Genomic DNA, 144,179 nt, shown 5'->3' on the forward strand with positions numbered 1-144,179 from the left:
GGAGTCAGACACAGGTTACAAAAGCACCCTGCTCTCCCTGTAGGACACCCCTTGGGGTATCTCACAGTGAACGGCTCTCACAGGGAGCCCATTCCACGGGACCGGCCGCGGCAGGAGCCCGGCAGTCACAGCCTGCAGAGCTCGGGTACCGTGGCTCTCCCCGTTTCCTCACAGAAGGGGCTGAGGGCTGAGGAGAGGCTGCGCCGGGCTGGGAGCAGCCCTCAGGAAGCCCCTGTGTGCCACACCTTGGCCGGGCACCCTGCTCGACTCTGGGCCAATTGCTTAACATCCCATTATCCATTTGTCTCAAACTCCTCATCTCCCAGGGCTCTTTTAGTGTACATCATCGAGATCTAAGGGGCCGAGGTACGGGACAAAGGCTTTGGATGAGATGCGGGTGAGCGAGGAAATGAACCACTCTGGCGAGAGCCAAATTTGGAACATGTGTGAGAGCAGAGCCTGGCCTCAACAAACACCACAGCCAAAAATAAAAGATGGAGCAGGTCTCTTTCGGTGAGCACTAACCACTTCCAGACCGAGGAGCTTTCAGGAGGGAACCATGCCCACCGAACAGAGGCAGCTTTGTAATCCCAGGCCCGGGGCAGCTTGCTGGAAAGCTCCATGTGCAATTCACTCGTGCTTGCAGCTGATCTTTTGGGACTACGCCGAGCCGAGTGTTGTTTTGGAGGTTCATATCTAAGAAACACCCACACAGAGCGGGGTTTGTGGGGCACTCGGCGTTATGGATTAGGTGCAACAAACCCAGCACGAGCCTTTGCATCACTCCAACACCCTTCCGCTGGCTGCACTTCCACCTGGAACCAACTCCAGCCCTTCATCGAGATTCCCTGTGCTGCAGCCAAAACCAAAACGACTTCTGAGCTGGTTGCAAACGCTTCCCTCCTCTCGCTGTGCTCGCTGCTACCTCCCGCCGACCCCACGGCGCTCCCGAGAGTGGCGCTGTCAGAGCCCTTGGACCGGCTGCGAAACACCTGAATCCTCCTCCTGCCTCACCCCGGCTGTGCTTTCACCATCAGCCATGAAATGTGCTCCTGCAGGCATCGCAGGGGATCTTATACACATCCTCCCCTCTGTCCAGCCTCGTTTCAATTATCTGGGGGTTGGCTCTAACTTGCTTCAATCGCTGCCTTGGCATTTGAAATTCCTGCTCTGCATTTTAAATTCCAACTGGGGTGAAGCGCAGGGAAGCACAGATTGCCCTGCACAGCAACCTCTGTGGTGCTCCCCCAGCTCCAGGGTGGCTGCTCCAGCTTCCTTGCCCTGGAAGAACCGTGGGCTGAAATTTGCTTTGGGAGAAGCACCTGACGCACCTCCAGATCTCCCTGTAAGCCATGAACTGCTGTCACTCACTGCTGTCACTCACTGCTGTCACTCACTGCTGTCCACTGCCACCGGCTAGAAGGGACACCACCACCTACTGCTGCCTGTTAACAGTGACCGAGGGGGGACCGTCCCAGCCTGCTTGGCCAGAGGGCTCCTCCTCCTCCTCCTCCTCCTCCTCCTCCCCGCTTTGCTCTAACGCATCCGGGCCGCAGACGGCCCCGGGAGCCCTCACACAAATGCTGCGGGCAGATCTGTGTCCCGGTGAGACAGGGATGAGCCATGAGGGGAGGCCGGGCTGTGTGGGCAGCGGCAGGGAGAGCTCCTGCAGGAGCCAGAGCAGAGCAGGGTGGGCAGCCCGGGAAGAGAGCAGGGAACCATCGCTGCAGCTCCACGTGCAGATTTAAGCACCTTCTTCCACTCCAGAATTCAGTGAGGGGAAGGCCTTACCCACCCTCTATGGTGCTAAAGCTCCTGCACCGAGCTCCAGTGCACTCTGGCCTTATAAATTCCCATTTCTAGGATGCTGTTCCTTACTGACCCTACCTCCCCATCAGACAGACAGGGACTTGGAAAAGCCACGCCCATCCAGGCTTCAGATATGCTGAATTTCATATCAACACTCACAGGAGACTGGAGTGAAGGCCCCCAGGGCTGCAGGGACTGCACCCCCAGCCCCTCCTCAGCTTTGATTTCAGCTCTGCTTTTCCCTTCTTTTCCTGCTGAACCATCTGCTCTTACCTAACACACCTGGGTATCGGATCTACATCGACCCCTTGGTGCTGTGACCTCGCCACACTTCAGGCTGTACTGAAAAATTATTCCAGTATTTGCTTCCCATCCGTTGTTGTTTTCCACTCTTCCCCGGGCCTGGGCACCCAAGGGAGCTGCAGCCTGGCCACAGCAGCTCTGTGCTCCAAAGAGGACTCAGCTTATCCAAATCCGGAATTGGTGCCGCTGCCTTTAAATGGAGGCTACTTAGAGGAATTAGTGAGATTGAGCGCAGCGATCTCAGCCCGGGGCGTCAGGCTCCGCTGATCCTCGCGGCACCAGCCAAGTGGAACCATCCTTCAATCCAAGCAGTTTTACCAGCTTTTATTAGAAACACCAGCACATTTCAAGTTTCCTCTTTTTGATCACAAATATAGTGTTTTTCCTCTTTTTAAGTACACAGCATGAGACACAGCATCAGGGCTTTCCATCTTTTTTTTTTTTTTTTTCTGTTTGGTTTTTTTTTTACAGCAATTTCTTTTGGACAAACTTTGGGTTTAGTGTTCACTAACTCCACCCCAGCCCCAAATTTTGACATCTTGAATTGCTGAAGACAATTGTGTGGGCAGATGAATCCAATGGTCGTGAAAAAGGTACAAGAGTTAAAAGTTTGCAAGTAAAAGTTGAAGCAGAGACCCTCTCCAGTTAAAAAGGATGAAGTGGCGCCGCAGCGCACGATTCTCACAGTACGGGGACAAAAGCTGGGATAAAGCTTTGCTCTTTTTCCCCCGTTTTCCCCCACCAGTGTCCCGATAAGAAGGTTAAGGCTGGAGGAAGCGCTAAGGGGCTGTGAACAGCCTGGCGTGGCCGGGGCTCCCTGCACCGCCCTGCCGGGCACACGGAGCCGAGCCCGGGCTCCGAGGGACGGCGCTCCCGGCTCCTCCTGCTTTGAGCTCGCACCTACGCTGGGAAATCTTCCCTGGGCTTTTGAACTCCGAGAAAGCAATTCACTGAGGGGAGGAGGAGTGAGTATCCCAGGGACGTGAGGGCATGGGGACAGGATATTAAAGGGAACATGTACATGATTTGTTATTTTTTATTCCACAGAAAACCCTCAAATCTAGACTCAGAGTTAACAGCAGAAAAATAGTGTTAAAGTCAATAGGTTCATATTTTACTGTAGACTAAATAAATTAGCCTAGAATTAACTCAATACTCTCTATTTTCCTTTCATTGGTGATCCTTCTCTAAATTAATGCAGTTTTTAAAAAGCAACGGCTATTAATAATTTATTCCAGTTAACCCTTATGGATGAACACCTGCGAAGAGTCGATGTCTGGGCACCATTCCCCTGTCCTGCCCCTCCCCTAAGGAAACAATGGCTAAGGGTGCTGTAAAACAGACATGCCAGCTAAATATCCATGGATCTGCCTCTCCTACCGCTGCCTCTGGCTGCTCCGGGTCATGAGTGAATCGTCATAGCTATGTCTTACAAAGAACATGATCGAAAAAAATATATAAATAAATAAAAACCTTAAACATTCTTACATGGATTTTAAAGAACAGAATACATGTTAAAAACTTCAGTAATTTATATCAATTTTAAGCAATACTTTATATACAATGGAAAAAAGACATGCATAGTCCAAATACAATGTTGAAAACAGCATTTTCATAACAAAAAACCCAAACACTAAGTGTTAATACCATGTACATGGATTCAAGAAGGACCACCCTTTTTGTCTGTTGCACACAGTTTATTTAACAATATGATATTATAAGTAAGAAATGAGTTTTTTTTTCTTTTTACCATTCTATACAGTGATTGAATCTTCTTGGATTTTCTTATTTATAGTAATTATAGCGCTTGCATGATTTACACTAGAATTGCTTTCCTCGTTTCAAGTTTCACACAGAAGAAAGAAAGAAAAGAATGTTTCTTCTCTATCCAGATCAGCACGGCCTAAGAGTGATCATCCCTATTTTCATCTAAGACCAGTTTTATCAGAGAAACAAAGCAACAATTTCTACATCTGCAAGACAAGGATTTTGGCGTTGGCCAATGTGTGCAAGAGTCAATTCCTATCTTCCCAGGGGTAATACTTCAAACGCCTGCAGAGTTCACTATAGAAAACAAAAATCTTCCCGCCATGTGTCAAAGTTACCGGGATACGCTATAATGTTGCATTATTTCAGGAAACAGTTTCTGAATATTATTTTTTTTTTTCTTCTTTTAAACTCAAATGTTTAAAGTCTTGAAAATACAAATAAAAAATATGAATATAATGAACTTGTTTTCCCCGTTAAAAAAAAGGTATGAGTCAACAGCAACAAAAAAATAAAAACCAAAAAAACCCACAAAAGAGACCAGATATTTTAACCGCCTGGCTTTAACAAAAAAATATATTCTTTGTATTGTTTTTTTTTTCTTTTTATTTTTAAACAGCAATTAATTCTTCCATCTGTAGGAAGCAGCAGTTCCATCTAGGATTCAAAACAACCCAGATGTCTGAATTTTTCAGTACAAAATATCCAAGAACACGAAAGGAAAGAAGAAACAAAAGTGATGCTCCCATAATGCTACAAACCCTCCACAAATTTCTCTAATGTGTCCCCGGTGGTGTCACCGACCAGAGACAATTCGTTAGACAACGCGCTGCGGTTGGGGGTGTTTAGTTGGGGAAGCATTGCACTCTGTTCTGGGTTGCCCAAGTGTCCCTGATCCATGGAGCTAGCCATAGTGACTGCGAGTCCTGGGTGGGGGGAACCAGTCTGGGGAGACACGTGGTGCGGTGACGGTTGGGGCTGTATCCTGGGTGACGGGCTGGAATGTGGTGGCTGGGACTGGGGACGGGGAGACTGAACGGGCGCTGGGGACCGCACCTGGTTGCTGAGGGAGGTGGCGATCTGCTGGCCGGGGAGATGAGACGCCTGCGCTTGTCCTGAGAGCATGTGCTGCTGTGGGCTCATGGGGTTGGGCTGCCCGGGGGACCCTATCTGCTGCTTCATCTGCTGCTGCTGCAGGATGCGCTGCTGCAGGGCCTGCTGGATGTTGGGAGCGCCGTCCGCCCCCAGGCCGGGCTGGCCCATCTGGTTCAGCTGTCCCATCTGAGCCATCTGTCCCATGGAACTCCCCTGTATGGATAGGTGCTGCTGCATCCGCTGCTGCTGCATGGCTTGGGGGTAACCTCCCGGGCCTTGGGGCTGCTGGAACTGGTTGTGAGCTGCCATCCCTCCTGCCATGCCGGCCCCTCCCTGCTGCTGCTGCTGCTGCTGTTGCTGCAGTAGCTGCCTCCTCAGGATCTCGCGGTACTGCGGGCTCATGTTGGCCATGCTGGGGTTGTGGCCGGGGTTCATGATGTTGATCGCCTGTCCCTGGGGGTTCATAGCTCCGATCCCTTGCTGCTGCGGGGGCACGCTCGGTCTCTGCACTCCGGCTTGCATCGCATTCATGTTCTGCAGTCCCGCCTGCGCGTGCATGCCCGGCTGTTGCATGCCCGTCTGCGGCTGCTGCATCCCGGGCTGGGGCTGGATCCCTGCTTGCGGCTGCATCCCGGGCTGGTTCGCCACGTATTTGGCCGTTCTTTGCTTTATAAAAGCTGCCATAAGCTGAGGGTTGGATTTAAGGATATTAAGAACCTGCTGCTGCTGCTGCGGAGAACTCGGCGATTTCAAGGTCCTCAGCAAGTCCTGAAGTGCATTGGGGGTGATGCTGCGCGGCGGCTGCTGCACGCCCGGCATCCTGGGCCCGGCCACGGCTTGCGGCGTCGCCATCGGCATCACCGCTCTGGCCATTCCCGGCTGCATCGGCTGCTGCTGCGGCATCGGCGCCGACTGCCACTGCCCGGGCTGCATGTTGGACATCACGGGGCCGCTCACGGGGTTGGGCCGGGGTACATTCATGCTGACTTGCGGCATCTGGTTCACCGAGCCCACCGCAGGGTTCACGAGCCCCGGGCGGCCGGGCGGCAAACCATTGTTCATGTTGTTGACCCTGTAGAGCTGCTGCTGCTGCTGCTGGGCGGCCTCTCTCTCGATCTGCCGAGCCGCTTCCACGGCGGCCGGCGGCGGCTGGGCCGGGGGCGGCGGCGCGGACACCGGGTTCGCGGGTTTTCCTGTCGAGACGGTGGTGGGGGGCTGGGTTCTGGACACGCTGGGAAAGCTGGCCGGTGACATACTTACAGGGGAGGGCTGGGGCTGGGGCGCGGGCTGCGGCGTCTGCGGCGTGCTTGGCTGCTGCGTAGGGGTACCAGGCGTTGCTGAGGTAGGAGAAGGCAAACTTTGCTGAGGCACGTTTCGGGTGTTCATGGTGGCCATCCTTCTGCGCATGAGCTGAGCCTGCTGCAGGCGGTGCTGGATCTGCTGCTGTCGGAGCTTGTGTTTGATATTGAGACAGAATGGCACGGGGCATTTGTTCTCTTGGCAGTGTTTGGCGTGGTAGCAGCAGAGAGCTATGAGCTGTTTGCACACCGGACAGCCACCGTTGGTCTTGCGCTTGCAGCCCTTGGTGTGCTGCACAACCCGTTTCATCTTCTGGCAGGATGGCAGGGAGCAGTTTGCGTTGCGGCACTGGCAGGCGTGGACCAGGGACTGGATGCAGCGCTGGATGCTCAGCCTGCGGGACTCCTGCGGGCTCTTGGACTGCTGCTCTCCCTGGTTGTTGCTCTCATCATCCAGACCCAGGCCCCATTTAACCATCTTGTGGTCATGGCTCTTAGTGTTGTAGCAGTTGATGCAGAGGTCGTAGTCCTGCAAGAAAAGAGAACCCAGAGCTCAGGGGCTGAAGGGCACGAAGCACAGGGGCAGGGAGCAGCACCAGCCCCCTGTGCAGGCACACGCTGGGTGCTCGTGGGTCCAACCACGCAGGGCACAGCAGGATGACAGCCACACACAGCCAACGGCTGCCACTTCACTTCACACCTGCACCCAGCCAGGGAAGGGGCTGCACAGCCTGTCCAGGCAGTGGGAGGGGGCTTTGGGGCAGGGAGGGCAGCAGCCTCAGCAAAGGCAGCCTGCAATCACAGCTCCTCACAGGTAACAATGCAATTGGAGCTACCATTGTGTCATTTTGTTATATGAAAAAGTCTTGCAGAAATTTTTTTTTCCAATTTTCCCCTTTCAATGACATTAACTGTTTATTTTATTGTGGGTGCCAACACCTCCAACTAGTAAGATAAATCTATGGTCACTCCTAAAAAGTAGGGTCTGGCCCTCCATTTATCTATAGTGTAATTACTGACTAATAATTACTACCCTTAAGAATTTATTTTTAAAAATCTCTAAACAAGAGCAAGTTTCATGCAAAGACAGACACTTACCTGAAAACCCCCACATTTTTGCTGCCCTGTCCCTTTTTTGGCTGGAGGAAGGGCACTCCCTTACCCAGAGGTAGCCTAAAGGCCCTGCCTCCTTTCACCACCTAATTCCCAGCGTGTGTCCAATCCATGTCCTGCAGCCTCGCCTCAAGAAGCTCTGCTCAGTGCTTTCCTCAGAGGGATTAATTAAAACTCTTCCCCCACAAACCTGGCAATAATTTGCAGTGTAAAAATGAGGCTGTACTTATTCAAACTTCTGTTCAGCTACAGCCAGAGGTGAACACAAGTCCTCCAAGAAGCCTCAAGGATGCCAGTACAGCCTCATGGATAACTTCTCTCTAACACAGGTCCTAAAATTTGAGCAGTCTGGAAATGGAAGGTGTCCCTGCCCATGGCAGAGGGGTGGAACAAGATGGTCTTTGAGATCCCTTCCAACCTAAACCACTCTAAAATTCATAATTCTTTAAAATTAAGTTTAAAACTTGTCTATGCAGAGGAGCAGTAGCAGAATAAACAATGCAGCAGGAGCTGTTCCACAGCACTGGTGTTTTCCATGTCGAGCAACTAAAGTCACTTTTTCTACAAGAAGAGGCACCCACCTCTTCTACCCACGTGGCAGCCACCTCCCCTTAAGGCTTAGCAGCCTTTTACAAGGATGAGCTTAATTTGGAGGAACTTTGGGCAATATCCAAAAAAACCCATCAAACTCAGCTGTAGGACAAGAGAGGGCCGACTTCTGAGGGGTCCCACCATGTATGTCACAGTCAGTGCAGTGCCACCATCCCTCAGAGAATGCAATACCACCATCCCTCACAGTCAGTGCAGTGCCACCATCCCCTCACACAGTGCAGTGCCACCATCCCTCAGAGAATGCAATGCCACCATCCCTCACAGTCAGTGCAGTGCCACCATCCCTGAGGGACAGTGCAGTGCCACCATCCCCTTACAGTCAGTGCAGTGCCACCATCCCTCAGGGACAATGCAGTGCCCAATGCCCACACATACCTCACACACAGTGCAGTGCCCCCATAGCTCACACACAGTGCAGTGCCCCCATACCTCACACACAGTGCAGTGCCCCCATGCCCACACATCCCTCACACACAGTGCAGTGCCCAATGCCCACACATACCTCACACACAGTGCAGTGCCCCCATGCCCCCATAGCTCACACACAGTGCAGTGCCCACATACCTCACACACAGTGCAGTGCCCCCATGCCCACATACCTCACACACAGTGCAGTGCCCACATACCTCACACACAGTGCAGTGCCCACATACCTCACACACAGTGCAGTGCCCCCCATACCTCACACACAGTGCAGTGCCCCCCATGCCCACACATCCCTCACACACAGTGCAGTGCCCACATCCCTCACACACAGTGCAGTGCCCCCTGTGCCCACATCCCTCACACACAGTGCAGTGCCCCCATAGCTCACACACAGTGCAGTGCCCCCATCCCTCACACACAGTGCAGTGCCCCCATCCCTCACACACAGTGCAGTGCCCCCATGCCCACACATACCTCACACACAGTGCAGTGCCCACATCCCTCACACACAGTGCAGTGCCCACATACCTCACACACAGTGCAGTGCCACCTGGTCTCCACGTGGTGCTTGCACTCGTTGCAGGTGTAGACGAAGCGGTCCTGGCCCTGCGTGTGCAGCTCCACCAGCATGCACAGCGTGGACCACTTGGAGCGGCGCAGGGAGGAGAACTCCCAGTGCTTGTCCCTGGCCAGCGTCAGGAAGGCGTCGCGCCCGTCCATCAGGTCACAGCTCAGCAGAGGGTCGGGGTCCACGATGGGGTGCAGGGTGTTGATCACGGGCCCCGCGTGTAAATGGATCACAAAGAACACCTGGGGGAAAATGGGGAGGAAATAAAAGGCAAAGAGGTCAGGTAATGGTGCTCTCTGCAGTGAGAACCTCAGCTAATTAACTTAGTTTAGGCTAATCTCTTCCAATATGTTGTTATGCAACTGAAACATTCCTAGCCCAAGCACGGGGTTTATTCCTCCTGATTTTTCAGTTCTGAATATCCCTGTGCCTGCATTTACAGGAATAAACCCTTCTCTTTTTACAGCAGATTCCCTCAGTACCTCTTTATGCTTCTCCATGGTGGCATAGAGCTTCTGAGACAGGTCATTGGACACGTTTGGCATGCTGGGCTTCTTCTTGTTAGCTCTGCTGATGCTGCTCTTATTCTTGTTGGTTTTTTTGTTGTTCTTTTTCTTGGCGTTCTTGCTGTCGCCCTGGCTCCCCTGCAATACAGGCACGGGGAAGATGTTACACTTTGGAGAGCTCTCCCCATTCACTGGGCTCACAGTGACACACTTCTGCTGTCAGGAATAGAACTTTGTTCCAATGCCTGTAAATCAGCCCTCCTGTGTTAAATATATCCCATCTTTCAGGAAAAATCAAAAGCCAAACTGGCAGGCAAACAAATCCAAACACTGTTTAAAAATAAACTTTCAAAGTATGTATACATTAAAAAATTCCCATTTTACACTGATTATTTTTCCTTCTCCAACATCATACTTCAGCTTCCACTGCTTTAGATCTTGCAGCTGATGATAAAATGACACAAACAATATGGACTTAAAATTCCAGGAGTGCAGTACTTTGCTTTACTGTGCATTTGGTGTGTCACATACTTGCTTGACCTCTGATTTCATGCTTTGTTTTTACTGAACAGATTCAGGGTTAGGACATAGATAAGAACATGCAGGATTTGAACTGAAACCAACAAAACACATTATTCTCCATCCTGCAGACTTCCAGCTGCATGTGCAGCTCCCAAAAAATAATTTCCAAAACCTCCACTTGTGCCCAAGTTACACCACAGACCACAGTGGTCATAGAGTGAATGTTAGATGGAAGTAAAGAGAGTGAAAATAGCAGATGATGCTATTTAGATGACCTGGGAAAACAGAAATAACTTTCAGAGTTCTCATGTCCTTAAAAAATCAAACCCCAAGCCCTCAGCAGGGAGGGCTCAGGAAAAACCCCTCTCCAACTTGTAGAATGTTGGTCATAAAATTAAAATAAGCTACTGAAATACTTGAATATATATAAAAATATAAATATATCCAGATACACACAAGCAAGTTCCACGAACAGTATGTACAAGCAAACACAGGGTTTGTCCACAGGCATATTTATTCCAGGAAAACAAAAATATTCCAAGTGCAGAAAGCAATTCTATTTATAGACTGCTGCCATCCCTCCACTCCATTAATTGGGCTTGGACAGGAATTCCCTGACCACTCCTGGGCTCTCTCTAACTCATTTTGTGGATTTTTTGACCAAACCTGTTTGGAAATGCAAATGGAACTCTTTTATGGGATACCAGACAGAGCTCTAAGTGACTCTAAGGGATTCAGGAGTGATCTGTTTTATGTTCCCACCTTGACTGCCCCAAGATTCCTCCCACTGATGGAACTGGAGCCTGCCCTCCTTTGCCTCCACATCCTAAAGCCCCAATGAGATCTTAAAATTTAAACACCAAAAGAAGAACAGACTAAAACTTATCCAACAAGCCAAGTCTAAGTTTTCTTTCCACTCCACCTTTAGCAAGTTTATACTTGGCAAACTGTACAAAGTATTCCAAGCTGTTTTAAGAAGTGGTAGGGTTGTGTTTGTACCATTTCATTCTGACATGAAGCCAGAGATGCTGATGGACAATTCCTGGGAGAGCCTCACCCCTTCAGAACCTTTGCCAAGAACTCTGAATATTTCCCAGCTCTTTGCTCTCCCTTTGACTGATACCTGCAGCACATGTTCACTTGCAGGAAGCTTTGTCTTCACATATACAAAATTGAGGACAAAGAATGCAAGAGAGATTCTCTGCCATTTCAGCACCAAGATCCATATGGTGCTTGTACCCATGGAGATGCCCAGTGCTGGGCAGTTTCCTCCATGAAGTGACCCAGTTTAGCTCAGCCCTGCATGGGGGAAGTTCTTACATTTTTAAATTTGTTCCTTTTCCTGGGTCTAGAGGCAAAGAGCCCAGTGTGCCATGGCTGGGTGGTAGCTCAGCAGCCTGGGTACAGGTGGTGTCCCCTGCCCCAGGCACTAAGGGGGGCACAGGGATGTTCCCAGCCAAGGCTGCACCATCTCATTTTAGGCCACAACTTGTGTGAGCTCCCAGTGAATTGTTCTGGGCTTTTTCAAACACCTTTGACCCCCTCCTAGATGCAGAGTAAATGCTCACACCTCTGTTTTCCCTGATTTACTGGAATTGATCCTGTTAGCAAGAGAGGGCTGCTGCCTAATTCCAAGCCTTGCCTTCCACTTTTTATACAGCAGTGCTTGCTGAACTATCTCAATATCCAAAGCCACATCAGGAAGGAACAAAGTGAAAGCTGTTAACTGTGTGGTTCCATTAAAACATAGCCACAAACTGTATCAGCTTTGAAAGAGCTGCTAAGGTTTAACAGAAGGAACTTTCTGACATCACAGAATTGATGGATTAAGGTGCATCCCTCCACATCAATCCCATGTAACACAGACCAAAGGTAGTCACAGCATCTAAGCTTCAAGGGGGCTTTCCCCAGGTAAAGCTTTTGGTTCCATCTCAATCTATTAGACTTCAGATTCTTCTACAACATTTATTTTCAAAACATCTTGCTGTAAATCTCAAGTGAAAGGGACAATATAAAAGTGCTGAGACCATTTGGTTGCAGATAAAATCAAGATGGAAATAAAAATGAATGATGACATTCTGGCCAGGGCCCTGAAAAACTTGGTGGTTTTTTTTTTTGTTTTTTTTTTTTTTTTTGTGGGTTGTTTTTATAGACAAAGAGAGGATGTTGGTGAAGGAACAGAACCATCAGGATCAACTTTTCCCACCAACGCAAAGGCTGCAATGAACACTTTCAAATTCCAGCCCTTTGCTGTTGCAAATGACTACAAGTACCTGTGCTTAAATAACAGCCACGTTTCATTCAGCTCTGAAAAATCCAGCACCTTTCAAAATGCAAATGCTGGGGGTGCTTTGCAAAGGTGTGAACCAGAAGCTCAGCCAAATGACTGCAAGCAAATGTAGCGTGGCAAAAGCAGCTTAACACATTTCTCTGAGAAGGGAGATGCTGAACTGCCTGAAGTGACTTCTGAGGCTGTTTAAAAACCCAAACCAAGCCATCAGTAGATTTGTTAACCAAGAAGAAAAACAGGAATGCACTTAAAGGGACCCCTGATTGAATGTCTGCTGTAAATGATCTTCTCTGCCTTCTCTGATGTGACCTCTCTATATTAAAGCATTAATTACCAGCTTTGGGAGCTAAGGGAGAACATGGCACATCCAGCTAACCCACCTCTGTTGTTTCACTAGCTGCAGTGCTCTCTTCCTTCTTCCTCTCCTCCTCCTCCTGCTCCAGCTCTTTAATGCTTTCCTCCAGCACATTAGGCCAGAAATCACCTTCAAAGTAAGGCAGCTCCTTGGCACTGGTCAGCCTGTCCTCAGTTGCTTGCTTGAAGATGTCCTGTTGAGCACATCACACCAGAGCAGGGATAAATAAATGAAGATCACTGAGGACAGAGAGGGGAGAACCAGAGACACAGCCCAGAGCTGGCCCTGCCAGGGCTCCTTTCCTTTCCTGGGGCAGCTCCAGAGCCAGCCTGGCAATCCTGGCACAGCCCCACTCCCTGCTCCACCTGAGGATCAGTGCTGAGGCTTTCCTGACCCCATCATGCCACCAGCTCATGCTCCTGACATGATGGCAGATACCAAGGGACCCCTGGGAAATGCAACTGAGCCCTCCCTGGTTTCAAAACCCCCTTATCAGGAGGCCCAGATTTCCCAGCTCTAACAAGACTTGTTAGAGGCTGTTCCTGCTCCACACATTCAGGAACTGTCACTTGCCATCAAAACATCAATTTGTTCCAGCACTGTCACTACCATTAAGGAATTCTTGTACGTTTTAGCACGAAAGGAGTGGCAAATGCTGCCTTTGCCACCTTCTACTTAATTCCTTGGGTACATGTGTGATATTCTGCAGTTATGAAAATCATTCTTTTATTTCACACTAGTGGGGTCCAGCATTTCACCTGCTCCTCCAGAATCATCAAAGAAACAGCTTCCATAAACCTTGACAAGCTCCATTTTTCCTTGCCTAGAAAATGCAGTGAAAGAAAAATACACAAAGGCAGGTTCTTGCAGATTTCCCTTCATGCAGACACCAAACCTAAGGAATTCTCAGCCTGAAAGCAGAACCTCAAGAAAATCTAAGAAAATGAAGACACTGGTTGAGAATAAACCCCTTGTACAACATTCCTCCATTTTTCAGGTGTTATGAAACAACAGTAGCTCCCTTCAAAGGAGAACACTGTAAGAATTAAAGCAGAAATTAAAAAGTAACAAACCTTGTAGTCATGAATGATTCTCTCAGCAAATGCCTTGTCCAGCATCTTCTTATACCATTCTTGCAAACGTTTGGGTTTGGGTATTTTCTGGTCAGGTGGGTGGCAATGGAAGATGTAATCATCTCCTTCACTGGGGGGACAGGCCCAGATGTGCCCTGTCACATACCTGTGTCACACACAACAACAACATCTGTGACTCCCACCAGAAAGCCAACTCAAACCTTGTTATAAATCCAGACCTCTGGCTTTATTTTTTAAATTTTAAAGATTTTTTTCTTTGTAGCAAAGATGCTGAGGCAATAACCTGTGTTTTGATAAGGGATAAAGTCAGGGCTATAATAATGAAGCTTAAACATCAAGTGAACCTCTGACCAAAGGAGTGATGTGCTGTCAGTTTAGGAATAGTATGGAGGGGCTTGACAGCTGGCCTGCAAACAAAGCTGAGTTAATAGAACAAATAACAATTGATGATTTTCCATTGTATCCATAGGAAGGAAGAAGACAAGGCTGTCAGCATGGAAACAGATTAGAAAAGATACATGAAAACTTTTGTAAGCTAGACTGTGTGCATAAGTAGATTGTATACATGCTTATTTAATTTCTGTAAAACTTTTGCCAATTATATTGACACTAATTGCTTTGCACCAATGAATATAATAAATTTTTGTGATGTAGTTAATCACTTCAGATCATACTTTGTTAAGAGTATATAAGCTGGAGAATATGCAGAATAAAAACTTTTTTCTTGGACCCTGATCACGTGTGTGTCACGTCCAAGCTAACAGTGACATCATCCCAACAACAAAAACCACCTCAGTGACAAAATCCCAATTTCTCTTTCCACTGCACGAGAGGTGTTTGCTGTACACATCTCAGAGAGGTGAGAAGGAAACAGAGACCACCCCAGGTGAGAATCCCCTGCAGCCCAGGCTCCCTTCCCTGCCAGCTGTGACTCACCCGAGTTTCTTGACGTACTCCAGGTACCCGATGAGGATCTCGTGGTACACGGCCGTGCGCAGGCAGCGCGGCCGGAAGAAGTGGATGCTGTCCAGGTAGGAGATGTACACACGCCTGCAGGGACAGAGGGACACACTCAGGCCTGCCTCAGCACTGCCTGAACACTACTGACAGCTGCTTTCTGCACTAGATGAACATGCATAAATGCTGATGGGGTTTGAATGCATATTCAGTTGTCATAATGTGGTGTAAACAGTCCTCAAAAGCAAAGAGGGGCTGTATTTCTTCAGCTCTTCCCATCCTTTGGTGCTTGGCAGCAGCACCTGCACTGCAGCACAATTGGTTCCTACAGGTTATGGGAAGGGCACAGAGGTGACAATTGTGTCACTACAGCTCCAGCCCTACATGGGGACCTGGCTGAATGCAGCCAGTGAAGCACACACAGCAAGAGTATACATCAAGAGCCAAAATTAAAAGCAGAATGCAAAAAATGTAACACTTTTGTTTGTTATAATTGCACATTCTGTAATTTTTTTTGGATTTATTATTTTGGTGGATATAGGAGGTTGTGTGAGTTGATAATTAGGATAAGTATTTATCCTAATAAATTCCATTTTTTGCTATTTGTCTTTCCCTTCAAAGTCATCTGCAGTCCTACAGCAGGATGGGTTTGTGCCCCAGAACTGCAATGCATGTGCCAAGTGTCAGCAGTGGCTGTGCAGGGCTCTGGGAGGAGGCCAGGGGGTACCTGGTGTTGGGAGGGGGGCAGTCCGAGCCGTACTCCTGCACGTGCATCCCAAAGAAACAAACGTCCACACCATCGATCTCCTCAAACGCAAACAGAGCTTTGGTACGGTAAGGGAAGGATTCTGACATCTCACCAGAGTCCACAAATCTGCAGGACAGGGCAGCAGGAGGAAAAAAACCCAAAGAAAATACCAATTATTAAAGCAGTGTCCTACCAGAAGGAGGGGATTATTGTCAACCTTATTTTTAACTCCTTAGGAACACTGAGGAACATTTGAAGGAGCTGGGGCTGTTCAGCCTGGAGAAGAGGAGGCTCAGGGGTGACCTCATTGCTCTCTACAATTCCTGAAGGGAGGCTGAGGACAGGTGGGGTTGGTCTCTCCCACCAGGCAGCACTGACAGAACCAGAGGACACAGTCTCCAGCTATGGCAGGGAAGGTACAGGTTGGATATTAGGAAGAATTTTTTCACCAAAAGAATAATAAAGTACTGGAATGCCCTTCCCAGGGAGGTGGTAGAATCACCATCTCTGGGTGTGTTAATAAAAAGCCTTTATTAAGCCTTTTAATAAAAAGGACATGGCACTTGGTGCTACAGTCTGGGTGAGGTGTGAGGGCACAGGTTGGACTCGAGGATCTTAGAGGTCTCTGCCAACCTCATCATTCTGTGATTCTGTGATTTTTAGGCAGGACTTAAATGGGGTCAGATCAGAGCTGTAGTAAAACAGGGAGTCCTGTTCCTGTAAATTCATGGAAAGACTGTTTCCATATAGAACACAGGGCTGAACAGGCCAGCATTGAGTACATGAATATCCTCAGAGACCACAAGCCTTTAAATAGGCACAGAGCAGAATATGTGATGCATTAGTATGAAGTGATGTCACATAAACAGTTTTTATCAATTTAACCCAAAATACTTCACAGCTTTTAAGCTTTTCATTTATAATTAAGCAAATTAAAAATTACTCCTGAAAGCTGAAGTGCTTCTAAAAACACAACAAAATGAAGGAAGAGTAAGGAACAGAACTCAGCAACTGCTCCAAACAAATGAATTCTGAAAGCAAAATGTGGTCACTCTCAAGATGGAGTGACACAAAGTCCCAGTATTATAAGCAAAGATGTTCCCACTGCCTCCAAAACAGTCACTTCCTCTACATTTTTTAACCTTTCATAATCCTAAACGTGCCCAAATTTCAAAAACGTGCAAAGGCATTAAGGTGCAAATTGGCACAATTTTACAATAGCCCCCCAAGGAGACTTCAAAGTAAAAGAAATAAACATTATTGCATTCATTATAAGGAACAGGACCAACCTGGATTTCATTCCTGGTTTAACTTCTACTGTCTTATCTGAACTCGCTACCACTCTGACAAAGACCTCTCCAGCCTCAGGATGGTTCTGACGCCGCAGGAATTTGTTCACTCTGTCTTCCAAATGGTTCCCTAAACGTGTGGTCTGCAGCCCTGCAAGGCAAGGGGACAACACAGCAAGGCAATGTTAACCCTGGAGCTGCTCAGGTCAGGCTGCTGCTGTGCTCCAGAGCTCTTGCAGCTTCCTCCCCTGGAAGGAAATAGGGTTTTATTTTTCCCCTTTTGTTTTACCTCCACGTGAAAATCGGATGGTTTGATTTATACAGACAAAATGAAGAGATGCAAACCCATCCCTGCTTTTCCCCAGAAGCAAAGCCCCTCCTGCTTTCCTCAGCCCACTGTTGCAGCTGAACCCACTGGAGTGCCACAATTACCCTGTAAGGGAGCTAACAAAGGCAGCTTTACGTAGCATTTTTCAATTTCAGCCTTATTTTATGAGCCCTGCCAATGTTTTCTCCTCCCAGCCCCACTCTGGCTGGCTGACAGAGATTACATCACTTCACAGATCTGGCTCCCTGCCACACCTTTTCAAGCAAAGCAAAGCAAATCAACAGAAATGAAAAGCCTTTTGACTTCAATGGAGATTTCATTGCTTTTGCTTTTCTTTTCAAGAGAGCTTTTGGACTGCAGTTGCAGCAATCTGCACATCAAGGTGAAATAGTTCCTGCCCAGAGATGGAGGTCTTGGGGAGTTCAAGTCCACAGATTGTCCAGATGCCCTCACTCCATCTTTACGTTCACAATTGGCTTTTGTGGGGAGCTGGGTTTGTGGTCTTACATGATGTGGTGGTTTTTAAATAAATCCCCAACAAATTACATAGATCATGATGACTTTGGGTTAAATTAAGAAAGCAGAAGGACCCCACTGTTTTGACTTGAAGATTTATGACTATTTCCCTTATCATCTGTACTTATTTTACCACTCATATTTCTACTTCACTTTATGGTCAAGCTGCTATCTTTTCCAAAGTAATGGTGTAATCCACAGCTGTTCATTTTAATAAAACACATTTAATTTTTGCTCTCTGTGACTTGATTTTTCAGTTGATATTTGGCTCCTGACACAAGGCCCTTGGTTCCTCCTTGACTCTGAGCCTGCACACAGAATTCTGCAGTGAAATATCTGTGCTAAAAATTACTTTGGGCTCCAATACTGGGGAAAAAAAACTCACACTCAAAGGACTATTTCACTTTCTAAGGAATTTATACACTTAAAATTTTATTTTATAGAGCCATGGAATGGTTTGGGTTGGAAGGGGCCTTAAAGCTCATCCAGTGCCACCCCTGCCATGGCAGGGACACCTCCCACTGTCCCAGGCTGCTCCAAGCCCTGCCCAGCCTGGCCTTGGGCACTGCCAGGGATCCAGGGGCAGCCCCAGCTGCTCTGGGCACCTGTGCCAGGGCCTGCCCACCCTCCCAGGGAACAATTCCTGATTCCCAATATCCCATCCAGCCCTGCCCTCTGGCAGTTTAATTACATCAGTTTACAGAAATTGCCAAAGGCAACAATCTTGATTTACATCTTTTAGCTTGTCCCCTTGTCCAGTGAGATTCTGTGGTCACAATCAGCACAAGACAGTCTAAACATCATTTACCTGGGAGTAGTTAATAATTAGAATTAAATATGCAATTTAAAGGCAGGTTGAAGTAAAACCACCATGTCCTCTACACCAATTCCAACACACTGAGCCTTTCTCAGGTCTCCCACTCCAATACACTGTATTGGCATTTCCATATGTAACAGCAGGGGGATGACTCTAAAGGAAATGCACAAATTCTTTATGAGGGAATTGTTTTGTTCTGTTCATTTCTCTGAAGACAAACAGAAAAAGGAGAAAGGGCTCCATATTTCAGCTGATGAGTGGGAACATTTGCAGAAAGCCACTGGAGTTAACTCTACTGTCTTGTTGTGTTTGCATCTTTTCATCTTCCCAATTCTAAGCAACCAAGGAATATCTCCTTCCTTCCTTCTGCATTAAAGCTTGGAAACCAACAAACCCAAAAAGACCAGATAAGGAGATACAAGAAAGAGGAAGCATTAAAATGACATGTGCTGTAAGCAAAGCATCTAAAAGGTGCATATTTTGATCTCTTAGAATGTGAGTGAAAGGTGGTTTAGAAAGCAGTTGGATTTTGGTTCTTGGACAGTTCTCACACATGCACCTCTAACAAAAGCTCAAAGCTCACTGAGAACTGCAGTGAAAACCTGGAAAAGGCATCCAAGGTGCTGAGGAGAAACCTCCAGCACGGGTCTGTGACAGCAGCAATGGCCAGACCTCTGTTAGTGCTGAGTAACTGGACAGGGAGGAAGAAACTCCAACTCCTTCTTGTCAGGAAACTACTTTGGGTGAGTTATTTGTCAGGATATCTTCTGTCTTTGAACCCCTCAGCACTGGCCACTGGTGAGGTAACATTTGTAGATTTTCTTAGCAAAATAAACACTTCAGAAGTTCAGGGTTCTCCAGCAGAACCCAGCTGCACACTGGTTATATCTGGCAGGGCTATCAGTTAAAATAACCAATTTTACTCACTGTACATTAGGAACATGAATGTTCCACAAGAGCTGAGGGATGTGCTGTCTTGGTTATCAGCAGCTGTGCCATCAGGCTTGTAAGAGTGCAGAAATATTGATGGCAACTTGGGCAGTAAATGTTTTCTTTTAAAAGAAGGAACATGATAATGTTTCAAACTTTCACTGCTTGAGTTTGTTTTCAGGTCAGCAGCAGGACCAAGGTTTTGATGACAAGAACAGACTTTCCTTTCCCTTCCCTGCTCTTGCATTGCCAGCAGAGCTCTGCTGAAAAAGCTGACCTCCAGAGCTGAGCCCACCAGAGGGCTACAGCTGGACCCAGGTCCCCAGGGGAGAAGGACAAACAGCAGGGACAGGAGAGGGACAGGGAGGAAAGGAAAACAGAGCCACTATTTCCCTGTCCAGAACAGAGTAGCTGCCTTGAGCTACATGGCTGGTTACTCAAACTTTAACCAGAGCCACAGAACAACTGCAGATATCCAGGGAATCACACACTTCTTTTAAGGAAATTTACATCAATACACGTTGTAAAGTCAGCACAGAACAGAACAGAATCCATTTAAAATGGGTGTCTAACACTACAGTTGGATTTCATCATTTTATTAATGTTCTCCTCCAATTTTAATGAGACTAATTTGTGCCTCTCTTGAGTGCATCAGGTTACTCCAGAGATTGTTCTGATTGCTGGAACCCACCATTCCCCACACAACATCATCATCACCTGCAAATCACCCCCCTCACATCTCCTGTTACACAATCAACCACACATGAAGTTCTCAAGAAGTCACATTTTTAATGCAAAGCCTTGCCTTTATCCCAGCCTGGAAGTTTGCAGGCACAACATCACCCAGTGAAGCCCAGAACTTCGAAGGACCAAGGAAGGGATCAAGGGATCAAGGGAGGAATGAAATGTCCCTGCAAGTTCCTCTTGTTCAAGTGCCTGAATCACCCCCTTGGTGTCCACACTCACTTTATTTTCCTGCCCTCTGCACTGGCTCTACATTTCAACACCAGCTCCTTCTCCTGCCCCACCTGCCCTGCATGAATAAAAATGTCCCAGTTGTGTTCCCTGTGAGGATTCTGGAGGCTGAGCCAACCTGAGCTGGCATCTCCTGGGCCTCTCTCCAGTGCCCATTTCCACCAGCCCATGGCAATGGTCACTGCCAAGAGCACCCAGAGCAAGGAGGGACTCAGTTCTTACCCCACCCCTGCTCTGGAGGCAAGAAAAGCTCTTCCCACTCTGGTGCTTGGCAGCAGCACCTGCACTGCAGCACAGTTGATCCCTACAGGTTATGGGAAGGGCACAGAGGTGACAATGGTGTCACTGCAGCTCCAGCCCTCCATGGAGACCTGGCTGAATGCAGCAGTGAAGCACACACAGCCCTGTGCTCCTCCTATTTGTCCCTTTCTGCTTTTAACCCTAGGAAATAATGACAAAGATGTCAAACACACCGAGCAGCAACAAGACTGACCACAAACACATGAACAGCAGGGCTTTCAAATGTTGATTAAAATTCCAACAGCCTCAGGCTATGCTGCTCCCCATTTTGCAAACGTTCCTGGGCTGTCTGTCATGACAACACAAAGTCTCAATCAAAAACCCATTAGGGGTGGCAGGGAGAAGATGAAGATAAAAACAGGAATACCAAACTCACTTTTAGCACTGAATTTGTTTTCTTTGCGTGTTCTACCAGTTTTCTTCAGACAATTATCACAGACAAACCTATCGAGGAAAAAAAAAAGCCAAAAATTTAGCATAAACCCATTATTGGTGAGCTTAAACACAATGTTTGAACATGTAATTTAAATGTCAGAGTACAATATATTTTTTCCTGGCTTTGAACAACTTATTTCACTCCATTTTGGAGGGATTTAAAGCTGGTTTAACTCTGCCAAGCAGTTACACCTGCATTTGTGTTCTGTGCACACAAACTCCCCTCCAGCCAGCTGCCCTTGGTTAAGAGTTAGAAAGAAACCACAGAAATCTGTGTGGATGAATATATACATTTTCATCTGAATATACTGAACTAAGACCCCAACCCACAAAAAAGTATTTTATTCAGAAATGCTTTGTCCCTTTGTACCCAGTTCTTTAAAAGGCTGTGCCCACATATTAAAGAACAAAGGCAGAAAGTCTTTAATTACATAAACTCCATCAGTCTCATTATACAAGGGGTAAAAAACTAACAAACATCTCTTACCCTGAAGGCCAAATAATATCATAATGTAACACACAAATCTGGTGCATCTTCCGACCACATTCTTTGCAGTCAACAAACCTGAAGAGAAAAAACCAGCAGTAAATTACCTTTGGTGTTAGGTAAGGAATTTTCCAGAATTCAGAATGAAAGAAGGAGTTGCCAATCCTCTGCTAAGAGCTGAATCAATTTCATCAGGTCCAACTTACATCTAAGTTTAAAAAAATACTCAGAATAGATTCAGATGTACATCTATCAATCCATGTGCAAGTTATACATTTACATCTATACCTATATATAAATTGCAGAATGTGCTGGTTTAAAAATCTGAAAGGGGCTGTCATGCACAACTTTTTCTGGATCTTTTCTATCCTCTTCCAAGCAGAATCCCAGTTTCACAGAATTCTCAACAATACCTCCACAGATTTAATTCTGAATTGCTGCAACAACCACAAGCTGAATAAATGGTTGCTCAACTTACTGTAAATGTAAGAACTAGTCATTCATGAGCCACCCTGCCAAAAAAACATGTATTAACTTGTCTTTGCCTGCATGGCTCTGCTGTAGTCTTGTTTTTATCTTTTGTTCTCTGGTCAAAAAGTTGTATGTCTGAATTCTTTTTTTGGATGGGAAAACTGTTAGAGGCTTTCCCAGTGCAGAGTGCAGGGCAGGTTAAGGAGCCAAATGCACTGGGGTTTGTCTCAGTCCAGCCTTCCAGGCTGGGGAGGAGCTCTCTTTAGAATTTGCAAAGATAAGCAAAGGAATCAAATGGTGTTGTGCCTCAAACTGCCAGAGAACATGGAGCAGGCTGATAAAATCCACTGCAGGGAAAGCAGCCCCATGTTCAGCTGGGCATCCCCAGGCTCACACAGGCTGTGCCTTGGCCTTTGGGTGGGCTCAGCACCCAGGGAAGAGAAAAATGGGGTTTAGAACCACCAGGGGAAAATGCAGAAGTGCCCCAGGATTGCAGAGTGAAAGGCTCTGGAGGAGGCAGGGCCATTCCCAGCCCTGGCAGGGCTCACCCCTGGGTTTACCCCAGTAACAGAACCAGGAACTGTCAGTGGAACAGGCTCCTGTGCTCCTCTGGGGTACAAATCCAGCATCAACTTTGGGTGCTGTGCCATGAATTTTAGGGAAGGATTCTGCAGTCTGTTTGGGCAGGGATGGGGAACAGAAGAGTTCTTAAATCCCTGCTCCATTTCTGGCCTGCTGGCTGAAGGACAAGTGGAAGCACAGAGATTTTGGGAAGGAAAACAACAGCCTGGTACTCACGGCTCTGGATCCAGGGTATCGTTTTTCTTCTTTTCAAACTGATCCTTTGAGATGGTTCTAGAGACAAAGAGTTAATATGAAAACTCAGTAGCACCTTCACATCAGAGGCTCAGACAATATCATGCTTTGCTGAATTGCAGCAAACCTCAAGTCTGAAGAAAGCATCTCAGTATTTATTTTTTGGTCAGAGTAAGCAATTCAGTTAACTGTATTTTTAAGCTACAGAAAATATTTTCCCCATTTCACTTTCTGTGTAAATGAAAAGCAAGAGATACCCAAGTCTACACATAAAATTAAAATCATAAAGAACAAGGGAAGCTACTGTCAGTAAAGCAGCCACCTTCCCAACCAGCTCAGAAGCCTCAAATCTGATTTTTCTGGCCAGGTTAGAGGCAAGCCTTTGGTTTTAGAAACATAAACTGTGCTTCAAAAGGTGAGATATCAGAATTAGATGGAAGTTTTCCATTAGAAAAGGTGATGGATTAGTGACATTTATTGACACAGCTTCCACTGCTGCCCTCCAAAGCCATTATCCAGGGTCTGCCACCCCAGGAACGGGCAGCAGTGCTGGGCACAGTAACAGACCCAACAGCTCTTAATCCTGTCCCTATAAATCTCCTGCTAAGAAGGAATCAAGCATTTCCCCCCAGATCCCCCCACAGGCTTGGGTTTTACTCCCAAACCAGGACACCCTCCCCCTGCCCCACTCCAAAATTCAGGCTGCAGAGGAAAGGAAGAGACTTACGTTTGAGGCTGGGAAGGGTCATCACCCAGGGTGACATTCTCCCCCTGGATTTCAGTGAAACACTTCTCACAGAAGTGATACCTGTCAGCAAGAAGGCCATATTTGGGTGAGCTGGTCCAGCACAAACACAGCCACCCAAGCACGGAGCCACCAACCAGGGCAGGGCAGATCACCAGGAGCACGACGGAAGGGGGGACGTTGTTGGTTGATTGATGGGTCAGTGTGGACAATGAGGAGGCACAGAGGGAGGGGAGGGCAGGATTAGAGAACAGGGGAGGGAACAAACAGCACAGACGTAAGAGGTAAGACGCAAACACCAAGACAACACAGAGCAGAAAGCCAAGGCAAAGCACAGATTAGCATTCGGTCTCATTTCACACATTGTAACAAGTGCTGGGCCTCACTGCCCAAAGCTGGGCAGGGTTTGGGCAGTAGCCACCAAGAGCTACCTTTGTACAGGCTTCAGATTTAAGAATTTGGATTTGATTTGCATCGCTCAGGGAAAAAAATTTCGCTTTGATTCCAGGCTTGTGACTGATGGAGTTTTCTTTGGGTAAAAAGGAGCCTGTCAACAAGCTTTAAGGACACATTTATTACAGATTAAAGTAATTAGGAAATATGCTGAAAGCATTTACTGATTGTGAGTCAAAACTGCAAAAGCAGAAACACTTGATATTGAAAAAAAATCTATAAAAACAACAAATTTGAAATTTGACTGTAAGATTAAATGTGACCAATTGCTCGGCTAACATTCTTTCATATAAATGAAACCAAATCCATACTCTAGACAAACATTTAACAGAAATGCAATTATGGGTCAGAGTTTCCAGCCATTTATATAAATAAATACAATATATGTATATATGTGAACAACATGAAATATTGTACATACATACAATATATTTATCAGGTACATTCAGGATGTGGAATTAATTAAGCTTTACAAATTGAACATAAGGCTAGGTACAATTTTTGGTCACCAGACCAAGAGCCAATCCAAGTCATACTCAGCAAAACCAATTCTGCAGTTTACCAAACCAAGCTGAGTAAATTGGAATACAACTCTATGAAAATACAATCTGCATTTGAAAAAATAAAATAACATCAAGGTTACATGGATTTTAGGGGGGGAAGGGGTGTGTGTTTGGTGGGGTTTTTGTTTTGGGTTTTTTTTTGGTTGTTTGTTTCAGATGAACTGGAACCAAAGTTGTCAGGGTCACTAAAATAAAAAAAAAAAATAAAAAAAAAGGAGGCTAAATGTTTGGAAAGGATATGAATTCACACATGAACAAAGGTAACAGAGAGGCCACAGCTGTAAAATGCAGGAAGGCCACAAAGGATCATCAAAATAAAGGAGCTTTATGGAGAGTGAGAGGGTGGAAGCAGCGATGGCAGCACAGAACGAGGCAGGTTTAGTACTCAGACACCAGAGCCGTGGGGTGGGAGTGTCACAGGCACCAAGGGACTCAGGGCCACAATGAACCAACAAGCCCAGGGTGGAGCCTGAGCAATGGGGCAGCTCTGCCCCCTCAGCCACCCCGGACACCTCAATGCAAGCTCCTGGTCTGGAGACAGCCCTGATGGCATGGATGGATCAGAATTCCTGCTGGGACACACTGGGACATCCTGGCCAGGGCACATGCTCCACCAGCCATCCCTGAAGCTGCTGCAGGAGCTGCAGGGGCAGGAGGAGCCCTGGGAAGGGCTGGTTCCAGTTCACCCCACCCCAGTGACTGCCATGGAGCCCCTGCCAGCCTGACCCCCCTTAAACTGCACCCAGCTCCTCCTAGGGCACTCCCTGGCATTAAACACATCTCCCTGCCAGGGAAAACCAGGCTCTGGGAGCTGAGAATGCAACACAGCAAGGCCAGGAGAAAAACAACTGTATTCCACTAATTTCTCATTGGGCATGATAAATACATTGTGGTTATTAGAGAGGAGGGTTCAGGAGTGGGCACAGACACAGAACATCTCATTTCCACTGACTTCCCTTGCCCCTCACAGCCCATCCCTAAACTGAGAACATAGTAGCTAATAATTTTTTAAAATCCAAACATAAGAGGTTCAGAGGTTTATATCTTTTTTACCCTTCACACCATTTCTCTTTTCCCTATAATGTGCTTCTTTAATTTTTTCTCAAATTAAAAACCCCCAGCACTATTTTCCTTACTAACAGAGTTGCTCATCATTTTAAGAGTCAGATTGGGAAGGACTGAAAATCAGGAGGATCCAAATACAGGAGAGTGAAGCCAGAAAAATCCATGGCCAAGGCTCCTATTAATAATTTGCTACATTTAAACAGTCCCAGAAAATGTTAATTCTGATCAATTTTCAGAATAACTTATGGGCTTTCAAAGCACTCTAAGCTTTAATCCATGATATTAAAATGAGGAAATAAAAACTGAAGTACAGTGAAAATGAATCACCTAAAGATCATGAACATTTGTCCATAAAATAACCAAGGTGAAGCAATAGCTTTAACTTATTATGGATGTGGACCCTCAGAAACAGAGACCTGCCTTTTGCATGTCACCACAAATATTCAGCAAAACCCATAAAAAACACACAATATTGTAGTTACAGCAGCCAGAGAAACCCCAAAGAATGCACTTATTGCAACACATCAAACATGAAAAGCTTTTCAAATGCAGACTGTTCAGGGGACTCCTGTTTATTAAAGAGCAGCATTATGGTTCAACACCAAAGTCCAGCAAATGCTCAATCTCACATGAACAGGTGAATTCCCCACTGTCATTAAGTGCAAAGGCAATTCTAAATTCATAACTGGATGGCAGTATTGACCTGAAGCAGCACTTGGTTTTCTCAACTGGATATTCACACATGCAGCACATTTTCTGAACACTTCAACCTGAATTTCTGCCTTATTATGGAATCTGAACAGTTCTATACCAAATAATTAACTTAATGATTGAACTGTAGTGCCTGAGCTCATTTATTCAATGGTGTCTAAATATTCTTAGTTGTAATTTAGTCATGGACTTCATGTGCATGCAATTTTCCTTGCTTGTACATGGAAAATTCAAGAACATTTGACCAATTAAAGGTCTGCTGGAAGTATGGAATTTGTTTTTCACTTGATTACTTGTTTAAGAACATGTAAGGTTTGAAGATCAGTGTCCCAGGAAATCTGAGTGGTTTAGAGCTGATGAGCAAGGCTTTCTATGTAAAATGGACTATTACTAAACAATATGGTGATTATCTCTAGAAATCCCTTTTTGAAATGCCCAATCATTCATCACTGCATTTAGTGGGCCTGAAAGAGAAAACTTCACACTCCTCCTGAACTCAACCCCACACCAAACCACAAACCCTTACCCCCTTCTCAAGGCAACTGGATGAGCAGAAAAATATGACTTAAATGGACTTTCCTGTTTATAGTGGGCAGAAAAGTGGAATATTACAGCCCCCAGTGCAGGGAACCCTCTGCTCCACTCACCCTGGACTTCTTGCTAGAGACCAACCTTGCCTTCCATGGAATAATCCAAATGATTTAACACAAACTTAAACTGGGAAGGCACTTTTGAAAGAAGAATGAGCCCTTCTTCAATTCAATCTGAAGTTACTATTCTTTCCAAATGCAGAATGAATAATATGAAAAGGATTTTAAATTTTACCAGCATTTAAGGGTATGGGTTATTTTTCCCCAATGCCAGTACTGAAGTGTCTATTTAAATACATTTTAATTGTTTTATTTCTCTTTAGCCTGACTTTTCAGAGTCCACAGTGGTTGTATAAAACCTTTTATGAGAGCTCATGAATTTATTCCTGCCTGTCAATACTTTCTGCTTCTCCAAGGCCACCCAAGGCCCCCCACACAAGGTGGGATGACACATTTTCCTCTCCCACATTTTGCTGCTCCAGAGTGGGGATCTACAGGCTGAGAGCTTCCCAAGAGCATGTTTGGAGAGAAGGAATGGCCCAAAAATTAAATACAAGTGCTGGAAGTCTGAATTGGTTCTGAAACTTCACAGCTGGCAAGGCTTAGAGGCTGCCAAGCCTCTGGAAAGCAATTCATAACTTCCTTTTCCCTATTTAAAACAAAGCTTTTGTCTCAACCCATTTGTATTGTGTATTTTATTTGGGGGGGAAGACACACATCATCTAAGAAATCAAAATTAAAGCCAAGTTTTGAGTTTGCTTTGTGATTTTAACACTGGTGATTTAACATTAAATGGAAAATTAATCTAACAATTATTTATTAATAATAATAGAAACACTAAGTCCTAATATTAATTAAAAAATGAGAGAAATTTTAATTTTCACAGCTTCTCATGGAGTCTCTGAGTAGTTTTTAATGCTGTTTCCAAGCTAATTTAAATATATGAAGCACAGACTAGGAAGGGGAAACATAAATCTTGCAATCAACTGGCACTAACTTGTAGAGAAACCTGCATATTTTCCCAATTCTCCTAGAACAAGGTAACAGGATTTCCCAGTGCCTTTTTGCAGCCCTGCTCCTCATTTTATGGAAAACATGGACAACTTGACCTGCACTGAAGCATTTCATGGGGCAGCCTGGCTAAGAGCAAGCACTGAGGAACAGAGTGCCTCACACTGCAGCACAGAAAAACAAAGAGTCACCTGCAAAAGGACAGCGTGGAAAGATTGAAAAAGAACTTCTCCCTGACTTGGCTGACAAAGGAAAGGAAAAGTTCAAGCTCCTCCTCATCCTCTGTATGTGCAGAGAACTCAAAAGAGATCTGATTTCCTGAAAAAGGGAAATCCTGGATTCAGGGACTCACCTGTTCTGGTAGCTGTAGTAGGCAGCGTCCCGGGGGATGGTACAGAGCTGCTTGCCATAGCAGCACAAGGTCTGGGGAGAGAACTCATACTGCAAAACAAGGGAGAAAAGCAGCTTCACAATGGGGGATTTTGTTCAGCAGGGGCTACAAAGCAAACCTGATGTTGTGGCTATCAGAGGACACTGCCATGGCCATCACACTTCTGCAGCTATTGTGAATTTACCAGCACAGCCCTCTCAATCTGGTGGCAATCATCAGCTCTAAAAGCAGCTGGCCCTTTGACCTCTGCTTTATGGACATGGGAAACCAGGGAATTATTGTAATATTACTTATAACTAAAGAAGGTGTCCTCTGAGGGAGAAAAACACAACGATAATAACAGAAGGGTAGAGCTGCTATTGACCTTTTTAGCTCTGAACATATTTATAACAAAACCAAACTTTCTACAACCCTTCCATTCACTATTTCTATTTCAAAAACCAAGTCCCCCAGCTGAAGCTTTGTGTGCTGACTGCAGCTGGGCTGTTGGGAAGAACTCCCTGGGACACTGGGCACCCACCTTGCGCCCACAGCAGTAGCCCAGGGACTGCATGACTGGGTCAATCTCCTGCTCAAACACCTCTGCCAGCTTAGTGCAAAACTTGTAGACCCGGGAAGTCTTGCGGTTGTAGAGCCAGGCGTTGTTGAACATCAGCCACACATCATCCACGTACTGCCAGGGCTCCTGGTACTGCCCCGTGTCCAGCTTGCGCTTGATGGTCGACAGATCCATGGGATTCTTCACAATGTCAAAATAATCCTGCAAAAACAGCGAAAAAACCTGATTTTTTTAAGGTGAAAAATGTGAATTTTAAAATTTTATAGGTTTTTCAAGATGTTGAAAAAAGGGAAAATGTTTCTCTGAGCAAAGATAAAATAGAAGAATACTTAAAAAGAAATAAATTAATAAATAAACCAACAGGAGAATATTTTAATAGGAGTTTTTTAATGCCAACTCACCGGAATCCCGAGAAGCTGGGGATCCACAGGCTGTCTGAAAGGAAGGGACTCTGGGTCCTGCCGGTACAAAGCCTCCAGGGTGGGCATGAGGGCCTGGCGCAGCTCCTCGGGCTTGAAAACTGGAAATGGAAGTCAGAAAGGTTAAAAAATTGCCCTCCTTGTTTCCTAATCTCTTGACTCCCCTAAAAAAACCCCAAAGAAATACATTAAGTAAAACTCTGCAAAGGGTTTTCCTGATCAGAGCAAACCCTCACTTACAAAAGGCAAACACAGCCTTGTATTCACTCAGATCACAGCAGAGATATTCCCAAAATAGGGATATGAGAACAACTCCAGCCCATGATGATCCACATTCTGTAGCATTAAAAAAACCCTCAAAACTTACACAGAATCAAATTAAATCAATTGTTTCAACATGAATGAACCTTTTCTCCTCAAAGGAGAGACTGAGCAGAATTTTCCCTCCCTCCCTTCTAACCTTGCCCGCTATTTCCAAGCCAAGATTCCTCCAGCAAAACCCACTGCAGTGGGCAGGGGTGAGGAGCCAGCTCTACAGAGAGTGACCAGATGTCCTGAGAGCTGGCACAGGAATTTTCCTGGCCAGGGTGTGCAAACAGTCCTGCTCTGATGGATCCTTAATTGATTTTCAAAGTGTTAATACTTCCAGATTTCTATGCCACCACTTGGCAACAGTGGCATGGCAACAGCCATGATTCTTTCAGGAGTGGCTGACAAGGACAAAAAAAGGCAATACATTTTCTGAAAAATAATGATAACTTGGAGAGCTCTTTGAACATCTCAGCAGTGTAATTACATTTATTTCCTTAGGAACGGTGTCTTTAAATAGGGAAGAATGCCTATCATTGAGAAAAAAAGACAAGGAAGGAAAGCAGGATGGCATCTCATATTTATCTACCTGGATGAAATGAGAACAATACCAATAAAATGGAGCAATTAATTCTGCTAAAAGTACTTGAATCAACAGGGCTCAGTGACCCCTTTGAGGCTGATCATTGCTTTTCTCACTCAAATGGTATTTTGGTATGATATAAATTGCTTTTTGGGACATCTAGATCAAAATCCATGATTGTAAAGAGTACACACAAAAAAAAGGGAAGACAAATTAAGCTGACACTACCCCATTGGTTGTATGATCATTTCAGCTGTTGCCACAATCTCACTCCCAACAAAATGGCAATTCTCTTCCATATTTCTCAATCCCATACATGCAGGCATTTTTCCCCACTACAGATTTCCAAAGTTTCATAAACAACTCTTGCACATCATATTATGGGATCCTCAAGAACAGAAATAAATACTAAATTCCATTAATGAGGGACAGTATTCCCTACTGCTCTGATTCATAATAGTTCATAATCTGAATTATTTCATGTAATGAAAAGTAAAGGTCAAAAAGTACCTTATAATAATCTATTCTGACTACCTGCTTGACACTGCTTTTAGAATTTTCTCCTATAATAACATAGCACTAAGCTACAGTAGCCTTCAAAGTAAATCCAATCTTATTTTAAACTCAAACTACAGAGAACCACTGTGACTTCTGCCAAGCTCCTTACAGCCTAATTATCTTTGCTGATAAAGTTTATAACCCACTTTCATTTTGAAGTTTGAATAGAAATCAAAACGAAAATTCAGTTGTTATTTCAATTTATTACTTTACCTAAAAACATACAGAAACATTGCCTTCATCTTCAGCTGCTCTGCCTCTAAGGACTATGACTAATACCAGCACATTTGATCATAGCATCTCCCTGTACATGGATTTTACAAGGAAGTTTTGTTTTTCCCACTCTCCTTTTTCCAAAATTAAATGCTCTCAGTTCTCCTCCAGTAGCTTGAAGACCTTTGCAAGGAGCTGGCATCCAGTTATCCCATTTTGTCTTGGGTGTGTGGGTGGTAAAAAGAAAATGGGATCTTTGCCTGACTCACGATGACGTATAACCTACCAAAGAACAGTACAATGCTACCTTTTGAAGTTTTTTGCCTTTTTCAAACAAAGGCAAGTCTGCTTATGATTACTAAGGAGAAAATTCATAAAGGAAGATAAGACATTTTCAAAATTACAAGGACAGCACACACAAATACACCTCAAACCCAAGCTCCTGCAAGTTTTTCCATTATGCCTTACAAAGAAGTGAAGAAACCAGTAAAACTCATCTTCAAGGTCAAACTAAAGCTGCCACAAGGAGACAGGAGCTGCCCAAAAGAGTATTATAGTGGGTTTTTGAGACTGCAATGCAAGGAACCGTGACCTCCCTTTCTTGCTCACATTAGATTTGCAAAAAAAAGGCAAAAAAAAAAAAGGCTCTGCTTGCTAAATTATAGCACACAGTCCCCTCAGTGCCTGCTATGCCCCAGCCTGCTGTGGGATGGCCCTCAGGAATCTGCCTGCATGGGAAGGAGGAAGAATTCCCAATACTTCTGCAACCTCTTGCAAAACTCCTGATCAGTCTCTTCAGTAGTTTTAAAATATCACCTATGTCTTATGCACACTTGGCAGTAATTACTCCCCAATACCTCTTGGTTTATTCAGCATTTTAATACCAAAGCTCAATTAACATTGAACAAACTCCTTGGTGTGAAAATGCCACCCTTTCAACTCGTGTCTGTGGTTGTACCTGCCCACACAGCACGTGCTTTGCAATACACAGTTACTGGGTGACAAAGCTTCCAAGATAAAATTGTGTCACCAAAGGAGGAATTGGAATATGTGGTGACCCAGCCTGAACTGACTCTGCAGGAACCTTCCCTGTGCAAGCACATTCCTACCAGGCAGCAGTGACTCCTTCCACAGGGAATATCACTGGCTCAGAAATGCTAATAAGCTTTTTTTTCCACTCCCTGTGTTACATTTGGGTTGGAAAAGGCTCTGCCAGGTGCTTCTGCAGTGGGCTCTCGTTTGGGTGCCCCATTCTGCTGCCAGCTGAAAACATCAATCTGCAGGGAAATGTGTTTTATAGTGATTTATTACAAAAAGATTATGGTTAGTAACCAAATGCAATCCAAAGCACATCAAGGAGATGTAGATTTTTCTGACATTTGCAGCATATTGAAAGCTTCCCTTTGGTTGAAAACTAAAAACTAACCACAGAAAACATCACCTCAATAAAGCAGATACCAAAAACCAGAGGTCTCAAAACTGCTAAGGTTTTTGAGTCTGAAAACTTCTCTTGCAGCCTGCCACAAAGCCTGCACTGCAAGCAGAGAAATATAGTTCTGCTTTAATAATCTTATTTATTTCTTACTAACAGAAGGCACCCAAACATTTATATAACCTGCAGCACCATGAAGTTCCCTTGAGTACAGATGCAGTCACACCTCAATCTGTGCTGACACTACAGCTTAATTTAAGAGACTGCTGAGCAAATGAACACTACACTGAAAACTTTCAAGTCCTGAAAACACAGCACTCTAAAATAGATGTTAAGCCTCTTGCAGCAGTCCAGCCTAGGAGGAACACAGGTTCAGGAGAGGTCAAGTGCCTGATTCTCAGAAAAGTGACTGGCAAAACTCAGGATAAAGGTGCTGTGTGCAGCCTCTTAACAGGAGAAGAAAAGCACTGGATATCCTTGGTTACTGAAAGCTCTCTTATCTGCACTGAGCTCTCCTCAAAGAGCACCAAGATGTACAGGGAGGGATTTATGTATTTAATTCCTCCAGCAATCACTGCCTTACTGCCTTGGCCCTTCTGGGCAGGCACTGCTGAGATCAAGGCCACAGTGACTTGCTTTTCTCACCTGATTCATGTAACATTAAAGGAATGAGGAATGCTACTTGCAAAATTAAGTTACAGAGTATTGATCTCCCAGAGCTCCACGTGCTGGAAACACAAGTGTAAAATAAACCTCCCAACAGGAGCTGAGACTGTGGAAAACAAATGTTAGTGACAGCACAGCACACAGGGGAACTCGGTGCTCACACACGTACTTTTCTTGCGGGGCTGAGATGGTGATGTGGATTGTGAAGTGGTTCCATTAGTGCCACTCTCCTCTTCCTCTTTAGCCTCTGTTTTAATTTCAGGCTTCTTTTCTTCAATCTCCATTGGCTCTTGCTTCAGTTCCGTTCCATCTGTTTCTTCTTTTATTTGTGAAGTTCCTTGTAAGTCCTCCTCCACCTTAAGAAAGGATGCAACAAGAGGTACTGTTACATCTACAACCCAAACTTCAGCCATCAAAATATTAGTTTGAGACTGTTGAAGCACTTTCCATCCATGGCTTTCCTCAGGAGTTACTTTGCAGTAACGACCCTCCTCTCGCCCCTTAGCTCACCGAGTCAGACACATCATTAAGTGCTTTTATATCTATCACTGCTTTCAGTTAAGCTGTAGAGAATCTCATTTACCTCAGTCTTAGCTTCCACTTGTGTCTCACTAGTCTCTGGCTCAGTTTCTTCAGTTTTAACTTCTGATTTGCTTTCTAGCATTGGTGCATCTGGTCCTAGTTGCTGGGAATTCGTATCAGCACTAGCAACTGAGGCAGGGGTGGGGACCCTGTTATCAATACTAGCTGCTGCCTGGGATAGCTGTTGTAAAAACAGTACAAAAGAAAGACACTGCATATATAGAAATATTTTCCTTTACTAAAAATGAACAGCACAAAAGAGACATGAGATGATATTCTACAACAGTGCAGAACATGGATACAGGTCACTGTAGCCAAGTTTTGATATTACACATTTAATAACTCTGCTTTACAGAGGAGAAGCCAAGGAAAAATTCTGCCCCAAAGAGGCTTCTTTTACAGAGAAAACACCTGCCCAGTAAAACACTGTACATTCCTTGAAACGTGCATTTGCCCTGGCTGTATCTTAAAAGGAAAAAATCGATGCAAATCTCAGGATCAGAAAAGATTCTGATTATGGCCAAACAGAGCATTAGGCCTGTTACACCTCATCTTTCTGCACACTGCTGCCAATTTAACTTTGAGCAGTCCAGCCATTCAACCCCCCCTCCTTCACACAATGCTGAGAACATCTGAACACACACATTTGACACACCTCTAACCAACCCCCTGGCCTAAAGCACAAGCTGCTATGGACAGCTATGGGCTCTACACATTCAGGACATGGTGCTACAGACAGGGACACTCATGGCATGTCACGACACAAGGCACGGGGGCCTGGCTGGTACTTACTGGAGTGCCAGGTGGCTGTGCCTGCACAGATGTTGGCTGCTGCTGGGCTGGCTGCGGGGTTGGCACAGACTGGGGCTGGGCAGGGGTCTGTGGCTGCGGTGTCACCTGGGCCTGGGCCGCAGTCTGCCCCGTGGGGGTGCTCTGGGTCTGCGTGGCCGTGGGAACAGAGCCCGGCGTCGGGGTCGGAGTTTGTCCCGAGGACGAGACCGGCGTGGATGGCTGGGTGGGCGCTGCTGGCTGGGGAGGAGTCATTCCCGGGGGGGTTGGGTGCTGCATGGGTGCCATCCCGGCTGCAGAGGACGCGGGAGGCGTGCTCTGGTGCAGGGGGGGCTGGCTCACCGGGGGACACGGCAGCTGCCCGCTCTGCGGCCCCAGCATGTTCATGGAGTTGGGAAGAGCAGCACTGGGAACCTGCCCCTGCTGGGGAGAGACAGAGAGTCTTACAGAGCCTGGAATTACATTTATCCCTTCAATCACAGCCCTGAAGCCTCCTCTGACAGGATGCTGTCAGTGCAAGCAGATCAGCCACAAATGCTGCTGCTGCTGCAAGTGACTGCTCCCATTTCTGTCATCGCTGCCATCAGCTCTCAAGGACCTTGCTCCCAGATCCAGTTGTGCTATGCAGGTCCTGCATTAATTCCACTGCCACAGAGAGGGAATCCTCCCAATGCCAGTAACACAGAAACCCACAGGCAGCCTCTCAATCGTGCCATTAGCTGGGCAAAGGTCAGGCTTTGACACAAAATGGTTTTGAGCAAATACCCATTTTTAGGCCAGGACTCTGGTGCAGCTCTGCTTTAGAGGGCAGGTCAACACATTTAATGCTGGTGTTGACAGAGCAAGACTTAAGAAGAATCTTTTTGTTTTCTCTTTAATTCTAATTAAACTGCTCAAGATGCCTCAGAAAACCTGGGATTTGTTTTTCAGAGCAGCAACAATAAAGTACTCTGGATGTGTACTTAAACCTTGAAGTGATACATTTTACTGAAGATTGCATCAGATGACTGGTGATAAAAAAGAATACTCCATCCTCAAATGCAACTGTTACTCTTAGAAATACAAATCAGTTAATTTCCTGCAGATGAGGTTTCAGATTTAAAACACACTTCTATATTGTCTTTACAGAGGCAGTTTTATGGAAGTAAATACATTGGGAAAAAAATGTTCACCACAAAGGCAGTCAAACAACTGAGCCAGGGGCCCATGAAACTGTAGATATTGCATCCTGAACATATTCCAAACTTGACTCGACAGAGCCCTTCATAACCTGATCTAAGTAATCTCTCAGAACTCTGGAGGTTTTAACTAGCCTAAATTACTTGGGCTCTGAGTTAAACAACAAGCCTTTCCCTCTGGAAAAGCAGACACTTTGGCATCATAAGCACAGCTGCTACTTCACTGACCACTACTGCAACAGAAAAATGTTACAGGAAAAACCCAACAATTTTTTCTCCAGAAGCAAAGAAGTTAAAACAAATTTTAGAAGATCTTGCCCAAGCACTTTATTATAATCTTAGATTTAAAGTTAGCTACTCTGGTCCACACAGAGACCAAACATATGTTCATAGGCATCCCATAAACTGATTTCTGATATTTCCCCTAAAATCTCCTCAGCATGCATTTTTAAGGGATTTAAATCAGGACTAGCAGGGCGTTGCGCCCCCATTAACAGATGTCGATAAGTTATGTAAGAGCTTCTGAAGAAGGCAGATGCAACCCAGGGTCCCCCAAAATTGGGCTGACTACATCAAAAATGGATATAGAAATACAAAGAAACAAATATGTCAAGTAAATAAATCAGAGCAAAACAATAAAGAGCAAATAAATCTTAGAGAATCCATCTCACCTGTGCCACCCCGGCCTGGGCTGTTGACTGACCCATGCCCACATTGTTCACATTCATAGCTCCAGTGGATGCTGGGAACTGGTTTTGGGGCAGGAATTGGTTCTGGGTAGGAGCCTGACCCATCATGTTGTTGGAATGAGCTCCCATCATGTTCTGTGGCTGAGGCATTCGGGAAGGAGACATTGCCATCTGAAAATGAACACCCAGATTAACTAATTACCATTTAGTACTATGGAGCAGGACAAAGGAAAAATACACTGAAAACAATCAAAAGATAGGACAAAAAAAAAGGAAAATTGGCTTAATTACACTAACTGGAAGTGGGCATATGCCCAAAACTTCAGCATTTGCTCCACAGCATTCACTATTTTTAACAGGTAACATTCAGAGTGCTAACTCTGTTTTGTTCCCTGGGTTGACAGAGAGAATCCAAGGAAACTAAAAATATTTTTGTTTTTCTAAAGAATAAAAACATGTTTTCATGTGGGAACAAAGAAGGTTTATATACTGCAAAGACAGGAGATGCTCTTCCACAGATTGCTGGGGATTACTGCACCTGTGGCACGGGCGGTGTTATTGGAACAAGTAAATATTGCAAACAAACTCCTCGATAAAAGCCTGTCCCACTTGCTGCATTCCCATGAAAGGATCCCATGGTTTGCAGCAGTGCCAGGGGGCTGAGGGGTGGCTGGGGTGTCAGGGTGTGGGGTACGAACCGCGGGCACGGCGCCCATGTTGTTCATCTGCACCGGGTGGTTCATCGGAGACGCCGCCCGCGGTCCCAGCGGTGCTTGGGGCATCTGTACATTCCCTATGGACATGGGGTTAAACTGATTCATTCCTGCAAATGCACCCCCAAAACAACTCATTAGGAACAAGTCAGCACAATTGATGGATCTATATTCTACTAAAAAATTAACAGATATTATGACTGCAATTCGACCGCCCTGCGCTTTGTCTTTTGGTTACTTGACTTAACAGACAAATCAGGATGGAAGAAGTGTTTAGAACAATGCTAGTTAGGGTGAAATACAATTTTTGGTGTTTAAAAAAACAATTAAATGCAAGAGATGAAGAGTAGATGCTGGATGAGCTGCAGAAACAGGATGCTATTTATAAATAATACCTTAGGATGGTTTCTTAAAATCAGGCATTTGCTTTGAAACAGCAATGTCTTATTCAGACATGAAATAAGGTTGTCTTATTCAACCTGAAATGGTTGAAGTAAATATGATAAAAATACATATGGGATGTATGAAGGCAACTCCAAGCCTCAAATCAGGACAAAAGTTGGCAAAATGCTTTAACAGGGGTTGTGCTTTTCATACAAACCATTGAGTCCCTCCAAAAAACTTGTCTAAAGCTGTAATTATGGAGCTATACTTGTTATCAACTTGTTCTCCTATTCAAATGAATTTTAAAATTATTTTATTTCCCAAGGACATTTCAACACAAATTTTGACTTAGTACTAACTCTGAACCAAGAAAAAATAGCTGAGGACACTTTTTTTAAAGGAAGTTGAAGCACCTAAAAGAAATGGGTTTGTTTTTTGGGAAAAATCCACCCATGAGCTCACAGCAGCCTCAGTGAGTAATAACAAGTGTTGTGAACAAGCTCCAAGGCTTTTTTAGATGCACTTTCCAGCAGAAACCAAGAAAGGCTATCATTAGTTACACAGATGTTGGACTAATGTGCTGTGTTTCCAGCTACAGGTGTATTTTTGGCTAATTAACTGATGAAAACATGCCAACATCCTTCTCCCTTTACAATCTTTTAAATGAGATTATCCACAGTATTCTTGCTTGAGCTGTGCTCTCTTTGGAAGCTCTGAATTAATTCCCAATCCCTAGCAAAGTGCTGGATCCATACTGTTAGCACTGCCCTGACACAGAGCAATGCTGAAAAAAAGGCAGCCCCTGTAGTTCCTCCCTCCCAAAACCCAAAAACCCCAACATAAGATCACCTTTCCCAGCCCAACAATTATTTTGAAGCCACAAATTGCAATTAGAGAGGAAAACAGATACCTTGAGAAACCTGCATACGACTGATAGGCACGGTTGGCATGGACATAGGCCCATCTGCAACACAACACAAGAAAGGTCAGCAAAACCAGTTTGAAACACAAGCTCAGCATTAACTGAAGTCCAGAGAGTCCTTAGAGGCAGCTCCAGCAGCACTTACTGGGTGGCCTGACGGGCTGTGCCTGGCCCATGGCAGCAGCCACCTGGGGAATCCCTGGGGGCTGGGGCCCAGGGGTCTGTAAGGCTGCTTGGTTCCCCAGCATCCCTTGTTTATGGAGACGAGACCTCCTCTTCTCTTCTAGCTCCTTTTGTATCTTATAGATCTTCTCTGCTAATAAATGATAGTATTCATCCTAAAAGGGAAAAACCAAGAGTAATCAGCAGCAGCAAAACTCATTCAGTCTACCTAAATACTATCATCTGGTTTTGAGTTTGTTTTGGTTTTTAATGTATACACCTGCCTAATTGAAAAAGAAATATTTCTTTTCAGAATCCTGTAAATTAAGACAGTCTTTTCTGCTTTAATGCAGAACAGGAAAAAAAAAAGCTTCCAGAAATTACACTTGTTTATGGCTAGCCTGCATGCCTACTCTGAGTAAATTAGCAGGCAAAGGAGAAGGCTGGAAGTTCTCTGTTGCTTCAGCAAAACCCAGGAAGCTGTCATTTAGTTTCAAGGTGTTAATGATTTTTAAATGTTATTTTCATAATGAACATTTCCACTAATTCACAGACAAAAGAAGAAGATATTCCCAGCACAGTGTTACAGGACAGATGTTAAGCACAGATCAATTTTTACATAAAGAAAGGAACTGCTCTTTTCCTAAAGAGTCTATCAACAATCATGGCAAGGGATAAACAAAACCAGACAAAACCTCAAAGGAATGGAGAAAATTCAGTGAAAAATAGTTCAGGCAGAGACAAGTAAACACTATATCTGTACAAGATGAAAAATCCATTTTACTCAACCCACACTGACAACAGATCCAATAAGACAGTCACAGTGCACACCACATAGACAATTCTACCTGTCAAGAATTGCTGGACACACATCTGCCAAGTGCTTATGCACCTGTTAAAGGCAAAATACCCCCACAAACCCTCAAGGCTACATTTTATTTGTGGGGCCACCATGCTCTTAGAAGCCAGGGTTACACAGAGCACAGAATTTGTTATTACAGCAGGATTTAATTAATTTCTGAAAACTTAATATGAGATATATATTCCTCAGAAGCCTTGTTAAGGAAGTCCAGTCATGCAATATAAAGCTTTGTTTTTCAGGTCACTTCTCAGTTTCTCAAAAATCAGTGCAGACATTTTGTGCTGCCCAGTTTAAAAGTTTTACACCCCTTCTCCTGCTCAAGCCACTTCAGTTGTAAGCTCCTATTTGTAAATTTAATATTGTGCTGCTTCCCCACTGCAAAGACTCCTGCAAAGGCTGTGTTCACAAGGAGCACACACTGCTAGAACAGCATTAAACTGCTTACAATGATGCCTCTTACTAATGTGTTTTTCAGTGTCAAAGTAGAATGGGAGCTCCTCAAAAGGAAGGATGCAATTCCTCATGGCATCGTTAACACATTCTGAATTACTGCCTTCTTCCAAGTTTGCTGCTTGCAGCCAAATACATTAGATAAATTCCAATAACAGAAACTTCTGGCCAGGAGGCTCTGACAGCTGCTTTGAGGGGTGAGGAGAAGATATTTCTAGGTGTTTGTCTGTCAGAAGGCATTTCATTTTACAATCAGGAGTTTGCTATGCTCATCCTTACTGAGAAGGCATTTAGACAGCCAGGTGTGACCATGAAATCCTCCTTCTACCTAAAATTGCTCTCCAAAGCTGCCAGGGTAACCACAGCTGAGCACACCCCAGCCCTCCTTGTAAACATTGTCTCCTCCTTGTAGCTACCAGGAGGATACAATGTGGTTACTGACCAGCACTGTAAGAATGGCCCCTGCCTCTCTGCCTCTAGGGAATAAAACCTGCATTTCCATCTCCAGCTCTTCTGGCAGCTGGGCTGAGAGAGGCAGAGGGGTCTGACTGGATCATCTGATTATCACCAGAAATGCCACTGCTCTCTTTAGAGCTCCTCCCTTGTTTAAGAAAGGATCTCAAGTTTCTGATCAGGTAGGATCTTGCTGGCTGTTACTACTGGCACTACTATTGTTGTCTTTTCCCAATGAAAACTTCCAGGGAGTGGTTCCTTTAGGGTAGAATTACCACCATGTCATATCTTCAGCCTGTCAATCAACAGGGCTTTGCTCCCTTCAAGTAAGAGAGATCTGAGCTGACATCTCTGTGCAGACAGAGCAAAATTTGTGAGCTACAACAGCAATTCTGGGGTTTTTTCCCATCCACAAAGAAGCCAAACTGACTTCTTATGTCTTAGCCCAACTACTCCTGGTGCTGCAGAGTAGAGGAGAATTATTTCCATCAGTACAGGTGGAAGGTAAGCAGTGGAACAGCACTGGGTCCTAGAGAAAACCTCCAGTGGTAAAGAGACATTAAAAAAATTTAAAACTACTGCTTACACAGACTGCCAAAAAGGGAGGAAGTCAGTAAGGGAAACATCAAGAACTGCAAGCTGTGCTCCAAGCTTCTTGCATTTCAGGAGGATGCAAGTAGGGATGGAGGTGGTGTCTCCAGCTGAATTAGCTTGGAGTGACATAAATCACATGGCTTGGGACTACACAAACACTGCCACAGACTGAAAACACGACTTTCCCCATGAAGAGGGAAATGATTCTCTGTGGTTTTCTTTACACTTCTAAGATTTGTGATACTACTGTTCTTTGACATGTTGGACTGAACAACATACCCTACTATTAGCAGATTCATACATATCTCCTTCCACTTTCCTGGCATAAGCCACCAAGTTCTCCATGCGGCGATCCTTCAGTGCTGCTGGATCAGGAGTGGGGAAGATGGCTTGGACACTGCAAGGACACAGCAACAATAATAGAAAAAGATCTTCAGAAAAAAACCCCAAAATCAGTATACAGCTTTATGATAATCACCCTGGATGTTTCCTTACACACCAGATATATAAAAGCATATAAAAACGGTTAAAAAATTATTATTTTACTATTTCTCACAAGATTAAAACAAATTTAATGATGAAAATAAAGTGAGGCTTAACAGTCTGGAGTCTAAATAACTGTTCACCACAGCAGAGCAAATTTACTAGCAATAGAAACTAATTCCATGCCCACTCCTTAATGAGCACGAAGAACAAACTGAAGAGGAGAATTAAAAGTAACAACTCATCCTGAGTGGCCCAGCACCTGAGAACCACTACTGATAACTTTCTTTTCAGCTTAAGAGCACAACTACTGTATTGAAATTCTTTAAAAGCATTGAGGAAAAAGGCAGCCTTGGTGAATACTTACAGTTTATGCACTAAATGATTGCGCAGGTCCTGAGTGACATGTTCATGCCATGCTTTCCTTACCCCGGTACTCGAAGGAGGTGCAGCCGTTGGCATTGAGCTGAGGTTTCCAACATTGCCAGAGTTTGTGCCATCATTCATTAGTGGGCTGAAATAAAAAGCAAAGGGACTGTTAAAATACCAGAATGCAGAGTTTTGTTATAGGTTTGATGCCTGGAGTAATTTTTGAGTTGTTACTTTCATCATTTTTAGCTATTGCATCAAAGATTCTCTTAAATGAAATTTTGGCATTAACAAACTGCAACCCCTAAAGCAGCAAAGCTCAGGAGTTTACAAGGCACATTCACAGTGTGAATGGCAAAGAATCACAACTATGAACTTAAAAATAAAAATATTCTTCCTTTGGGACTTCATTTAAAAGCAGTAAATATTGTGGGGCTCTCAGGAGGCACAAAGTGGCAGCTCTGGAACTGAAACAGGACAGAGAGCAGAGCTGTACACGTCCATCTCCATGCCAATACCCTCACTTCTTAAAGCATGCTCTTATTTACTTTCATAAGCATGGAAATAAATGTTTAATTGAGCAAGAATGAAAATGTGTGCATTACTTATTTGTCCCAAGAGATGTTGGAAGAGCAGTTTCAGAAATTAGACCCGGTTGCTGGTCTGTTGTTATTCCTCCTGCGGGAAGGTTCATCTGGTTGGCTCCTTTGGGACAAAATTAAACATCATTGGTACACAGTTCACAATTTTGACAATAATGTGACAAAACTGCAATTTACTGACCCATCTGGCTAACTAAAGAAGCAATTTATCAGGTTAAGTATTTTTATAACAATACCTGCTGTGCTGCACGTACATGGCTATTTCTGGAACCAAGATACTTTGTCTGAACTACAAAAATGAGTCCATTAAAATTTTAAATTCATAAACTCTTAAGATTAGATCAATAAGCTATAAAGAAGGTAATACTAGCAATTAAGATGCAAAAATGCAAAAAAAAAAGTATTTGAGACAGAATTATCTGTTAGAACAGGGAACAATTGTTAAACCAAAATCCTTCAGAAGTTCTGTCTCATCACGTCAGAGAATGAGCTATGGGCTATATTTTAATAGAATGAGCTGTATTTTAACAGAAACTTAAACTCCCACTATTTGTAAAAAAAAGCACTACATTCAAAACTTTCTAATATTCAAATGTAAATGAATGGTAGGGTAAATAAATAATGTATTTTTAACTTACTAAACAACATGAACAGACAGTCACTACTCTGACCAAACAAAATACCAGACTATCCTAAAAATTCAACATCAGTTATTTTAACTCTTTTTTTTTTTTCTTGGTCTTTTCTCCACCTACCCAGTGCATTAATGGTCCTCATTTGCTGGTGAGCCTGAGGCTGTGCTGGCTGCTGGCCTTGGACCTGGGGCTGCAGCTGTGTTTGGGGCTGGTTGCCATATGGCAGCCCCAGGGCAGCATAGGCTCGTTGCATGGAGCTGGGGTCAATTGGGTTGGGATTGCTTAGTGCTGGAGTGCTCTGCTGGCCCGTGCCAACAGAACCGATGGAATTCTGGATTCCACCTGCTGGAGACCCTAAAAGGGCTACAGAGGAGAGAAAGGATAAGAAAAAATTAAAACTCAATGAGGAGAAGGAGTAAAACCAGTCATGCCAAGAGTCACCAGAACATGCACATATTCTATGATACAGATATTTTTCTGCCAGAGGACAGAACAACACCCGAGATGCCAAGTGGGAAAACTCAACCTTTGATTCTACAGGACAGAACCCACCCTGGCTATTAATCCATGCAGTCTAAAGAGAAGTGCTGTAAATTTCAGGCAGATAAGCCCATAATTACTTGTAACAGATATATAGTGCAGGCTCCTACATAAGGCTAAATAGGATTTTCATGCTTGGGGACCGTAAACTAAGGGGGAAAAAAATTTAATTCCTCTACTTCCCTCTTTCCCATCAATCCCATTTTAGGTCAAAATATTTGGCTCCAGAACAGAGATCCTGAGTTGAGCAGAAACACTGTGTCCTTGGACACAAAGGTAATACTGAAGATCTGTTGGTAGAAATTTTCATTGCGAGCAGTCACCAGATGAATCCTCTGAAGGCCAAATTACCTTAAACCCCAAGTTACTCAGAGATATGAAAAACCCTGATGAGTCTCAGATTGTACTGGCTAAATCTAAAATAAGTTGGAGAGTCAGTAAGGGGTTGAACCCTGGTAAATAATTCAGATGATGTTTAGGTATTCATTAACCTATATGGCTACCACAACCAACCAACCTCTCCCACCACACAGGTGTATGGAAGAGTCATTTTCCTTAGATAGGAAATGGAAACAACAGGGAGAAGTAGCATTTACTTGATCCAGAAGAGAGCAAAGTTTTGCATTCTGGTTCTCATTTTAGCTGCCATTCTAAGTAATGCCATGTTCCCTGGTGAATGACCCACAGAGTACAACCCTCAGCACAGGGACACTGCCTTTTGATAGTCAGGACTCTGGCAGAAGTAACACTTCCTTCACATTTTCCCCCTCAAGTAATTAAATATATAATGTGCATTACAAATGTGTGAACTAAACTTAGCAACAGTAATGGCTCTTAATATAGGCAACAATAACTGTTTTATTGAAATATTAGTAGGGGCACGTGGTTAGATAAAAAAGTCAGGAAAACAAGCCTTCTGAGACATTAACAGCATTATCCAGGATTTCTTAAATCCTCACCCACTATGGAAACTGAATCACTGAAACAGATACACAGGCTTCCAGCTTCCACCCAAGAGAAAACACTCACATTGCAGAGTCCAGACTTTTCCCTCTCCAGATGAGAAATCAATTTGATCTCATTTGCCAAAGAACTACAAATAAATAAACTCAGATAGCTCCCTCTCCTGAATAAGCAGCCCTACAAAAAACATCCTTTTTTCCCCCAAAGGACAATCCACAGTATTTTAAATGCTGGGATTACCATGGAAATTAAGGCTTATGTATATTTACACTCTGTGGACACACTCACAATAACTTTTGAACTCCCTGATCACTTCCAAGAGAATTTAAAAACAAAGGCAGAAGCTGATTAAGATCCTATCAGCTTAATTAAAAAAAAAAAAAAGACCTATTAAAGAGCATCTCTATGAATTCCTCATTGGACTTGCATGTAGTACTCTGGAATCACACAGCCTAGGAGAAAGATGCCTTTACACTACTGCAAGCCAAGGAATTCCAAGGTTAAATAGCACAAAAGTTGTGGCAGCCTGGCATTTAAAAGGCTTCAGAGGTTGTTGTGACAGCACAGATTGATTCAGGAGCCAATAAGAGTTCCAGCTTGTTAGAGGATGATATTCCACCAGAAAAATTAGGACAAACCCCCCCCAGTTTTCTTTCAGTGCTGAAGTGTGGAGATGGCAGAACACCCACAGGTGATGCCAATGTTTGGGAATCTGGAAAAGGCTCAGGTCACCCCTCTGAGGAGACCCCAGCCTTCCACCACCCCTCAGGTTCTGGGGAAAAGCCACTGATTGTGTGAGACTGCAGGCTTGGCTTGGAGCTCACTTGGACAAGTTCAGCCCCTCCAGCCCAGAGCTCTGGGCTGGGCTTTGGCAGCAGCTTCAGTCACTACAAAGCACAAGTTCAGCCTTTGTGTTAGAACAGTGTTAAACTATTTGGCCTCAGCTTTTCTACCAATTCACAACTCAACAGGATCCTGTTCTGAGTATTTCCCAATATCAGGAACCTGGTTTTGAAGGAGTTTTTTTTGTCTGTTTGTTCACTGGTTTTATATGAAGGCTGACTTTATCTGTCAAACAAGAAGATGGAGGCACAGAGTATTAAATTTCTACTCTGGAGAGACCCAAGTGCAAATGCTGTCCCTTCTGTGGCAGATACTGCAGGAAATAAAGTCAACTAAAATAAACACAGCCCTGGAACAAACACATTAGGCCACTGCTATGTGAAGCAATGTCTGCTGCAATTTATTTTTCTTAACTGGTGCTTCAGACGTTGAGGAGCCCATGACAGAAGTTACAAGTGTGAAATGAGCTTTGTAATTCACATTCTAAATGCTGTAAAGACAGCTGGCTCTGTGTGCCCCAGTGTCACTTGTGTTTATGTACCTGAGGAGGGAAGGTTCAAACAAGCACAAGTTGAGCAGCCCCAGAACTTCCTGAGCAGCCCCAGTGACATCCCAATGCCCCAGCAGGCACCAGAACCATCAAGGAGCAGCTCACCTGCAGGATTCCTGTCTCAGGTGCTGTTTAATGTCTGTCCCAGGTGCTGTTTAATGACACTGCACTCATGTCTTCTGGAGGGGAACCCCTCCAGCTAGTTAAATTTATTTTAAGCACAGATCCCTAATGCTATTTTAAGTATGAATGCCCAGCACTCCTCTAGCCTGACCACTCCAGCGAACATGTTAAACCATTTTGGAGAATTTTAAATTCCTAAACTCCTAAGATTAGATCAATAAGCTAGAAAGAAGGTAATACTAACAATTAAGATGCAAAAAAAGTAGCATTTGAGACACAATTGTCTGTTAGAACAGCTGGCAATTGTTAAACCAAAATCCTTCAGCAACTCTGGCTCAACACCTCAGACAACAAGCTATGAGCTGATTTAAATTTAGCCATGCTGGTTAAAATGTTTAATTTTGCTTCTGAATTCTTTAATTGAGACTTATTCTGTCCTGTTCCTCACTCTGCTCATCTTGCAGTGGCTGGAGCAAAATTTGTGCTGGTGCCCTTGACTCACCTCAGCACAAGCCTGTCCTGCCCTCAGAATTAGGCAGGTACATGAAGATAAATGCACACAATCATTTAATTAAAGGCTGTATCTTGAATCAAATCATGGGGTAAAGATTTTATGAAGAATTTGAAGCAGGAAGTGTCAGCTTTAAACTTCACCACCAATGCCATTTTAATTTTTATTTAAGTTAAGCATTACATCATAAGCCTTCATAAGCATTGGATCAGTCAATCAGTGGAACTCCTTAATCCAAGGACTATTATCCACCATGTGGCTCCCTGGGATAACTGATGGGTCACCATTATATGATTTCCAGCAATTGAAAAAAACAAGAGACATGTTTTGTTTGTAGATCTTACAGTGACTGACAGTAAGACTTGAACAAGCTGGATTTCATTTTGTTTTCACAGGAAAAAGACTCCACTGAAGAAGTTGCTGCCTCCTCCTCCTCCTGGACACATTTCCCTGTGCATGGATGCACTCACTCCTTCCTCCTCTGCAAAGGACTGGCTCTCAAAAGCTCCACATCCAGGTTCTCTTCCATGTCCTGGGCATCAGCCAGCTAGATCATGGTCCCTGCTTCCATTTCCCCCATCAGATTCCTGCTCCTTCATCCCTGACTTCACACACACCACAATTTCTGATGTTTTCTCTAAAATCACACTTTTAGGTGAAGATGAGTTAGCTCAAGTTTCATCTTTCTTAATCCAGCTTTCTCCTTGCTGCATTTTATTTAAAATTTTCCTACAAGAAAAGCTCCAGAGGAGATCAGCTCCATGTTCACAACTCCTCTTTCCAGTCTCACTCATCTGAGTGTGGATCCCAGGGGTTTTCCAGGGTCTCCTGAACCTGGAATGATGCACACCAAGTGCTGCACATGGGGATGGCCCAGGACATTACAAATGGGAGCAGATCCAGGAGCTGTGGCACAACACACCTGCCCAGGCCAGGAATGGAAGAATTAAGGAGCTCAAGCAAGTGGATGACAAGATGAATTTTCAAAAAAATAACTGACACAGCTACAAAACTAGGAAACATATCAACAACTGTTTGCAAAAGTTTGTGACTCATATGGTGTTGGGCCCAGCAGGGAGCAAGAAGAACTTCCTAACAGAAACAAGCCTTCAACCCCAAAATATTTCAACCAAATTTCAAGCCATTACTTCAAAACACAGGATTCACTTGCTTATTCAAAAGAAAAGCTTAATGTTTTACCATTAGTGCAAAATAATATTTGTTTTCCAGTTTCCCCTGCCCCCTCAGAGGTACATGGGACACACAATAAGAACCATGTGGAACAGAAAGAATTTGAAATTTGTCCCAATATGTCCTATTAACAAGTCAGGTCACTATCAACCATTATAGTAAAATATAGTTCAAGAGTGTTTTAAAAGAAATAAAAAAGGCAATACAAAAGAAACCTAGCACAATGTTCTTTGCAAAAAAACCCAACACTAAAAGACCTGCACAGAAACAGCTCCAAGGCAACAACCTAAACCCCAGGACTTTCCAGGACTTGCAGATCCCCAAGGAGTGGGAACAGAAAGCTACAAAAGCACAGGAATGACTGTGCATGGAAGTGAAGCACCACCTGGCATGGCTCAGCATGCTCAACTGCAGAATGTTCTACAAGGTGGGCACCCTTTGGAACAGCTATGAGAGCCCAGCATGGCCACCCCAGGACTGAAATAACAACAGGGAAACAGGGATGGGCCCAGGAAGGAGGTTCTGGGCTCTCCCTGCAATAGGGGGAGGATCACCACACTCCTCATTCCTTTTCCCCTTTCTGAATGTTCTCTCATTCTGCCAAATGCAGATTCCCTCCTTCTCCCAATTCAGTAGAAGCTACTCTGTATTATTCTTAAACAAGACAACATTTTCTTCCAGTCTAAAACTACTCCAGCTCTGGTTAAAATCCACCTGATCAGGCCCAACATTTAAAAATGCACATACCAATGTAAATCATTTCACAAACCCTCCTGAATGCACAAAAAGGGGTACCTTTCATAATACAGCTAAAAAAGTACTTTAAGTGTTCCTTTTTCACTTCCAATAAACCATGAGGTGTTATGTGTATGACTCAGACATAATCCAGGACAAAGAACCCTGCACCACTGGTTTATTGATTAACTGAACAGAAGGAGATTTCATATTTATCTCCCTCCATATGCAACAAGAGAGAAAAATGCTACACTTATCCACTATAATTCTGTTGCAGTCAGACAATATCATATTTGATTCCATAGCAAAATTATTTTTAAGGCTTGTTTATGTTCCAGTTTTTGTTCTCTTATGATCAGCTGTATGAGCAACCAAACAAATGGTGCACAAACTACTTTTCACCAGCAGCTTGTATTGAAAAATACAATTCTGTTCTGGTAGATGTTGTTAGCACTTTGATAACAACTGTGTAATAAGGATGTTAAACACAAATGGACCATGTCATATTAAAAAGCAAAGCTTTCAACACATTTTTCAAGGGTCAAACAAGTAATCACTTGCAACAAATTACTACCTTCAAAGCACAAGATTTATCTTGTTTACCATGGAGAAGTTTGGTAAAATGAAAACAAAATCCTGACTTCCAAGTAGCTCTACAGTTGTAATTTTTTCAGTTTGGAGGAGGAAAACCCCTACTTAAACCATAAAGAGAACATCCTCAATGGATAATTTTGGTAGTTTTAGCAGCTACTCCCCCCCTGCCTTAATCCCACCTAACCTAGGAGCAATTCTCCATCCTCCAAGGTTTACTGGAGCTCCCCACTTTCAGCTTAGCTGGAAATCAGCAGAATGCTTCCAATCCAATTCCAATGTACAAGCTTTGCAAGTCCTGCAGCTATTTTCCACTTCTTAACCCTTATTTAAATATACTTAGGCATAACATTACTTAAGACTTCTAGAACTTTACATTGATGCTGTAAAATGTTCCACCCTGGCATCTTTTCAAAGGACTTGATGAGAAGCAAACCTATAAGTTGAGAATTTTCTTTTTCAGAGTAAAAGGGAACAAGAAATAAACTACAAATGGACTGGCCCCAAGGATCAGTAACAGCTCAGCTATTATAAAAACCAGACATGATCTGCAGAACTACAGTTAATCTATACCAGTGTTAAATACAATGATTAAGACACCCAGACCTTTTTACATGAGAGAATGATTTTTTTCAAATATTTTTGATTATTTTAAATCATTAGCATTTCTATTAAGTTGTTTCTAGCAAAAAGAAACACAATCAAGTAGCTGATCTCCTCCCCAGGCCCCCCTACATCCAAAACTGCTTCATAACTGGAATCTATTGAGCTGCCTCACAATGGAACACCAGTTAGGAGTTGCCACACCCTTTAGAAAAGATGCTTGAGCTCAGACTTCCCCAATTATTTGTGTATTTAAGTACACTTATGTATTTAAGTATTACTGTATTTAAGTAATGAATTGCATTCAATGATCAGAAATTGAAATTCACTGGTATATTTATCCTTGTACAAACTGTTAACAGCTACTAAGTTTGTTGGGACACTGCCAAGAGTTTATTCCTCCATTGCACACATGATCAGCTTTGGTTTAAGAGTTTCAATGGTGACAGCAGGAAGAGAAATACTCACGTTGTTGGTTTCTTTTGTCACTAGCATTTTTCAGAGGAAGGCACACGGGACAGTCGTGCCGAGTACAATTCTTCCAGTGGGAGATGATTTGTCTCGAAGATGCACAATGAGCAACTGCAGCAAAGGAAAGCAAGAGTTAAGAGTCACTCCTTGGTTAATTGGTTTTGAATTATTTCGTTTTTTAGAGCAATTTATTCTTCAAGTGGTTTTGAACTATTTCATTTTTTAGAGTAACTCTACTCTTTCTCCTTCACAAGCAATACTAAAACCACAAACAAGTAAATTTTTTTGTGATCCACCAGCAAATGAAGGAAACTAGTCCTAAAATTTATGACAAAGACATAGGGGATACTACACCCTCCTTGTACAACAGAGATGAAAAGGATGATTGCAAGGCTACACTGCTACCATCCTACTTGCAAAAGGCAAATATTGCAATACTGCAATACATATAACTAAATACAGCTGAAATATCTTGTGATCCAAGTGCAAATGAAGGAAACTAGAGCTGAAATTTAAGACAAAGACACAGTGGACATCACACTTAATACAACAGAGGAGATGAAGAAGATGCTTGCAAGGCTATACTTGTACCACCCTACTTGATGAGAGCAAATGTTGCATTCTGTTTTCTAAACGGGCAGAGCTGGGAGCAGCTTAACCACAGAGCCAGGGCTGACAGTCCCTTGTGCCAGGCACAGGGGACCCTTGGCCTGGGAAGAGCAATGTGGTATTTTTGGGGTCCCCTGTCATTGGAAAGAATGATGAATCTGACTCAATGTTCTTAGAAGGCATATTATATTATATTATATTATATTATATTATATTATATTATATTATATTATATTATATTATATTATATTATATTATATTATATTATATTATATTATATTATATTATATTATATTATATTATATTATATTATATTATATATCATATATCATATTATGGCACTATATTACATTACATTATATTATATCATATTATATTATATTATGGCATTATATTACATTATATTATATTATATTATATTATATTATATTATATTATATTATGGTATTATTATATTATATTATATTATATTATATTATATTATATTATGATATTATATTATATTACATTACATTGTATTCTATTCTATTGAATTATATCATATTATATTGTATCGTATTATATTATATTATATATATTATATTATATATTATATATCATATATCATATTATATCATATCATGCCATATCATATTATATCATATAATATAATATTATATAATACTATACTAAATATACTAAAGAATAGAGGAAGGATACAGATAGAAGGCTTAACAAGACAATAATGAAAAACCCTTGACTCCTTTCAGAGTCCCAACACAGCTGGCTGTGATTGGTCATTAAGTTAAAACAATTCACATTAAACCAATCAAACAATGACCAGCTGGTAAACAATGTCCAACCCACATTCCAAAGCAGCAAAACACAGGAGAAGCAAGCAGATCATTATTGTTTTCATTTTTCTCTGAGGCTTCTCAGGAGACGAAATCCTGGTGAAGGGATTTTTTAGAAAATAGGGCAGTGCCAGAGCGAGGCTGGGCCAGGGAGGGCAGGGAGGGCTCACCTTGGCAGGCCTTGCCAGCCTGGCAGTGTGTCATGTGGTTGAGGACGTTCTTCATGGTGCGGCAGTGGGGCAGGGCGCAGGCGCGCACCTCGCCGTTGGCCTGCTCGCGCCGCTGACACTTGTGGGCGTGGAGCAGCAAGACCAGCTGCTGCTGGATCAGCTTGCGCTTCTCGGGGTCTGCCGTGGGCCCGGTGGCCATGGCCTGCGTGGGGACCATTCCCACCTGCTGCACTTGGGTTTGCATCTGGGACTGAGAGAAAAAAGGAGAGTTCAGCCTCGTGCCGGCGGCGTGCCGCGGTTCTGTCTTCGTCTTGTTTCTTATCCCAGAAGTGTTCGCTGAGCTACAAGGGTTATTGCACCACTCTCAAACATTTCTAATGCTCAAACAACATCAGTGTATTGAGAGTTAAACACTCTGTTAAAACACTTAAACTAGAGTTGAAATAACGAGCCATTCAAAACACTGTTTATTAGAGAGACCATCATTCCAACAGCAATGAGCTCTTATGAGCTCAGAGGTGGAACTCTTTAAGGTCCCTTCCACCCCACACCATTCTATAAATCTATAAATTCAATACTCTGTTTTCATACTACAGGTCAGATTTTCATATCATACATTTTATACACATCAATCTTAGTTCCTTGTCCCTAACAAAAAGAAGTCCAATGGGAGAAGACAGTCAAAATTCTATGACTGTCTCCATGTATTACAGCAAAAGGCAGAGCTGATTTTTCAAGCCTAAATTAATCCTTTTTGGCTTCAAGTGATATCCCTTCCACAGAGAAAATTCCCAGGGCAAGCTGTATATAGTTTTCTTCTAGGAGGGGCCACCTAAATCTGGGTTGCATTATGGCTGCTGAGGAGAACTAGAGCTACCACAGGGTGACACTGGGTTCTATCAGCTCTAAAATCCAATGTTTTACTTCCAGCACCCATTCTTTATGGACACACTTCTGCACCAAGGCTTGAGCTCTGCCTGACAGCTGCAAACCCACAGAGCTCTTCAGTTTAAGGCACAGCTTGTAACAGTGCAGAAGAGAAACAGCCTCTTTAACATGTCAATTATTCAGCACAGATCAGGCAGCTTTTCCACCTTCCTGGACTAATGTAGAAACTTTACTTTCAAAATTAAACATATCCACAGGCTGCAATGAATCCCCTAGCAGGAACAGATATGGGGCTGCAAAAGTGCTGCAATCCCTGTGATTTGTAGCCTGAATTAATCTCATGGACAAACAAGCAATTGTCTCAAGAATCAATTTGATTATGCACTGTGAAAACAGGTTACTACAGGAAAACTCACCAAATTCCAAGCTACCTAAGGAAAACCAGCCCTGAAATCCACTTTAAAATAGAATATAGGAACATTAGGATTATGCTGGGGAGGAAATAGAGGAAATAGCTCAGTACTGCCTGCAGAACTACTAACCTACAGCTGACTACAGCCTGTGTACCACATTTAAAGAAAATCAGGTTTAAGTGTCAGCATGCACCAATTCTAGCCCATTCTACTTCTGACCTTTGAGAAGGATTCCCCAGGAAATTCCACAGCCTACAAAATCCTAATTTTCTTAGATTAACAAAAAGTTGCCTGCCCAAGTTTTTCCTAGTCCAGCAGCAAGCTTTGTCCCTGCACATCAGGTTTTGGAGCTTGCTTTTCTTCTGGGGAATGAAGCACACAAGATCAAGTAGAAACCACCATGCCTGGTATTTGATGGAAGAAGTGGAGACTCCACCACTTGGTAGTGATTGTAATAAGTCTTAGACAAAGAGGAATTGCTGAATCTGTCTTGAACTCTCAAGAGAAAGAACAATAAAAGGAATAAGGGGGTGAATGAAGGAAACCCATGAACATCTGCTCCCACTGCTTGCAGCTGAAATTCAGTCTTCCATTTCTCCTGTGAGCAAATCCATAGAGCAGAGAGGTTTTGCTGAAACAATTCTTGGGTCACAAATAGGAAACAATTAGTTCAGCTAATCTGCAGAAAAATACAGGGATCATGCCAAAGAAAATCTTGTTGGAAGCGATGCTTTCATCCCAGTCAAAGAATTGTTTCCCAAGCCAAGTCCTCCTTTTGTTACTACCCTTCCAGTTAACAGACACAACTGCAGCTGTATCAGCACAGATGTCCTGACCCAGGAGGGATACTTGAAGACTGAGTAACAAAAAAAGCACAACTGCAGAGTATCAGTGGTTTGAAGAACAAAGCAGTCTCAGTCCAGATCAGTGTGTTGCTGGTAGGGCAAAACCCCCTCAGAATAGAAAACATCTTCAGGTTGCTTCACCTGACTGACTGACAATGTTCTTGCTGAAGAAGGAAGTTCAGGCACTTCTGGACCCACAATTTAAAGAAATAATTCAATAGTCAGATAAGGCAAAAAAGATATTTTTGTTTCTCTTGCCACTTGCTCCACCATTAACAGAGCAAATGGATCAGGGGTGGAAATGGGCTAAAGCCTCTGACAGAGATGGGAACATCAAGAATCAGTTTTCTGGAAACTGAGTTATACATACTTCTGTAGGGTAAGGCAGCTATTAATACCCTTTCAATTATGGAAACTCATTCAGAGAGGAAGATGGTTCTGCCCTGTCCCTATCCTAAAGGGCAAAACCTTCCTGCACAGATGCACAAGTATCTCATTCTTGTGGACTGAGATGGACTCAATGTTCCCTGGTGGTTTTACTTCACTGAAGTGACCAGTAATTCTCCATGTTTTTATGCATTTATATTCAAAAGCACTCGACACTGCTGAGATGGAACACTATGTACCTTTTCTTAGAAAAGCAGGCAGCAATCTCAGCAGCAGGGGCAATCTTACAGCAGGTAAACAATGCAATACAGAACTCTGCCTCAGCTCCACTCTACAGAGCATTATGGTTTTAAAATACTTTTCTTCTGTAATTTCTGTTTATTTCCATGTTTTTCTCCTTCTCCCTGATAGAAGAATGTGACTTTCACTGTATGAGGACAATTCCTGTGTTTAAAAAATGCCTTTTAGTTCTATAAGAGAGGTTTGTAATCAACAGCAGGTCTTAGTGAGGTTATGAAGAATCCACTGCCACAACTCCCTCACACAGGTACATTAAGGTGAAACACCCCCAAACTTCTTCAGCTCCCTTCCAACCAAAGGCTTAAAGTGTGATCCTGAAGGTCCCTTCCAGAGAAGGAATAGCAGGCACAAAGTGGATACACACATGAACTGTAAATGTTTCAATTGGTAATATATAAAAATATATTTATATTATATCATATATATATGTAATATATATAAAAATAGAACTTTCAATTATCAATATTTCTATCTGAATTAAGTCTTCATAGTGTGACCAACTCCAATAATGAGTATCCCAATACTTTTCCAGTAAGATTCAAAAAAGTCTTTCCTGCCCACAGGATTTGCAGGAATGCTCTAGCAAGTGCTGAACCAGCTCTGTAGGGCCCAGGGAGCATCATTCTGTCCCAAAACTGAAGGAGTGCTCAAGCAGCAGCTACTGGGGAGCATCAAGGCCAAAGGTGTTCCCCAGTGCAGCCACCTGATGAGCAGAGCTTTGCTGGGGAAGTGACACAGAACCTGTTTATAGTTCTTGCAGTTCACATGGATGGTGGTTTTACACCAGCATGGAATGAGCAGCCTGGTCCTGTCCAAACAGGACGGATCCTTGTGACACCAGGAACCCCAGGGTCAGCTTTGGCCCCAGAGGTTGGACAAATGGGCTGAAACGAGCACTGCATGCACAAATATTTCCATGTGTGCCCCAAAACCCTGCAGTGCTGCATTTCCTCACCCAAGGAGCAGGAGGAATCAGAATCTGAGTCTGCATGGTGGGCAGAAGGCCCCAAGGAGAGGAAAAGAGGCTTCCTGAAGTGACATGGCCTTGTCAGCCTGTGACACCAACCCGAGCACTGGCAGTGCTCTAGGAAATGAGGAGAGGTAGGAATAGGAAGATATCCAGCTCCTGAACACAAAGCCTACAGAATCCCAGAATCCCAGAACCATTTCAGGCTGGAAGAGCCCTCTGAGATCATCAAGACCAACCTGTGCCCAATCCCCCATTTATCACCAGCACTGAGTGCAACCTCCAGGCCTTCCTTGGACACCTCCAGGGATGGGGACTCCAGCACCTCCCTGGGCAGCCAATGCCAGTGCTGACAAACCTCCCTGGGAAGAAATCCTTCCTGATGTCCAACATGAAGCTCTCCTGGAGCAGCTTGAGGCTGTGGTCTTAATATGAAGAAAGTGTTTAGAGCTCAGGATTTATCCCAAAGCTTTGGCACTGACATGGATAAAGGCAGAGTGTTCATGTCAAGGGTAAACAGGAATATTTTCAACTTTTAACTTCCACCTCTGAGGGTGGCACTGGCAAATGAACCTGCAAGCCCATGAGAACCTCAAAGGTGGGAAGGCTCCTATGGTCAGGCCACAGAAAGAACCTGAATAGTTGGTCAGTGAACTTCACTTTTAATTGCTAATGCAATTTTGTTTTAACACCAGCAAAGGTCTCAGTTCTATGTCATTGAGTCTGCTAGACATCAAGGCTGGATAAGCATCTTTCTTAAGGATACACTTGTGGAGTTTTATCTCATCTTTCTGATTTTGCAGGACCAGCAAATGCCAAGAAACATAGCCTGAAGAAGTGTTTCAAAGTAGAAAAAAGGGACAAAATACAGGAAGGTGTAGACAGATTTCAGCTCTCATATATAGGAAACTGCCTGAGCAAAATATTGAGAGGTTATATACCCTACCTAAACCTCATTATTTTAATGGGGGACAAACAGCCTGAGGAATGAGGAACATTAAAAATGCCAGATAGCAAATGCTGAATAGAAAAAAGGATAAAGCACAATTGAGAAGTTTGTAAGGGAAGGAAAGCCATGCTGCTGGAGTGCTGGCTATGGAGCACCTCAGCTGCTGGGACAGGTAGGACACAGCAAGGGATACTCTCCACTGTTAGATTTGCATATGGGGGAGGGGAATGGAACACGGGCCAGAGCATTGGGAAAAGATTAATTCCTCTTTGTCAGCTTTTGCCAGCCTGGCACTGTATTTACAGATGATGCAAAAGCTAAAATATTCCACCATTCAAAGCAATCCACATGCCCAGGATGAACTCCTGCACTAAGGCAAGACAGAGATGCTCTGCTCCCAACAAAACAACTTCCTTTCCCTGGCACTGAACACTATCTGCTGGATTTGTTTCCAGGTTATTAAGATCTTCTCCTTTAGACCTAAGTAGAGCATTTTCCCAGCTGTCCACTGCTGTAAATCAGGTGGGATTTTCTTGAGGAAGGGAAGGAGTGAGCTTGCCTTGAACAAGAATCTGAATTTCAGAGCGGAGGTCAGGGCAGGCACAGGGAAGGTGAGCACAGAGACAGCAAACCCAGCAGAGACTGGGAGGATGCTGAAGAGAGCAGCAAGCAGACACTCAGCATGCTGCCAGTGCAAGAGCCACAGACCTTTCCACAGGGATAGAGGAGAGTGGCTGTGCTGCAAGAGAGGAAAAATCACAGAAAGGGTCAGAACACAGGCCTTCCTCCCTGGAAGGGCACTAGAGTTAAGTGATTCTTCATAAAGCCTTTTCTTTCTGGTCTCTAGAATAAAATACCAGTTGTCTATTTTAAGTAGCTACAGTTCTACTTGCTCTAATTAAACCTGGCCTCGCAGTTTAAAAGCTTTCTTCCTCTCCCTCAGAGGTCTGCAGCAAGGCACACCTGAGACATCCTCACCCCCCAGTCACTTCTTCTGTCTTCTGATCAAAATCTGTTATTACAGAAATCCATAGGACATAAAAAGAAACAAAGAAGAACACAACAGAGAGCTCCTGATGCAGTTTAGCAAGAGATGAGGGGGAAAAAAGCACAGAAGAAGATCTGCTGCTCCAATTCTAAGTCAAGAATTGAAGAAAAATTATTTCCTTCACTCCCAAAAAGCAATATTCTCTCAACTCCATCTGCTGGTCATAGGGATAACTGTGAAACCATGCTGGTGTCTGGAAGCCAAACTTCCCCCATTGTGCTCCTAAGCCATGCAGAAATACCAGATTTACTGGTATGCCCACGAAGGAACCATTCACCACCACCCTTGGAATGGGCAGCACTGCAGGGAGAGCAAAGCCTCAGCAGCCTTGGTGGAAAAGGCTCACAGGGCTCCCCCCTGCAGCTCCTCCCAGAGCTGCACAATCCTGAACTGGCTGCTGGCTCCCAGACTGGCTGCACACCATGAGAGCAGAGCGTGGCTGCCATCCCCAGCCCGGGGCTGGTGCATGATCTCAGCAGCACAGCCCTGCCAGCCCTGCAGCACAGCCATTGCAGCAGCCCTGAGCCTCAGCAATGTGCCACCAAAACTTCCAACATCAGGAGCAAGGCTTTTCTTTTGGAAACAAGCATTCACTCCAGTTTTCAAGCTGCCCATTCTGCCCATCACCATTAAAAAACAAAACAAACAAACAAAATCAATCCATCCTGCTGGCACTGAAAATTAATACCTTAATGCTGACCTCTTAATCATTTTAATAGCATAAGGTTTGTTCTTCTTTTCTAATTAAAGAGATTAATCCAAACGTGCTTCTCAGGGTGTAGTGTAAGGTCATGCCTGGAGCATGGCTGCAGTGAGTTAACCCTTCAGAGACCCACTTTACTGGGGGGGATGGACAGTGCTGCTCTCAGCAGAGTGATAGCCTGAATTTGGATCAAAAATCCAGCTGCAGCACATTTGTCCTGGCTGCCAGGGTTATGCCTGGCAGTGGGAAAAGTCCTGGTTACTGTTGGGGACAGGGGTGTCACACAGTAATGATTAGAATAACGTGGGTTAAGAAATTTAATCATCTTTTACTTTTGCAGCGCACATATAAGGTGTATGGCTAAAGACCGAAAGGAGTATTTAAAAATATTTTGTTTTTCAGGACTTAGGAGTCCTCAGACAATGACTGCACTTTTCTGCTTCCTCTTCTCTTCTTTAAACACCCCCTGTGGTAACCACAGTGCTCAGTGCCATGCTGCAATCTGGTTTCCTGCCTCACACCACCAAGTGTTCTCATTCACGTGGCTTTGTCTCTCACATGGAATAGTACTTGGGGGGCCCTTTAGATAAGGATAGCACAGAGGACTGGTTTAGCAAGATATGTGGTTGCACTCATCCCACAAAGGACCCTGTATGGAGTTTTTGGGGTTTTTTTAAATATGCAGTTGTCTTTCACTTGCTGTAGTGGATGGAGCCTGAACTGACCCTGCACAGGTTCATTTTTGATGGATGTTAACATAACACAGTTGCCTTTTCCACAGCACTGCTGCCTCCCTCAGGGAGCAGGACAGGCCGTGTCTCCAGGCCAAGCACATGAAATAAACCATCATCTCCAGGGACCAAAGCATCCCAGGACACAGAAATGGCAATGGGATTGCAGCAAGAACACCCAGCAGGAATTGTGGATTGCAGCTCTGCTCTGGGGACCTGCCTCTGTCACCAGCTGCTTTTCACAAGAGCCACTGGGGTCACATTTTGGCTGCCCAATGTGAGTGACAGATGTCACTTAAATGTGTGTTTCTGTAACTCATGGAACTGCTGTGGATGTTATTTCACCCTAAGGTAATGCCTTAACTTATCAAATAAGGTTTAGCAAGCTAGAGCCTACAAACCTCAAGTTCTGAGTCAGCAGATTCTGCCAGTCTTGCTCTCCTTGTGCCTCTGTGCTTAAAACTGGGGCAACACATCTTTATCTCAGAGAGGTGGCTGTGAAAATGAACTAATCCAAAGAATAAACCTGCTCCAGTGCTGACTGCCACAGGAAAGAGCATTTGGAAATGACCAAGTGAGATATATTACAACATTCAGCCAGCAATGCCCACAGCTGCACACTGAGCTGCAAAAATAGAACTAAATGTTGACTGTGTGCTCTTTCCAGGGGCTCTGTTCATATTGTTCACTGAATAAAGCAAAGTCCCTGTGGAAGGAATAACATATGGCCATGGATGTGCTATTACCAAATAATTACACTGCCTTACCCACTGTTGCCAAATAAAGGTTAAATTCTAACAAGTGTGACATTTCTTTTTAAGTTCATGGCTTTGCAATAAAAATGTTTAGATGGAAATTCAGTTTTTGAAGTTACACCCCTGTCAGGACCGCCATGCCTCTAACCCCCACATGAGCTGAACCCTTTGGGCTCCACAGTGCCAATGTCTGTTGGCTGAAATGCCCATTGCTCTCTGTGGTGGTGTGAGAGAAAAGAAGATATATTGGACATGCAAAGCTTTTGACACCTGAGAAATAAAGACAAATGGTTCTGATTGTTCTCTCAGTTGGTATTTTTGACATTTTGAAACTGCAATTGATACTACTGGGAAAGTTTCCTTTGCTTTCCTCTTTCTCTTGGACAAGATGGAAGAAAGAAAACAGTTTTTCATTTTATTTCTCTCCCATCACCTGACAAGCCTTGATGGCAAATGCCTTTTTTATTCCACCTGAATATTGACCACTACATCCTATACTGGTAAGGGAGTATATTAAGACTTAGACTTTCCCAAACCTGACTTTTAAATGAGCACAAAATTAGGCCTTAAGATCACCCAGTCCCTGAGATGAATACAGCATTTTGGGGAGACCTGCAGGTTTTCTTTGGCATCAGGATAATAACTCACTTGCTTTACACCTGATCCAAACACCTAACACAATAAGAGTAGTCATGCAGCAAATTGTCTCTTACAAATATTCTTCATGAGTGCAAGTGGTGTTCTGAACATGGTGTTAATCCAGTCACAAGCTCCTTTCCATAATCATAAACAGTAAATGATGATATTAGAGAAAGATTTCACAGCGTAACGAGAGGAAAATTAGGAAGTGATTCTCTAAAATTGAGAAAAGAGGAAGTTTATTGCATCCTCTTGCCTCTCATACAGAGCTTATTAGTGACAGGCAGGTAGCAGCCACAGTGATGGAAGAGCAAGCACTGGTTGTGCCAAAAAATAGCTTTTTTGGATTTAAATGAAAAAATAAGCAATTTGCAGGTCTTACAAGTTTCTATAGTAACTGCTATCATGTATAAGAATATAAAATGCAACAAGCAGGAGTTTCCATAGAAACAACACAAGCAGTTTGATTAATACGCAACATCCTGAGACAAACGGGAATATTTAATTTAACTTTATAAAGAGAACTCTGGTAAACATCATACTATAAACTTGTAAGGTGTCCTAATAAAAACTCTTCTGGCAAGTTTGTGACATGCAAGTCATGCACAGTATAAAGTGAGAAGCATCTGGGGTGTTTACCACATCAGTTTCTAAGGATATGAGGTCCTATTTAGTTTCATCAGGAAGGTGGTGATGTACCCAGCACATTTTAATTGACCCAACACATTCTAATTGACACACAGAACCTGAAGAAGACATTTTTATCTGGTTTAAAATGAAATATACCAGCCAAAATGAAAGGATTCAATGCAGTTTTTATACTTATGATCCTTGAGAGAATATAACCATTGCATAAAAATGGACAGAAGTTTCATATACACACTACAGAGTGGAAATAAACCACGGCACCACTCTGATGTTTAAACGACCATGAAGAAGTAATCTGAGAGTGTTGGATCACCCAAAAACTTTGAAAGCACTAGGAAGAGGAAAAGATTGCAGGAAGCAGCAGGTCCAACTCACCATGTTTGGCACACTGGTGACGGGAGTACTCTTGATGTCGGCAGGGAAGGGAGACAGACTGTTGGCCATGCCCGGCTTGCTCGGCAACTGAGGATTCACTCCTGCAGCTCCCATCTGCTGCCCTCCAGTTTGACTGAAAGGTTGCCCAAAGGGAGTAGTGTTACCTGTCATTCCCAGCTGGAAAAGAATGAATGAATGAAGTGATTAGAATTTTTGTGATTCCAAAGGGAGATTAAAAAAAATTTAAACATATGTCAAATATCCGTCTTTGCATTCGCAGAGGCCAAATTCCAGGGTAAATTTCTCAAAATTAAATTCTCAGTATTAGATTCACAATTTCACAACTTTTACCAAGTTAAACTATATCCTAAAAGGATGTTTTACAAATATATACTGCTGTGTGGGGCTGAAATCTTGCAATTCAATTTACAAAATGAAAGGAAAACACAAGCTCATCCTTCTCAATCCACATGAATAGAAATTACTTTTTCCAACACTACAGGAACTTTGGAAGAGCAAACAAACTTCAAATCCTGTGATACTTTGTGCATTCTGAGCACAAAGCATGACTTTGCACACAGACAGATGGGAAGGGAGGGGAATATAGAGAGGCATCGAGCAAATGGTTATCAACTTGTGTTTTGGTACTCGAGGAGAACTGTCTGAGCACAAAGATGTCTAAGACTGACAGCCTTGATAAATGACACCCCAAGAACTTCCCAAGTCTAGAAAACAGAGACACAACTCCCCCTAAATGACATGAGAGAACACTGTACACCCAAAGAGCCACTTGGCCCCCAGGAGTCTCCCCCGTGGTGAAATCTCCTCCGCTGGAACCACAGAACCACTGAGGTTGGAGAAGACCTCCAAGACCATTGGGTCCAACCTGAGCCCACCACACCTTGTCACCCAGCCCAGAGCCCTGGGTGCTACATCCAGGCTTTCCTTGGACTCCTCCATGGATGGGGATTCACCACTTCCCTGGGCAGCCCCTTACAATGCCTGACCACCCTTTCTGGGAAGAAATTCCTGTTGATGTCCAACCTGAAACTCCCGTGGCAGAGCTTGAGGCCTTTCCCTCTCATCCTGTCCCTTGCTCTGTGGGAGCAGAGCCTGACTCCCATGAGCTGTCCCCTCCTGTCAGGCAGTTGTGGAGAGCCAGAAGGTCCCACCTGAGCCTTCTCCTCTCCAGGCTGAGCCCCCTCAGTCTCTCCCACAGGACCCACTCAATAGATCACATTTCTTCACCCTCCTGCTTCACACTGGCAGGATTTCTAACTGACTTTATGACCTGCTCCTAAATATGAACCCAACCACTGAGAAAAGTCTTTATTTGAAATAGTAAATTCTATTTTCCTCTTCCCTTTACCTCTCCAGCCTTTCCTTCCCCAACACAAAGATGAACAGAATGGTGTTCTGGGGTCCTGGTCTCTTCCCTTCCCCTGCCAGCAGGGACTATGCCCAAAGCTGGGAGGAGGACTGCTCACAGCAGCTTATCACTGCAACAGCCTCATAATGAGGGATTATTCAGGGGTTGCTTTTTATGCTTACAGGAATGGGGCTGAACGAGCTGTTGAGGAAGCAGCAGTTACAAGCAGCAAATTACACCAGGGCAGAGTCCAATAAACACAATTTGACTGGGCCTTGTCCTCTTTGTCCCTGTACTTTGTCCCTTCTGGTTTCAGACAGCTGGCCCTGCCACTCTCCGAGCAGTTTTATGTTAGGAAATGCTCCCTTTCCCTGCATCCTGCCCAGTGACTGTTGCCAGATTTGGGCCTTTCTTCACTGTACAAGACGTTCTATCTTTACACATTAAAAAAATCCCAAAAGCTGTTACTTTGCAATATATGAGGTTATCAAATATGTGCTGTGTCCCAGAGTTAAAGCTGAATAATTCAAATAGCAAGTAAGACCAAAAATTAGCATCTAAAGTTTAGTCCCAAGACTGCCTTTAAAGAGATGTGGTGTTAGCTGCTATCACATTGCACAAATATCAAGAATTTAATTTTCTGCATTTCCGTGTTTGTTTTGCAGCCTGCATGTTCAGAGAAATTATTTTAATGATTATTTATTACACCACAGATTTTGGCAGCTTTCTCTGAAGAATTAATAGCAAAGCATTTAATAAAATTACCCACTCAACTGACTATTTCAGACAAGGTATGAGAAAGTGTCATCTGATAATGACAGCTGTTCATTAATGCTGTAGGGGTCTATCAGATTAACAGTGAAGAAAATTTCTGAAACTAAAAGTGAGATTCTGAGAAAGCTTAGGAGAACTCCTGAAACCTTTCAGAAGCCAGAAATAGGAACATGAACTCTGGGGCTGTTAGTCAGTCCCCTCATGTCTAATTCCTAACTACAAACTTTGTTGTTGAAGGACTTTGCCCTTCTTGCTTGAAAGTTTGGAGGAGTTTTTTGAATGGAAAAGCCACTACTACACTTCCTGCTGTCCTTTACAGTCACCCCAGCACTGGGAGAGCTGTGGGGAGCCCAAAGTGGGAGACAGAAACGCTGCTCAAACCTGTGCCCATGGCTCCATGGCAAGCAGAGCCCTCCCTGGCCTGGCAGCTCATGGATGGAGCAGCCTCAGACACCAGGGAGGAGATGGAGAAGGCTCAGGGCAGGCAATGAATGCCCAATGGATGTGCTGAGCTTGGAGGACTGGTGTTAAAAGCTTCTGGCAGAATCTTATACAGCTGCATTTTCAAAGAGCAGAAGGGAGATTTTTCTCTGGGCAGTGAGAACGCTGAGCAAATTTACCTCAAATTTAAGTTCTTGCTCCAAAAAGAAAAGGAGAGGTGTTTTCATCTCATTATCAGGAAATATTAATGCTTTTTAAATAAAGGAAGAGGGTTTAAAAATAGGTTTTTAGGAAAAAAATAGAAACATTTTGGTCTTGAAAAAGAGTTTCAAGTTTGTAAAAACTCTAAATCACTAGAAGATCCCCAAAGCACCGAGGCTCTGCAATCCTACCAAGTACCACCACATGGTTGTTTCATTTTATTTTAACATTTCCTTTCAATAGATCTTGTTATTAGACAGATCACAACAACAAAGCAACCTTTTAAATCTTCCAAGCTGAGTGCTTAATAGGATGAGGATAATTTTTCCTACTCTAGGTGGTCATTAAGTAATAAATACTTGATTGAAATTTTAAGAAATGCTTTGCTGTTCTTTGAAATCCAGCTGGAAGCAGAGTAGCTTCCATTTGAAACTCTGTATTTTAGTTAACCTGCTCTCTGCCACATTGTATTTCAGTGTCCAAAGCTGTGCTTTCCTAAGGGAAAAGAACCCAAAGGTAAAGCATTACACCAGTCTGTAACTTTCACAAAGTAGCAACATTTGATAACATTGTAAAACATCAGACTTGCCTTTTAACCTACACTTCACTTTTGTAAATTACTGACAATGAAACAAAGCACTAAAGACTCATTTTTTGTTTGAAGTTCATCTTTAAAAAAAAAAAAAGGTCTGAATAAGTGGAAAAACCTTTCTTGGGTGGCAATCCCTGAAGTAAATATGGAGACAAAAATAAGGAGGAATCATCCACAAGATGAGTTTATTAAAACTGATAGATGTTCGTGGTTTCAGGGGGGTTTAAACTCAGCTTTTCTTGGGAAGAATTCAAATTAACAGGACTGTGATTTCCAGAGGCTAAGAATGCACAACACAATGTGAGACCTGCTTGAACAAACTCTTATCCATTTTTAACAGCTTCCAACCAAGTCTGGGAGCAGCGAGGAGCTCCAGTGGCAGAACAACCTGCTGACAAACAGCACTGAGACCCAGAGCTGGTACTGGTACCCTGAGGAGCAGCTGGAATTGCTTCCAAACACAGCCAGGTAGGGACTCCAGCAAAGCAAAGCACTGCCAGCCCCTCCCTGGTGGGAAGGCAGCAAACAGGAGGGGGAAGGAGAGGGAGAATCAGGCAGATCCCTGAGCATCACACACTGAATGACACAGGCACAAACTGCAGCTCCTGGTTAATTATCTGAATGTGAGCCCAGTGACTTCTGTGGATTAAACCATGGCTGACTGAACTCTCAAAAAACAACTGGTAAATATATGCAGAAGGTTGAGCCTACACATTGTAAAGGGTTTATCCTGCTTGTTTATTCTGCAAATGGAAACTGGCAGCTCCAAGCAAAGGACTCAGAAGGCTCAAACACTCCAACTCCTGCCTCTGCTTCCAGGATTTTTCCAGGCAGGTAAGGGAAGGCAGCTACTCAGAAGACCTTTATTTTTATATTTCTGAAACAGAACTCTGATCCCAAAATAGATAGTTCAGGGGAAGATTACCAGGTAATTGAAAGTCACCAAAGAAGAAAAGCCAGCAAGAACACTGGAGTTTACAACCTGGTAAGAACAGACATTTTCATGGAGAACTCTGAGCCATCACAAAGGTTTGTATTGGGCTTAAAGTTTGTTAAATTTACTTTTGTAAAAGGAAGGGAAGCAAAGAGCAATGCAGTGTGAGCTGTTTCTTTTTCCACCTGCATGGAGCAGGTATGGATGGGCATCACAGGGCTACTCCACCTTCCCTCCAGTGCATCTCCCTGACCCAAGAGCTGAGAGCTTCTCCCTGACAATTTGGGTTATGTTGTTCACTCCCATTTTGCTCTAAGCTCATGGATGTTCCCTACATGCTGCCTTTGCTTCCCTCCATCATTTCATCTCCTTTCTGCCACCGTTTTCAGCCCTCTTCCCTGCACTCCATCCCATGCACTCCTTCCATCCCACCTCATCCTCTATAATTCATGTCTTTTACTTCTATTTCTGTGCTGCAATTTTGGGAAAATCTTGCTTCTTTTGCCCAGCTCTTTGTGGTCACAGCTGCATGAATTCTGATGGGGTAGAGCAGACTTTCCCAAGAAAGGTGTTGCTCTGTTCCACCAGCTGCAGTGGGGGAGATAAAGGGGTGTATCCCAAGTGCAAGTTAAGACTAGGGGTGCCTCAAGAAGGAACAAGATTAATGCAGGACACCACCTTAAACACATTATTTCTGCTCTAAAACAGTTCTCAGAAATATGATAATGACACTCTCCTTTAATGGAAAAGAGGCATTTAATTTAATAATTCTGCTATCCCAGGAAGACAAGTAGATTCTGTTCCCTTTTTTATCACTATGGCAACTCTCTAAGATACTGGAATCTATTACTGAGTGTGGATAGGAAATAGGCTATTTCACTCGACTCTCATAAGCCAAGGAATGTACAAACTTCCAAGCTGAAAACCCCCCCAGCACTTAAAACCTTTGTTCAGCTGCCTTGGACTACAGGAGCCATCACACTGCAGTGCTCTGAGCAGCAGCTGTGGGAGGTGCTTCTCCTGTTTTACTTCTTATTCTCTTCAAAGCAGAACAGCAATTCCATTTCCTCTAGTTCCTGGAGTTTCATAGATTTCCTAGAGGAAGCCTGTGACCAAACCCACAAACCTCACCTGAGGGTGCAGCTCAGAGGTGATGTGACAGGTGAGAAGTTCACCAATCTACTCCTGCAGACACCTTTCAGAGCAGACTGGATCTCCACACTGTGCTGCTCCTTCTGCTTTTAAAGCTTCCTTTTTCCCTCCCTTCTTTAGCAACACTGGCACACCACTTCCTTCCTCCCAGCATCAGGGGATGAATTATGCTCCCTCTTGTACACCAAGTGCTCAGGCTGTAAAGAAACTCCACCCTTCCCTCCTCCTTTAAGTTTTGCTCAACTGTCCCCTCACCTCCAGCAGCACAGCTCTCCCTCCTGCAGTCAGGGTACTCCTCCACCACATTCCTCCCAGGACATGTAAGCAACACAAACCCCACTCCCTGTTACAAGCACATCATTTCCAACTCCCTTTTTTAGCTTCCTCTCCAGAACCTGTCAGAAACCTCACAACTGCATGCAGCAATGCTCCTTGCAATCCCTTTTCCTTTGGGAAATTCTGCTCTCCTCTGTTGCCCCAGCCCACTTTTCACTCCAGGGTTTCCAAATTTAATAAAAGGTCTGGCAGGACAGACTGAGTTCAGCCTCAATTTTCCTGTGAGAGAGAAAGGACCTGCATTTGCAGGCATGTGCCAAGGAGCAGCACCCACCTCTGATAATGCTCCTGGGTTTGTATCTTATACCACCACTTCCTACCTAAGGTTAATGCCATAATTATCTTTTTTTTAAATTAGCTGGTCCAGACAGATTAGTCTAAAAACCCCAAAAACTACCCAAACCAAACACTCAAAGCAACAAACTTATCTCCAAGTTAAGTGTTGATTGTCATTAAGTTTTGAAGCACTGACTCTGTACAAAAATGGAAGAAGGTTATTCTGGCCAAGTATTTAAAACCAAAACAATACCATGAGATTTGGACTGAGCTGACAACAGAAAAAATACTAAAAGGTTGATATGAGAATCAAAGAACTCAAAGCAGCATGGGCTCAGTGGAAAATAAGCCTGGCTGAAGTAATCTGATTATGATCCAATCCTATAAAATAAAAATAGTTATCATTAATATTCAATTCAGTATCTGCTGGATTTTTTGACTAGAAAACAGCCTGGAAAGAAAGGAAGCAAACGAGACAAGCTTGGCCAGACTTTAAAAGTCATGAATCTGCAAAATGCTTGAAGAAGAACAAATGTGAGCTCTCAATATGCCAGCAGGAGGGATGAAAAGACAATTGGATAAGGGGAAAGTGCCATCATTACGTGTCTGGAGTGATGGGAATGCTGCTGCAACAAGGACCAACACGCTGTAGTAGTTCAGGAATGACAGGTAAAAATGACAGAATCCAAAGAGGCCTCAAGTAGTGTTCAAAGAACTAATGGGCATGGCCAAAGACAGGATAATTGCAATCTAATAGCCTAATTAATTTAGCTTACTATTTAAGCTTATTAATTTGCTTATGTTATTAAGGCAAGGGCTGATGTAATTCTTAAGTACTGATTTTGAGAATAAAAAGGTGATAACACAAATATTTTCTATTTAGCAAAGACAGATCAACAGGTAGGAGCTGAAGCTCTGTAGCTTCAGAGCCAAAATTAGAAAACAATGGAAGTGACTACCACTGAAATCATTAAGATGGCATTAATGTTTTATTTAAATAGTGTGCACTTCTACTCATCAACAGGAGTTAGTCCACAAAAATCATAAGGCCTCTAATCAGAGATACCCTGTCTTTGTACCACTGTTATTTCCATATGGTCTAGTCCTTATAAAATGGAAAAGATAATTACAAATTCTGTTCTGCTTATCCAGAGACAACACCAAAAGATGAAAAGAAAAAATTATCTCTGGAAGCAAAAATAATCCGAGACTCTGACTAGAATCCATTACCCAAACCCAGGTACCAGAGTCCAGGAAGGCAGAGGTATAGGACAGAAGGCAATAAATGAATCAAACTATTGCACCCTCCTGTGTACCCCAGAACTGTCACTGAGCATGGCTGAGGGCAGCTCCAGGTGATGGCTCCTGTAAAGACATGAGATCACACACAGGATGGACTCCAGCACAGAATTCCATCCACTCACTCAATCCTGCAGCAATTAAGTTGCCTCTTCAGACTGACATTGATTGCAGGATCACAAACCAGTTATACTGTTAGTCAGGCATCCTAGGGAAACTGCATATCCTCCCCCTTCCTGAGATCAATTTTTCTCTAATCACTTTAGAAATCACTGGTCAATTTGACCCATTTTTCTTAATGGCCTCAGAGATAATTAAGTTCTCAAGATTACCGAGCAGAGATGGACAGGTAGATTATGACACAGTCCTGGTTCTGGCCAGGACAGATTTATTTTTTGCAGTAGCTGGAAGGGGGCACCTCCAGGACACAGAGGTTATTTTGTACCACTTCCCATCACAGCTGAGGGCAGGGGAAAGGAAGTTTCTTCCAGGGAGAAGGGGTTTTCTGAGCATTTTGCATGTGAATCATTCACCTCTCTTTGTTTTCTTATCTCACTGCTGGTTCTTGCTCTAATCTGAACCCGTGATCTTTGCCTTTTGTGCCTCTCTCCTCTCCAGCCCACCGCAGGGGGAGGTGGTCAGGGACAGTCTCAGCTGGAGCACAAATTGGGGAATCCCATTCTTAAAGCACAACAGCCTTATCTGGCACCCAGCGAGGCTCGAGGGTTGAGATAACAACAGATCTGCAGAATCGAGCTGGAAACAAATTTATCTGAGCATTTGCTGTATGAGGTATGGAGCCGCTGGTCACAGGGCTGCTTTGTCTGCTCGAATGGGTGTGGTACCTAACCTGCTCCCTTTAGTGCCCATCACGGTGCTCTTTTCAGAGCAGGAGAGGCAGCAGGGTGCCTTTGCTGCTGTCCTGTATCAGTTTAAGGCACGATAACATCGAGAGCAATCAGGGCCATTTGGGATGGGTGTTCAGTGCTGCTCTCCTGCCCTCACCTCGGCACTGCCTTTGGGAATCCATTCATAACCCTGCACAGTCTGTGGGGGAACAGGAGAGATTGGTTTTCCCCAGCTTTCTACCCCCATTTCCTCCTTCAGGCCTGTTACAAAAGTTTTTTAGAGTTTTTAATTTCCCTCGGATGTTAAGTACACAATGCATGTGGTGGAAGTTTGCATGGAGGGCACCATGGCCATAGGCCAGCACTGGCAATGATGTCAGTGAAATGAGAACAGGGCTTCATGGGACTCCTTAACTCTGGCAATATGAAGATCATCTTCTTCCCTCCCTACCAACCTGTGGAAGGACTGACCAAGACTGTGGACACATCAGATGGAGCAAACTAGAAAGTTAAAGTCCCACATGGACACCAGCAGGGACCAGAATCTCTGCTACTGGGAGCAGCTGCCCCCAGCTTGAGAGGGGACACACCACAAGGTAACCTCTGCTTCTTCCTGCATGGTCACAGAGAGGACATGGAGAAGTGGGATGAAAATCCCACCTCTGCCCTGGCAGCATGAGCATGAGAGTTGAGAGGAAGAACAACCACCACAGGAAGTTCTTCAAGGATAAATGCCCCTCCAGTTTCCTGTGGGCACGTCCTCAGACAGAATGAAGGGCTAATGTTATTTCACATCCTCTTAAAGAGGCCTCTGGCTCATATTTGTAACAAACAAGTACCATGATCAGAACTAGAGTGGCCCTGCTCCCCAGCCAGTGGAGAAAAGGGACTGTAGGATCTCTTGTACTGTGTGGATCCATGGCACAGCACATCAGGCACACAAGAATATAAGGCTTTAGTTGACACTGGCACACAATGTCCCCTGATGCCACTGAGGTCCATAAGGGCAGAATCAATCTCTGTGTTTGAGGAGGTGGCAGGGGGATCCCAACATCCGATTGTACTGAAAGCTGAAGTGAGCTTGAAGGGGAATAAATGGCAAAACACTCCATTGTGACTGGCTCAGAAGCACCAGGTATGCCTGGCATGGGTCACCTCAGGAGAGGGTATTTCAAGGTCCCAAAAGGGAATCATTGGGCTTCAAGAAGAGCTGCTATGGAGACAGAGAGAATTCGACAGCTGAATTCCTTGTCTGGTCTCTCAGAGGACCCTTGTGCTGTGAAACTGAGGAGGGATGAAGAACAACAAGCACTGATCACTACCCCAACAGTGCCCTGGTGGCCACATGGCACCAGCCAGCCCTGCAGGACTCCATCCATGGAGGGGCTGTGGATTGGAGAGCTCAGCCAGACCTGCTCACCCTTCAGTAGCCCTACACAACCAGTGTGTCAGTCCAGTGCAAAGTGCAGACTGACAGAGGACTGGGGTGGCCTGAAGGAAGTCACAGCAGTACTGGGAGCTGGACATGCCCCAGGGGGAGAAACACAGCTCCACTACTTGTCATGGACTGATCCAGACTGCACTGGAAAGGGTGAGGCTCCAGAACATTTACAGCACATTGGTGACATCATAGCATGGGAGAACAGGGCACAGGGGGGTTTTGATAAAGGGGAGAAGATAATCCAAACCCTCCTGAAGGCTGGTTTTGCCATAAAGCAAGGTATGGTTAAAGGGCCTCACTGTAGGTTTTTGGAGGATGCACATCCCAGAGTACAGTCAGATTGTCAGCTCTCTCCATCTTATGATGCGGAAGAAAAATTATTTCAAGTGGAGCAACACTTGAAAGTGAACAACAACAAGCTTTGAACAGATCAAACAAGAGCTTGTTCAAGCAGTAGCCCCTGGGCCAGTCAGGACAGGACAGGATGTAAAAACCTTGCTCTGCAGTCAGGGAGAATGGTTCTTCCTGGCAAGTCTGATAAAAAGTACCTGGGGAGACTTGAGGATGACCCCATGGGTTCTGGAGTCAGGGATACAAAGATCCAAGGCCTGGGACACCCAAACTGAAAAAGATCCTGGCAGCCTATGAACAGGTTTAAGCTTCTTCCAAAGTGACTGATCCTGAAGCACAGCTTCTCCTGGAACCCTGACTACCAGTGCTGGCTTGGATGTTCAAAGGAAAAGTGCCTTTCTCACATCATGCCAAGTGAGCTCCTGATGCAGTTTGCAACTGGCCAACAGCACACCAGTCCTCCTGCCCTGGAAGACATCTAGGACTGATAGAATCCACAGCCATGGACTAAATGAACTCAACAGACATCTTGGAGGGACAGCCACTGACTACAGAAATGATATCTGTGCTTGCGGGAGATGTGTTTATATATAAATATAAATACAGATAGTTGGAAGGTGTAGGAATTGAACATGAGTACATGGTATGGAATAAGGGGTAATGTCCTGGTTCCAGCCAGGACAGGGTTAATTTTTTGCAGTAGCCAGGACAGGGCAGGGCCAGGATACTGAGGTTACTCTGTAGCACCTCATGCCATTGCCAAAACCCAGGAGTCTCTTCTGGGGCTCCTCCTGATAACCCAGTGAGCCAGCAGGAGGGAGGGGGGTAATGCTGTTCTGAGCATTCTGCATGGGAATCACCTGCCTCTCTCATATACTGTTGCACAATTTTTTACAATATACTTTCATTATTAATAGCCCTTGCTGTTCTTGTTTCTTATCTAATTGCTGCTTCCAGTTAATTGTTGTTATCTCAGCCTGTGATCTCTGCCTTTTCTGCCTCCAATTCTCCCCTCCATCCCGCTGCAGGGAAAGGGGGACCGAGTGAGTGGCAGCATGGGCTGGAGAATCTCAGTGGGAGCACTAAATTCAGGAATAAACCACGACAGACTTGCAGACTGACATCTCCATGAAGGAAGGCAGAGACCTCTGCCATCACTCTCTGCATTAGCAGCAGACACTCACTACCCAGGGCTCTTGAGGAGCCACCACCATTGCCAGCATTGTCTTGTCAGCACCTCAGAGATTATCTGAGGACACGGGAGGGAGCTGAAAGCTTGACAGGAAACAGTTTAGAAGACCCCTGTGGTGGGGGTGCTGTAAAGAACTGCAGCTTTGACAGTGGCAGTGTGAGGACACACAGCCCCAACCTACTGGGTTGTGCTACTCTGATCTGTTCTGACAATAGAAAAACAGGAAGGTCAGAACCACCTTTTTTTCCTCACCAAACTCTTCCCACGCCTCTGAACCTGACAAAATAACTGTAGGAGGAAGTCACAAAGTCAGCCTTTTAGTGAGCAACCACTATGCCTGTATTATTCTGGACTTAGTCTATGGTATCAAAGCTAAAAACCAATTAAAGTCCCAGATTAATAATTTAAATGATTTCAGAGAACAGAACATGCCTGTCATAGTTAAAGATGAGAGAGAGCAGAGGCATCCTAGATCTGATCTGTTTTGATAAGAGGCCAGATCTTCACAAACTAACAGCAGTGTTGAAGAGTTGCATACGTGAGAGCTTGGCTGTTCAACAGTGTAAATTGCTCTAGTAAAACACATCTGCCACTCACTACTGCTTTCTTCTAAATCCCTGGATTTGCAAGGAAGGACGTTCTCCCCACTTCCTCCTGCTGTATCATTCACACAACCCCGTGTGATACAAAACACTAAAGGCTGAGGAGACAGTAACTATTCCCACCTTCCAGGGCTGCTGTAAAATCAACTCTGATGCCATTTTCTGAATGCCTGAGCTGGAACTTCAAGGTTCCACTTCACCAATAGCCTTAGGCTGAGAGGATCTGTGCACAAACACCCCAACCTTACACAGCCAGAGCCACTCAGCACCTCATGCTTCACCCAAAATCCCCAATTACATCACTGAGATGTTGGGGACACTTTTCTTTTCTCTCTCTCTCTCTCACTTTTATTTTAGAAAACAGATCAAGCTGGCACAAAATGGGAGTTCTGCACTTCCCACTGTGACCTATACATCCAAGCAGTATCCTCTGGGTCAGCATGAGGAGAATGACTGGGTACAGACCCAGGTACCTGCTCCTGCCTCCAGGCAGTCACTGCCCATTTCACTACAGGACAGGGATGACTCAGAATTTCTGGACATGCCATCCCAAGCACCCTTTACTTTCTTCTTTTATGGGCCTCACCAAAATCAGCCACTTCATACTCTGTTATTAGATTAAGCCTTTAAATCCCCTGCCATCAAATTACCACACCTACCTCAAATGTGGGCTTTCAACACACGAGTTGGTTACAATGCTCAGCATTTTGTTCCCTTTTTCTCTCTTCTCATCCACTGCAATGTTTTTACAAGCAGCACATCACCTTCCTTGGTTTAAATAGTTTTAACTTTCTTCCTTTGGATGTTTATTCTCTCTCTCAAGACAAGGAAATGGAACAGTTGGGCGTCTCAGCTGCTCAGAAGTTACAAACTGAAGTCTACAAAGTACTGTGAATGAAGGAGTCAATCTTCTCTAGGTAATGGAAGACCTAAGAAATTCAGACTGACAGGCAATTCAGCTGCTTTTAATGCTGTTAGTGACAGTGAAAGAGGACAGGACTGCTTTCAGAATGCTGACTCCTGCTTCCCAGAGAGGTAACACACAGAGACAGGGACCTGTGCCCTGCCATCTGCACACTTCAGCAGCAGGTCCCAGGTGAGCAGAACACACAGAGCTCCAGAGCTGGCACCAACCCCTGGAGTTAACCCCTCCTCAGCCCCTGGGTGCTGCTGCCCCAGCTCCCAGCAGTGCTTTGCCCACAAACCCCATACCAAAGAGCAGCTTTCCACCAAGCACAGCCTGAGGACTTTGCTCTTTGGACTCTTATCTCCCTCTGGAATGAGGCCCAAGCCTCCAGCACGAAGCAAGGTCCACCCCAGTGATTAGGGCTCCAGGAGAAGCACAGAAGACAGGTCCATGAGGAATTCATGCTCACTGGGGAAGGGGAAAGACAGCCTTTCTTTACTACACTGGCATCATCTTGCATCTGTTTACTGACAAAAAAAAAGTAAGTCTCTACTAATTGCTATTTCATCCTATAGTAATGTGTTCCAAAGAAAGTCACCATGGCACTTGGAATGTATATGCCAGAGGGACAGATGGAGAGGCAAGGAAAAGATTAATCATTTTATGGCAGAAAGCCAGTGGTGTTACCAAAAAAAAAAAAAAAAAAAAATTCAGTCCCAGTGCAAGAATCAAGAATGGTGGCAATGATGTTATCAGAGCTGAGGTGAGAGAGCTCACCTAAACCAACCTGCAGGTTTGGCACTTTGACAAAACATTCAGTTCAAAATACTCACTCTGAAGTCAGTAACAAGAAAGCCTTAAAATGTAACATTTCAAGAATTGGATTTGATAATTAAATCATGATCTGGCTACCACTGTCAGAGGAAGCCAAGCTCCAAGTCTCCCATCACTTTAAGCTAATTGCTATAACCAAGGCCTACCACAACAGATTCATGAAGCAATTACTGTCTTGTTCTTCAGCAGTAAATTAACTCAAATTAAAATACTCAAATGTCCAGGAATAACTGTAATTTACTTCATCCTTTATTACTAAAATTTGGTAAAACTAGAAATAAAATTTTAAAAACCCCATTAAAAAAAAGCCAGGTGTTTTATTACCACTTGTAAAAAGATGTGAAATTCTCTTCCAAGCATTTCACAGAGGCCAAAGAAGAACTTCAGTATTCCAAGGCCTTTAAAAAAAAAATGAACCCATGTTTCCCCACAATTACTGAAATACAAAATACAAAATTTCATGGGAAAACCTTCTTTACAAATGACTGGATATAGAGAGAACAGATTCTTAATACATTTAACTGGAAATGAACTTTTCCCAGGAAAAGAAAACCAAATGATCATATGCTTACACTGAATACATGCCTGAAGAAAGAAAATGTCTCCAAAATTCTGCACAAGCCTGAGTACAAACACAAGGAAATCTACTACAATTCCTGCACTCAGTATCACTGTTGTACTTATGAAGCAAAATAAAGCTGAGGTTTACTTTGTAATGAGTGTCACCTCTGCAAACAACAACTTCAAAGCTCTAATGAATAATTAGCCACAATTGATCAATGCATTCCAATTGCTTCAAGAGCTTTTATAAGTGCCAAGCAGAGCAAGTGGCTTTCTTCAGATAAACAAAAATTATTCTTAGTATACAAGAACAGAAACTTAACCAGAACCACAAAATTAACTGTAGATGTTTCAAAGGTTTGTTTCATCAACAAAATCTAGTTTGGACATGAAGAATAATTCAACAATATTTGAAAAGAGAATTTTGAAAGGCTGAAATTCAGTGAAGATATGCCTCAACAGATACTCAACTGTATATTCACAGGCCAAAAGTTTTATGAGTTAATTCCAGGAGGAGCTTCAGTGTGCACTAAAACACATTTATGGTCAGACCAAAACACAGTTTTCTAACATAGGTTCCCAACTGAGTATCTCTGTCCTGCACCTCATCACCATCAAGCTGAATCAAAGTTTAGGAACAGAGTGATAGGCAAGGGGCAATGGCTTTAAACTGAAAGAGGGGGAATTTACATTAGATAACTCTGCCCTGGGAGGGTGGGCAGGCCCTGGCACAGGTGCCCAGAGCAGCTGGGGCTGCCCCTGCATCCCTGGCAGTGCCCAAGGCCAGGCTGGGCAGGGCTTGGGGCAGCCTGGGACAGTGGGAGGTGTCCCTGCCATGGCAGGGGTGGCACTGGATGGGCTCTAAGGCCCCTTCCAACCCAACCCATTCCATGATTCTGTGATTCTATAAATGCAGATTTCTGTATCAAATTCAACTCAAAGTCAGCAGTCCTTCCTTTCTTTGCTGTACTGTGGATATCAGCCTTGCAGACTGCACCCATCAGAACTGCCAGCTGTGGCTGCAGCACCTCAGCAGGGCCTATAGCTGGCTGGAGACTGCCAAGGAAAGGGAGAGACCTCATGCTCCAAAAATTTGGTATTATAAGGAATAACCTGTTTTGGTAAGAGAAAACAGTAGCACTATTTAAGAGGTTCTTTCCCCATTTATCTCCCAGAAGCTGGCCAAGGATAGATTATATTATTATACAAGGATACATTATCAGGCAGCCCATGGAATGTTATATTCCACAGAGGGGGCAGAGAAGACAACAGTAGCTCTGAGGAGGAACAGGAACAGGAAAAGTAGCTCCAAAATATAAAGAAAAGAGATATTCTGTGTCCTTCCTCTACAATGTATACTCTCCTTGATGTACATGAATCCTAAAGGAAAAGGGGAAACACTGAAGGGGAGAGGCTGTGACTCTAAAAGTAACCACAGTTTTCAATTGCAGACCAAGGAGAAAAATCAAATAGACAAGAAACAAACTCACACTACAGGTTACATTAAATACATTAAAAGAAATAAAAATCAATATTACTTACTCCAAGCAACTACTTAGCACAAATATCACAACCTGATATTAACTATGGAGAAATGTAACTATAAATAATTCACGCTGTTAAAATAATTTTAAAATAACATTAAGAGCCAAATATGTTTGTTTTGAAACACCACAGTGACTTCAAGAGCTACTGTGACATTTCCAGTCCTATAAAACATGTTCTCCTTGAAGATTTAACAATACCCATGAAGCTACTGAGACAATTCTGAACAGGCTTTTAAACAAGGCAAGTTCTGATGGCTGTCTTTAAACAGGATTAAAGTTGAACAGTTTAACAAACCAGGCCTGTACACACATTCCTCACTGACAGCAGCTGCACAGAGGATGAGCCAGAAATGCTTTTTAACCCAAGATGCCCCATATCAGACTAAGGGGGCCACCACTGTTTGTTCCAAGAGAGAAATCTCATCTTCAACTGGTGGTGTTCCAACACTTGTCCATTAGCAGGGTACAAAGATCCTCCCATCCTAAAGGCAGTTATTTAATTAAGTCAATTTGCCAAAAGCTTCAAAGGGCATTTGTTTTGTTTCCAAAACTCCCCTGACAAGCGGAGCAGCCAGGGCAGCATTGTGCTGCAGTCACTCGGAGAACACAAATCCTCTCCATCCAAACAGCAGCAGAGTGCTAAATAATCTATTTACCACTCTTCAAAAAATCTGTTCCATTTCTTTTGGCAAGGAGGGTCCTATATTTAACATGCTGTATTTTCATTATGATTCACTCTCAAACAAAGGCACTGTTGAACCTCTTTTAGAGCACAGGACACTGTTATTTCCCCAAACCTAAACAGGATTTGTACACAGATACCAAAGAACACGTCCATCACTTTGGAATTTGAGAATTTTCAGAATATGTAAGCACAGACATTTCCAGGTGCTATTTACAGGTAGTCTTTGTAGCACCAGGAGTTCAAAAATCATCTCAAATCTTTATTAATCTAAATCTCAATTCTGCAAAGTATTCCTGGCCTTAGAATTAAAGCCATTGCTCGGATTACACATAAACAGTTAAAACACAAGCAGGCTTAGTGTGCCACTTCACAGTCACAGTAATTTCTGGAGTAAATAAAAATACTCTTTACTGTAATAGCAAGGAGGAGGAGGATGAGGAGGAGAAGTGAGCACATACTATTTACAGTCCATGGACATAGTTACAGCAAAGTGATGCCACATACAAATGGACTTCAGCTTCCAAACAAAAACCAACAGGTATTTCCTCCAAACATTCACAAGAAGAAAGGAAAATGCCATTATATTCTGCCATTCCTTATTCTCAGCCCTGCAGAGTAATCTAGCAAATGTGCCAGTAAGAATTCAGAATTATTCTTGCACATATAGAGGAAAAAAATGTATTGAAACACCTTTTCTAGTTTAAATCTTAATCAAGGTGAAGAATAATCTGCCCACTAGAGAGTAGACTTGGGCATGCTTTGTGCTCTTTTATTGGGCTCTTTTATTTTAACCCCATTGAAATGAGTGAATTTCAAAATTCCAAAGTGCAACTTTCCAACATAATCTTATTTTTTTGCCTGATGGTTGCAGTGTCCTGTTTTCCTTCAACAAAGTGTTTTTCACTTGTGGAAGCTGCAAAAGGAGAATTGCCTCCTCTCACTGCTTCCCCTCCTGATCCATTTCTCAGGAAGGCTGACACACTTTATCAAACTCTATGTAATCTTCCAAGTTTCCTGCACTGCCTTTTTTCTAAAGAAACAGACCACCAGCATTTAGATTCCAGACCATAGCACTGCCTGCTTTAACACATTTCTGTATGTCCTTCCAATTACAGGATTCCAATATAATCACAGCTCACTGTCAAGCACAAATATTATCTTTTAAGTAAGGGCAAGATTTGAGACCTGCTAAAAGGTCTTTTCATCAGAAAGGCTCCTGTGAAATCATATCTACATGCATGATTAGAGTCTATTAAGAAAATTACTGTGACACAGATTTCCTCCTGACTGAAGGAACCAGGCATTTCGTAACTTCTACACACCAACGTTGCAGCTGGCAGGTTTTTCTCCCTCCCAACATCTGAGTCATTTTTTACCTGGGTATTAAAAACCCCAAACTACAAACAGCAGCAGGAAGATATGTGAAAGCAGTCTGAAAACTGGAATGATGTCATCTCAGTTACATCTATCAGTATCTGGGAGTTTCTGTCGTTTTGACTAACCTGAAACAACACTGGAAATCCTGCTTTTAATCAATGGCTTCCAAAGGAACTGGTGAATCTGCTGGTTTCAGTCCCAAAAGCTTCTTTTAGATAAACTCAGAAAAAAACCCCACTCTAACAACAAAAACTGAAGAATGACAAGACTCTCACCAACATAATTGATGGTTAGTGACTAAAAGCTTCATGTTTGTGGTAGAAGATAATGGCACAATTCTGCTCTGAAGAGATCCCATAACATTTAATTTTTGTCAGCTGGCTGATAAGCCAGTGCAAGTGCACAGAGAGGATTTTGGGTGTGAAGCAGGAGGAGAGGAAACTGAGCTGTGGTTTGTCCCCACCAAGGCTGAGTGCTCTGTTTCTTGCAGCCCTGGAGCCAAACTGAACCTTGATACCTGCATGAGCCCCAGCCAAGTGCTTATCACTGCAAAGATCTTCAATTACATTGCACAACTGCAAACAAGACTTAACTCACGTACTAGAAACAGGAAACAAGTGAATTTCGGCTGCCAGGAGTACGAGCTGTGGGAAGTGAGCTTTTTAAGTCACTAAATCTCTTTGACGTATCAGCAAACTCATCTGTGGAGCAGCAATTTCCACGGTCATGTTTCAAAACAAAACTGCCTCAGAGACTTTCATTTTACTACAAGTCAGTGAGTTTTGCTATTATGTGTTTCTCTGTATTTACAGCTTTCTTCTGTTGTATTTTTACAAAAACACATATGTCTCACCTCAGTAAAAACGCTGTTTTGGTGCTTATTATTTATCAGAGGATGGAGCAGCTATGGCTGAGTCTGTAGCATTATTAGGAGTCCCTGGAACTGGGAAGCAGCCCTGTTTGGAATATGATTTGGACTGGCTACTGGTGTTTGCCAGAGGCATGGTCTGCTAGGAGACAGGCAGCTTGGCAGCCGAGCACGGACAGCTCCGTGGATGAGAAGCAAATTAACTGCAAGTCATGTTAAAACAATTCAGGCAGAATTCAGACAGATTGAGAGCCACCACAGAAACAAACAGCACCAGCAGTTTGCTAAAACACACAGAGCTGCAAAGGAATGAGAACATCTTCAGCTGACTTAATTCACAATCAGCAAGCGTATCTAAATCTGGTGCTCAGCAAGAGCAACTGGGGGATCTGTTTAAATAAATAGTTGGCTTCATTTTTTCTCATCACAAATTTTCCCTACCACAGTTTCCTCACAACACCGAGACAAGTAACGTAACCACATACATTGTGTAAATCCTGCTCTTTAACACAGCTCATTATCATATGGAATTTACTCAAGATTAATTTCCAACACCAAAACACCACTCAGTGAACAGCACAGGGAGCAAAACTGTGAATGTGCTTGTTCAAGGCACATGTTTTACACAGACACCCTGCCTGGAAACAAAGACAGAATTCACCTCTTTTATAGCTCAACATTAAAAAGCCCCAAGACAACGGGTTATTCTCTTGGTAGAAATAAAAAATGCTTTTACTGGTTTCTGAAGTTCACTTCTGGTAAGAGTTCCTCCTCCTCTTTAATCTGACCCTGCTCTTACTGAAGCATACACTGCCATGTGGCTATTTTGACTGAAATAAAGTTGAAAACATGCACTGTCCAAACAAATTAGGCCAATACCATTTAGAGGAAAAAACTGTTCTGCACTCATAGGCAAAAATCCAGCAGACCAGATCTAGTTTTGCACAGTTAGTGATTGTTTTGAGCCTGTTCAGGTTTTGATGCCAATCCCATGCTGGTCCCAACTTCCAGTGGGGCTTAAATCCATACACAGAGGTAAGGAAAACTCATCTCTTGCACACAGCACTTGGAACTCTGGATCTAAACTCCTTGCTAGCTCCTGGAATACTACACTGGAAGATCTGCCAGCCACATCAGCTTTTCCACCAGTTTCTCCCTGCACACAGGTTCTATTTCATATCAATATTAGTATTTTCCTTCACAGTTTTCAAAATACGTAGATTGACGTTACTCAAAATCTTCAATCTTCAAAAAGTTATCCTAAAAAAAACCCCAAACAACCATTAATGTTGTAAACACCGTAACTAGGTATGAAAATAAACAAACATTTTCTTCTTGTCTCTTTATAGATTCAGTCTGACCAAACAATTACATCTTTTCTGAGGCATACAGAGCCCAGCAATGTTTGATTAAACTGTGCCTGCCTTTCAGAAGGAAAGCTGAACTTGGGGTAGGTTTAACGGTTCTGCAAAGAAAAACACTCAGAAAGGAGCCCCCAGCAAGCTGTATCTTCACTGCAGGTTAACAGCAATACCTTCTGCAATTATCAGCCACACACAATTCCAGATTTTTTCCTTAATTTCTGCTGCTGGGTACCAGAATATCCTTGTTGGAGTGACAGGACTCTGAAGTCACTGAAGAAAAGGGGGTTCCTTTTACAGAATTGTATGAGGAGGCTTTAGAGACACATGGAAAAGAAAACACTCAAGAGTCCTCTCATCTGAATGGGACTTTACCACTTAAGAGGAAGAGCAGAAGCACCAGGTAGAGGAATCACAGTCCAAAACTCCTAACACAGGGCAAAAAGGAAGCCTGAGAACCATATAAAATAAATGGGAACTTCCCAACATTTTTTTCTAACTTTCCATGGGCTTTGACAGCTGTACTAGACACAGGGAATGCACCTCAGCAAGAGACTCTCTAATAACTCAATTTCCAGCCCTTGGCAGCCTCAAAGAACAGGAAGGTTTCATCTCCTCCACCTGGGAAAGAAGAGCTCCCACAGCAACAGGAGACACGAGCATGTCTCCAATGAAATGCTCATGACCATCTGCTGAGCTTTGCTACTGCTCATCACATCCAACAACCAACAATCTTCAAAAACACCTCTAACAAGATGTTCTAGATGGTTTGAACACGTTTTCTGGACTTAATGGACTCAACACAAAACATGCTACAACACAAAAGGGCAATTCATTACTGCTGGAGATGACTGTGACAAGATGATCTGTTCCTCTACTCCCATCAAGTAATAATTGTTCAAAGATAAATCCTTTCCTCTTTAAAGCTGATTTCCTAAGGATCTTCAAGCCAGTCCAATAAAAATTCTCCTTGTAGTGTCATCCAAGAAAAAAGGGCCACAATGTCACAACTACAAGCAAAATTGTTACAGGAAAGGAGACTGCCAGTGAGGGGAGCAGAGACAGACACAGTATCATGGAAGAGGTAGCTCCTCAAAGGTTTCCAGGTATCTCAGCATGAAAAATCACTGATCTTTGGAGTGTCATGTGAAATCTTTGCTCACATCTCTACAGATTGAGGAAATATTTTACTTTAATCTCTCCTTGCCAATGGAAGAATAATTGTCTTGATACCAGCACCTTCTTGCCCTCTGACACTGAGAATTGGTTATTTTCTACTTCTGTTTAAAAAGGTGAGAGGTAAGGTTTATCCCCACCTTTGGCTCATGCAAGCACAGGCACACAAACCTCAGTCACCCTGCTCAGTCCTGCCTTAAAACAGCAAGTCCAGACCAAAATTACCAATCATGGTTGATGATGATTCAGATGAAATGAATCCTTGCAATTTTTGAGATCAGGTGAAGGGACCAGATTCTGGATATTTTTCCTTCTTTTTCTCTTAATAGAAAGAATGCTTATATAAACACACCACAACAAACAAAACCAGAAAAAGGAATGGATTGATTTGTCACACACTAAAAAAGGATTAGAACCAACCACCACAGAAGCAAGGTCTTGCCTAACAAAACTGGTCCCAAACCATGAAGGGTCACAAGTTCCCCACAGTGCATATAAACACACTGAATTAAGAAAAATGGGCTGGAGCTGTACTTGAACAAGGTTAGTCAGAGATGCACATCACTTGTTTTTAATGTAATTAGAATAATAAATAGTTCTTTTAGGTGTTTTTTCTGCATTTGTACTTCACAGCTCTTTCTTTCCTGTAGGATATTCTCTAGCCATCACCTAGAGAATTTCCTTCCAGCCTTGATACACATACAGCAGGATGGCAGCTACATTTTAAGCTGTTTAGACAACTTGGACACTGCTCACTATTAGGTAGATCAGCTGCCTCACCACTTTTATTACAGCTCTTTAAATCTTTTAAGCTGTACACATTAAGTGGTAAACAGCAGGGAATCAGGAGGTGAAAAAACAAACTAAGCCAAATTTTCCTTCAGCAGAAATTTCAGTTTCAGAAGAACAGACAAACTCAATGAAGTTTTTCTTTGCTTTTCTTAAAAGCTTTGCTGAAGCATCAATAAGAAAAAGCTAACAAACAATCATGGCTGATAATCCTATTAAGACAATAAACTGGGGGATGGGGAGAGACTGGAAAAGGATAGCAACCCTCAAATGCCAGCTAAGAAAATGGCAAAGAGAGAGAACACTGCTGCTTGGCACAAGAAAATTCAGGGAGCAAGTCTTTGTTCCAAAATGGAAACACAACATTTTTGTGTAAAATACTCAGCTCACCTACTCTCTTTAATAAGAGAAAAAGAAGATGTATCTAAAGTTAAACTTTTTAAAGAAACACAATGCTTTTAAGCTTAATCTCCTTCAACAAGAGATGGAGCCCTGGAAAACACCAGTTCTCCTGTTTTTCTTGGCCAAGTTTTTAAAATTATTTTAAGTGTACATTAAAGAAACACCATTTTATCACTTATGCTCTGTCATGAAAAGTCCTTTCACTGTTCTCTTCCAGTGTATTCCTTGCTCAAGCCAACTTTACTTTGCTTTTTGCACAGGTGTAAACTGAGGCAGTCTGGGTCCCTTTCCTGAGCTGGTGAATCCATTTGCAGCTGGCAACAGGCTAAGCCTGAAGTCCCTGAAATCTGGAATTTGTCTGAGATCTGGCCTGTTCTTTACCAGAGATGGGTTTGTTTAAAATAAACCAAGACCTCACAGAACCTCCCCCATCAGGCTCACACAGCAAGTCCTTTGCTTTGGGCTAATTCTACTTCAGTTGGTTCACATAAAACACAGTAGAGACTAAGAAAAACCTACTCCCAAGAACTTAGGTATCTGTAAATTCACAGAAATAAGCCAGATAAATAGAATTCCTCACTCTTCCCACAAATTTCAAAGGAAAACAAAAGAAAGATAAGCTGACTCTCTTTCAGTGCAGACCAATCAGCTTCCACACAACAAAGTTAGCTGTCTCCAAAACAGTTATGTCAACTTTCAGAGAGCTCTGACCTTCACTCATAACACAAGTATCTCTTCCTTAAGCAGAAGCATCTCTTCAATGCAGAGAGAATGCTTTTTATGGGTTTTATTTAAAAAAAACCCCTAAAATTAACTATACAGACTCCAAAGTGATGTGAGCACCTCTTCAGAGTACAGGACACACACTTTCATGTCAGACAATGCAGTTTTTTTCCACAATACTAACATATCAATGAATTAACATTTACATGCTAATAAACTACAGTGATAACAGCTACTGATGTATGAATAGATAAAATATCAGAGATAAAAATTGACCTTTTTTCTACATATCAGAATATGACTGGTTTGCCATCAAAATTTCATGAAGCAACTAAACCAAAACAATCCAAACAAGAGATAGGGCACAGGGCAGGAGGAGCAGCAGTCAAAACACTGCTCTAAGCTCACAACTGGGAAACAAAGAACTAAAAAGCAGTAACTGTATCAAACAGGGAGCCAGAGCAGTGCCCCATGACAGAAGCAGATACCTCCAGGTATATATTCCCTGCCCTGACACACAAGGGCCATCAACTTAGGCTCTTGCCCTGCCCTTGCACAGTTTGCATTAGCTTGGCAATCTACATGAAATTTGACGTTTCCAGATCAGTTCCTCCAGATTTAAAGACCATTTGCTGCACGGCTGCTGACAGAGGTCCTTGACAAAAGGAGCAGTTGCTACACCTCTCCCTTCAATCTCCAAGTGTTCACCTTGCTTTAGAAGATGGTGTTGTCTGGCAGCTAAATTGAGATCCTGCAGGATCCTTCCTTTCTGCAGGATTATGCTACTCTTTTCTAATTCACTCTGCTAAGATACTTTCCAACTTTTAGCTTCGAGGATGTCTTTTTCAACAAGTGCTTTCATTTTTGCTTACATGATAAGAACTGCTTCAATTATCTCCTTTTCACAATATCACTGGGGACTGAAATGGGGAACTACAGACTCAAGAAAGCACATCCTTTAGTTCTGTCCCACAAAAGGATCTACTGTGCTTCCTAAACACCTGTATGGAGAAAAACAAGTGCAATAAATAGAATACAGTAAATGGCATGTACATACTTTAGTAATTGCTCCTGTCTGTGCTGTGTTCAGCCCGGTGTGCCCAGCCATCTGTGGAGATACTTGGGTTAAAGTCTCTGCCAGCACACTGCCTGCATTCCCCTGCATGGCAGGGGCAGAATATTGCATTCCTGCTCCCCTTCCTCTTCCAGCTGCCCCAAGAGATCCATTCATTACCTGCCCTTGTCCTTGCTGAGGCTGATTCATTAAACTGTGACCAGAATTACTGTTGAGAAGGCTCTGGTGTGTCTGACTGAAATTAGTATTCATACATATCCCAGGTCCAGTCTGTGATGTCGCAGGGCTGCTCGTCACCATTCCCACTTGTTTTTGTGCTTGAGAGTTCAGAGTTTGGGATGCAGGTGTGGTAGGTCCAGAGGTGCTGGCTGCTTGTTTGGCCAGGCCAGGAGCAGAGGAGTCCCCTGGGTTCAGCGGGCTCTTGCCCATGGCGCCCAGGCTGCCGATGCTGGCGCTGTTTGGCTGCCCCTGCACCTGAGCAGCCACTCCCTGCTGCACGGGGCTGCTCGAGTTCACATTGCCAATTCCTGGGTTCAAGGAAGAGCCGCTGCTGCCCCTCAGGAGTTCAGAAAGTTGTTTGTGTTTGGAAGCCGCGTCTGGAACGAGGTTCCCGCTGCTATTTAAAAGGCCCAACTCGCCATTGGGGATCAGCTCATCGGGAAGATCATTTTCCAAGTCAAACAAGGATCCGAAATCTACAAGTTAAAACAGAAACACGGGTGAGAAAACACGACAAACGAGGAGCTAAAATATTTATCTTTGCTACTTTGTACCAGCACTACAGGGCATTCAGGATGTCTTTACCCAGGACTAAGAAGTGAGGGAGGGTCCCTTTCAGAGCACAGCCATCACACACTGTGCACACACAGCCACACAGGGCACAGCACTGGCCAATAAACAGGTTTTCTGGCAAGAATTTTGACAAAACGAAGCTTAAGAAAACTAAGGTGGCATGAATACAATGATCTAATCTAATGCTTAGATTTCCCTTGTTTGGGCTAAAAGATGAAGGCAGAAATAACAACAGATTTTTTTCCTATTGATTTATGCTCCCAAAAGAGCAATTACATCACCTTTTCCAACCTCCTCTGTAATCCCAAGCCACCGCATTTCACCCAGCAATTCTACCCTGTCATTTATGTGTGCACATGGCCAAAGAACATCTTCCAGCACTGCTTCAAAACTTCACCAAAGAACAACAATGATTTCCTCAGCAGTTTGATCCTAGTCTCACATATGAAGACATTTCAGATCAGCTTCTAGTCCTTGATTTGTACCATGATCTGCTACCTCAGAAGATCCCAAAAGGGACTCAGCATTTTCTCCTTGTAATGCCTCTTGAATCGAGTCACTGCTCGATTCCTGAACAGCTCAAATAATTCAAATTGCTCTGTAAGTGCCCAGCCATCATTTATCATGCCCAATATTGACAGAGGTAATCCACACACTCTCCAGATGAGCAAAATAAATCAATCAAATCTTCATTAAGCCACTTGAAGGAACAGCTCTGCCTGGCTGCAACATCCAGACTAATAAAAAAGTGGTGGGGCTTCTTTTATTTTCCTTTAAAGGACCAACTCAGGTTCACTCAAATATTTTATTGCACATCATAAGCAGCATCTGTATAACAAGGTTATTTGAGTATGTAATTAAAAAATAGCATGTTAGTTCACTGTATACAGGTACTTCCATGTGCAAATAAAAGTTACATATTTGAAGACATAAGGACAGGCACATATTTATAAGCATCTAAGCAGACCAGCCTCAATACACCAGAGTAGCTGTTCAAACACACAACACATCTTGGAAGAGTTTTCCAATCCAAGGATGTGAACTAAAACAATCACTTCTCACTGTAACATAAATGAGTGAAAACATTATTTTGCCCCCCAAGCCAGCCCTGAGAAACCCCAGTCCTTCACACTGAGCAACAAACCACATTTTTTCCAGGTTAGAGCAAAGAAGAGTTCTTTACTTAAGAAGGATATTCCAAAGGCTTCATTGTTTTAAAGTTTAATTCGCTCTTCAACCACAAAAAAGTTGGTGCAAGATGCAGGCTGCAAAAATTATGTAAGATGGTACATTGAAAAGAAACAACAAACCTCAAGCAACACAAACTATCACAAAGCACAGATACATCACCAAGCCATCTCAGTACATTTTAATAGTGTAGTGATAGCTTTTATCAGCATGTGCATTTCCAATTCAACCTAACTGAAGAAAAATTAATAAAAATGGTCAGACAAGCAATGCCTAGTGAGTTACACAAACAGGCACAGTAAACAAAGACAAAACCATTAAATTCTGGCTGTTTTGAGGTGCTCAAAGCTCCATGTCCTTCAGGGGCCCACACTCTGCCATCATCACCTACTGGAGTTAATCCAGGATTGCATGATGTGGCTTGTGACAAGTACACCCTGCTCAGAACAGAGCCCCTGCTCCCTTCCAAGCAGGCAAGGAACAAACCAACATTCATTTAGCAAGATTCATGAAAGTATTTTTAATTTCTCTTCCCTGCTGCCTTTCATTTCAGGTCTTCAGTTCATCTTTAGTACATCTCTGCGTACCTTTGACTCCACGATCGCTTCATCTCTCCTCCACTTTCCCACACAACCCCTGGACACTGACCAGGCTGCAGTCTGCCACTTCACAGACATTTTAGTTCTTTCCCTCTTCCACTCTCCCAAATTTCCCTATTTAAGCTGGGAATGCTGGGAGGGGCTCTGAGAGGCTCTGCCACAGGAGCCCAACCAAATCCATCTGCTTGAGCATCACCAAGGGTGGCACATGGGGCCAGGGCTGAGGCTTTGCCTCTCTTCAACTGCTCTCATCATCCCAGCCCCCCAAATTCAAGGTTTCATTCACACAATTTCTGTAAATCCCATATAAAGGTGTTCTTCCAAGCTTCTGCATCAAAATTCTTAATATTTCATGGACCATAGATGTGTGGGTGTGGGGATAGGGGCAGAGAAGAAGAGACAAAATGTCAAGGGGGAAGATGCTGCTGTGGCTTAAAGAGTAGTTTTTTCCAGCTGTATTTCAAAATGGGATGCTGGAGTATAAATGCTCAATTTGTTTTTTTTGCTTGGCTGGCTGGACTCTCTCAGTCTTGCCAGAGCCAAGAACTGGAAATGTTTTTGCAGTTTACAAAAAAGAGTGAAGAAAGCATTTGGGAATATTGCCACTTAAAACCTGAAATAATCTACCACTCCTAAGCTCCTGTAAGAAGGCTGTACATTTAGGTTAGACATGGAAAATGTACTGCTCTGCCAGCAGGAAAATAAAAAGCAGGTAAACAACTTAACACAATGGTCCTGTAAAAATTCACCAAGAATTCAATTGTTCATGCAATGATTAATCATCTTCTTTTATATTTCATCAGAGTCATGCACATTAAAAACAGCAACACAAGGCACATTTTACAATGGTTATAAAATACAACAGAAAACAAAAATCTACTTGAGCATGTCTGCAACAAATCCATAAAGATAAGAGATTGTCTTGGCAGTTATAAAAAGAATAAGTATATTTACACACATATAAAAATCTGCCATAATAAGAACACGGCCCATTTCTACTGACAGAGAAATGAAAAGCAACTGCAGTGCCTCCATCCTCACAAGAAGAACAGAATTGATCCCATTCTCAATGCTTCAACTGTTTCTCAAAGGCTAAAAACCAAAAAAAACCCAAGGGATGCCTTTGCCTCTCCATGCAGTTACCTGAAGCAATGGTCAGGGAACACCTTTGCTGAGAAGTCTCACCAAGTTTAACCTGCTCCATCCTCAAAGCTGCCACCACGCACCCAGCACCCAGCAGAGCAGGAAAAGTGGTCTGGATTCTAAAGGAGAACAGAATCCCTAATAAAAGGCACATACCTCTAACTCAGGGCTCCTGCAGCAGCAGAGCTGACTGAGGCTGTGCAGATTCACCTCCTTGTGTCTTGTCTCTAACACAGCACCTCTGATCCTCAACCTGATACCTTTCATTACCTCTGTCACATAAACCCCAATGTCCTCTCAACAGCAGAGCACCAAAAAAGCAGGGATTATGTTCTCTGGAAGGCATGGAAAAGCACTAGGCAAGTACCACACCCCCACTCTTTCCAAAGGGCTCCTTCTCCAATCTGAGCATTCTGCCTTCCTCGAGCAGCTATTTTCACACATCGAAGATAACCACACTTGAGACAGTTTCTCTCCTAATTTCAGTCTTATGAGCTTAAATGTCACAGTTTTCTGCCTTCCTGGACAACACTTTCAGCAACCAGAATTAAAAAAAAAACATGTTCTGTTTCCTTCTAGGCCTCCTCAGAAGAAAAAACCCAAAACTCTGCTGCATCCTGAAGGCAGAACATTCTCATCTGTACAACTGCTTGTGACTGTTACTGGGAGACTTTCCTAATATACATATTCAATCAATTAACTTGTTTCAATGTCACCGTTTTTTCCCCTTTAGCTCAGCCTGGAGAGGTGACAAACATCCTAAGGTGTTTCATTATGTGTCTTATTATCTCAACTGTATCTCACAGCAAGCAGGAGGAGAACTATCAAATTCAGTTTCATTTTTTTACAGCATAATCTTTGCTTGAGACGTGACTGGGAGTTGTCCTGTCACAAACTGACTGTTCATGGCATGGAGCAGACACTCAAGTCCAGCACACAAGCAGTATTTTCACCAGGCCTTTCTTTCATGCCAACATAGCTGTTACATTTCAGTGAGCCCAATTTTGTTTTGTAAGGCTTCTTTCAATCACGCCAGACCCCAGCAGACAAAGCCTCAACAGTTCAGAGCTCCAGCCATTCCCTAAAATTCACTGTCAGGTAGCTCCCCTCAATAGCCACACTGTGTGGCACAGCCAGCAATTACCATGTCCATTCCAACTTCCTTTCCAGGTTTGAGGATTCTGGAATTTATTGTTTCACAAAAGACAATTATTGCATTTAATGTTTTACAACAATTAACGTGTTCACGGAAAATCTCAAATTTCCAGCAAGGAAACTTCAGATTTGTGTCTTTCCCTAACAAGACATGGAAAGCTTGGGAACTGACATGCATCTGACCTTGACTTTCAGCAGAGCAGCATCACTTCTTCTGAACACCATGTTTAACAACCAGGTTGAGAATGATGGTGATGAGGGACCTGGCTGGGTTAAGCAGACCCTGATGGCTGGGCAGAGGGTGATGAGAAGGAATAAGAGGATCTGGATGAGTCTCTACAATTTATGGCTTGAATAATAAGAGGTTTGAATATTTAACTATATTTCAACGTGCCTGATCATTTAAATCACTTGCACTTGGGATGAGAAAGGAATACAGTCTGGGTCGCTCATTCCTAAGTTACCAGACTGGTCAAAACTCAAATGTGTTGATATGAACATCACCTTTTGGAATCCTTGGGACTTACCTCTAGAAAACTCACTGGAATCATCATCACAGCTCTCTCTTGTTGACAGGCCCAAAGTCACTCAGGTTGGAAGGGACATCAGGTCTGACTGCAGCCCAGCCCTCCACCTCCTCTCAAAGGGCACATGCTCCAGCCCCCAGATTCCTGAGCAGCCCTTCCCTGAACTCACTCCAGCTCCTCCATGACCTTCCCAGAGATGGAGAGGAGGCTGAACAATCTGTAATTGACTGTATTGTCTTTTAACCCTTTTTGAAAATGGGTTTAACTCTTGCCTTTGCTTGCTTTCCTGTGGCTGGGATTTAGAGACAGCTCCGAGTATCTTCCCCAGTCCATTCTGGTAAGGCTTCAGCAACTAAGTGACTTTTCAAAACTGAAGCTTGTTACACAAACTAATTATGAAACTATTGAAAAAGTCAGTTCTCTTCTACCCCTCTACTGCAGTACTACCTGTATTCCTGACTCAGCTCCTGACACCAGCTCCACCAGCAGACACACGAGCCAGGATGGGGAAAATGCACAAATCCACATCCTCTGTACCACCACCAAGGTGTGATGACAACTACCAGCTGATACAGGAAAAGCCACCTGCTCTGTCCCTGTCCTCCTCCTCACCTCCATGAAAAGAGAGTAATATAAACTGATATCCTTCCTTGGTCACACCAGCTCCAGCCCCTAGCGTCTCTTTCCACTTCCATGTTTTGTATCACCTCAAGGTTCTCTCTGCTCTACTTGTCCAAGTTGTCTCCATCATCTCTCTTTTGCTGGGCTCATAGTGACAATACAACCTGTGTTAAAAATCTCGAAAAACCTGAGATACTGGTTTATTTCAGAAGTAATTGGTGGGTTTAGGGATTATTCTACCCTTTCATAAAAATAAATCATGAATTACTTGAATGTTTCCCTATCAATTACAAAGTAGTATATGAGAGCACATTAAATGGCCCTTGCACCTGGCACTAAGGCTTATATAAAGAAGCAAATATTAAAAATGTCCAGATAAGAAGCTAGTCTCTAATCTCTTCCCAGAGGGGAATAAAACCAAGGTAACCCCAAAACGTGTAGCAGAAACAGCCCAACAAGAGTGCTCACTCTGGTCTGCTCTTAGAAACATCAGGTGGCAAATGATGGATTGCCTTTGCCTTCCTCTGCCCCTCTCCAAAACCACTCTTCCTCTTAATTGTTTCCCAAGGTATCTTCACCATTTTGACACAGGTGCCACGTGTGCTCTTGTGAATAAGACCAAACCCCACCCAGCAGCATCCACAAGAACACATGGCTACTGTCCCAGTGCACATGGCTGCCAGGCTACCCCTCTCACAGACCAGAAGGCTTCAGTACATTTATTTACCATAAGAAGAGAAACCCAGACAGAAGGAAGAGGAGGCAATCTGCCTATGGGCTGGGAGATACCACACTGGGAACATCAGCTTCTCATTCACAAGATCATCCTGATGAAGATTAAATACTTTAAGGTTCTTGCAGCACATTAACATTAACAGAAGTGAGACTGCCTTCTCATCCTATCACAAACACACACATCGTGCCTCTTGCCCAAATTTAACAGCTGACAGAACATTTAAGTTCTGAATGAGCCCTTTAAAAGGAATCATCTGAGATTCTGGTAATTAATAGTGGGCACTTGCTTAAGTCAGCATGGCATGCACAGTCTGTACCAAGTTGGTATCTGCTTGTGCCTGCCTTGAGCTGGCTCCTGTGCCAGCCTCACTGCCCACCTGGAAAGGGAATTGGCACATAACACATTAGGACATGAATTATCTTGACACACAAACTTTAGTTGTGACATTCCCTGGCCAGAGGCTTCTCAGTGACTATATTGCCAACACAGGTGGTTCAGGTTGTGAAGTGTTCAGGCCCTCATGCTCCCCACAATGACTGACAGTGTCAGTGCTGAGAACTGGGCTCAGCTCTGGCTCAGGAGCTCCCTTCAGCTACACAAGTCCTTCTATGACAATTCCCACTTAACACAGCTTCTCCAACAGAACCACAGAACAGGCCTGTTCTGGGAAGAGTGAAATATATAAATATGTACTTGAAGTAATATTATGAAACAAGGAAAAAAAACTAAGCAACATTACTATGAAACAGGCAAGTCTGGGGTCTCCTCTGTGATGTATAAAAGCTGCAAAAAGTACAAATTCCATTTTTTTTAATGTCACTTTCCCCTCCCTATTTCTGATACCAAATTTAAGGGAACTGTCTTCTGCTTAGCAACTCAAATTCAGCTGTGCAAGGACATACAACCCAAACCAAACCAAACATACAGAAGGAAGTAACAGCAGACGAGCACTTGAAACTAACGATTTTTGTATATTTACATTTAAAAAAGCTTCCAGCCATAACTGACAATACCAAAAAAACCCAACTCTCTCATGAATCTTTTACTTTAAAGCATTGATTTCAATGGGATGAGGCTGTTTTCAACCATTCTCATTAATACTTTCCTTTAGGGAATTTATGAATTTAGGAAAAAACTTCACAGCAATTCCAAACCAGACTCATACTCAGTACTTAACTCAAGCCACTTGGTAATTTCCCCATCTCTTGTCTCCATGAGATGATGACACCACACAAGAGATGACACACAAGTGATGTCACCAGCAACACCCACTAACCCAGCCACCCGTGGTGGCAAAGCTGGGCAGAGCAAGAGAGCAGCTCGTGCTCTCCTGGTGGCACACACACACACAGGGGCTGCAATGCCCTATTTTACCTCTCACTCTGCAGCACAAGGGCTCCAGCTCTGATTTCTGTCTCTGCCATGTCCAACTGCAGCAGGAAAATGACTTGTGCCCAGGAGATTGGGAGAAACAGTCACCCAGGGAAGAACAACTCCTTTTCCCAATGTTGTCTTCCCAAGGAAGCTTCCACAGCACTAAAGGTGACTGGCAGGGAAGCTGGGGATTATTTTACAGACTTACAGATGTATAAATAAAAATATATCCACACAAACTGCAAACCAAAGATACTGTATGTATCCAGTTATCATAAATAACATCCTTATTTCTCAGTGATGGCAAATAAGAAAGCAGGAAAGGAAGAGTGTGTTAAGAGATTTAGATTAAGAGTTATAATTATCACTGCTAATAGAAGTTGCAGTTTTCTTTTAATTCACACTTATGATTCTGCAAAATACTTAATAGTATTTGTTGAAGCATCTTTATTAAAGAGTTTTCCAAATAAACAATTTAGGTTCTCTCTGTATCTTAGACATCTGAGAAGACAGATGGAAAACATAACATATGTTAAAAGGAAGATTTACAAAGCAAAAATTCTTGAAAGTGTAAACCAAATTAGGGTGGAAGTGTCAGATTTCTAAGTTATCCCTCAATTTTTTCACTGTATAAGAACAAACCTCAGAATTTTTCAAATTGTGTTTTTCAACTACCCTCTCCACCCTGGTTTCACATTAACCTGCAATATGTTGTTAATAGGGTGAGGGGTTTTTTTCATGTTCTTCTCCCTTGGCAGATAGCAACAGTAAGTAAAATATAATAAAGATAAACACTAAGAATATGTGGGGGGTTTTAATGTGAAGCTGCAGGTATAATAAAAAAGCACAGCATGTTGCTGTAAAAATAATTAATGGCACTGGACGATGACTCCAAGGAATGTCCAGCCAAAATAGAAAGTGAATAATCTGCAGCAGAAAAGTGGGAATCATTTCACAAGCTACCAAGAGATCTCTGGAGTATAGCAAAGACACAGCCTCTATTCCTGCCTGCTGCTGGCAGGGCTTCTCCAGGAGCTCTATGGCACAGCATTTTCTAGTTAACTTTAAGTCACTGGAGGGGGAATAAGTTTGAAGTCCCCAGCACACGTGCAATTAACAAAGTATGAATTTCAAAAAATAAAAGAATGGGCAAAATGGTAAGACTGTGGACTGTCACATATGACCAGGCTAGCAGATCACCTGCTCAACTTTTCATCCCCCACAGACTTGAGTGTCAAACTCCTTGGAAAGACTTGCAAAAGCCCACAAACACAGAGAGAGTACACAATACCCTGCTATCAGCAGCACCCCAGGAACTGGTAAGAATTAGCTGTGCTAGACTCTATAAATGAGCCCATTTGTAATCTAAAAAATCTCCTGTCCCAGATCACAAATGCTGGCATCAAGTTATGCAGGTCAGTCACTTCAGGTGAAAAAAACCTAAGAGTTTGTATCAAACTTCTAGCTCAAAGTAAACACCTTGCTTGGCATCAGCCTTTCCCATCCATCACCCCCATGGTTCCATGACTCTTTAACAATATAACCGTGAAGTATTCTACAAGAAACAATATAGCCATGAATATCCCACCTCATTTTCCCATCCCAGATAGTTAGGGCACAAGTACCACAAAACAAAAAAACAAAAAGGACATTCCCATGAATAATTACAACTATGCACATTCCTTCACCTACAGCTTTTCAGAAAATGAATTTCTTCCCTAAATTTTCTGCCTATAAATGAGAGTGTGTTCACTTAATGAAATTATCCTTTTCCTTGTTCCAGGGAGAGAATAAGGAAGTGAGTGTGTAACTGCGATTCTTACTGCCACAGCACACATGTGACACTCGAGTTTTGCAGGTACCACACAAAACAAGAGCAGATGGATTACACAGGCTTCCATGAGGCTTTCCAGCCACGCAGGAATGAACCCTTGAAAACATCCATACTAATGCTTTCACGTGCCCAAACAAAATCTGGGTTTAGATCACCGAGACGTCACTCCATCTGAAGTCTCTGCTAAGAATGTGAACACAAGCTTAGAAAACCTTGCTGTCTTTCCTTAAGCTACTTTGCTTTTGTCCACATCTTTTCAAACTAAAACCTAAATCCAGTGCAATACACCTATCTGGTTTTTGGCAGGAGAGCAGGATCAAATCAGGCTGCGCATCGACACGAACTCCCTCCTGTGAAGTTCTGTGGCTGGCTGGGAGTCAGCCAGAGATCTACTTATCTCAGCACGTAGGGAGGCACGTGCAGCAGGGCCAGCCTTTCCCCAGTGTAAAATCCAGGCCCTGGATGCCAACACACGGGCCAGGAAGAGAACAGGAGTTATCAGGGAGCTTGGCCCACAGCTTTTGCAGCAGCAGCAGCCACACGGCTTTATCTGTGCAGGATCAGAAGACACGGAGGAGAAAAGAAGTAAAAATCAACAAAAGCCCCTACACAAGGAAGTGTGAGGTGAAAACCTAGCTCTAATGGACTTTGGAAACTGCTCACCTCACCTTCTCCCCAATTTCACCTACTTTAGGAATTTGTTAACTCCTGATGCCGTCAGGGACACCCTCTGCTCTGGCCCAGATTACGCTGTGTTGTTTCTGGAACTGGCGCAGCACCACAGCAGCAGAAGCTGCAGGGAACACAATGAATGCAGACAGAAGCATGACTTTAGTGAAACTCAGGCCCTCATTGAGCCACCTGCAGAAGGGACCACAGTCCAGGGGCCCCTGAACACCTCCAGCTGTGCTGCTGCTCCATTCAGGCACATCTTTCCCAAACAGCCCGAGAGCGGCTCGAGAACGCCGCCAGGTCTGTGTACATTCTGCTGAAGGACCAATGCCAGCAATGTACAAAACAATCACAACGCTCAGCACTGAAATAACACACTGCCATAAGCAAAGTTACTGTAATTCTACTTTTTGTAGGAGTCCCTTGTTTATTCTGCGGCGCTGGATGAGAACATCTCACAACCGCCACAGAGGAGACAAATGTTTAGGTATGAAAACGCCTGTGTATCCAATAAAGCAGTAATTACACAAAAGCACTACTCCTACCTGGCTAGACAAGGAAAAATCTTTCCCACGGACATTTTACCACAGCAGTCAGCTCGTTCAATACAACACAGCAATGGCAAGCCAAGTTAACAGCCAGGAGTCTTAACCTTCCTTATTGATACAAAGAGCAGCAGGGCAACTGCGAAATGAGACTATCATGAAACTTAACGATGGTCACAGCACCCATTTCTGTTATCCTTTCATCTCTGCACCCTTCTGCAAGACCAGACACTGGATTTAGTTGCTTAGGTTTAACAGAAAAGGCCATATTTTCAGAAGGTAAACAGACCAATTTCAACGGCACAAACTTTGCCCCGGTAAGCTAAGGAGCTATTTTTATCAGAAAGATTAAAGGCAGCTAAAACTTACCCTGACAAAAGGAGTTGCTTAACATCACCGCATCAAAGCATCAAGAGAAATATAAACAAGGAGGAGAGCAGTTGCTTTCTGCCCAATGTTCAGGCCTGCCATCAGAGCCTCGGGTGTGAGCATTGGCAGGCTTGAGCCAAACTGCTCAGCCGGGCTGACACGGCGGCTGTGAAAGCACGTCCTGCTCACGGCAGCCACAGCACCCACCGTGTGGGGCCACCACTGCAATTACAATAATTCCGATCAACTCAGGGCAAAATCCTCAGACCCATCTCCCCAGGCTCCCCTGATCACAAAGGCCACTTTCCAGGCTGCAACAGAACTTTTCCATTTAAGCCCCAGCACCAGGGAGCAGCCTGGTTTAGTTCCAGGAGCAGGCATTTGACAGCAATCACTACTCAAACTATTTGTATCGCCTGCCACAATGCACGGAAACCTTCAGCGATCCTTCAACGAGCAGCATTAACTGCTGGCAACAAACCTAGAAGTGCTTTTCCTAAAAACAACCCTCTCTTTTAAGTGCACAAACATGACCCACACCCTTGGCAGAGAGGTACTTTTGCCTATGGAACAGCAGGAGGATGACAGAACTCCTTGGACACACTCGTCCAGAATAGAACTTGGGGTTTGCCACCCCAGTGCCCCCGGGCCCCCTGAGCCCTGCAGAACTTTCTGCAGATGCTGGAGTTCACACATCCAGCAGCACACAGAGCTCCCCGAGACACACGAGAACTTGCTGAACAGGACGTAATTAAGACTGAAGCATTCCAGAACAGCCCAAGTGAACTTCAAAAAAGAAAGAAGAAAGAAAAAAAAAAAAAACCAAACCAAGACACTGGCTACCAGGAGAGTCTAAAATGTCTCGCTGAAGAATTAAAGAACTATAAACTGTATTTGTCCTGAGTTACAAAGAGCATTTCGCAGCAACTTGTGTATCAGCCTTCCATATATTCCAGTGCTTCCACACCAGGGATTAACACGGTTCAATCACAAGACCTCACCTAGATATTCCCTGACAATTCTTACTCGATACTGTTTCTTTCTCGCTTGTTTCATTTATTTGCAGGCTGAGAAGAGAAGGTTTCCATAAAAAACCCCTAAAGGACCGAAGCATCTGTAAAGTGTTGCCAAATGCAGATTGAGCAAGACGAAAAAACCCACAGAATTTATCAGCTCAATTATAGTAATATTTTTTTTCAGTCTATGAAAACACAGCAGGCACAGCATGATTAACTTATCACTATCCCTTCCACAAGATTCATTAATCTCTGAAAGCAGAAATTCAAGTGCAACAGACTTAGACTTCGTGTTCTTCTGAAACCACTCTTTCGGGGATTGAAACAGTCGGAACACCGGGAGAGGCCGGTCCAGGCACACATGCTCTTGTGCGCACACGCGTGTATTTACAACGGGCACACACTGGCTGGAAACGAGACATTTTGATGGGTTTTATTATCTACGAACCCATCACAACTGAAGAAAAAGGCAAGCCAGAGACACAACACGACACGGACAAGTCGCAGTGACTGCCAGGCTGCCGGGCATTTCGGCATGCGAGCAACCCCACAACTTCAATTATTATCGGCAACTCGTTTGGGGTTTAAAGGAAAAATGCTTGAAACAGTTTAAGCCAAATACCTTAAAACCTCGGTCACAGATTGGGAGGTAAAAAAAAGCACAAAGTATTAAGTGGAGGGTACAATTAGATGGACTTCAAGGTCCTTTCCAACCCAAATCATTCCACGACTAAGAAGCTATTAAGGAGTTTTTATTCCGTAGTGTGTCACACACAGGGGCACAGTGAAAATATAGGGCTATTAGCTGTGGGTAATCTGGGGGGTTTAAGGAGTAGACAGAAACCTCAACTACCCTTCCAAGAAGGCACCTTCAGCTTTAAGCTGAAGGAGGGTAGATTTAGAATCTGTATCAGGGAGAAGAAATTCCTTCCTTTGACGATAGCGAGGCCCTCGCACAGACTGCCGAGAGAAGCTGCGGCTGCCCCATGCCTGGAAGTGTCCAAGGCCAGGCTGGACGGAGCTTGGAGCACCTCGGGATAGTGGAAGGTGTCCCTACCATGGCAGGAGATGGAACAAGACGGGCGTTAAGGTCCCTTCCAAGCCGAACCATTCCATGATTGTACAATAAGCAGGACGGTCGGTGCTTCCCATGCCTGGCCCTTCTCCTTCCCTACCCACACCCCACTCACCTGTCCACCCCCATCACCCAAACCGAGGCACTAAAAACCAGATGATGGAGGAAAAGAAGGGAAACCCAACTCAAAAAACGTCTCTTTCCAACCGCTATTTATAGCCGGGACGGTACTTGGCGTACGGGTCCCGCCCGGTAACTTCGACTGCAGGAGGCCCAACCCACCCCCGCCAGGAACCGCGGCAGGGCGGGCGGGCCCCGGGGCCCCCCCCTCCGGCGGGGCGGTAGGGGCGGGGGGGTGTGGGGGGGAGAACCGCCGTGGAGCCCCACCCGAGCCACCCCCGCGGCCTTACCTGTGCTATCGCTGGCGGAGAAGCCCGGCGAGTTGAGCTTGGCTCGCTTGGGGTTGGGCGGCCCGTCGAGTAAGTTCTCCGCCATGGTGGCCGGAGCGGCGGAGCCGGTGATCGTTGTCGGGGGGTGCTCGGGGGGGGCCGAGCTCGCTGTCCCCGCTCCTCCGCCGCACGGGAACCCAACAGCGCCGCTCAGTGCCCGGCCGGCCGCCCCCGCTCCCCCATGCCGGGCCGCCGCAGGCCGCAGGGAGGAGGGCTCGGGGCGGGGAGCGAAGGGCCCAGCGCCCCCTCCCTGCCGGCCGCGCTCCTCCCGGGCGCTCCCCCCGCCGCGGTGCCCGGATGGCGGCTCAGGCCGTCACTCGGGGCGCATTCCGCCCCCCCACACGCTCCCCTCGCCTCGCCCCGTCCCCTCCCCTCCGCGGCGGCGGCTTCGCCCCGGCCCCCGCCCGCCGCCCGCCCGCGGCCGAGGTAGGGGAGGGAGGAGGGGGGGCGGAGGAGAAGAGAAGGGAGCGGGGGGGGGGGGGGGGGGGGGGGGGCAAAAATTAAAAAAAAGGAAAAAAAATCACCAAAAAGCGGAAAAACGCGCCGACCCCCCAAAAACGCCCCAAAACAATGAGCGCGGCGCGGCGGCGGCGGCGGCTCCCGGTGGCGGCGGCGGCGGTCGGTTGGCTCCGGGCGGCTGCGCCCCGCTGGCTCGAGCCCCCTGTGCGCGTCGGCGGCGCTCGGCGCGGCTGCCCCGTGCGGCGGCGGGGCGGCCCCGCTGCCCCGGCCCGGCCCGGCCCGGCCCGCTCCGCCCGCGCCGCGCTCCGGCTCCGCGACAAGATGGCGGCTGTTGATTCCTCAATTAAAAAAAAAAGTTTTTTTTTCTCTTCTCTTTTCCAGAGCCCTCGGGGGCGGGGCGGGGGCGGGGCCTGCGTGCTGCGTCACCGCGCTCGCGGTGCGGCCCCGCCCTGCCGGAAAGGCGCGCGCGGCGCCGGAAGCGCTCGGCGCCGTCCTCAGTTGCTCCGCTGAGGGGCTCGGGGACGGCGAGAGGGGGGGGGGATCAGGCGGCGACCCCGCCACACACACCGTGCCTGGAGTGCCGTGTGCTCGCTCTCCCCCACTGCCTCGGTCTGCCCTTTTTGCTTCAGTCGGGGCTCCCCCCGCAGCACCCCCTCACAGCGTCCCCTCTCCGTCTGCCCTCAGGTGCCTCCTCCCGGTGCCCCCTCGTAGTCTCCCTTCAGTCCCCTCAGAGTACATTTCTCCCCCCTCTCCAAGTCCTCGCCTCGGTCTTTCCTGTTTGCTGCTGTCGGGGCTCCCCCTCAGGACCCCAGAGCTGCCCCCTCACAGTGTTCCGACTCCCCTCAGGTGTCTGTTCCCCCCTCACAGCGTCCCCCGCAGTCTCCCCTCAGTCCCAGCAGAGCTGTCTCAGTGCTCTCCCCACAGTCCCTCTTTCTGCTCAGTCCCCTTGTAGTGACCTCCACAATCTCCCCTCGCAGTCCAACCATGGGCAGCTCATTGGCCCTTCAGATTCTCCCCTCAGTCCCTCAGAGCCCTCGTTTCAGTCGTTCGCCAGTCTCCCCCCACAGGCCCCTCTCTGACTCCCCTCAGATGTTGTAGTGCCCCTCCACATCTCCCCACAATCCCCCCTTCCCCTCTCAGTCCTTTTAGAGTCATCCCCTTTCAGTCCCACCACGGATGGCTTAATGCCCCCTCACGGTCCTTCCTCCCCTCATACTCCTCAGAGCCCCCACCCCAGTCTCTCCTCTCAATCCCACCATGGATGGATGTCCCGTCTCAGTCTCTCCCTGAGCCATCCTCAGTTTTCCCTCACAGTTACATTTCCAGTCTGCCTTCTCAGTCTCATCATGGATGTCCCCTCTCAGTGCCCCCTTCACAGCCATCCCCCTCACAGTCTCCCTTCTCAGTTCCCCCTCAGTCACCTCTCAACTTCCCCTCTCAGTCGGTCCCACAGAGATGATCTCTCTCAATGTCTCCCTCTCTGTTTTTTCCTCTCAGTCACCCCCTCTCAATCCCACTGTGGACATTCCCTCTCAATGTCCCCCTCACAACATCCCCTCCCAAGCTCCCTCTCAGTGCCCCCATTTTCCCCCATGCCCTCAGAGCAGCCACACATGAAGGCAAGTGTCCCATCAGAGCTGACCCACTCTCAGGCACCAGCATCAAACCCAGTCTCACTTTACAAACATTTTCTGCTCTGTCTAGACAAACTTCCCCAGCCCAAAACAGGTTTAGAAGACTGGAGCTCATGTAGTTCCATGGATTTCCATACTGGTTCCCAACCTGAGAATCAGGTCCTATAAGCCCCAGTGACGTGTGTGGCAGCAGAGCTCCTTGTACCCAAACTGGTTGCTTGGGGCTGTTTTCATCACCTTCATGTTGGAATGTCCTCCAAGGGCAGCCACAACGGGAGGAGAGGCTGAAGAAGATCTGGACACAAGTCTGAGGATGTGTTGATGAGCTCCATAAGCTGAGATGGATTCAACAGCAATAATTTATTGGTTTAAAGGAGATCTATAATGACAGATTCCTTTGCAAAGAGTAAGTCTGCCTTTTGTTTACTGCAAAACTCGAATTCATTACATTTACATGAATTTCATTACATTAACTTGCAAATTCTGTATTTATTTACATGGTGCCTGTCCTTGCTGAGGTCTGGCTGTAATCATGTGGAGGTCTCTGTCAGGCCTCTGCTTCTATCACTGTATTACTGATTAGTTACACAAGTAAGGGCTCTCTGGTTGTGCCTACTTTAATTTCCTTCCAGAGCAGTGAGTTCCCATCCGTTTCAGGATGTCTCAGTGTGGGACAGGTTCTCACAGTGCCTCTAGATGTAAAAGCAGCAGCTCTTAAAAAAAAAAAAAAAGCATTTTACTGTGATAGAAAGCATTTATCCCAGTTTAGGTTGAAGGAAAATGTGTTGCTGTTGGAGGTGAGGGGTGGGAGTCAGGTCAGACTCTAAAGCACAGCTGAGGACAGCAGTGTCTTTGGCTCCTGCTTGAACTTTTTAAGAAGTTTGGTTGGTGTATTTTGAACTGCATCTTGGATCACAATTTGTGCTTGCTTTGGTCATTACAGCCTGGGCAACCTGAGCTAGTGGAAGGTGTCCCTGCCCAGGGCAGGGAGGTGGAATGAGCTGGTGTTTAAAGTCCCTCAAACCCAAAGGAGTCTGTGCTTCCACAATTACATCACTTTGGATATGGCTGACACCAGGAGTCCTCCATAGCACTTTGCTCCCCTCATGACCCCTTCCCTGGTGCTGCACTAACTCTGCAGCTCTGGCATAAAGTCAGGATGGAGATTTACCACCAGGGACAGATCCTGAGCGGTCCCACAGCTGCTGCCCCTCTCCAGAGGATGTTCATGGTGCCTGGTGCTGGACAACACACCCAAGTTACACCAGTAGTGCAGCCCTGAGCACACAGGCACTGAGGCAGGGGCCCTGAGAGCCCCAGTGCTGTGCCAGGAGCTGCTGTGTCAGTGCCTCTGAGGGAAATGCCACGTACCCACAGCTGGGAGAAAAGCAGAGGATGAATGGAGGCCATGACTGGCTGGGACAGCTCCTCTCCTTTACAGCAAGTGCCAGGCTTGCCACAGCAGTGAAGTCAGAGCGGGGCTGCGAGTCCCAGGAGCAGAGTGGGAGGGAAAGGAGGTGCTTTGGAGGGAGGGAATCCTTTACCCCAGGCAGTAGGGCAGAGGAGGAGGAGGATCCTATTGTCACTGTGTCCTGCAGCTTCTCTGTGCTGCAATGTCCCCTTAGGATGGCCCCAGCTGCCCCTCCATGGGATCAGAACAGCACTGGGTTAATGGCAGGAGGGAGAGGAAGATCTTGGCTGTTATCCAATGCCCCTTGGAAAGAGGGCTAGGATTAAATACCCTGAAGGCCTAGGAGCAGCCTGGGTACCACAGCCCTTTGGTGTCAGTATTGCAAGACTTGGATGGCCTCACCCAGTAGTAATGCCAAACATGGAACAAGCTCAAACAGAGTAGGAGGATTTAATCAAGAGAAACCCTTTGAAAGACATTCTATATAAAATACACCAATATTCCCAGTCTGGACCCCAGTGCATGGCTCCCTGCTCCCCTGCTGATGGGTAAGCTCTTGAGAGGATTCCTGAGACCTTCATTTGTGGTGTTTAGGAGGGAGGGTGAAGCAGGTGCTTAATGGATAACTCCTTTATTCAGGGAGAAGTTCCAGGAGAAATTGCATAATAAAATCTGCACTGCTGCAGCCCATTGCCAGACTTCCTGTCTCCAGAACTAAGCTGCTTAAAGACACAGTTGCTGAGATCCTACCTTCCTTCCCCACCCAAAACATGGAAGTATCATTTCTATAGCTTGTGACCTCAAAACCTTACAGCCAAACAATTAGCAGAGTTTGAATAACTTCTGAGGAGCTCTGCCCTGTAACTTGTAGTCACTGTGGCACCATCAGAGGAGTTCTCATTGGGAATGGGAGTCTGTTTTTCCTGGTTGTGTTATGTCCCAGCACCTGGTGGCCTTACCATCCCCATGTGCTGCCAAAGCTGTTCCAGGATAGAAGCAAGGCCCAGAGCCTGTTGTCTCCTCTCCTCCTGGCTGCTGCAGAAGGTGCTGCCTATTCTTTCTCCAGGCACATCTGGTTACACACACCCTGCACTCATGGGATTGTGGAGCAATTTTATGTGAAATCGCTGTTGTTTCTGGCTTCTGATTTTCATTGTGTGTGTGAATTCCGTGGTGTTCAGGAAGTGGTGGTAACCCAGGGACCGCAATCACAGCACTGCTCTGTGTTCAGCTGTGTGCCTGTGAACTTCTGCAAACCCTTGGCTCCTGGGGCTGCAGAGATTGACACACATCCTAAAGGGTCTCCTTGCTTTGTTTCATGCAGAAAGAGTATTTGCAGGTGGCTAAACATGTTCTGTGGTGATACCCCACAAGCACCAATCAGGTGTGATTCTGCTCTCCTTTTCATTAAGTATTCATTAATGTAAAGCCATTTCCTACCTACTTGTTGAATAGAGTCTCGTGGGGACTGGATGCACACTTGGACTTTTCAGCAAATTGCTCACAATCCTGCCCATCATCTGTCAGGACCATCTAACTCTGATGTGGAGAAATCCCCCAAGTAATGGGTAAGGCTATCTCACCAGGGCAAGAGTAGCAGTTCAGGAAAAACAGTCTTCTGTCATCAGCATAATTGAATCTGTCACTCTGAGGGGTCCTTCTTTCTTAAGTCCCAAATGTGAAGCCTTTTTGCTGAAGTTGCCTGTAACTTTGCCATGCCTGACAAACTATTAAGAGAAATCTGTATAAACCTTTGTGCTCTCACTCAGGTTTGTTGCTCAGCGAATCTCAGACTTTGTCTGAGAGACAACAGTCCACTTGCTTTATTTTTAAAGTAAACTGCTCCCAAAAAATGCCTGTCTTTGGGCTGTGCTACATTATGGTTTCTCATCTCTCTGACACCAGTTTGCAACCTGCCCCACAGTCAGTTTGAAAATAATATTTCTACCCATAAAATAGTAATCTAGTTAATCCAGGCAAATTTTGTGTCTGCCAGCTCCCTTTTAGCAGTGGCAATTAGTGGTTTATGGGTGGTTTCAGCCAACATGGCCAAAAAAAAAGACACAGAACATTTTTCTGCTGCAGATGATGGTGAAGGTCCCTTCCCTGAGCACAGAGAAAAGCAGGATGCTACAGATACACTCTGGCCATTTGAGATGGGAAGATTGGGAAGATTTCAGTGTTTCCCACCTCCCTGCCTTGTGCCCTGGTTAAAGATGTGGCCTTTCCATTGCACCATCAGTAGGAGAGGGCATTCACAAGCTCTTCAGGTGCTGCCACTCCCAGCTTGGCACAAACTGAATCCCAGATGCTCAGTCTGAGCTTGGGTGCTGAGCTGTGAGCTCAGGAGTGAGCACTGCTCACACTCCCTCTGCCAAATGCACTCAGGCTCCACCTCTTGCCTGAACCCATGTCTTGGAGCAAGATCTCATCCTTCCCACCAGGGCTGGTGCTTCCCTCCATTCATTCTGCTCCCTCCACACAGCTCAGAGCAGTGGCCTCTCAGCATCTTCAAACCTGAGGGATTGGGTGATTCCTCATTCCTTGAAAGGTGTCTCCAGATTCCTCCCATGTCATTTCTGTCCTCTGCTCATTCCATGATGGCATCACAGGGACAAGGTCTTCCAGTAGCTACAGGGAACTGGAAGGAAGGATGGGACAAGATTATTTACAAGAGCATGTCGTGACAGGACAAGGGGAATGGGTTCACATTGAGAGTAGGTTTAGCTTAGATATTAGAACAAAATTCTTCCCTAGGAGGGTGGGGAGGCCTTGACACAAGGTGCTCAGAGAAGCTGTGGCTGCTCCTGAATCCCTGGAGGTGTCCAAGGCCCAGCTGGATGGGGCTTGGAGCAGCCTGGTCTGGTGGAAGGTGTCCCTACCCATGGCAGAGGGGTAGAACAAAATAGAGTTTAAGGTCCTTTCCAAACAACACTATCCTTGGTGTAATCAAGTGCTCAGCACTTTTGACCACACTAAGCATTGCTCCTTACAATTCAATGCCATCCAAGCATTTATTAACCTACTTGGACACACTGCATATGTCTTTTGTGGAAGTAATTCATTACTATAAATCTCATAGTTCTTTTTTTTTCTGTCTCTACATATAGCTTGCTTTTTTTTTTTTCCTAATCAGTAGCAGTGCTCACAGCAATGCAGTGACTTCAGGTTAAGTGTCTGGGATCACATTTGGAAATGCCCTCCTTGTGTTCTGGCTGACAGTCCTGATTTTTTGCTGCAGCAAAATCTGGTGTTCCCAAGAAAACCCTGGCCAAGCTCACAGTCTCACCACCATCCTGTCAGTCACTTGTGTGCAAAACTCTGCTGAGCCACTGTCAAGCCAGGCCATGGGGACACTGGTGGCATTTTTCCCTGCTCTGCCCTTGTCCTGGTTGGTGGAGGCAGCCACAACAGTGTGGCTCTGCAATTCCTCCTGCTCCATTCAGCCTTGCCTGTCCCTCTGCCTCTTCTCTTCTTGCTATCAGTCACAGCTTTAGTGCAAGACTTGCTTATTTCAAGGAGCTTCATTCCTGGGAAACTCTCTGTACCTTCTCAGGGTTAATCCTGGCTCCCACACTAGCTTTTAAGCTTTTTGCTGTGGATTCAACTCATCACAACTCTTGAAAAACTTTCTTTTTCATCAGAAACTCTGCTGAACTCCCATAGTCATCCAGAGAGCAACCCCAAGCTCTTCTGCAGCACCAGCCTCTCTCTCTCTGCTGAGTTAAAAGCCAGCTGTGAAATGTTTTGGATTTGGGTGGCAGACAGGTCCCTCACCCCCTGCATGAGGCTCCAAGAGTTAACTGTGCCCAAGTTCTTGGAGAATGGCACAGACTCAGGTGGCTGTCCTGTCCTTGCTCTGGCACTGCCATGTGCAGTCATAGAACCATGGAATGCTTTGGCTGGGAAGGGACCTTAAAGCCCCTTTGTTCCAACCCTGTGCCATGGCAGGGACACCTCCCACCGTCCCAGGGTGCTCCAAACCCCATCCAGCCTGGCCTTGGGCACTGCCAGGGATCCAGGGGCAGCCCCAGCTGCTCTGGGCACCCTGTGCCAGGCCTGCCCACCCTGCCAGGGAGGAATTTCTTCCTGCAGACTCCTGTGCACTCCTCCCATAGAGGAAAGGGCCCCCAGCGGTGACCAGGAAGCCTTTCTGGGCTGGGGCTTGGAAAACTGTCCTGCTGAACCAGTTCCAATTTGGATGAAATTCTTCAATATTCATCAGGGCAGGGAGGGCATTGAGCTGGGCTGACAAGAGGAATACATTACCCACCTGTTTGTGCCTCCAGCCTTGCTCTTCCCCCACCACAAGAGTTTTTTTCCTTGTTTGGGGTAAAAAAAGAGCAACTTCTACAGGAGCTTGAAGCTCAATGCTCACTGGTTTGGGACCAGTGGAAAGTGACACTGGCCCAGCCCCACATAAGCTGGATGATGATGATGATGACTCTTTTCACCCTTTTCCTAGCAGATAAGGTGTTTGTGGAAAGCTTCACCTTCTGCAGGTAACTCTGGTGTGTTCAGGACTTCAGTAAGTACTCAGAAAACCCCTCAAAGTTTCAGCTTTCAGAATTTAGAAAGCACTGAAACCTTCTGATTTATTAATTGGCAGTGAAAACACCTAATTTCCCTGCTGTGTGAGCAAAACTTTAAAAACAGCTTTTATCTCCAAAACTGGGAAAATAAAGGGAGTAAGAAAGGACAAAATGACTAAAACACATCAATCCACTCACCTTCTCCTTCAGCAAAATTTTCACGTTTGATTCAAACCAAATTCTTTATTTTTTCTTGTTATGGCAACAACCAGTTGAAAGGCTCCACTATTTCTCCAGCCCTGTGGTTCTCTCAGGCAGCTCCTTGGGCAGCCTGGCTCCCATGCATCCCAGTTGGATGCATCCTGCATCCCTCCTATCACCTTGTTCTGGCTGCCTGATTCATACCTGGCACTTCTTGGGTGCCCAGCACAGAGCCAAACCCAAACCTTTCCTGGTGACTCAGTCCAGGGCTTCTCCCAAACACAACATGAGGGCTTTAGCTGGAAAAACTTTTTTCAGCATTAATCACCTTTCACTGTAAGTTGCACGAGCTCCTAAATAATGGGCTCAGGTGAAAGTAGAGCTAATTCTTGTCATTATGGCTTCTAGCTCAGAGATATGGAACAACAGACTGGTTTGGAAGGGACTTTGAAAACTACCCCATTCCACCCCCTGCCATGGGCAGGGACACTTCCCACTCTCCCAGGCTGCTCCAAGCCTCATCCAACCCAGCCTTGAACACTGCCAGGGCAGGGGCAGCCACAGCTTCTCTGGCACCCTGTTCAGATTAAGGGGATGACTGAGGTGGTGGTGATAATCAGCACAGGATAAAATGGGATGAAAACCTGTGAGAAAAGGATTCCAATGAGGTGCTCTGCTCTGTTGCTTTAAAGGTTATCAAAGAAATGACCACCCCCATCAATCCCCCCTCCAGCTGTGGTGTCCCATTCTGTTTCATTAATGACAAGAATCTCTTGGCACAGGATGTAATTTGCCTGGGGAAATTAGTTTCAAAAAGGACCAGAAAGTTAAATGCTATTGCAGAGCTTAAATGAAGGCAAATAATTTTATAGCCAAAATAATATTTTTCTATGATAAATTATGTAAAAGGCTAGAGTAATAAAATGTGATGGCTCCAGGGAATAAAACAATCCCTGTAAAGGTCAGGAAACTCTTTTAATGTACCTGCACATCAGTCCAGATGCATTTTAATTTGTCTGGGTTTTGTGTCCTTGGTTGGACATGATATTCTTGCCTGAGTTTCTCAAGGCCAAGCACCTCATTGGGTGGGCAGAGAAACCTTCCCCAGCTCTCTCAGGCTATTGCTCCATCCTTTGATGATGAGGCAGATGATTTCTGTTACACTCCTGTCCCATTCCTGCAAGGCCTTGGTGGCATCTCACCCTGTGACCTGTGACTCCACAATTTTGCTGTTTCAAGGCTGTCTCTAATTATATCAGGATTAACTTTTCACCCCAAGCTGTCCACCTTGGGCACCATGGTTCATTCCATTAATGGTTCATTCCTGCAGTGTGGAGTTTCATGGCTTGGCTGTTGATGTGCTCTGTGCTCCTGTCTTAGATCAGCTGAGCTTGCTCGTCTTCCTGTCTTAAGCCAGCAGCACATTAGGTGTTAAGATGAGAAATTCCTTTTTTTCCTGCTTTTCTTCCACCCCATATCAGCTTATTCCATCCTTGTGCTGGGAAATGGAGCCAGATCAGCTCTCAATCACCCAGTCTGGAGGTGCCACCATTGGCATCCTGGAGCAGGGCCTGACAAACTCCTGCACCTCATGTCAATCCCCCAGCTCCTCCACAGCTCTGCATGGTCACATCTGCTAAATCAGCCCCTTTGGCCCCTCTGCCAGCTCAGCTCCACTCCCCATGGCCCAAACCCACTTCTTCCTGCTTGTCCAAAGGCTTCTCAGCTGCATTCCAGGCTCCTCTGCCATCCACACAAGGTGACACTTGGTGCTCATTTAGGGCAATTTACCAGGCTGGTTGGAATATGAGAGCTCTGAAATTTATTTCACACTTGTGAAACAAACCCAGACCCAACTTTTTCACAACGGCTGTCAGTGATGTTCACAGCATCCTGAAAGGCTCGGGTGGAATTTGCTCATGAGCTTTGGAGAATTATCCTCTGGGAGAGAGCAAATATGGGAGAATTTGAGCTAGGAAAGACAATTGACATTATTGAAGTGTTAAAACATGACAGAGCTGTTACCTCAAATCTGTATTATAAAATTACCCAAAGATTTGATAAAGTACAGGGTTTTCATAGAATCACAGACTGGTTTGGGTTGGAAGGGACCTTAAAGCCCATCCCATCCCACCCCTGCCATGGCAGGGACACCTTCCACTATCCCAGGGTGCTCCAAGCCCTGCCCAGCCTGGCCTTGGGCACTGCCAGGGATCCAGGGGCAGCCCCAGCTGCTCTGGGCACCCTGTGCCAGGGCCTGCCCACCCTCCCAGGGAACAATTCCTAATTCCCAATATCCCATCCAGCCCTGCCCTCTGGCAGTGGGAGCCATTCCCTGGGTCCTGTCCCTCCTTCCCTTGTCCCCAGTCCCTCTGCAGCTCTCCTGGAGCCCCTTTAGGCACTGGAAGGTGCATAATGCAGATCATAACAAGACTACAGATACCTGAGACATCTCCAAAGAGGTACCCAGTAATTACTGCAGGCATTACATGGTCCTGGTTCCCCCCAGCCTTTGATCAGAGATGTCTGGAGTGATCTCTGCTGCTTCCAGAGCACAGGCAGCTCCATCTCCTCCTTCCCCAGCTCTCCTGGAGGGAGCAGTGACCCTCTGCACTCCCACCAGGGAGAGTTCTCCCCACAACACTGGCACATCATGGCTTTGGTTATGACTTTGCACCACTGGCTGAGCCCAAACTAACAAAAAACATCCCCAAACTGTCTGGCTTTGTATTTTCCTGGACTTTAAGCCCAGTTAAAGTAATTGGATCATCTTTTCTGCATTTTTGGATGTCACAAGTCACTGCATTTCAGGTGAACATTGAGCCCTGTCACTCAGGCCAGATGAAAACCCAGCAGCCCTGGGGAGAGCAGAGCTGCTGTGGGCTGACATGGGAAGCAACAAGGTGCTAGCATGGGCCTGGCACTGCCAGGGGGGGTTTGACAGTCCACAGCAGCAGCCTGGGGCTCCAGCCTGATGAAAGGAGGATGATCCAGGCACCCTGAGCCCTCTCCCTCCCCAGCTGGCACGGGGCACTGAGCTTTCGGACCGGATGATCTCAAAGCACTTGGACAAGGCAAGAAATCCTCGTGGCTTCACCTCCCAGCTCCCTGCCTGCAGGCTGAGCCCTTCCTCCCAGTCTCTGCATTCCAACCCTGTGGCTGAAATGAGCTCATTTTGCTTGAAAGGCAGCGAGCCCCGGTGCAGGCACCGCTCCCCTCGCGGGCTGTCGCGCTCCGCAGCCACCGTTCCTGCGAGAGAGCTGCGGCTCATTTCAAGGCTGAATTTGTCCAGCTTCAGTCCCTGGGATATTTACATCTCTGGAAATGATCTGGGGATGCTGCAGTCACTTATAGCAGAGCTGCTGCTTCCCTCAGTCAGATCTCTGGGCAAGTGCTTGGATTTTAACACTGCCATGTCCCCACATACACCCTGCTCTGTACCCTGTATTTTTTTTTAAGATTAAGGAAAACATATTTTATTTTCAAGCTTTTCTTTGCAATTGCAAGCACCAGATACTCTTTCTAAATGACAAGAGATGAGAATCTCGTGCATTTGCATGACCCCAATGGTTTCAAAAACTCCTTTAACTAAACCATTGCCCAGATTTTACCAAAGACACGTGGGGCTGATGTACGTGAGGGCCACTGACACCCAGCACGGAGCACATGAGCCCTGAAGTACCTAAAATTATCTCATGTTGGCTTTTGAAGATAAGTCTCCACCCTCCATTCAGAATGACAACTTTTGGCAACAACAAGAAAACAGAAATGACAGATGGTAACAAAATCTGGTACACAAACATGACAGTAGGCAATATAATGAACATTTCACCCACTCCTTCATTTATGCTAATCGGTGCTTTTGAGCAACCGGAATTGTTCTGCCAGACAGCCACAGATCTGAAGCACAGCACAGCAAATCTCAGAGGGCCACCAACCTGAAACCAGGGCAAAACCCCACCAGGCAACTCCCTGTGAATGAAATGAAAGTATCACTGAACTCCAACCCTGCCAAAATCCCCCCACTCTTAAAAAGCACATCGACCTCTCCTCCTGCCCTGAAAACACCACATCCACCAAACAGAGGCAGCTTGGTTTTCCTGCTACCCAAAGCTTCACCAAAATTCAGAGGAACCAGCAGAAATGAGAAGTAGCAACCTCGCAGTCAATGTGAATTGTGCTAAATAAATGTATTTGTTCCAGCAACAAAAATTCCCTTCCAAAAGCGTTTTTGTCTCAGACTCAGCTCTCTGGGATGGACTCTGTCCCTGCAGGAAAATGGTTACTCTTCCCTTTGAAGCCCACTTATCTCACGCTGACATTCTCAGAGGAAGGTGCTATGTCACCCACAAACCTCCTTTTATTTCCTATAAAAATGTAAATCAGCCTATTTTTTTCCCCCAACAACCTTATGTAATGAGCAGTGTCCTCGCTCAATCATTTTGAAGATGTGCTTTAGCCTCTATTTTATGCAGGAATCTGTAAGACTGAAACCATTCCTCCCTCTCCTTCCCTGATATTTCAGTGCTTGCTCCTTTGCCTGCTGATGCAAAGCTCTGTGGCCATTCCTGGCATGGGCAGGACCTAAAAACAACTCAGAGGGCAACAACAACACCCTTATATTTTCCCAAGGATATAAAATAAGTTTTCCCACAAGTAAATTGCCAGTGCTTTCAAGAAAAGAGGGGCAACCTTGAGCACTTGCCCTCAGAGCCAGCTGGGATGTGTAATTGTACAAATCTGTCTATATTTGTAATTATAAATGAGGCTTGTTCTCCATGATCAAAATTTGAAGACACCATCCTTTACAGGACCCAATTTTCCTTTGCTTCCAGCACTGTCACACATTACCCACAGCAGATGAAATGCTCTCTTCTGGGGGCAGAATCACAGTGAAAACACAGGAAAAATAGGGATTTTTGGTCAAAACAATTCAGTTGCTTTTGAGGGCAGAGGTCTTGGTGGGTTTCCAGTAACCAGGTCTGCAAATCCTGCACTTGGCCCCAGGAGAAGATAATCTTTGTGTAAGAGATTCATCCCATAGAACCAGAAATCTCCCACTGTCCTCATGAAGATCCCCCCCAGACTTCTCTGACCTGGGGGAAACCTCACTTCTGCTTTCTGTCTTATTCACTTGCCATTTCCTGCCCTGGATGAAGCATCCCAGCCTGTCTGGTTCTTCACTGGGTGAAAGCTACTCCAGTTCTTTAATTACCCTTGATGTCCATCTCCCCCTCTGGTTTTTCTGTGCAAAGCCACATAGCAATTGTGAGTCAAGGGGATCTCAGCACATGGAGCAGTTGGAGCAAAATCCCACTGTGGATGGAGGCATGGCAGACCAGGGTTTCCTGTTCTCCTCTCTGCTTCAGTCTCAATCATTCCTAAAAATAATTCCCAAATCAACTTCCACACTTGAAATGCTGGAGAAGCACTGACCAGTAGGGCTGGGGTCTTCCAGAGACCTCCACACTGCAGCCCCTAGGAGCCTTCATAGCCCTTTTTATGGAATAGTTTGGGTTGGAAGGGACCCTAAAGCTCATCCAGTGCCACCCCTGCCATGGCAGGGACACCTCCCACTGTCCCAGGCTGCTCCCAGCCCTGCCCAGCCTGGCCTTGGGCACTGCCAGGGATCCAGGGGCAGCCCCAGCTGCTCTGGGCACCCTGTGCCAGGGCCTGCCCACCCTCCCAGGGAACAATTCCTAATTCCCAGTATCCCATCCAGCCCTGCCCTCTGGCAGTGGGAGCCATTCCCTGTGTCCTGTCCCTCCAGGCCTTGTCCCCAGTCCCTCTCCAGCTCTCCTGGAGCCCCTTCAGGCCCTGCAAGGGGCTCTGAGGTGTCCCTGGAGCCTTCTCCTCTCCAGGTGAGCACCCCCAGCTCTCCCAGCCTGGCTCCAGCCCTTGGGGCATCTCTGTGACCTCCTCTGGACTCACTTCAGCAGCTCCACATCCTCCTGATGCTGATGCCTCAGAACTGGAGGCAGCTCTGCAGGTGGGATCTTACCTGAACCCCAGCCTCACCTGCTGCCCATGCTGTGGGATGAGCCCAGGGTAACGCTGGGTTTCTGGGCTGCCCCTTCAATGGGGGCACCAAATGCCACCTGCTAAAAGAGAATCAAATCCTCTCTTTTTTTGTGTTTTGTTTGTTTGCTCTTTAAAATTGTTTTGGCTTTTGTTTCAAGTCTTTTTCCAGTCTTTACACACACAGGCTTCCCATCCCCTACCACCCCGACTCTCCCTTTCCTCTGCCTCATTTCAGAGTAGGGAAGCCACACATGATGTTTTCTCTCCAGCACATGGTGAACTGGCTGGCAGGTTGTCTGATGAGAAGGGATCTGCCCCGGGACACCCTGAAGAGGTGGGATCTTCTGCCTGTTGTTTGTCATGGAAAAGGGAAGATGGCTGGGTTCAGCTGCTGCTGAAACCAGGGATGCCAGCTCAAAACCGGGAACATCAGCTCGGGACAATGCTGCTGCTGTGGCTGGAGGAGGCTCAACCCCACGTCCTTGGCCACCAGGTGGGTTCAAAGGGGTCCCGGGGGTCTGTGGGGTGCCTGGCTGTGGGGTGTGTGGGGCACACGGGGCCGGGATGTGCTGCTGGATGCTCTGGGTTGCTTTGCTGAAGCCTGGGCCAGGACCCCCGGCAGCCTCCGGCTCTGCCGGAGCCGTCCCCATGTCCCCAGCGGGTTTTGCCCGCTCGCTGGACACGCTCAAAGTTCACGGTGCTATAAATACCCGGGCACAGGGCTGCCAGCGCCGGCGGGCGGGGGGGCTGCTAAACCCAACCGGCTTTCCTTGCAATTAACCCTGTGCGTGCACGAGTCCCCTCCGAGCGCTCTGAAAAAGGGGAATCCTCCAATTCGAAACGTGTCTAAAGCCAGAAGAGAGCAGCAAACTCCTTCAGTGGGCTGATTCCTGCTGGGAAGAGCCGGGGATTGGAACCGGGACTGGAAGAGCACAGGGCGCTGGAGGAGGCTGCAGTGGATGGGAGTTTTGTGGCCAGGCACATCCACAGCTGCTGTGGGACCCCCCAGCTTGGGCAGGTCCTTGTGCTGGGGATGCAGTGATGTGGATCCAGCATGGCTGGGGTCCCCCCATAAAGCAGAGGCTGCCTGTGCACCCCATATTCCCCACAGAGCACAGCCCCACACCCTGCCCCGTATGCCCCCATACACCCAGCCCTGTGTCCCCAGCACCATGTGCAGGACTTTTTAAAAGCGCTAAAACGCATCGGCAAACTTGGAGGGCACCAGAAATGCACTAAATCAGCACAGGCTCCAACCCCAGCCTGGGGACAGCCCCAAACCGCGGAGTGCCCAGCGGTGCCAGGTCACCCGAGGCAGAGCGCAGCACTCACCTGCAGCACGGTGTGCAGCGGCTCCCAGGGGAGCCAAGCCGAGGAGACGCCCGTGACCCCACCCAGCTGTGCAGAGCCCTTTTGTGGTGCCAATCGTTATCTTTTTAACCATTTCCCTCCCACGCCTTACCCTGCCGGGCTGAGGGGAGAGCCAGGCTGTGAGGAAGAGCCTCTTGGCCCTTTTTCCTGCTCAAACCACGGGCGATGGGAAGCTCAGAGAGAACAGAGGAGGAGCCACAGGAGCAGAGCCCCGCGGGCTGCGTGCTACTCGCGGCTGCTGCTGAGCCCAGACACAACTCAGTGCACACATGGCTCATGACAACGCCTCAGCACTGAGCAAGGTCCTGCCGGCCGAAGGTGATCTCCAGTTCCAGGCCAGGCTGCCTCGAGCACGGGGCTGCACATCCCCATGGCCTCACAGGCAGGGGGTGACCCTGTCCCATGCCTTCAGGAATGTCACAGCTCCGAGGGACCCTTGGCTTGCTCAGGTGACAGCGCCACCAGAACAACCTTATTTCAGCCTTGGAAATGTCACCTTTTGGGTCCTTTCAGGCCAAGCAAAGGAACATTGATCACCTCACTCTCCACCATCTCCTTCTCCTGCAATGCCAACTCCTCCTTGTTGCAGTTGGGTGTCATGGCTCTTCCTGACGCTTACTTGAGCAGGATTTTCAGGTCATCACTCCTGTGGCCATCAGGGTCCTGCCCCACAGCTGTGCCCTGCCCAGTTCCCCACAGTCCCGGTGCTGCTCTGGGATGTGGCTGCCCCTGCCCCAGGGCCGGTCCCCTCACGCCCCAGGGCCGCTGTGAGCGGCACTGCCGGATTCTGCTCGGTGCAGCACCGGAGCAAAGGAGCCCGGCGGGTGGCACTAGGGGGAGATAAAGGCCGGGACATGCCGGGCCCTGCGCCCTTGCCAGCCCCTCCTGTCCCCTTGTCCCCAAGGCCACCCTAGCCCCAGCTGCTGGCGGGGACAAAGGGGAGAACTGCAGGTTTCTGCCTATCACAATCCTTTTGCTGTGTGGGGTCTTTCCTGGCATCTTCAGTCTTTGGGAAGCATCTTTGGCAACGAGGGGCCTTATGGCATTTACACCTTTATGCAGCAGGTATAAAAGCAAGAGACTGCCTTCTCCCACGTGCAGGTAGCACCATGTAGGACACCCCAAAACACCCATCCAAAAGGAGGAGAACAGATATAACTCCCAGAGTGGGGGTCAGCAGGGAAGGATGAGTCCTGGTGCATGGCCTGGAAGCAGAGAGTGACACATGCTGCAGACCTCAGCTGGAGGCTCAGCCTGTCACATCTGACTCCCCTTTCCCAATGCCCTTAGGTGCACTTGGCATCAGCACAGCTGTGACAGCCTTGACAGGACCCCACCACCAGCAAACTGGGCACCTTCAGGGCTAAAATCCATTTCAGGGGACCTCTGGGTCAAGGTACCATCCTGGTACCACACCAGCTCCTCTGTTCCCGTGGATGTTCCCTTCTCCACAGGCTCCCTGTGAGCCCTCTCAGCAGAGATGAGATGAGTTCAGCAGGCAGAGTTTGGGGGAGCTGAACCAGCAGGACCTGTCCCCAACAGAGTGTTCATGCCCAGCTGGATCACAGTGGCACCTACAGGTGCAGCTGTGGCTCCCGTGGTGTGAATCAGTGCTGGATGCTGGGGCAGGAACTGTGAACAGCAGCTCTGCAGGCAGGATCCATGTGAGGGGGGCACTTTCCCCTTGTATTTTCTATGGATTAGAAAGAAAAGTTAAATGATTTCCTCTTTTTCCAGGAAGAAGGATCCAGAGCGTGGCTGGCACAGAGTTAACAAAAAAATGCTACTAATACATGTTTGTGCATCACTTGCAATGCTATCAAACCACTGTGCCCTGGGGGCCTGGGCTCCCCCCAAAAAACCCACACAAACTCCACACAAAAAACACCCCAAACCACCAACCTGCTGCAAAGTTATGTTTTCTCTTCAACTTCCCAGTTTGGTCACAACCACAGCACACAGAGACAATACTTGCCCTGCAGCCACATCTCTGGCTTGCTCATATTTACAATTATTTAGAGCTCCAGCTCCACAGTTTCCAACATTCTCTGTCCTAAACTTCAGGACTGCCGGCGCTGGAGGGAATGGGGCTGGTAAGGTGATAGGGGGCTTGGCCTGGGCCCAGGAGGCTGGAGGCAGAGGGGTGCCCAGGCTGGCATGCCATCCAAGCCCCTGCAGGAACAAGGTGTCTTTGGCTTGATGGGAGCTGGCACGAGTGAGAGGAGGGAAGGAGATCCTTCGTCAGCACTTTGCTATGCACTGTGCTCCCTGCTCCCCACTGCCCAGACACATGGACACCACTGCTGTGCTGGCAGGACAGCTGTACCCAGGGCTGCTCATCCTGGGTCCTTTCTCCCCCTCAGGCCTGCAAAATTCCATGTTCTGCTTCAGCTTGGTTCCAAACACACGCCCAAAAAGCAGAAACAACACAACATCACTACTGTTCCCATGCCACGAGGTGAGGGAGGCGCATGCAGCAGCACCTGAAGGGTCACCCCGTGTGCCAGGTGTCCACTGACAGAGGTGGCTCCAACACAATTCTGTTGTATAGAAGAGCTGACAGTCTGTGCCCAGACCCTGTCACAGCCCCTAAACCCTCAGGGGGCTCTGGGGAAGTCTGGGGTTTGCATTGTCCCTAACCCAGGCAGATCCATGGGTTTACAAACCAACCTAGAAGTACAGGCTCATTTTTTCTGCTATTTTTCAATAACATTAAATAAGGACAGAAGCATTCCCTGAGATTGCTCAAGGCACCCAGTGCTGTGATTGCAGCACAGTTCCCTCCTGTGAAATGCATCATGTGCCACCACAGAACCCAGTCCATGATATTGGGCTGCAAACAGGGATTGGAGTTTGTTTCAATTGTTTCCATGCTGGTTCTGCTTTTAACAGATCATTCCCAAGATTGTGCCATTCTGCCACATACTCTACACATCATTTCCCATCTCCCAGCTTGGACACAGCCTTTGAAAAAAGACATTTCACCTCCAGTGTGCCCCAGGCCCTAACACAGCCCCTCTGCAGGCAGAGCCAGGCCCTTCCCAAAGGTTGCCTCCCTCAGGCACCTCGTGCCAAGCCCAACGTGGTCACTGTGTCATCGAGTGTCAAGTACAAAGCATATGCAGGACAGATGGGTATGAGATTTATAAGATAATTAAGCATGCAAATGAAGTTCATTTGCATCTAGCTCTTAAATTCCCATAAACTCTGTGAGGCTGGGAAATGAGAAATGCTGCTTGATGTCACAGAGCAGCAGAAGTTTAGCTACCAAAAGCAAAGTAGTGATTGATGAGTGAGACCCAGTGCTGCTGTGGCCAGGCTGAGCACAGCCCTGCAGGTCCCCCTGGCAGAGCCACCACACACAATGTCCCCCAGGCCACTGCAGGGGCCACAGCCATCAATACAAACTGCTGTGGGCTTTGCTGGACTGAAATGTCACAGAACCAGAGAGACCAGGGGGAAACCATTGCTCCAAAGAAAGATTTGACCCAGAGATGAAGGAAAAGCTCTTTTGTGTGAAAAGGAAACTCAGAGGCTGGTGTGGGAAGCCCACTGAGAGCACCCTCTCCATGGGCTGCCCCTGGCCAGGACCAGGGCAGAGTCCTTTGATGAAGTTGTGGTGATGGCACAGCAGGGAGAGGCAGATGGGCATTCCCTGGTGTTGTCATTATATTGCAAAGGTTCCATATTGTTGTCCCCTTAATGCAAGAGTTTCATACCTCCTCCATGTTTCTCTAGGCAGCTCTTCTAAGCACTGCCTCTTCCTTCTTCTCGCAGCAGCCAACTGACTCCAGTTTCTCCTCAACCAACCAATCCACCCTTTTATAGCACTCTTCTTCTTATTGGCTACAGCTGTGGCCTGTTAAAGTCAGGCCTGCTCCTAATCCTTAATAATTAGCCCAGCTGCAACTCCTTAGGGGTAAGATTACTTTCTATACTACCTTTATTTTCTTATATTCTATCCCCCTACACCTGGGCAGAGATGGAGCCCAGGGCTGTGACCCAGACAGAGCTGGAGCAGCCCCAGGATAACAGGGGAATAGCTTGGATTGGAGATTCCCAAGAAACCCCCAAGAAACCCTCAGGGCAGGAGCCAGATGTGCTCCACACCCACCTGCCACAGTGCTGGAGCTGGGAGGGCACTGGGGTCTTAAAATGTGGCCAGGCCTGGGCCAGAGGTCACCTGCAAGTTCTCACCTCCACAGGAAAGCTGCAATATCACCTCTGGTTAAGCAAGGAGGGCAAAGGCTGGGCACTTTCCAGCCACCCACAGGTCACAGGCTGGGAGATGGCTGCAGGTGCTGCAGCACCTCTCCATTACCCACAAGGTGATGGTGGTTCCTCAGAAGTGGAAACCCCGAGAGTGGCACAGCCAGGCAGTGCAGAACCTGGGATAACCTGTGGGATAACCCAATAACCTGTGGGGCTGGGTACCCCTCACCTTCCCAGCACCCAGGGCAATCCTGGAGCCTCCTTCTACCAGAGGAAGAAGAAGCCAGTGGATCCCACAGAGATCCCATTCTGCAGCAGGCCTGGGGTGCCAGATCCCCGGCAGCACCTGTAGATGAGGGACATGGAACAGCCTTGGGGTGGCCCTGCTGTCCCCTGCTGTCCAGCTGGGCCAAGCACGCCATGGCTGCAGGCTGAGCACCCAAGGCTCACTAGGGACAAACACAGCCCAGACTTCCAGGAACTGCTGTGAAACATCTCCCTGAGAGATCTTTGGGCTTTCCTTGTTCCACATCCCCACACAAGCTCACCACACACAGGGTGGGTCTTTCAATGCACCCAACATTGGTGTACAACACGTCCTGACCACGAACCAAAGCACAGAGAGAAAGGAAACTTTAACGTGGGCTTACCCAGGACAAGAAAAACTGAAAACAGCAAGACTGGATTAATTTGAAATACCTTGACCAGATTTATTAAAAAATATCCCTTGGCAGTTGACAATTACCACGATCCACAATCAGAACCTGACTGGACAACATTGGAACAGTTTTCACCTACAACAGAAGGCGAACACCTGGGAACACCCCAGCAAGGCCTGCACACCCCTATTGGCATTAAACACTGGGCTGGCACTGAGGAGCTCAGGGCAAACCCTGGCTGTGGTACAATTACACCACAGGTATTACTGTGTGCTCTGATACTTACCTGCCTGGTGTGTGGGGAAAAAACAAATGTTCAAAAAATGGGGGAAAAGAATCAGTCCAGAGAAGGACCAGAGAAACTGGACACTGCTTTAATTCCAGCAGCTCTTGTGCTGCTGCAGCTGAGGGAGAGCAGGGAAAGGGAAGCTGGACAGGGTGGCTGGACACATTCAGGTGCTCTGGCTGCCTGGGGAGGGGGTTTGGTGCTGCAGGACACAATGGGGGGGGTCACTGGTCATGGACAGGCAGCAGGATCCACAGGAAACCTTAACATCTGCCAGGTCAAACCCTGCCAGGGAACAGAGCCCAGGGCCTCACTAGGGCTTCCATTCCCCAGTGAAACCTGATGAACACACAGTGGGATGCTGACAAGAAACCCCGAGAGGGGTGGGGGTGTGGGACAGACAGACAGACAGACACAGGGTTTGTTCCTTTGGCCAGATTCTGGTTTTGGAACTATCAAGGTTCCTCTTCTTGCCCAGCCAGTGCCACTCAGCCAGTCCTCACTCTGTGGACACTCACTCTGGAAAAACTGCCTCATTCCCCTTTCCAAGCAAATTAAAGGGATCTGAATAAGGCACTGGAACTCCAGAGTAAACCATCAATGCTCTCTGCCTAACAGAAAAAGAACTATTTAAAGCACATCCCCAGTTTGGGCCAACACAAGCTCCCTGTGGGGAAAAGCTCTGCCCAGCAGTGACCTAAGGTGGCTGCAGAGGTGGTGGCTGCAAGGCCCCTTCCCAATGCTCCAGAGCTGGATTAAAATGAGGAAAAATCAGGAAGGAGTTTTCTTCTCAGCCTGGGCCCTGGGAACAGGAAGGGCAATCACTGCCAACCAACATATCAAAGTGCAGCACATCTATGTGACAAACCCCTTCCGGGTTTAAGATGCCTCCTAAATATGCACCTAATCAAAAATTAACTTGGTGGCTTCATGATTATCAAAGAAACATTGCTAAAAGCCAGATCCAAACCAAAGGGCTGAAAAACCTATTCCAAACTATTCTTCTTCCAGATCATGCGCCAAGGACTGCGGCTGAAGCAGGGTTGGAGCAAAAATACGAAAGCAAAACCAATTTGGAGTTGACACAGTGTATTGTGAATTACTTCTCAGCTTTTCTACATCTAAGAGAGCATGAAATGATCGGTACAGTGGAGCACTTTAATACACAATTGATTACAGAGCCGCAGATAATACACGTTGGATCTATTTACACACACAGCTTAATATTTCACACATACAACTGTTTGTTTGCCATCTCGGTTTGTCCACGAAGCATTGGCAGAGTATTTACAGAGAGGCTGCTGCGAGGAAGCCCCGTCCCCCGTGCAGCCCCGGGCGAGGCTGCCCCGGCAGGGGGTGTAAACAGAGCGGTTCTGTCTTTCTGTAAGGGAGGGACAGGGTGGGAACACGGCCTGCGCTGGGCAGGAGGGAAAGGAACCAGAGATACCAGGAAAAAATAATGTCCAGCTAACCTGGAGACTTCAAACCACTTCGATTTGCCTTTTAAAATATTTTAACTGGAAACTGTTCTCAATTAATTTTCAATTTGTAATTCAACAATGTTTCAATGGCATTTTCAATTAATGCTTTCTATCCATCTGTATTTCTATCCATCCCCACGTGTGCTTGTGCAAGGACAGGGAGTGCTGAAGCCCTGGCTCAGTGCTGAGGGGGCTTCTCAAGGAAGCAGGGGATGCTTGGGGGCCTGTGCTGGCCCCCAGGCCCACTCCTTGCCCCTGGCAAACCAAAGCCAACCCTGCTTTCAGCTGATCACTCCAAAAATAACCTCCCTCCAGCTGTTTGTCATCAGCTGCCACCACCTCGATGCCCAGTGATGGCTTTTACAGGGAGGTCACTGTGTGGGTGCCACTGAGGGTGGGCAGATCCAACCCCAACCCCAACCCCAACCCCAACCCCAACCCCAACCCTTACCCCAGCCCCAGCCAGGCACGGTGGGTACAGCGCTGGTTCCCAGTGCCAGCTGAAATATGCTCCATGAGAAAATGGAGCCACCAGGCAGGAGGGAAGGTGCATTTACAGGGTGTCCATGGCCTGGCTGCATGCAGCAGGCAGCAGCCCAGGAGCAAAGCTCCCCAGAGCCTGGGGACAGCCCAGCTGCTGGAGCTGCTGCAGCCCAGGCACCGCTATGGGACCCACATGGCAGCTCCTCCCTGGGGCTGCCTCGGGGGCACACCCAGCTCCTTCCCCCCTGTCCCATCATTTCTATCCCTGCCTTGCCCCCTCAGTGCTGGAAGGACCAAAGGGTGAGAAAGGAGGAGTCCAGCCTCTGCCACCAGCAAGACAAGGTTTGATGCTAAGTTAAGAACACTGTTCCATGGAAAGAAGGAGCTTTCCTGAGCAGTCCAACACCTAAAGCTCTCCAGCTGGCGCTGGGCAGTGAGGTGACTTTCCTGAGAGCACACAGGGGAGCTTGTTTACCTGTTCCTGGGGAACTGGGTGAGGGTGGCCAAGGTCCTTGTCATCCTTGGACACTGCTGCTGCCTCCCAGCAAACCAGAGACACCTGCCATGAAGCAGGAAAAATTCCCAAATACTCAGCACAACCTTGGAACTGTACTTCTTGTCTCAGCAGGTGTTGGAGTTGTTAAGGCTCTTGGCTTTAAAGAGTTTATTACTTTGGAAGTTTAAAGCTGCACTTGCAGCAGGGTGCAGCAGGTCCCTGTCTCAGCACAGCTGTTATGTACCTCTGTATCTCAGCATGGGCTCTGAAACCAGAAGCAATGGAACTGGGGAGAGGCTCCCTGGGACCTGTGGCTCCTGGAGCATCTGCTGCTGCCAGTGGGACCATGTGCAGTGGCCAAACATTGGCTGAGGCTGTGCCACAGAGCAGAGCTGGCAGTGCTGCCACCCCCTCCTTTGACATGATGGAGTGGTACAGCCAGTACTGGAAATAAACCCTAAACACAGCTCTGGGCTCACCTGGAAAAGGCAAAGCTTCAGAGTCACTGCAGAGGCATCCCCTTGGGCACACCCACAGATGGACCACATGTTGTGTCCTTCCCTGCCCTGAGCTGCACCTGTCAGCACAAATCCATACAAACCATCTTCAACTCCAAAGGGGGAATGCACCAAGGTAGAAACAAGTGAGACTTGAGTAACTGAGGGAGGAAAATGAGGACAAACTTGAGAAAGTCACTTTGATTCATCTGAATGAGGATTTGAGAATTGGTGGCCAAATCAGTGACATGCAAATGGTGGCACTGGGTCAGAGCATCACCCATGAGAGTGGGAACTTAAACTTGTACCAACTGCTCCCTCCAGGACCTTCTCTGCAGTTTTTCAATTCAGTGAATGCTGCAACTTCTGGACATTAAAATCCATTACAGGCAAGGAGATGCTCCAAGGGCTGGAGCCAGGCTGGGAGAGCTGGGGGTGCTCACCTGGAGAGGAGAAGGCTCCAGGGCCACCTCAGAGCCCCTTGCAGGGCCTGAAGGGGCTCCAGGAGAGCTGGAGAGGGACTGGGGACAAGGCATGGAGGGACAGGACACAGGGAATGGCTCCCAGTGCCAGAGGACAGGGCTGGATGGGATCTTGGGAATTAGGAATTGTTCCCTGTGAGGGTGGGCAGGCCCTGGCACAGGGTGCCCAGAGCAGCTGGGGCTGCCCCTGGATCCAGGCTGGGCAGGGCTGGGAGCAGCCTGGGACAGTGGGAGGTGTCCCTGCCATGGCAGGGGTGGCACTGGGTGGGCTTTAAGGCCCTTCCAACCCAAACCATTCTGGGATTCTGTGCAATTGCTGCAGTGAGCCAGAGAACAGGGAGACAATGCAGCAAAGCACAGCAAGGCAGGGACAGGAGATGCTGACAGTGGCCTGGGGCCTTTCCAGAAGCACAGGACACCAAGGGCTGCAGCCTCAGCCACTGAAGTGCAGCGTGGGACAGCTCCTGAGGAGGGGCTGAGCTGCAGCCCTGAGCAGGAGCGTGGGAAGACACTGAGCACCTGCCTCCAAGCTGGCTTAGGGCAGCACATGTTTAGCAGCTACAATAAGGAACCAGGAAAATAAAAAAGCTTTAAATATCTCCCACCAATCTTCCAAAGTAATCTTGTTTTGTCCAAAGTAATCTTCTTTCTCCCAAGCCAATATTGACTCCCAAAGGCAAGGAGCAAACAGTTCTGTACGTGCTGTACAGCCCAGCCCCTTATCAGGGCTGAGAACAAGTTCAGTTCACACCACAAAGACTTGGAAGATATTTTATACAAAATGTTTGTATTTTTTTTCCTACCAGAGCCCTACCCAGCATCTGCAAAGCACCTCAAACCTCCTCCCCATGGCACCCTCAAACTGCACCACTGTCAAGACAAGACATTCCACCCATTTTATTTTCTCCTTCAACTTCTACAGAGCCTTTCATTTAATTTTAAACAAACTCTTTAAATAAGACAAAGGCAATAAGATCCTGCTGTTTGACTTTCACCAATAAAGCTCTCTGTACAGAGTTCAGGGGTGGTGTTAATGCAGATTTTAATAAAATCAGCCCATTTTAAGGCTCTCTGGTTCCCCACCCCCAGAAAACAAGAACAGCTTGAGAAGCCAAGGCTCTGCTCCACACCTGAGACACCTCCCTGAAGAGCACCCTGGACACACAGATCAGCCCTTGAAAGCAGCCAGGAGCTCATCCCCCATTCCCCACTCCTTGTCCCCAGTCCCAGAGCTGGAAGCACGTAACCACATGGAGCCAAAGGACACTGAGTCCCACCTGCAGCTCTGAACTGAGACACCTTCACACCATGGCAGCACTCACACAGCTCCAGGCCTGCAGGAATTGCTCAGAAATGGCCACCAATTCCAAGTCTTTTATAGGATTTTGCAGAATCCCACTGCCACTGCCTGCACAGTTCAGTCTCAGCAATGGCAATTCAAGTTTTAGCCCAGGAAACAAACCAAGGACAGCAAGAGCCTGCAGAGAGAACTCAAAAGGAGAAAAGCATTGGAGCAAACGACTTTGCTGCCCAAACTGATGTTCCACAAGCAGCCAGTCAAATCTCAGCAGCACTCTGAGACTTCAGCTGGCTTTCCACAGCTGCCTGGGCACTGGGATGGCAGTGCCATGGCACTGGGTCAGCCCTGCACCTCCACCTCGACTGTCCCCACATGCAAATCATTCTGTTCTTACAGTCAAACCACCCCTCTGGCATTTCCAGCAACTGGAAAAATCACATCAATAAACAACATCTGCATTTTTAAATTTAATTCTTAAAGTTGACTGCAGGGATGTGCCTCTTCTGTATCTTCTGTGACCACCACGAGGAGGAAGGTGCAGCTGTGACCAGGCAGAATGGACCAAGGCATCAAAGCAAAGCCATCTCCCCTTTGCTCAGGACACAGGGAGGCACCAGCAGCAACAGCAACACCTGGAAGGAGCCCTGAGCTCAGCTCAGTGCTGCTGTGCAATGAGAAAGACAAAGGTTCCCAAAGGTGAGGAGCAGAGGGCAAGAGCCACCTGTGTGTCCCATGCAGATGGAGAGAATGAGACCACAGCAGGGAAGAAGGGAGAAAACAAATTTTTGAATTTGGCAGAACCTCCCCAAGCCAAGGTTCAGATTTAAACAGCCAAAGGCCAACAGCCAATCTCAGGCACCCTCAGCCTCTTGAGATGGGATGTGAATTAACTGCTCCCTTGCAACACCTTTTGCTTATTCAGACTGAAAGTTTTAGAAACAGGTCAGAGTTAGCAATTTTAAAATGCCAGAAACCCTAAAAACTTGGACTTTTACTCAGGAATAAACTCCTCTTTAGCTAAAAGCTGCTGGGGGTATGGGGTTCTCTCTTCAGTTTTCCTCTGGGCACCTCCTTTCTGTGTTTTAGCCCTAAAAAGAAGTATCCAAATATTTATGTTTTGTGAAAAGCCCTTGGAGCCCTTTCCTCCCCTCATTTTGTCACTCCTGGGACACAGCAGAAGCTGCAGCCAGATCATGGCACTGTCCCACTCTGCTCATGTTACCTCCAGCAAAGGGGAATGGCCCCAAATCCTGGGAAGTAACAGCAAATCCACCCTTCTCCAAATCCTGATGGCAGAAGTTAATCAATGGGAATGCCTTTTACCTCTTTTACCTGGTTCTCACTGAGAAATCTCTCACAGGAGCACAGGGAGGAAAAGCATCTTGGTGTGTGAGCAGCAGATTGAGACCTCACTGCTGCCAGTGCTCTGTGCACTCCTTGTCTCTCTGCACCCTGGAGCAGGGGCTGCAAGTGGCAGAGGGCAACATGGGGCTCCCAAAAACTCAGCAACCTCCCAGGCCCCTTCTCTGGACCATTTTAAATCACTGCCATTAAAACTCCCTGAAGATTGGAAGCACATCCACACATGGATTGCCTTGTGGAATAACCCCTGGGACCCAGGCAGCCCCCCACACTCCCTGACAGCCCTGCTGGCACCAACAGCACACACAGCACAGGCACTGAATGCAGTGAACTCTGCCTGTGGCCTCCCACAGCACTGCTAGAAATGTCTCCAGAGTCATTTCTGTGTCAGGAGAAATCCTCAGAAGCAAAAGGGAGGTGTGAAGGTTCAGCTCACACTGGTTTGCAACACAAACAGGCATCTCCTTGTACCTGGAAAACCTCCCCTGCAAACCATCCCTTGAGAACTGAGCTTCTTGATTTGGTCACTACCCTGCATTGAGGAGATTTAACCCCTGGCAGCCCCAGCTGTGGAATTCTTGCTGCTGTCCTGGCAAGGAGCAAAGGGGGCACTGCTGCTCACCCATCAGGAGCCTTTTCCCAACCCAGATGAAGGCAGAGTGCCATCACTGGCAACTCCCAGAGCAGACAACAGCCCTTGATTTCTGAGTGCACCAGTGCTGCTGTCCTCAGTGCCTTGATTTGCTGAGTGCCAGCAGAGAGAGGCCCTGGTGGGTTTGGAGTTTGTATTTGGATGTTCCCATAAATCCAAAGATCCCACAGACCCTTGGGAGCCTTGTGTACTTTATGGGCTGGAGGAGAAGGATTCTGCATCCTGAACAATGAAGGGGAAGGTGGTTGGGGTTCAGGGTCCCATTCCAGCACCTTCTCCTTTGGGGTTTAACCAGAGGGTGCCCAGCCTCTCCTGGAGCAGGGCTGGGGCTGCTGGAGCTTTGGTTATTGTGCAGGTCTCAAGGAGCCAGTGCCTCCTGAGTGAGCTCTGCCCTTGCACACAGCTGAGCAGGGAGACAGCAAGGATGGGCAGGGTCTGTGAAACTGTGAGAAAGAGGGGTCAGGGAGAAAGGCTGGAACGACTCTAAGATGATAACACTGCAAGGCATGTAAACAATTCAGGATCATGTAAGCTCCTTGACTGTAGGAAAAGGAATACTGACACACCTTAACTGCACCAAGAACCCTAACAATGGTTTCAGGAACACATTCTTCAGATGCAAGAGGTATTTGCAGAATTACTACCTGAAAGTTGGAAGTACAACCCACTGTGGGGAGGGGCAAGTTGTAACCTCGGGAGTAGGAAGCTGCTGGAAAACTCTGCCCTGAAAACACTCACATTGCTGCTCATTGGGAACAGCCTCCAAACAGGCAACAGCATCTGTGGCACAGGGATTTGGGGGTGAGGATCCCCTGGTTTGTTGTGTGCTGGCAGATTGAGTGAGGAAGATGAATTCCGAGCAGCTTTGCTATCAAATGGAATACTGACATGGATAAACAGCAGCTTTGCAGGAGCTGTGCACAGAGCTCTGTTTAACTGAGATCCAGAAATGCCACAGACTCACATCTCAGCAAGGCTTCATGGAGTGGAGATGGATCTCCACCAGCTGAACAGGAACCCCACAATGGATACATTTATTACTCATACCCCAAAATCACATGGGCATGAGAGGAAGAATCAATACATTCTGACTCGAGTTCAGATGGAAAGAGCCCCCAGCTTCCATCAGCAGCCAGTGCAGCACCACCTTTCCCCAGCTCTTCCCTGGCTGATCAGCTTGTTTTGGAATAAAAATCCTTTCACTTGATTTGGTGTCAGAGGGAGCTGGCTGCACTAGAACAGTTCAGTGGTCAATAGGATCCCCAGCAGGGCATCAAATGCCAGAGAGGGAGGTGGTGGAAGCATGCAGGGGGCAGCCTGGCACAGCCCAAGCCCCCAGGCCCAGAGCTCCCTCCTGGGCTCCTGCAGGCCTCTGCTCCCAGGGACCTGCACAGAGCTGTCTGCAGGGTGGGAAATGATTGTGCTTCTCAGCTCACTACAAGGACTCTGCTCCCTATTCCTGCTTGCAGCAGCAGGAAGGGAGCATTCTAATTTCCTCCCTGCTGCAAAAACACAGAGGTCTCTGTGTGTGTGTGTGTGTGTGTGTGTGTGTGTGTGTGTGTGTGTGTGTAAAAATCCTGAAAAATACTGTGCAGCACCATTGGTTCAGTCCAGAGGGAAGCTGGGATACTCAACTGTGTTTGGTGGCTTCTGAAGTGTCACCAGCTTGGAACCAAATATTGCCTAAGGTAACATCCTCACAGTGGTTGGTAGTTCAAAGAGGCTCAAACACTCACTGTCTTCTCACTCTCATTAAACCCATGAACAATTCATCTCTCCCGGTCCCTTCCATGAAAAGTCCCAAACAAAACCCCAAAAAAGCAAACAGGAATAAAATAAATAAATAAATAAAGGCATTCCCAAAACATTTATTTTGCTTCTCTCTTTGTCCCTCTCCAATCAGCTCAGAGACACCGATGGCACCTACCTTCACCCACTGAGCTGCGTGCAGGAGCCCTGAACTGCAGCGCTCCCGTGGTCTCTCCTGCTTCTGGAAATCTGTCCCCAGAGCTGGCACTGTCCCAACCCTCCTTGCATTCCCAGGATCAGTAACTCATTGGCTATATGGAAAAGAAGTGTATCCAAAGCACACGATGGCACATGGAGGCTGCAGAAGCATCGGGAAAGGAGAACAGAAGGGCAGCAGCTGCTCCTCCTGCCCTAACTAAAGGCTGAGCCACGGCACAACTCCCCTCCAGCCCGGCCCAAAGGGTGCCACCCCTCGCCCAGACATTCTTGTGGTGCATTACTGGCACTTTATAGCAGTCTCATATGGTAGATACATGCACATGTCTGTGTGTTACATACAAAAGGTCTGATAACAGTAAAACATTGTTCCGAGAGATATAAAAAACCCAAGGAGTTGCATTAGCCAAAAAAAGTGTTTTGTGAGAAACGACAATAAAAATGATATAACCACAGCTTTTCTTTTCTTTAAAATTAGATAAATACCCAAAGCTATGATTTCACTTGGGGCCTCTGTACCTTGACAGGGAGTCCAATGGAGTATATCTGAAGGCACTTAATATCCTCTACTCAGCTGTAAGATGGTTGCACAGGGAGCTGGGGAGCTTGGGATGTGGTTTGGGGCATGGAGGAGAGAGATGGATGAAAACAAGCCCTGAAGAGCCATGATCCACACAGCCCCAGGTGCCGAAATGAACACAAACGTACAACCCAGGTGTGGAGAAGGTCTCTCTTGGAAAAGAAAACTGCCAATTGCAAAAGTCTGTGTGTTTCTATGGCCAGAGCACTTCATGCAACTCTGACAGTTCATCATACACTCTTAGAGATATTTAGCTTTGTCAGTTCATTGACCTCCTCAGTCCCTGTCTCCTCGCAGTCATCCTTTTCCACGGCTTTGCCAAACCTGCACCTCTCCTCGGCCTTGGCCGCGTCTTTCTGGAGCTTCTTGGCGGAAGGAAGGATGTCCTTGGCTTCTGAGCTATCTGTGCCATGGGCTATCTTATCAGAGTTCTGTACAGAAGGCACCAGGTTGGCAATCTCATCCGTCGGAGACCGCCCAATGCTGCCATCCACTTGAACCCGAATGTCTGGAGATATGGACAACTGGTGGTGGGGCACGATGCCGTTGTCCATGCACTTGGGGTAAAGGTAGGTCTTCATCTGCCCCTTGCCCTTCACATTGACCGTCCCCCTGTAGTCAAAGTCATAGCCCATCTTGCTGAGGATGCGGTAGCTCTCCTCACTCACCTGGATGCGGCACTCGACGCCGGTGGTGTCCATCCTGCTGGCGATGTTCACAGTGTCCCCCCAGATGTCATAGAGCAGCTTGGTGGTGCCGATGACCCCGGCCGTGAGGGGGCCGTGGTTGAAGCCGATGCGCAGTTTGAAGTTAAACCACAGCATGTTGTTGTTGAAGTCATCCACCACCCTCATCATTTCTTTGGCAAATTCAAAAAGGGTCTGCAGGTGCCCGTGGGGATGGCTGCTGTCCTGGCACTGCGAGGTGTTCAGCCCCGAGGCCGCCATGTAGGTGGCCCCGATGGTTTTGATCTTCTCGATGCTGCTGTAGTGGGGTTGGCTCAGCAGCTCGTCGAAGTCCCCGATGAGCTCGTTCAGGACCCGGTAGCACTCCTTGCCACCCTCGTAGTTCTCCTCGTAGAACTCGCTGAAGTTGACAATGCTGGCAAAGATCACCCCGCCGCTGTCGTGGTTTTTGGAATAGCTCTGGGACACCTTCAGCTGCTCGGCCACGTGGTAGGGGATGATGTTCCTCAGCAGCCAGTCAGCCTGATCCCTCATGCTCTGGATCTTGGTGCGGTGCAGGTCGGCCTCCACGTCCCCGTGGTAGTGCAGCCGGTAACTGACCTCGAACTCGCGGTTCAGGAACCAGACGAGCAGCAGCAGCAGGAAGGACACCAGAACCACCTCCTGGCCGATCAGCTCCGCCGGCCGCCGCGCGTCGCTCGGCACCGAGCCGTTGCACGGGCTCTTTCTGGAGCTGCACGGGGCGAGAACACACAGGGGCATTTTAACTTAGGGCATGGCCATCCCTGCCCCACAGTTAGGAATGCTGGAAAAGGAAGTGTGGGAAGGACAGTCACATACTGAATTATAAAATATCCATTGAAAACTTCAGCTGCTGTTAAGGAAACGACAAAGAATTAATTTAATTATTAAAACTCATCAGGTACTTCCATAAAACCACCAAGTATTTCTTTATCATCATGTTCAGTGGCACAGGCCAATCCTGTTTTAAGGACTTCACCAAGGAAACAGTTATTATTATATCTAAATATATATCAGTTATTATTATATCTAATATATATATTTAGATATCTAAATATCTAAAAGCACTGTATGTAAATTTGTACCTGTGTGTGTGTTTAGGTACCTGAGTGCACTGAATGTCTCTATGTGGGGGTGTCTGTGAGTTTTGTGGAATTTATCTGGTTTTGTATTTTTTATTACCTCCAATATTCAGAACCAGCTGCTTTACAGTCCTGTGCCTTTCCCTTGTGTCCTCACCAAGGACCAGGAACCTTTGCCAAGTGCCTTTAATGCTACACATGAAGGGTTTGGGAGAAGATGACCCTGCAAAAGACACATTGTGGAGAACCCCATGGCAGGAGGTTGGAACTTCATGAGCTTTAAGGCCCTTCTGAGCCAGCCCAGTCTGGGGTTCTGTGAACTGCATGGAAGTGGGGAACATGGCTGTGCTGACATCTTTTCTATGATAAAACCACTTCAGCTTTTCATGGCGGAGACAGAAAGTTTCTCCAAGTGCCAAGATTACATAAAATAATCAGGAATTCCAGTCTGCCATAGATTGGGAGCAATATTTCAGATCCTCTCAACAGTTCACTGCCTGCCTGTGCAGATTATGAGGCGCTGATGGAGCAGCTGCCAGTGCCAAACCACCCTGAACGAGGAGACATCTGCACTCTCCAATCTCAACTTTCTGCTGAGATGCAAAGGCACAAACTGAATCTGAGCAGGCCCCACCTATGCACTCCCAGAAGCGCAGGCTGAGCACAGACAGCTTGGCATGCAGTCATTTCTGCAGGGATCCAACTGCATTTTGGGATAAAATTGTGCCAAACTCGAGATCTGATATGAGCAGACACGCGCTGAAGTTTTTTGAGTTAGGAGAAGGTTTGAAAAGGGAAAGCATCACATTAACCTTGCTCCTGGAGAGCCAGACAGGAATCCATACTCAGCACCTGCCTGCATTTCTCTGGGAAGGCAGGAAGGGATTAAAACTCAGCACAACTGGAGCAACAGCTCAAGAAGAGAAGGCTGAATTTGTTACTGTAACATATGAAAACATTCCTGAGTTAATTTTGTTGCTTCATGTCCATGGGGGACAGGCTTCCACTTTGGATATATTTCAGAACTGAACTTCATTACAGACACAGTTTTTTTCCTGAGTTTCATTCTCAAATACTTGATTGACAGCAAAGTGTGATGAAACAAAACCACAGCACAGCTGTGAGACAGATGAACGTGCCCCACATCCAAAAACATTTCTCTGTGCCATAGTCTTTGTATCTGTTCCCTTTTCTACAGAAATCCTATGGGCAAAAAGTTTCTGGTGAGTGAAATATTTACAATACAGAGAGTGCAGGTTGAATTTCAGATGAAAGATAGGACAGATTACATTGAAAATGACTTCTTTTGTTTTCTACCATAAATACACTTCTCCCAGGAGAAGTGAAGGTGTATTCATTTATTCCCTCCTCACAAGGGGATCATGAAAGGAGGAGATGTCCCAACTCAAACAGAGCCCCACCATGGGGTTCCTGTAATTGCTGTACCAAGACACTCCTCCCTCCCTGATTCTCAACAGAACCTCTGCTATGAACCTGTTTATTTCCTGCCCTGAAAGACAAGCCAGAGACAAAGACAAAGACAAAGCCAAGGTTTAGTGGTGGCCTTGGCTGGGTTAATGGTTGAACTCAATGATCCTTGTTGGTCCCTTTTATTCTGTGATTCCTGATCTTGGAGGTCTTTTCCAGCCTAAATGATTCCATAATTAATGACCAGAAGGGAACAATTCCTGAAATACAATCCCTGCTAATCCCCCTATTTTGGAGGTGACAAAATGCCCTCCTGGCTTGATGGGCTAATAAAATGATGTGGGTAAGAGAAAATATCTTGGAAAATAAGAAGAGGTGGGGGAAAGTGAGGAAGGAATCTGGATTAAGGAGCACAATTCAGGTTCTTCTCTGAATCTGAGTTTATTATTTCACACATCTTGTGGGCAGAGATCTGTTACTGACTCTGTTACTGCTCTGAGAGTTTGATCCAGATAATCCCCTCGAACATCAGACATTCCTGCCACAGGGATTTATTTAAGCCATTAAGGGCTTTTTATTTACAGTTTGCTGTACAAAACACTCCCAAAGCACTTTAACTCCTCTGCAGTGAATGAGGTGAGCACCCAAATGTTCTGTGAGGAGCAGTGGAAGGCAGGATCTGCCTCCAGGGAAGGAGCTGCTGCCTCCCCCTCCCCATTCCTGGAGCTGCCCCTGAGCTGCTCAGCACAGCCTGACCTCGTGGGCTCCATCCCTGAGATGTGCATGGGCAGGGAGGGACTCACTGTGCCCTGAGCTCCTCCCATGAATGGGGAATGGGGTGGGATCCCTTCTCCAGAGCAGGACATTTGATCCCATCGTGCATCAGCATGGAAAGCTCTGATTCCAGCCTGAAGGAGAGAGCAACTGCATCAGCCTCATCTGGAATTCCACCCTGAGATGTTGCAGTGACCAGGGTACAGAAGCTGCAGGGCTGGAAAACACCTCAATCACCTCTCCCAGGCAGCAGCCATGACCTGGAGCCACCCTCTGGGATGAAAAGAAGAAAAACTCTCCCAACAGCTCCAACAGACAAAATCAACCCCCTACCCAATCTTTCTCAATTCTCCTTTTTATGAGGTGCTGCAGCAGAAAACTGACTTTAAAAATCATTCCAATTGAGATCTTGAGCTGACAATGTTTCTTTAACTCAAACTGGTGAAATGCTGCCTGGCACAGCCCCCTCACTATTAACTTGGCACCTCCATCCAGGCTGTGAACATGGAACAAGTGAGGCTCCAGAGATAGAATCTCCATTGGCTTGATCACAAATCATCAAGATAATGGCTTTCCACTCACAGAACTTTCTGGAAAGCCAGTTTGCTTCTGAGCCAGTAACCCCTGTTTGGATTTGGATATCCTGCTATATTGAAAGAGGATGCCTCTGCCTGCTAAATCTGAGAAGAATGCAAGGGAGGAAAGGTGTGGAAAAGGGGATCAAACTGCTGCTGTCCATGAAAAGCCTGCAGTGGGTGCCTACAAACCCTTCCCTGCTCCCAGGTGATTGCAGTCTCCCCTCAGGGGCCAATTGCTGCTCCCCTTGAGAAGCCACACTGGCAAGTGGCACCTCCCAGCTGCTCTGAGGTGAGGAAGGAATGAAAAGGAGAAATATTTCCTGCTTCAAAGACAAAGCTCATGCTTGTATCCTTTGGGCTGAAGAACTGGGCTGCCTGGAAAACAAGGGAAACTCCACATTTTTATTTACAGACAGTCCAGAGGTGAACTCTGTGCTAAGGCTTCATTACCATCACTACTGTCTCTCTTCCCAGGCAACATTAATATTATCTCTATTCTTGATCAAGGAAAGGAATAACCTCATTACAGACAACACACAACCTTGTCTAGCCCTCTTAGAACATGGGAAAGCTTTAGTGCTGAGTGGGGTAAGCAAGGAACCTGATTGATGCAATGCTGGCAGAAAGGTGCAGCAAAAAATTTTGTTAGGCTAAGAGAGTTTCACCTTTTGTTAGTCCATTACCAGAAAAAAGGGGAAATTCTGTACTCTAGAAATGTGGTATTCAATAATATACAGCATAAGAGCCCTGAAGAAAGAAGCCAAATTCTGTTTAATGGCAGAAACAGAATAGGATTAACTCCCAGTTCTCTCTTTTAACTTCCAATGTTTGTTAATGTCCAGGTTTGGGCAGGGTCAGGCCAGGAGAGCTGGACTGTGCTGAGCAGAATTAACACAAGGATCTCTTCCTCAGCTGAAGGAGCACAGATAACATTCTAATAAAAAGTGAAAAATGAAGTTTAGGAATGTTTAACAGGTGACATTTTCTGCTCACTGCCTTACTTGGCCTTTAGGTCACAAGCCAGGCCTTGCAAAGGAGGGAAAGCCTCACTCCACAGCTGCTCACCAGAGACACCTCCATGCTCTGCTCCTCAGCAGCTCTCACCTTCCCCTGCCATCAGTCAGAAGTTACATATTTATGGAAGAAAAATATCTGCAGGAAAACAATGCTTGGCAGGTGATGTTTGCAGAGATTTCTGTCACTGAGGGGAACTCCCAGCTGTCCAAGGTTTAAGGCAGGATCAATCATTGATCAGTGATTAGCACTGGCCAGGAGCCTGCTGGGGAAGAGCTTTGGAATTCTGAGGAGCACAAAAGCTTCACAAACAAAAAACAAGGATCCAAACTAAGGCTGATCCTGAGACACTACTGGAGTGATCAGCACACTGATGTTTGCCAAAAGAAAAACCAAAAAACCCAAAAGCCAAAAGCCCCCTCTATTCTTTTGGCTTTGAATTTCCATTCTGGGTTCAATGAACTGGAATTCTCTTACAAAAAAGAACTTTCATTAATCAAAACTAGGAAAAGGGAAAATCCATGTAAGAAAAGCCAGAGCCCCCCAAACCCCAACACTGCAGTAAGAGCTGAGTCCTTGGTGAAGAAATACCCAAAGAAACACTGCTCTCATCCCTCTGTACTAAACCCCATGTGTTTTCTAGAGTACCACAGCATTTGTGGAGATGAGAGTTATTAGAAAGGAATTTTGTTTTGACACATCCTCCCAGGACAAGCAACATTCTCCTGAAAATCCCTTTTACCAAAGTCACAGATCCACAGTTCAGTCAAACCCAGCATGGCCCAAAATTGCCCCCAGATTTGCAATGAGCAAACCCAGACTTGGCTAATACCAAAGGCCAGTAAAAACACTTAAACAGTACTGCAAAAACTTGCAATAAACCCATGAGAAACTCAACACTGAAATCACCAGAGTGAATCTGTAACACACTTCTTTTAAGGGGCCATTAATTACCCAGGGAGGGATTTTTGTTTGCTTTGAAAGGCTCCAGGTTGAATTTCCTTTGCTCTCAGTTTTCTGCCCCCCTGCCCTGCCCAGGGAAGGGGACAGCCAGGCCCAGACTGTCCCATCCCAGCCTGGGGAGGCAGCTGGCTGCACATCCAGCTGTTCCACAGGAAAGCACATCCAGCTGTTCCACAGGAAAGCACATCCAGCTGTTCCACAGGAAGCTCCTCTACCCCAGGGAATTCTCACCTGCCCAGCTGTGAGAGCATCCAGCTCCCACTGCTTCTGAAAGGTGCAAATCAGCCAAGGAAATCAAAGAAACAGCTCGTGGTGGACACATAATGCTCTAAAAACTGCTGTTACTGGAAAAACAGATGCTGTTTTAAATAGTTCCTCCACAGTTCTATTTCCTAGAAATCCAATTTAAGGAGAAAATATCATTACACAACTCTGTGACTGCAGCAGCAGCCCTGATGAGTTTTGGTCATACCCAAGTAATCTGTAAAGGAAATTACAGGAGAAGCTTAAACACAACTTGCTGAACCAATTTGTTCAATTCCCAAGTTATTACTGTGGATGCAAAGTTTTGCTCCATGTAATTCACTGAAAATGTTTCTATCCCTAAATATAAAGATGGCAATTTTATAAAAAGCTTACCTAAAGTTCTGTGCCAAATCTAGATGAGGAGCTTCCATGGAGCTGAAATGAGAAAAGCACTGATTCAGAGGGAAAGTTAAAGCAATAAACAAACATCCTGCAGCATTCCAGACAGGATTTTCAGATTCCCTATTGCACAGACCAGGAACTGCACTGCAGAGCTGATAACTGCACACAAACTTTGTCTGAACATGACTTATCTGCCTGGGAGAGGGAACCAGCCAGAACTGCAAATCCCTGGAAAGGGAAACTGGAACTTGGTCATGCCTGGAACAAGTAATTGTTAAACAATCCCATCTTACCTGGAAATAGGGAAAACCAATCCCAGAACTCTAAAACTCCATTATGCCTTCATCTTATGTGAGAACATAGCACAAATATTTTAAAAATAATACACAAAGAGACAAACCCCAACATCTCCCAACAAAAACCAAAACAAAAAAACCCCAAACCAAAACCAACAAAACAAACAAACCAACCAACCAAACCATCCAAAACCAAAACACCTCCCAAATCCCCAAAACCCTAACACAGAACCTATTTTTTAAGATGCCATTAGAGAAAATAAGTAATTCAAACATTTTGCTTATTTATTTGAATTACAATTTCTATATTGCAATCAAGTAGCAAGAGAGTATCAAACTCTCAGGATTAGTTACAACTGGAAAAGGAAGTCAAAGTGCAGAATGGATCAGCCTGTGGTGCAGACAGGGCTGCAACTGCCACCATGATGAAAAATATTATCAGAATCATGGTAAGAGACAAACAAAAAGATTATTATTAACAAACTGAAGTAATGGGCGTCACTGACTAAACCTGTGTGACTTTTGTTCAGGATTAATTCTATCAACCACCTTTTCAGACCTGCAGCTGAACAGCTCTATTACTTGAAATATTTATTTTTGAGGGATGAAATAACAACATATTCCATAATTTCTGAACCTTGCCCATTAATGGTCACTGCTGTTCATACCACAGGTGGAAATAAGAGAATTATTAAGAGAATGGGGCTTCTTACCATTCACAGAGCCCCTTTAGCACTCAGCAAGAGCTGATGCTGTGACCTGACACAGCAGCAAGGTCTCCACCTCCCACCTTTGGAAGAGCCATTCCCAGTCCCTTAATAAAGCTGAAATGCAGGGAAAATCCCCAGTTCTGGGTCTTTCTCTCTGCACAAAGTCTCAACTCAGAGCTTGTCCAGGAGAGTGCCCATGGCCCCTTTACCAGGCTGTGCCAGGAGCTCCAGGAACTCCTGCTGGGGGAATCAGGGAAGAGCAAGCAGGGAACGAAGAAATGGCATTGAGGGTCTGCTCTCCACTAATTCCCCTGGAAAACCAAACCTGGGTTGAGTTTGGAGCCAGGGGGGTTGGGCTCTGCTCCCCAGGAACAAGAGACACCTCAAGAGGAAACAGCCTCAGGTTGTGCCAGGGGAGGTTTGGATGGGTATCAGGGCAAAAAAAGCCTTAAGCAAAAGCCCTGGCACAGCTGCAGTGCTGGAGTCCCCTCCCCTGGGGGATTTAACAGCCCTGTGGATGTGGCACTTGGGGACATGGGGCAGTGTGGCCTTGGCAGTGCTGGGGAACACTGACTGGACTTGGCAGTCTCAGAGGGTTTTTCCAAACTCAAGGGTTCTGTGATTCCAGGGCTCTCAGTGAATCTGAGCCAGTGCCACAAAGGGAAAAAGCACAGGGAGAGATCTTTGTGACTGGGAGAGGTCACTCAGGGCTGGGGACAGATGGGGGATCCTGAGCCCAATGGGACAAACCCATGAGGAGACCAGGGAGGCTGCAGAACCAAGCACTCCCCTCCTGCACTGCAGCAGGAGAGATCTCCCCTGCCCTCCCTGCCCAAGTCCTCTGCAGACAGACAAGAAAGGGATTTTTCTGTAGTCAGTATGATTTAGGAATCATTTGTCAGCTGACTCCAGCTCCAGGATATTTTGGTCTCAGGACTTTCTCCCTTTAACCCTTACAGACACCTCAAATCACAGATGTGAACAGGTGTAAGAGGTGACTTTTATTCTCTCTTTTTTAAAATATAAATTTGATCAAGATTAAAAGAGACCAGTGAAGACACTTAAAAGAGGCAATTAAGCTAAATACTCACTAAAATATATATCTGCAAACTCTTTTTGGTTTGTTTGGGGTTTTTTTCATGTTTTTCACCTTTTGATTCAGCAGGTCTCTGAAGGAGAGGAACTGACTGATTGAGGAGAAGACCTTGCTAAGTCCATCCCAAGGGGGGGTCTTAAGCCACTGAGAAGTGCAAGTTGATTATAAAATTTTGCCAATAGGAGTAGAAGGCTGGAAGGACCCCCTTGACTCTCTTGGCAAGAAAACAGGAGAAGAATACTGCAAACAAGTTCTCCTTGTAGAAAATCATTTATGAGAGGAAAACTGGAAAAATTTAAGGTTATTGCACAGAAACTGCATTATCTTGATTCCTCTGGTTACAGTTCTGCAGAGTCCTCTGAAAAGGCAGGAAACTGAGAATGGAACTGGCTATTAGATCCCATTAAACCTAAGGACCTGCCTTCCACACTGGAAAATGCATTGAGGAAGGAGGTGGAAGAAGAATATGTGGATCCTAAGGGCAAAAATAAATCCAGAGGGGTGTTGGGGAGCAGTTGGGCTCTCTGGCACCACCAGATACCTGGGAAATTCCTTAATAAAACAGATTCTCAAACTAATGGTGAAAGGCAATTCTGTGGGTCTGTAACTTTGTCCTAGAAACACATCAGGAAGCACAGAGTCACACAGAAGAGGCACCCCTGAAATCCTTCAAAAATAAACAAATAACGAAGAAATAAAATCATGAAAGTTGAAATGCTGGAGAAAGTCCTGGCAGACAGAAAATCCTGTGCACCAGCCCTGTTTCCCTGGGAGGAGCCCAGCTGAGCTCCCTGCAGCCACGAGTGAGGCTCACCTGGAGGGGCACAAGGAGACGTAGAGCAGGATGAGCAGCACTGCTCCCACCACCGTTGCCAGCAGGGATCTCATCCAGGAGCTGAGCTGGCAGAAGTTACAGTACTGCACAATGGTGATGAGAATGGCACAACACATGAACATGGTGTACTGCAAAGAGAGAGAGAGGGGGTTAACAGCTGCCCAGGGCCCTGCCACACAGGCACCATGGAGAATTCCTGCTGGATGGTGGGCACAGGGAGTGATCCCACGTGGAGATGGAGATCTTCCCTTCCAGCAGCAAGAAAACCTTTAGCACTGGTGCTTTGTCACTGTTTTCCCTGGATGGAGGTTTTATCACACACCCATTATTTCAATGATTTCCAGAGCCTCCAGCTTACCTTGGTCAAAGCTCAGTGCTTCTTCTCATTCACAAAAAGGGAAAAAAAAGAAGGTGAAAATTCATGGTAACCTCCTCTCCACTGCTGGGGTTAGATCCTGCCTGCTTTGAACTGAATATTGAAATTCCATTGCATTGGAAATGCAGAGTGCAATTTCACCCACCTGCCTGCTTCTAGAAACATTCTCAGAGAAGTTCCCCCAGTGCCCTGTACCAGCTGAGTCCAGCAAGGAAGGATCTGCCTCAGTGACAAAAGGCAGCTTCACTCACTGCCAAAGGACAAGCTCACATTTTCTGTTCCAAATGCCTCATCTCAAAACCCCTTTACCTGTCCACAGCTTGACTGGATAAAGGAAAGAAAATGCAGATGCATTGCCCAGAGCACCTTCATTTCCCCAGGTACAACCTTACAGTGCTCAAAACTCCCAAGTGTGCCAATGATGTGCCAATTTTGGTTTCCCAAGAATATTCATGACCATCCAAGCTAAACTAGAGACTCCACATTTGGACTAAGGAGTTCTGGTCTAGCTTTATGCTGTGTTTTACAGCATGAAGTGATCATTCTCTCCCTCTCCCTCTCCCTTAAGGTGTCCTGTGCAGCTGAAGTGCAGCCTCTGCAGCCTGGCAGTCCTGTGGCATAACAAACAAGCATGTGATTGAGAGCAGACACAGAGCATGGGAAAAATCCTCACATCATTCACCATTTTTAAACCACAAACAACAATTGTTGGCTTCTAAAATGACTTAGAAAAGGATAAAAGGAATTTCAGAACCCCATAATTTAAACTTACTTTTTTCCCCCCATTTCAGGTCTCCTAAAGTGGCAGGGCACTGGTTCTCACTCCAAGTGATGCCCCAGCATGAAGCCAGCCTATAGAGGGTCAGGATGTGCTGGATTTTACTATGGATGCATGGCTTTGGAAAGTTTTTTTTTTTTTTTTTTATTTTCATGGCTGTTTTTGTTAATTTTCATTTTATAATTATTTTAAATCCAGGGAAGGTATAAAATGCTATGAATAAAAAAAAACTTTGCAAAACCATGTCATAGTAAAGGTGGAGACTTACCTGACCCTCTATAGATTGACTCCATTTCCTAGAGCTCCATCAGTGTGGGAACACTGAGCACAAGCTGAGCTGGGACATCTCTTGGAGAGTGAGCCAACAGCCCCAGGACTCTGGAGCACCTGCAAGAGGAAAGAAAGCAAAGCTCATTCTCAGTTTGGTGATGAAAATCACCATTTTACTGCTGCTGCCTGAAGTGGTTTGACTCAACCTGACCTGTACTGAGAACACACTCATAAAGTGGTTCTGATATTATCTGAAACATCTGGAGAGATGATCAAGGATGGTGATGAATGGGATGGTATCAAAACCAATGGACAGATTTGAGAGATTTGAAGGTTTTCAGCTCCCTTCCCTTGAGGAAAACATTCCTATGGTTAGTTTACTGATAATCATGGAGGGGAAAGACCATCATTAGACTGAATGAACAAATAAATCAATTTACAGCTTAGAATTTCTTCCCTAAAGCTCCAAAAGGTAGAAGCTGCAGAATGATCTTAAGCATGGGATGGAACAGAATGTCAACCACACCCTGCTGTGACTGTGACAACCACGGGATGTGTGTTTAAATCAGCAAGGACCAGAAAATGTGTGGTCACATGTTCCCATGGAACAAACAGCCCCCAGAACCCAGGAATAAGCTGTGATAGGAAGAGTGAAGAGGATCTGGTCATTACCTACACCCAGGGCCCTGAAATAGCAAAGCTTTGTGAAATAGAATTCCCTGAAGATCCTGCAAAGGAAGGATTGCACACTGTGCTGCCTAAGAGAAACCTGCAGAGCAACCATCTTTCATCTCCAGCTTGAGGCCATTTTGTTCACAGGTTTTAAGCCTTGATTTTATGCTACAGTTGGCTTTTAAATTAAACTGTTCTCCCCCCTCCTCACTGCTGCCCATGGCTGGAACAAGAGCTGCCTTCCAACCCAAACCACTCTGTGATTCTATGAATGTTTAACCCCTTGTTCTCTCCTTCTGAGTGCTTTTAATAACAGGGGCACCAAATTCTCTATGGATCCCCATGTCTGGGTTAAACATGCCCATTTCTTTCCATTCCTTTTCAGAAGGCAGTTATTGCATTCCTTTAGCCATTCCACAGCCCCTGCAATGGCCATTCCTGGGTACCAAGTGCTCTCTCCTTTGAGTTCCTTCATCTCACTCTGCAAAGCCAAAACACCCCCCACTAATCCTGTTCCCATTGTTGAGGTTCACTGATACAGCTTCTCTGACTCCAAACTCCAAATCCAGCCCAGGACAATAATTCTGAGATAAACCACTTGCATTATCTCAAAAATATTCCTGCAGAAGTGCTTGGTCTAAGAGAAAAAGTTATGCAGGCAGCAGGAATTTCTATGTATCCTCTCCCCTTTTGTCAGAGAGTTTTCACCATGGCTGTGTTTACATAACAGACAAGGAATTCCATCATCCACAAAGCCCCATCCCTCCAAGGGATCTCTATCAAACAGATGTAAAGCAGGAGGGAGATGGAGGAAGGCAGGCAAGCAACAAGCCTGGGTAGCTGCAAACACTCACTTTAGGGAATAGAGTTCAACAACTTACATGTATATTTGTTTCAAAATCAGAGGTGAAGTGTGAAAAAACTGCAAGAGCTGGGAGAGAAACCAGGATTGCACCGAAGAAGTGTCGAGGCAGCCAGCCAGATATCACCTCCAGGAGACGCTTGGTGCAAGTCATCACCTCCTCCAGGAAGAAAGCCATCCTGGAACACAGGAAAGCAGGGATCCAGGCATTAATGGCAGCACATCTCCCTGTACCCCTCATTTACCTGTAGGAACACACCTTCAAATCCACCACTGAGGTTCTGTGAGCAGCCAAGCCACAGCACCTGCTGGTGATTTCAGGGAATAATCCAGCCTGGCCGCCCGAGTGTTTGCTCCGGTGAGGAGGGAGGCAGAGCCTTGGCATGGTGGCTTTGAGGAAGCAAACGGAAAGCCAAACTTCACTTCCTTGGAAGCTTAAGCAGAGGGAAGACTCCTCTCCATTCATAAATAAAGCAGGCAGGGAGAGGGGAAACTTTCACAAGTTAAAGCTCCTGAAAATAACAGCAGGAACGTTTGAGGAGCAGAGCAGCTCCAGCACCCATCACAGTGCAACCCAAACCAGTTCTCCCAGTTGCAAGCAGCCGGTCTGCAGGCAGCTCCCTGCCATTAGGGCAGGGGAAGGGGAGCGTGGGCTGCGGGCTGGCAGGAGCCGAGCCCGGCTGGCACCGCCCCGCTGGTCCCGGCAGCCCCGCGGGGAGAAGCCGCTCTCGCCTGGAGCTGCCGAGAAAACCACGGCCCCAACCTGGGCACAGCTGAAGGAGCCAAGTGGAAAAGCTCTGGAGAGCAGCTTACCGGAGATGCTTCTCAAATGAGAGCAGCTCTAATTGCTACAATGAATAAGGGAAGGGAAAAGGATGCTCAATGCTCAAGGGCATTGCATAGAAAACGAGTATTTATCCACAGAAATAAATCTTCGGGATAACTTCATTCTCAAAGCTCAACATTAGTCACTTGAGAAAAACTGCAACTGCTGTTCAAGTGCCTAATTATTTTTAAGAAGCTGTAGAAAGGTGGTGGAGCACAGTTAGCTGCATCCAGAGCCATTAATGGCATGTGTGGAGTTATCAGACTCAGGCTGAGCAGGTGATTCTGGACTACAGAGCCCAACAATACAGAATCACACCTTTTGTTTGGACAGACATGCTCACAGCTGAAAAAAACACTCAAAAAACACCCACTAAATACAAAATTCCCAGTCTCCAAAGTCACATAAATTACCCCATATCACCTATATCTCCAAAAAGAGAAACTATATCTACTCATTTTTAACCCTGTTGTCTGAAATACAAGGTTTTATATGGGATAAAAGCCTGACACAAACCAAGCTGAATTTAAATTTCTATATGCCAGTTTGACACTCATTCCACACCTTTAAATATAAATTGTTTGTGAATGAGAATTTAATTCTCCAGTCTGGAATTCTGTGACTTGCAA

The 144,179-nt window shown here is 45.7% G+C and overlaps 2 protein-coding genes and 1 long non-coding RNA gene across 10 annotated transcripts in view; all 3 read right to left on the reverse strand.

Moving 5' to 3' along the window:
• Positions 1–2,421: 2,421 nt before the first annotated feature.
• CREBBP (CREB binding lysine acetyltransferase) lies at positions 2,422–100,362 on the reverse strand. Of its 7 annotated transcripts, XM_054643950.2 has the most exons (32): positions 99,513–100,362; positions 85,616–86,151; positions 85,439–85,489; positions 61,344–61,520; positions 51,696–51,945; positions 50,081–50,194; positions 43,083–43,325; positions 42,331–42,430; positions 41,724–41,870; positions 41,153–41,270; positions 38,498–38,690; positions 38,341–38,394; positions 37,032–37,156; positions 36,316–36,504; positions 34,470–34,889; positions 33,679–33,858; positions 33,265–33,451; positions 29,317–29,435; positions 28,877–29,116; positions 28,318–28,406; positions 23,555–23,665; positions 22,810–22,866; positions 21,541–21,618; positions 20,995–21,062; positions 16,753–16,903; positions 15,443–15,589; positions 14,695–14,808; positions 13,738–13,903; positions 12,690–12,857; positions 9,474–9,635; positions 8,952–9,233; positions 2,422–6,801 (listed from the first exon to the last, which is right to left on the reverse strand). In XM_054643950.2, exons 1-32 carry the CDS (start codon positions 99,595–99,597, stop codon positions 4,633–4,635), a joined length of 7,290 nt encoding a protein of 2,429 aa, XP_054499925.2. In that variant the 5' UTR covers positions 99,598–100,362; the 3' UTR covers positions 2,422–4,632. The 7 variants fall into 7 exon arrangements, with proteins under 7 accessions (XP_054499925.2, XP_054499923.2, XP_054499924.2 ...); XM_054643948.2 differs by having other exon boundaries at positions 37,032–37,126; positions 85,439–86,151; XM_054643949.2 differs by having other exon boundaries at positions 23,555–23,635; positions 34,470–34,886; positions 85,439–86,151.
• A 1,623-nt stretch (positions 100,363–101,985) lies between these two features.
• LOC143695363 (uncharacterized) lies at positions 101,986–109,911 on the reverse strand. The gene is made up of 2 exons (XR_013184492.1): positions 108,773–109,911; positions 101,986–105,696 (listed from the first exon to the last, which is right to left on the reverse strand). It is a non-coding gene; the product is annotated as an uncharacterized LOC143695363 (long non-coding RNA).
• A 19,019-nt stretch (positions 109,912–128,930) lies between these two features.
• The window catches only part of ADCY9 (adenylate cyclase 9), an 86,435-nt gene continuing 71,186 nt past the window's right edge, over positions 128,931–144,179 (reverse strand). For both annotated transcript variants that reach the window (XM_077186982.1, XM_054643311.2), the window contains 4 exons: positions 142,744–142,903; positions 139,746–139,894; positions 136,821–136,862; positions 128,931–131,054 (listed from right to left, as the gene is read on the reverse strand). In XM_077186982.1, coding sequence (XP_077043097.1) covers positions 129,866–131,054; positions 136,821–136,862; positions 139,746–139,894; positions 142,744–142,903 — 1,540 coding nt within the window. In that variant the 3' untranslated portion in view covers positions 128,931–129,865. The remainder of the gene's footprint in view (positions 131,055–136,820; positions 136,863–139,745; positions 139,895–142,743; positions 142,904–144,179) is intronic.

This window comes from Agelaius phoeniceus, chromosome 16, assembly GCF_051311805.1.
Source record: "Agelaius phoeniceus isolate bAgePho1 chromosome 16, bAgePho1.hap1, whole genome shotgun sequence".
Lineage (NCBI taxonomy): Eukaryota > Metazoa > Chordata > Aves > Passeriformes > Icteridae > Agelaius > Agelaius phoeniceus.

What these genes read in the sequence shown, in the direction of transcription:
- CREBBP (XM_054643944.2), bottom strand. Translation starts at nt 99,597, where the DNA reads ATGGCGGAGAACTTACTCGACGGGCCGCCCAACCCCAAGCGAGCCAAG. An exon ending in ATGAATCTGCTAATAGTAGG is followed by an intron (nt 38,691 to 41,152) that starts GTATGTTGTTCA and finishes TTTCCCTTTTAG; the next exon opens with GATGAATACTATCATTTATT. An exon ending in CCCAGCTTCTCGGGATTCCG is followed by an intron (nt 29,117 to 29,316) that starts GTGAGTTGGCAT and finishes CTGTTTTTGCAG; the next exon opens with GATTATTTTGACATTGTGAA.